Genomic DNA, 144,179 nt, shown 5'->3' with positions numbered 1-144,179 from the left:
TCTCAAAAATGATTCAGGCTACTAAGTGAAAATCCATTTCTGTTTTGACTGGTGGAAAAATGGGCTTATGTAGTAGCTTTTGGGCTTATATAGCAGCATTGTTAGCAACTAAAAGTCCCTAACAATAGGTCTGTTTTTGACAATGCACATGGGTAGATGTTTTTAACTTTCGCCGCACACCCCCGTATGAAAATATTTAGAGTACCCCCGGGGCTATACGTAGACATCCACTTGGACGTGTGTTGCATATAAATCTATGCTAAATTTGCAGATTGTGTGATTTTATTGACGATGCAACCAAATATTTTGAAGTTCGAAATGTAAATGTGCGTTGTCCATCACTTTTTAAACCCGAAGAGTTACTTACGACGCTTGCTCGTCCAGTGAGAACTAGTTATTGTACATTTGTATTTGGGTAGGTGTCAATGTATGGTAAAGAATTGAAAGTTCACTTCAAATAGCAGTTTCCGTTGACAGTAATTACAAGTGTTACAATATTTGTGTTAAATTATCTCCCCATGGAAAATTACAGCCAAATTTGGCAATTCAACTCAATCTGAGCGTGTTTATGTGCGGCGTTTTAATGTAAACAAACAAACAAACAAAGAAATAAACAAGTAAAGAAATAAACAAACAAAATAATAATATATTTATAGATAACTAAGCTAATTAATGGTCATATGCTCTTTTAATGCATAAATTTAATGGAAAATGAATGGCGAAGTCATCTCAGACATCGATGTATTCTCTTAAATATATTGGCCTTTCAACAAATCTATCCTGATTGGATGACTTTGGAAGGGTTATTGCATTTAAGTTGAGCGTTCTTCACAGCTGACAACACACTGGTGAATTTGAGAAGCCCCTCCCATCGTGTGTGTGGGAAAGCGCCGCCAGCGACCTAAAATTGAAAGGTAAAATTTGACAATTTTGACTAAATTTTGCTTACTTTTGGGCCAAATGGAACTGAACATGGTTTGGACATGGACCCGGAGGCAATACTAATGCCAACAAAGCTAACTTTAGCATTTCCGTCCTTTTGCCAATTCGAGGATGTCGTTAATGGACAAAAATGTACATTTTACCCATTTTGGCGTAACGGTCAACATTAGCCTGAATTAGAACGGCAAAGGGAGATTTGGCATCAAGTGTGATGTACTGAGTTTAAGGGACCATCCATATATAGTGAACAGAATTTCGGCGTGTACCAAGAACTAAAGTAAATCTCTTTCTCTCGGACACAGAGGGAAAAAAGTATGCAGTATTATACTACACTTTGATTGTACGTATCATCTTAGTGTTGGAGTAATCTATCTGTGTAAATATCTTGTTACTTCTCAGATTAAAACATATATTTTCCTATTTTCCTTTTGAAAACAATTTCAGCGAATGGTTAATGTTCACGTATTTCAAGTGCAAAGAGATGAAAAAATTATTAAAATCTAATCGTTTTCACTGACGGTAATTGCTGAATTATAACAAATCAAATGCTTTCCTATGTCGACTTTTAATGAAAAATGAACGAAGGAAACCATCTCAGCTATGTATTAAACTTAAAGTCCAAGGTTTTACCTTTGAAGGGTTCCCTTTCCATGTGCTGTAATTGTATTTCTACGTCTATCCTTAATTTTTCAAAATTGGGTCAACTGCTGGATCAGAATAGCATGTACTTACTCCCTTACCATGATCCAATGAGGGAATGTTTGTCCATCTTCGCTTGCTATATAATGTGAATAAAGATAGCCGCTACGCTTATTTTGAGTTCAGCCCACGGCTGGGAGAGCAAGGTTATTCTGAAATAAAAAATGTATGGAAAGATTTTTAATCGAAATTTCAATGCGCTCGCTGAAGGGAAACAAATATTCACACCACGTGTTTTCATTGATAGTCATAGAGACTCTGAAACAAAATGCATACTATACGAAGATTTTCGGGTGCATGCAACTACGGTAGTTAAGAATGAAAGGTCGAAGGTCACTGCGAGTACTAACCGTGATTGTTGTCGTGAAACAAAAGTTTATCGTGATCAGAATGTTGACTTCATTCGTATGTATGTGTGACACTTAAGGGTGCATCAAAGAATTTCAATTTTGTTTGTATTGAGTCGTAGGCCGCAAAAATTAAAGTTACTTTTGTTTGTGAAAATGAACGAAAATGAATGAAGGTAGAAAATCATAGATGTTTCAATTTAAATGCTCACGATCAAGATTTTATTCGCTTTGCTTTCATTTCCGCATAGCGACTGGACGTAAATTACCGGGGGGGGGGGGGCAGGGGAATAATTGGAAGGGCCACAAATTTTCATGCTTATGTTTAGGGAGGGTCAGGGATTTGTCAACCTATAATTGGAGGAGAGTCACAAATTTTTCAGCAAGGAATATTTTAAAATTAAGAAGAGCCTGCATTGTGGGGTAATGGAAATGTCATATTGTGACTACTCAAGTGTGGTACTGATATCAATTCTCTGCAATAATACAGTGATAATTCATTGGAGTAAAACTACAGTAGACGACGTTTACTGATGTTTATTTACAACTGTCCTGCTGTGATTCTAGAAGATTGTAATGAACTTGACGCAGCAGAGTATTTCGAAGTCAACAGCGCCCCCTAGTGTTGTTGTCGGTCATACTACATATAGTAAAGTTTTCATCAGATTTATATTTTCTTGATTAGTAAAAGTTGGAAATTACATCTATATCGACCTAAATTTTTTTTCCTATTTTCCATATGAACCAAGGCAGTAGTTCAAGTTCGCCGATAATGCACCTAGAGTACCAACCAAATAGGCCCACGAGATAATATATTTACGTAGTTTGTATTGCATGAGTTTATAAGAGACATTTATGGCATGTTAAACTAGTTTAGAGCATTTATGGACATGCTATTAGCATAAGGAATCGTTTTCCAGAGTGTGCACTATACACGGACAATTTTACTATCACTGCAAGCGGACTATAGCAATGCCCATTGCATACTATCGGACAGAGATCGGACAGTGCAAGAATGGCGCTATGAAAGTTGAAACATCATGAACAGTTATATTCTATACGTTGAGTACACCGTGTTTAGACTAGTAGTTTATTTGTTTTTTATTTACTAGATCTTACGGTGGTGGTGTATGTAAAACAGCAATAAAGGAGATATGCCCCATCAGTCAAGCCTGTGTACGCCTAAGTTTTGAGTATTAGCTGGTGCTGCTACAAAGATTGCTTTCATTTTCTCAGACTTTGGCATAAATGTATTATAAACTGTTAGTATATATTAGGCCATAGAATGATAAATTAGCTAAGTAATATGATATCTACAAGTGAGCTGTAATCTTTGAATGTGAACAGAATTTCTCTGTGTAATTTTGACAGTAACGTAAATCTGAGAGAGAGCTCTCAAAGGAACCTTTAAGCAAAGTTTGACAGACAAGTAGTATTTTAGTAAGTTTAATAAGTATGAAATCAAATTTGCTAATCTACCAGGCTTTTCACAAAGATAGTTTTCAGACAACGTATGTCAGCCTTCAGCATAGCCGCTACTACGATTTCAATGTCAATGTCATATTCTTCTACTGGGTTGGCTTTATACCATGGTCAATGTGACGAGGAACTGTGTTCCGAAATACAACTACTATCATGTTTATGGCTTTCCGTTTATTAGCTTTTCACCTGTGTTGTATCTTTTTCTGCTTTAAACTTTTGTGTCTGAAGAAACTAGACTTATAGACTGATTTACATTTTTCCAATAATCAGCGACTCATTTCCAGTAACTGCAGACTTCTTTTGTCCTGGTTGACAAGTGTTTGAATTGCCCGTGAGTTGGCAGCTTCCCTTCCAGTTATCAGTTTACCATTCTTTATAAAGTAAAGATTAAAACTTTTGATGATTTTTTTTTGTATTTCACTCTGTTTATGCAATTCCTTGTTTGCACTTTATATATGCACTCGCTTGTGCATATATGCAGTGAACTGGTCAAAATCTTATGGTATACCGTCCACTGAGTTAACATAGAGATGGCGGCCATTTTGAATTTCAAATATTTGTTAATCTTGGGTAATTTATTTCTCCAGTACAAAAATTTGCACGGTGTCCCCCAATTTTCATTTTTTCACTTTCGTAATTCATTTGTTCCACCTTTCCTAAAAAGACAAATATTGAAATTTCACCACATCTATACACATCCAATCAATTTGGACATGCTTCTACAGAGAAATAGATGTGCACAATTTGGTTCTAGAGAAAAAAACACAAATATACAAATTTTGATGTACATTGTATCCTCAGACAGCGTCGAACTAAAAAAATTATAAATCTGAAAATTTACTCAGAAAAAAATATTAGCACAGCTTTTCTCATTTCGAAAAAAATGTTTTTAGAAAATTACAATTCTAAAAAAATAATTTCACAATTTCATTGTGACCACCATCCCCTTCCCAAGACTTAATAGTCCATCCCTAATACAGTGGTTTGTTTCAAGCTTGGCGCTTTTTCCCATGATTCAAATTACAAGGGCAACTTCCTGTACTATTTCTATCGGTTTTCATAAAAAATCTTGCGAGTTATAAATGGCTGAAATAGCTTTTCCGGGGTAAGTGACCACAAAGCTAGCACATATGTAAAAATCATCCTTGTGAACTTCCCCTTTAATTGCACCAGATTTCTCGCCATGGGTGAGTATTTCTTGATATTCTTACTGCAATCGATGAGTCTTTTTCAATTCTCATTGGTAGGCAGTGAGAGATGCACTCCTTGGTGAGAATCATGTAGTATAACCATTCTTACCATTGATGCTGCTAATTCTCATCAAGCACAGTTCAGAATGATTATTTTCAAATTGACAATGTATCATATATATCATTCACTGGTGAGAATCAGCTAGACGCGACCTTCATTGGCGAGATCGGCCAGACTTGTTGTTCACTGGTGAGAATAAACCAGACTTATTTTCACAAATGAAGAACGAGTCTAGCTGATGCTGTCTTTGCATTTGGTATTTCATTGTTTTCAACTCTTGCTCAGGGCAAGACGAAGAAATTTACCTGATTTTGTTCTGGAGGAAGACGATGTTACAAATCAACATGCATATGAGATTGATGACTTTAACACACCAAGGGAATCTTGAGATGAAGTAAAGAATAATTTTGGGCATTTGTTAATTGAATTGGTTATAGGCAACACGTGCATTTGGTTAATGGAGGATTTGAAGGTGATGCACACGGAAAATTCACATGTTGGACTGGTAATGGTGTCATACCCAGTATGTCGTTGTTTCAATATGTCAATGACTTCAGAGTTGACATGTCAGATGTTTGAGATCACTTGCCTATTCAATGTACATGCACTTTCCTAGTGATACAATCTCAGAATAGTATGGAGTTGTACTCCCTGAATGAATTTTATTGGAACATGAATATTTTAAAGTAAATTACAGGACAATGTGTTCGATCAATTGTACAATATTTCCTATCAAAATATTGAGATTCAGTAGCTGCCTTTGGTTCTTTGCAAGGAAATTCTGAGGAACACTCATTATCAGGTATACGAAACTTTGCAACTTCAGAGACACGGTCAATTGTGTACACTATGTCTAAAAGAAGAGCGGAGTCTCACCGAAAAGATCTCTTCTGCCGATACAAAAGTATCAATGGTCTGATGTGGATATTGCACGAGTACTGTGCAATATCTTGATACCGTACGGCATAATTGGCAAAGCCGTCAATCGATGTGCGCCCCCTATCTCCACCTTCCTCAAAAATGGATGCCAAATAACACGACTGGACATCAGCAATGTTTGAAATGTATATCACCAATCGATTGCTCACTCCAAAATTTCTCCTCATCGGCTAATTTCAGCATCTTGCTCTTCTCGTCGCCTTCTGAGTACCAATCCCTTTGGCGCTTCTTAGTTCAGAGGTACACTTTAAAGAATCTTTCAGTTGTTTAAATGCTGGGTACTTTTAGATACTGATCGGATTAATTCACCACAGAGAAATAGTTTTGTATACTCATTACCAATCTAAATAATATTTGAGTTGAAAGAGTTATCTTTAGATTAAAGCTTTCCTCTCCAAAACTTCAACTTTTGAAATGAAGAATATATATCGGGAGAACTAGCACAACAAACTTCCTAAAACAGACTGAAGTTTGGACTTCAAAATGGCTGCATTTCCTTGTCAATTCTGTTGCAATAATAGAATTGTCGACTTTCAATAAACTGAGACGATATGATAATTAGTGGTCTTTACTCCAAGAGCTTCAAAATGAGCCCCCTCAAGTAAAAGTATTGAAACAGTTTGAGAGTCCAAATCTGTCCCGCGATGCGCATTCTATCTTCATTTTAGATTTTAAATGTGACACAATACAAAATTTATCTTTCCTCAAGTATCAATAGATCTTCATTAATGAATTTGAGATGACAAATCCAAAAGTAAACCCATTACTCTCGTTTTGTCAAAACCTAAATGAACTTATCGCCCAAGTGTATTATTAATTGCATTTAATGAGTTACCTTGAATATATTGTTATCAATTTCTCTTAGGCTCTTTCCATTGTATGTTAGACTGTTTGACTCTAAGTATGTGTGTATGTATGTATGTATGTATGTATGTATGTATGTATGTATGTATGTATGTATGTATGTATGTATGTATGTATGTATGTATGTATGTATGTATGTATGTATGTATGTATGTATGTATGTATGTATGTATGTATGTATGTATGTATGTATGTATGTATGTATGTATGTATGTATGTATGTATATGTATATATATGTATGTACGGTGGTCTCAATCATCATGTGTGTACTAGTAGTCCTTTTTTCTGTAGAATGGGAACCAAGTGTCATTGACACGTTTTTGAAGGGTGACTCATGAAACGAATGTGTTTTGCATGGAAAATTACACAAAGTTTGTATGGTACCTCAAAGTTCTGTGTCAAAATCAGCCAAACACACAGCACGGAACGAGTAAAAGTGGAAACGTTGCCATCATACATCAGATTTTAATCAAATTGCCTTTCAGGTAGGATGCGAACTCTCAAACTTAAACAGTGCTTTTCTGAACTACCACTTGTAGGGGTTCATTTTAAAGGTTTTTGTGAGAGAAAACTTTTCACCCTCTTACTTTTAGAAAACCGAAATTTTATTTTTCCTCACTGAGTTAACCCAGAGATGGCTGCCATTTTGAATTTCAAATATCGGTTAATTTTGGGTAATTTGTTTCTCCAGTAACAAAAGTGCACGGTATCCCCCGATTTTCATTTTTGTAATAGAATAATTGAAATATTCCCCGATTAAAGGTGGCGCAAAAGTTTGAGTCTTTTACTTTCGAGAAGCACCAGTAATAATGTGTAACTAGATCTCTCTATTAGGGAATTTTCGTTTTCAATGATGATAATAAGATGTCACTAACTTGTACAAGAGGCGTTTGGAACCCAAACATCACTTCTATGAGCGTAGTCAGTATTACATGTAATATTTGTCCGATTTACTGGACTTTTTTCTGTTACCTTAGGTGACATAGAAATACGATCCTGCGTCTGGACTGAGAAACTGACGGTTTCTCGCCATGGGTGAGAATTTCTTGTTATTCTTACTGCAATCGATGAGACTTTTTCAATTCTCATTGGTAGGCAGTGAGAGATGCACTCCTTGGTGAGAATCATGTATGATAACCATTCTTACCATTGATGCTGCTAATTCTCACCAAGCACAGTCAGAATGATTATTTTCACATTGACAATGTATCATATTTATCATTCACTGGTGAGAATCGGTCAGACTCCACCTTCATTGGTGAGATCAGCCAGACTTGTTTTTCACTGGTGAGAATAAACCAGGCTTATTTTCACAAGTGAAGAACGAGTCTAGCTGATGTTGTCTTTGCATTTGGTATTTCATTGGTTTCAAATCTTGCTTAGGGCAAGACGAAGAAATTTACCTGATTTTGTTGTAGAGGAAGACGATGTATCGCAAGCTGGTAGATAAATACAATATCTCTCTTCGACAAATGATCACTGATGGCATCGGTGGCATTGGGCCTTATTTAGTGACCACTACCTATCTGCCTTATAGATTGATATATGGCGGGTGCCACATGTGTGGCAGGATGCGCTTACTATTTTCGAAACACCTGACATCACTTCTTGGTCTTCTGGCTAGATGTCCATATATCTTTCTTTCATGAATATGACTTTGTTTGTGTACCGTCTATTTACTGTCTGTTCTGTGCTGTTGTGTGTCTATGTTTACAACTACTGTCATTGGATTATGGATTGGTATGATTGCGATTATTTTACAAATCAACATGCATATGAGATTGATGTTTTTAACACACCAAAGGAATGTTGAGATGAAGTAAAGAATAATTTTGGGCATTCATTAATTGAATTGGTTATAGGCAACACGTGCATTTGGTTAATGGAGGATTTGAAGGTGATGCACACGGAAAATTAACATGTTTGACTGGTAATGGTGTCATACCCCGTATGTCTTTGTTTCAATATGTCAATGACTTCAGAGTTGACATGTCAGATGTTTGAGATCACTTGCCTATTCAATGTACATGCACTTTCCTAGTGATACAATCTCAGAATAGTATGGAGTTGTACTCCCTGAATGAATTTTATTGGAACATATAATATTTTAAAGTAAATTACAGGACAATGTGTTCGATCAATTGTACAATATTTTCTATCAACATATTGAGATTCACTAGCTGCCTCTGGTTCTTTGCAAGGAAATTCTGAGGAACACTCATTATCAGGTATACGAAACTTTGCAACTTCAGAGACACGGTCAATTGTGTACACTATGTCTAAAAAAAGAGCGGAGTCTCACCGAAAAGATCTCTTCTGCCGATACAGAAGTATCAATGGTCTGATGTGGATATTGCACGAGTACTGTGCAATATCTTGATACTGTACGGCAAATTTGGCAAAGCCGTCAATCGATGTGCGCCCCCTATCTCCAACTTCCTCAAAAATGGATGCCAAATAACACGACTGGACATCAGCAATGTTTGAAATGTATATCACCAATCGATTGCTCACTCCAAAATTTCTCCTCATCGGCTAATTTCAGCATCTTGCTCTTCTCGTCGCCTTCTGAGTACCAATCCCTTTGGCGCTTCTTAGTTCAGAGGTACACTTTAAAGAATCTTTCAGTTGTTTAAATGCTGGGTACTTTTAGATACTGATCGGATTAATTCACCACAGAGAAATAGTTTTGTATACTCATTACCAATCTAAATAATATTTGAGTTGAAAGAGTTATCTTTAGATTAAAGCTTTCCTCTCCAAAACTTCAACTTTTGAAATGAAGAATATATATCGGGAGAACTAGCACAACAAACTTCCTAAAACAGACTGAAGTTTGGACTTCAAAATGGCTGCATTTCTTTGTCAATTAAATAGAATTGTCGACTTTCAATAAACTGAGACGATATGATAATTAGTGGTCTTTACTCCAAGAGCTTCGAAATGAGCCCCCTCAAGTAAAGTATTGAAACAGTTTGAGAGTCGCAATGCGCATTCTAACTTCATTTTAGATTTTAAATGTGACACAATACAAAATTTATCTTTCCTCAAGTATCAATAGATCTTCATTAATAAATTTGAGATGACAAATCCAAAAGTAAACCCATTACTCTCGTTTTGTCAAAACCTAAATGTACTTATCGCCCAAGTGTATTATCAATTGCATTTAATGAGTTACCTTGAATATATTGTTATCAATTTCTCTAAGGCTCTTTCCATTGTATGTTTGACTCTTTGACTCTAAGTATGTGTGCCTGTATGTATGTATGTATGTATGTATGTATGTATGTATGTATGTATGTATGTATGTATGTATGTATGTATGTATGTATGTATGTATGTATGTATGTATGTATGTATGTATGTATGTATGTATGTATGTATGTATGTATGTATGTATGTATGTATGTATGTATGTATGTATATATATATGTGTATGTATTTACGGTGGTCCCAATCGGCATTCAAACCAATGACGTGCTGTATCGAGTCACCTAATAGTGGCAACAGACAGAATCGCTTGTGTACTTATGCATGTCAGACAACCTGACATGTATATGTTGCACGCGGTGGTCTGAATCAGTGTTTGAATGCACAACATGCGGCACCTTGCCACTCAGCGGAGCTGCAAAAGACAGAATCGCTTGTGTACATACACACATGTTTGAATGTTTGATTGTTTGGGTGAATAAAAGTGTGGCAGGATGCGCTCACTATTTTAAGGCCCCTGCAAACATAGTGTTATAGCTGTCGTGGACAAAAGCTTCATAACTTATATTGTCAAGTGGGTAAAATTATGCATGGTTTTGGTTCAATACCGCTTTTTATTGACCTGGCAGATAGTGAAGTAAACAATGATTTGTGTAAAGCAGGAAAATGGTTGAAGGTCAAATTAAGAGCTTAATATTCCTGAATTGTAAACTGGTCATATGTTGTCACTGCACTGGTATGATGCAATGTGCCTACCTATGAAATAATAAGAACCTCTACTTTCTCACTCTAACTCTGTGTATAAAGAATTTTAGATGCATCTTGGTCATCACATTTCCATGACAGAAATATAGTTCGCATATCTATGGTATATCATTAAGAGCCCTACTGTGTTGTGTCAAATATTACAAGTGGACACACCGTTTAAATTATCAAGGTAAGTGAACTTATGAAGCATTCGTTTTTACGGGGAGGGGGTCGATGGAACTGAAAATATAAGAAGAAATTTCCTTCTGCATTTCAGATGACATTTAAATTTACTATCAACAATTACAAAAGCCGTTCTCCGATATAAAACAGTAGTATTTGAATAATACCGCAGCTTCATCTCAATTCTCAGATATCATTTTCAAAATATTTCTGTCTGAATGGTCCTAAAACATTGCATTTAATATTATCACAGAATCTGAATATAAACCTAGCTGTGGGTCTAGAGCTCTGTTGGTGGTTTTCTGATGGGTTTATTTCTTTTACGTGCTCATTCAAATTCACTTTGACAATATTTTCATGCCGCTGTGGCACGTATGGTATATTCCATAGCTGAGCACCTGAATCCATGTGCAAGCAGATAGTTTAGCATGATTTTTGTACCATTTCACATCCAATTTACAATCTCTATATGGCGATGAGTGTCGGCAGATTGTAAATTGGATACAAATTGATTGAAAAATCATGTGCACAAGCAGGTAGTAGTAGTACACAGATTTGATTGCTTGTCTGTGAAATGTTCTATAGCCATGGTAGGACATAAAAGACACTGTCAGAAAACCACCACAGCTATAGACCAACAGTTAGTGACTGTCTTACTTTACAAATTCAGATATTTTCTAAATAATGGTAATTAATTATGGCAATAACAGTGCTGCGGCCAGGAATTTTTGATCAGGGGACACTTTGTCCCACTATCATTTATTTTTGGGGACATTTTGTACATTTCGGGGACAACAAGCAGTTGTCAATCAAATTTTGGATTATTTCGTAACACATTAGTTTCACTGAACAAAATTCAAGCTACCGGGACCGCGTCGCTATTTCAGGCAATTGAAGCAGTATACCGTATCTGCCGCAAAGCAGAGATCAGATGGACTACAGTCAAGCAAATTACGATATGAAGTGCAGCGTTTCAATTACTTTTAATCATATAGCTAGCTCCAAAAGTACGTAAGTGTAAGCCTCAAAATAATTATGCAAAACAAAGATCATCGTCAGTAACAGATATAACTTGCAGACTACACCCATCTCAGTCGACTCCCGAGTGCGCCCGAGGTGACCCGCAGTACCACAGGCGACCCAATAAGTTCTGAGTTTTCCACACTGTTTTCTCTATCATTTTCTCTTCTTTCTTCATGCTCTGAATGATCGGAATAAATAAAATAAATGGTTTATATAACCTAACCTAGCCTCTGTGACTCTTTATTTATTTTACACTCCATTACAAGGGCGTATATCTCTCATACACACATGCTGTAATTAATTAGTCAACACAACTAATTATGCTAATCCGTGGACTTATCAGGGATTTTACGGGTTGGTCAACATCGCGAAAGATAGGAATGCCTTTTTCATTAACATCATTAACATCATGTTGACCAACCTCTGATAAGTCCACGGATTAGCATAATTAGTTGTGTTGACTAATTAATTACAGCATGTGTGTATGAGAGATATACGCCCTTGTAATGGAGTGTAAAATAAATAAAGAGTCACAGAGGCTAGGTTAGGTTATACAAACCATTTATTTTATTTATTCCGATCATTCAGAGCATGAAGAAAGAAGAGAAAATGATAGAGAAAACAGTGTGAAAAACTCAGAACTTATTGGGTCGCCTGTGGCAGTACGCAAGAGTGCGGGACAACGGGTTCCGTTTTGGCCGGGACGAATATCATTGTCGCAAGGGCGCGTCCAGGCGGCAACACTGCCAATAATTACAAGACACTGAATAAAATTATTAAGGTGAAAATGTGACAATATTCATGTTTTTTTCAATCATGTCAGTAAGTAAATGTTTTCCAATGAAACTGAAACTGTGCCGGATTTATACAAAAATTCAAAATTTGTTAAGTAATTGTGAGTTTCTCACTAACACCAAACAGCACGTTGGTTTTGAGGAGGGACTGTGATTTTATTCTTGAAACTATAACTGCAGTCTGCTTTATCATGACAAATGTCCGCGCTAAATCATGTACTGAGCTGTTTAAGACTTAACTTAACAGGTGGTAACACATTTACAATTCTAATACACGTACTGCTACTCGCTGGTGATATTGAAATCAACCCAGGTCCTAATCTAAAATATCCATGCGGCACATGTTGCAAATCTGTAAAATCAAATCAGTATGGGCTGCTATGTTCCACTTGCGAAAAATGGTTTCACATCAAATGTCAGAGTATTTCAATTGACGTCTATACCGCTTTATATGATAAACCAAATGAACCATGGTTTTTTTATCTTGTTCTCTTCCACATTTCACCGACTCATTTTTTGAAGATGGAAATCACGAGGAAGATCAAACTTTATTCACAATACCAGATCTAGCCCAAAGCCCAAATACTAATATTCATCACAAAGACTTAGAAAACGTCAATTTTTATGATTCCTTTTATGACTGCTTTCATAAGAGAGGTCTTCATATTATTAATCTAAATGCTCGTAGCATCCTACCAAAATTAGATGAAATAAAAATTCTGGCGAATAACACCAAGGCGGCTATAATTGGAATTAGCGAAACATGGCTAGATGATTCGATCTCTGACAGTGAAATTAGTATACCTGGTTATGTATTAGAAAGAAATGATCGTAATCGGGAGGGCGGTGGTGTTTGTCTGTATATAAGATCGAATCTCATATTTAAACGAAGAATTGATATGCAAAATGATAATATCGAGGCACTTTGGATTGACCTTATCCTGCCAAAATCAAGACCAATTTTAATTGGTGTGTGTTATAGACCGCCAAAAATCAACAACTTCTTCAACTTACTTGAAGATCAACTGTATCGAATAGATGGGTATCAGATACAAGAGATGATAATCATTGGCGACTTCAACTGCAATCTTGACAAATCAAATAATAGTGCTCTTTTTAACAGCTTCAAAAACTTTTGTATTGCTTTCGATTTGGAACAATTAATCACAGAATTCACCAGAGTTACTGCTGAAAGTGCGACAATCATCGATCTTATCCTGACTTCAGACAAGGATAAAATATGTCAATCTGGTGTTTTGCCAGTTGGAATAAGTGATCATTACGTTACGTTTTGTACTATAGAAAGGTCTATAAAGACTATATCGGGACTCATAACACTGTCAAGATGAGATCGATGAAGGGATATTCAGATGAGATATTCAGATCAAAGCTCGAAGAGAGAGACTGGTTTCAGGTGATCAACTGTGATCAAGCTAATGATGCCTGGGATAAATTTAAGACCTTGTTTATTGGAGTGTTAGACAAAATAGCACCCATGAAAGAGGTGCGATTAAAACAGAGATCAGAACAATGGATTAATAGCGAAATCTTACAGGGAATTAGAGATAGAGATAACATTCTACGGAAAATGAAATCAACCGGTGATAAATCATTGTTGCGTCAATTTAGAACAGCTAAGAACAGAGTCAGTAGACTCGTTAGGATCGCCAAATCTGAGTTTTTCAAATCAAAACTAAACGAATGTGGGAATAACAGTAAAGTTATTTGGAAAACCTTGAAGAATTTGGGCATGTCTTTGAGAAAATCAAAAGCAACTTTCACTAACATTAGCTTGGTCATAGGTGACAGTATATGTTTTGATAAGCATAAGGTTGCAAAGAAATTCAATGATTACTTTTGTAATATATCTTCAATACTGGTTGATAAATTACCACAGGCGTCTGGTAAATATGGCCCCGATCATGTTAAACGTTATTACAACAAGAAAGGTGTTGAACAAAATTCTTTTCAGCTGTCCATAGTGGATGAAAACGAGGTTTTGAAACATATTTTAGCTTTAGACGTACATAAGGCAACTGGTTTGGACAACATTTCTGCAAGATTCCTCAGGGACGGTGCGGAAGAGATAGTCACACCATTGACGCATATAATCAATCTTTCTATTCGTCAATGTATTATTCCCGCAGATTTCAAATGTGCAAAAGTGATGCCAATCCACAAGAAAGGTGATAAGACTTTTGAGGGCAACTATAGGCCCGTGTCAGTTCTATCAGTTGTCTCAAAGGTTTTAGAGAGAATTGTATTTGACCAACTGGAAGCATATTTAGCGAAGTATAATTTGTTGTATGAATTCCAATCAGGTTTCAGACCGGGTTATTCCACAGACACCTGTCTTATTCACATCACAGATCATATCAAAGATCAAATTGACCGGGGTAATCTGACGGGAATGGTTCTCATTGACCTTCAAAAAGCATTTGACACTGTTGACCATGTTATTTTGTTGTGTAAACTAAAAGCTATAGGCATGACAGATGAGGCCATTGATTGGTTTAAATCATATTTGACAGATAGACAACAGGTGGTTAGTGTAAATGGGTTTACATCTTCGTTAAATCAGGTCAATTGCGGTGTTCCCCAAGGATCGCTATTAGGCCCGCTATTATTTTCGCTATATGTAAATGACATGTGTTCAGCTGTTGATTGTAAACTCTCTCTTTATGCCGACGACTCTGCGTTACTTGTATCGGATACCAATGTTTGCGCAATACAAAACAGATTAAATTTGGATTTGAACAATTTAAATGAATGGTTGATCGATAACAAGCTATCACTGCATCTTGGTAAGACAGAGTCAATTCTATTTGGTCTAACCATAAATTACGGAGGTGTTCCGAACTTTTCATAACGTGTAATAACACAAAAATCGTGGCGAGGGATGTCGTCAATTACTTAGGAACTGATTTAGATCAAACATTATCAGGTGAGAGTATGGCCTGGCAAGTGATTCACACGGCAAATTCCAGATTGAAATTTCTCTACCGTAAACGTCATTTTTTGGAAACTAATTTAAGAAAACTCTTGTCAAATGCCTTGATAAATTGTCTGTTTGATTATGCCAGTGCCTATTGGTACCTTGGGCTGAAAACATACACGAAACATCGGTTGCAAACAACACAAAATAAAATTATTCGATTTGTCCTGGGGTTGCATCCGCGAAAACATATTGATGCTTCTCACTACAAAAAATTGGGGTGGCTCCCTGTGGACAAAAGAATGAATATTTAAAGTCAAATCTGATGCATAAAATTATTCATGGGAAAGGCCCTTCTTATCTCTCATCTATTGTGGTGATGAAAAGCAACGTTCACAATTATAACATTCGCCATGGTGACCTCTCTATTTATATTCCATTCGGTGCGAAATTCGCTCAAACTGGTTTTCACTATTCTGCCTCGAATTTATGGAATCAATTACCATGTAATATACGGCTGACTTCATCAAACAATGTTTTAAAACGCTTGTTGAAGAGAAATTTTTATATAGCGTACTTGACCTTTAGATTGATTCTGTATATCCATTTTTACCTTGTATGTTTACAATTGGATGTTTGTTATTACCGATCTTTTGTCGTTGTTGTTTGTGTGTCTTAAACCGGCAGCAGGATTGTCTTTTTATTCGACTGTTTTCCGCATTTTGTCTTTTCACTTAATTTTGAATTCTTTGTCATCTTTTATATTTATATTGATTGTGTAGTCTTCTTTTCATGGACCACAGTGGAAATAAGTCTTCGGACTTTTCTGTGCTATCCATGCACAAATAACTCGTTGTCTCCTTTGGTGTTGTAAATTGTTACATTCTGTACTTTTTTCTTATTAATTTGGTTATTTGTGCTAAATAAATAAATAAAAAAAATAAATAAAAAACTCCTTCCGGAGTAGGATCTTGAACGTTCATTTACAAATAATTATATGAAGAAAAAAAAGCGTGTTGTCCGACCAAGTGAGACAGACATGAGTTGACATGTTTTGAAAAGCGGCAAAAAAACAAACAAACAACAAAACTGCTGAGTAGGCATTTTCACGGTTCGTGTTGAGGGGCAAGAATTTATCTCGTCGTTTTACCCTGAAATCTATAATAGTAATATTATTATGGTGTCACCGCTTTTTGATCACATTTTTCGACATACCATCTTGTGCGGTTTTGGGTATTCTGGTGAAAAACTTCAAGAGAATGGTGATACTATAATTATGTTTTCTTACATTTCTACATGCAAATCGATGGATATGCCTGATAATGATAGTAGCCGACTACTGGTTAGGGGTCGTCCATTGAACTGCCACGCCGCCAAGTTTTACACATGTAGTTTTGCAAAAAAGAATGTATGATATTCCAACGCGGGGTAGCGGAAGAGCAATTCAGTCAAGAGTCAACCCTCAATTTACTTCCTGGCACCAGTAAATTTCATACTAAATTCTACTTTATAGAGTGAAATCAGACTCCTGGCATTGATAAGATGCATTATTTTTATTTGATGCACCAGGAGAGTGTATATGAATTCTACTTTATAATTCCTGGCATCAATAAGATGACTTATCTATATGTGATGCTCCAGGAAATTTTATACTAATTTCTATTTTATACACTAAATACAGATTTCTTGCATCGATAAGCTGGATTATCTTTATCAGATGCCCCAGGAAATTTTATTCTAAATTCTATTTTATTAAATTCAGTACAGATTCCTGGCATCGATGAGATGGGTTATCTTTATCAGATGCAACAAGAACATTTTTTACTTAAAAATACAGTTGTCAAAAAAAAACAATGTATCAATGATGCAGACTCATCTGTGCAGACATACTATATTCTTGAAGCTAAATACTTTGTACTGCACCGGACAACTATATTTCCAGCCAGAGCTTTTATTTTAAGATCACGCATGCGCAGTGGTGATAATCAACACCATTGATGAAGACGGCTGGATAATTGTCGAAAGCTCTTGATAGAGAAATAATTCTCCGGTGCAGTTATTTAGCTACAGGAATAATGTATCCAATTGCTTAGATAGGCTATCTTTAACAAATACACAGATAGTTGAACAAGTTGTTATCTGGATAAAACAAGCCACTGTCAACTAACTGCGCGATCCCAGTGGTAATGGTAAGAAATATAATGTAGCGAGTATGATTTCATCAGGTCCCCACCCCAAATTCATTTCGAAAATGGGATACTTGCCAGATACATTCAAGGATAAAAAAATACTAATGGTTCCTTTTATTTTTCATGGTCATTCTTGAGCTGGGAAAACTGCAAAGCAAACGTAATATTGACACTGACAGAGAGTACGTTAATCATATATGGAAACTGTGAAGGTTCCATAAATATTGTAATCACATGTACTTGAGTTCTGAAACATATTAGAATGGAAACAGTGAACAGTATAAACAAACATCAGAAACGTATCACAAATACAGGTTACATGTAAATGTATCGCCACATGTAATATGACATTAAACTGGTCCAATAATCATTTCCATTCAAGGTAATACATTACCAGGTCTATGGGACATTTGTGATTTATAAATTTAAGTAGGACCATCCTGAACCTTGAATAGTTAGTGGTGGTACCAGGTGTCCGGAATGGGTAAGCGTACCCTGCTAGCATGCTACACCCGTCAGGATTGGTCCCAAAATTGTCTAAATATTGTATGAAATGATACAGGATATGAATCACTGTAATAAGTCAAAGCCGGGAATGCTGTCATTTGAGTGACCGAAGTGTCATATTTGGCCACAATGTCGTCATATCGACCGTAGAACTGTTTGAAAATCCTAACGAGTCTTTTTGTTGTGTATCCTTGTCTCAGTAATTTTGATGCCAATGAGCTGTGTCTCAGTTGAAAATCAGTGTAGGAATCACAAGCCCTACAATACCTGAGAAGTTGAGATACGTACACACCATAAGCAGGTGCAGACGGAATATTACTTGACAAGTGGGGATAATTTATGATTTCAAAATCAAAATCATCCCTTTTGTCATACAGCTTAGTGTGTAGCCCATTAGTACCCACTTGTAGGAACAGATCAAGATATGAAGCAGAGTTCCTACCCTCTGTTGTTTCTTTGATTTCCAACTCACCAGGGTAAATATGATTTAAGTAATTTGATATGTCTGGATAGTCTAGACTAATCAGATCATCGATATATCTATGCGTGTTGTTAAAACGCCTTGCAAGTTTTTAAACCCTGCTTTGTAGAGAGATTGTAGGAACTCTGCTTCATATGAATACAGAAATAAGTCTGCAAGAAGGGGTGCACAATTTGTACCCATTGGTATGCCGATAGATTGTTGAAATGTCATACCGCCAAACTTAACAAATAAGTTGTCGATTAAGAAATTAAGCATTTTAATAATTTCTTCATCTGTGTATTTGTGCTGGGCATCCATGTTTTTACTGAAATAACCTGACCTATGTTTGATGGTAATGTATTGGTACCTTCTACTGCCATTTTTATGCAGGAAAGCTTGTTTAACAAGAGATGACAGCCTTGTTTTAAGTTTATCGTGGGGAATTGTGGTGTATAATGTGGAAAAGTCAAATGTTCGGATTGAGCTGAACTTGTTTTTCTTGACTTTTAAATCAAGCAACAATTCCTTCGAATTTTTTAGTATCCACATTTGATTCAACCCACTTGTTTCATACACTTTGTCACAAAAAGACCATATTTGATGGTTGTTAAGATTATAGACAATAATTGTGACAGATGTTTGGTAGTGCAATTGCTTGATCCTGCAATAAAACGTTGTTTGTAAGGGTTCTTGTGCAGTTTAGGTATCCAATACAACATAGGCAGTTTTTTGTCCTTCTCTTTCAAAGGAATGCCAAATTCATTGAGCACAGATGAATGATTTGAAAAAATGTCTTCATCAGTGAGGGAGGAAAGAGTGTAGGTTGTATTACTCTTATCTGAATGAAGGTTTAATTCATCTATTATACACTGGATATAATAATTCCTACAGACAAAGATAATGTTGTTTGAAGCTTTGTCTGCAGGAACTACAACATATTCGTTGTGTAAAGCATCGAGGCATGCTTTGACCGATGGGTCATCTAATACTGAGGAAGTATTTACATCTTTACTCTGAGAACGGAAATGTGAAATACGTGACTTTCTGACTTTGCTCAGCCAGTCAGAGAGGCATTCCACATCAACTTCCTCAACTGCAGCCCACTGTCTTGCATATTTTTCGGCGGCATCCATGATAATTCTGAAATTAAATTTCCAATTAATATTTTGTGGCTGTCGATATTTTGGGCCATATTGAAAGAGTTGCCGAAGTTTTCTGTTGGTAATGATGGTCAGGTCACCAGTTATTATGTGACCAAGTGGTTTATAGCAAAAGGGGGATGACAAGCAATCGCAAGTTCTGCTGTGTTGAATGGAAAGTTAACAAATCCCCTCCAGTGTGTTCCAATCGACTTGATCACTAGCGATCGCGTTCGTCACGACACTTATTGTCTCAAGCAGGCAACCTTAATACTCCTACAGATCTCATGCCAGAATATAAAGTTGCGGCATCTGTTTCTCTCATTATCTACGGTTGTCTGATTTGATGATAGGGGGATCGGGCACCCGGTGTTCTTTTAAATATAAAGCAATCCGCATCGACAAAATAAACAGCTGAATCACTTCTTATCTCGCTGAATGATCGATAAACTTTCAACAATAGCTAGTCATTTCGCAACATGGCTATCCGTCTTAGCTACATACTATACAGCTCCCTCTCACACATTTACGTGAATCGTCGCATGATTAGCGTCTCGCTCAGCGAGTCGGCACTGAATCCAATAGCCAAGTCGAACATTATATATTGAAAGTTAAAAGTATATGCAATAAAAATAATGTGGGAACGATTGGTCGATAACGAACATCAATAATTATGCGTATTACACAAAACGTCAATTTCCCCAACTACACGTAACGATTTCACAGTCCTGTAAGGTGAGGAAACGGGAACACATTGCTACATCAAATATTTATGTACATCATGGCTAATCTACCCCAGGTAGCTGTGTTCTGAACATACTGCGACCGTCTCTCTAAAACCGTTTCAGGCTAAGTATCATCATTCTTTGTTCCACATAATTATTTATTTGTATCAAGTCTATGCCGTTCGGATGGATTCCGTGTTTCCATGTTACACACACACACACACACACACACACACACACACACACGTCACACATATATGGTCACCATCATATGGGCGTATTTGCGTCCTGTGTTTTGTGCGCGGTTTTCGCAGGCACAAAATGGGCAGAAAATGGCTCGAAATGCGCAATTTGCGCAATCGAGCAGTCGAGAGAAAACCCTGTTTATGGAGATTGACAGTTGGAGATTGACAGCGGATTTAACATGTCATCGGAAATAAAAATTCGTTTCATAGTTAACTTATTCACGCTTACTGCTCAACACAATTCAATTTTTTCTCCAGTTTAAACCCAATTGTAACAGTTCCGAAGTGGAAAATTCAAGTAAGGAATTATTTTCTGGTCCCGCGCCATTATAAGCGTAACATTCCTTCGAAGATTTCAGCTTTGAATCACCGCTTCCTATTAGAGCTGTTTATCCCACCAAACAGATTCTCGCGATCGGACAAAGACAATCGGTTTAGTCCATCATGTGCCTTTCTCATGATTCATAATTTTTTTTCTAGTAAAATCTGCTTTCGTTTGTCAAACATTTGATCATTGATTTCAACAGTGTCGTATCAATTTCTATTTAACAGGCACTGCTGCACAAACTGATCGTCATACAATTGTATAAACTGCTATCATTGATCTGCTTAACCAGGCTTTCTCACTGGCTAATATCAAACAGGCAACCAAAATGTTGGTTGTCACAAAAACACCGCAAACTCTCTAAACATATTCTGTATAACAGGAAATTGAATTTGTCAGCTACTATCACCAGTTCCTGTGTCAATGGGCATGAGCGCCATCAGTGCTGGATCAGATCCTGGGATCAGATACAGACAATTTAGGGACCGAGCACAATTAATGGCAGGGGGGCGAAAGAGAAAATGGGGGCCACGAAAAAAAATGAGTGTTCTTGGGGTGGGCCATGAAAATTCCAGGGAAGGTAAGGGGTGGGCCACCAAAATTTTATTATTATTGTTGACAAATGAAGTCAATTTTCAATAATAATATTGCTCATTTTACACATAACAACTGCATTGGATGGTAATGATACAGAGGCTAGGTTGAAACTGGTTATTTCATCATGCTATAGGAAGAACTAGAATACGTAGTGGACACACAGGAAAAAAATACTGAAAAAAAAGGAGAAAAAATGGCATTAATGGGTTTTTCATAGTTAGCCCATGAAGGACTATTCCAACATGGCAGACTGTCATTACAGTGGAGTAACATTGAATATCTTGGGTAGTCATAGAAAGGCAGACACTGGGTTATACATATGTTCAAAGTGTGTTCTATTTTGATATGTACCTAATTTGGCTATTTTTTTAGTATTTTGTGTTCTGTGTGTTTCACTTGAAGTTCTTATTTTACTCAGAGTATAATGAAATGCACAATATTGAGCTTGTTAGACTAACTTGGAGATGTGCAGTGAACACTATCATCATTAAAAATAATTCATGTCTAAATTAATGCTTCAACTATAACAACTATAACAGCACTGAATGAACTTGTAGATTGTTTATAAGGTATTTGGTAATTTCATCATTCTTTGAGATTAAAATAGCACAACACAATACTGAAAAGTAGCTGTAGGTGTTACAAGTAGTAAAGCTTGAACATATGTTATTTTGTTTGTTTATTATTTATATATTTATTTGTTTATTATTTATTTCAAGAATGCGAGAATGTTGTTTTCACTAAAGCATATATTAAAAGTTATAAGGATTATATATATGTGTACAACTTTGTACCTATGTAATCTTTCTTTTTTGGGGAGTGGGGCCACAAAAATTTTGTTGCCAGTGATTGGGGGCCACTAAAATTTCGCTGGTGTTAGGGGGGGGGGGCTGTAAAAATATATGCACTACATATTTTCTCTTCCAGCCCCCCCCCCGCCGTTAATTGTGCTCGTTCCCTTATCACGGCGCGTTCAGACGCATAGCTATATGTATGGCAGATTTGGATCAGACTGCAGACGTGCGACCTGTGAAGTTGTGTGGCAACCGAGAGCAACGCAAAACCCAACCTGATTAAAATCAGATGTAGACCACGGCGACGTCTACTTACGCGGTAGTGAGCGGCGACAGCAAGAGAATACCGCGTAAGTCAGGTGCCGCCAACTGGTAAATTTCATCAATTTCGCAAAATCACCACAAAACATGTTTTGAAGGCTGATATACCGATTTTACTTATTTTTGACCTTGACCTAAAATTTGGAGGGGAAAGTGGAGCTGTTCGTAACTGCCCTCCCACTAGCATACACGGAAAATATGCCCTCCCACTGAATTTTGATGCACACTGCCCTCCAGTATCTGTGGTCTGCCCGCTCCCCTCTCCCCACAACAATTCAAGCTCCCCACTGCCCTCTCCCCACTACTGAAATTCCCCACCTGATGCCCACTGGGGCAACCAAGAACAACGCAAAACATTTCTCCCCTCTGAGTTCGGCGCTTAATCTCCTTTCAAATTTTGTCAACCACAGCTTTCCCCTCCCCTCCCTCTACGTATATTCCGGTACCCAATGTCTCAAATTTTCTCCCCGCCCACTGAAAAAAAGAAATTTCTTCCCTCCCACAGTAAATATCGATTTTTTTCTTCCCGCTCGCTGATTAGTTTTGAAATTTGCCCGCCCTCTGAAAAACTGCGCACGAACACCTTTTTTCACGGACAGCTTAGTTGGCGGCACCTGGTAAGTAGACGTCGCCGTACTCTACATCTGATTTTAATCAGATTGCGCAAAACCGTGCGAGCAGTATACTTCTACTTATCATTTCAACCTTGGAACATTGCTTCCCCTAGGTTGGGCGCTTAATCTCCCCTCAAGTTCTATCAACTACGGCATTCCCCTCCCACTACGTATTTTCTGGTACCCATTGCCAAAAATTTTCTCCCCGTCTACTAAAAAAAGGGAATTTCTTACTCGCCCACTGTAAATATCGATTTTTTCTCCCCGCCCGCTGATAAGTTTTAAAATTTGCCCGCCCGCTGAAAAACTGTGCACGAACACCTTTTTCCACGAACAGCTTAGTTGGCGGCACCTGTAGAAGTAGAACATTTAGGAAAAGTGCATCTTGTACATTTATCTTTGGGTTCTCATCACATTTCTTAAACAGTTGCCAATAATTTAAGAAATGGGACACAAATACTAAAATCATCATATCTTTATGATACTACTTTTATCGTACATCAGATTGTTATCGCTCGATTCCTGAATTGTGGGTGAATGTCCCTTCCCCCCCCCCCCCAAAAAAAAAACAACACTATGTGAGGGCGCGCTCTTGGCAGGTACTTTTCAGACCAGCAGAAAAGGCCCCTGTGGCAGACAGACTGACAGACTTGTATCTCTGAGGGTTGGTTTCCGCTTTTTTTATTAGACCATCTTCCATCTTATTAGGCTATGTACTCTATCTCCAAGACACAAAACTGCTAAGGCTGTCGGAATAGTGTAGTGAGATCACAGTCCCTGTGGTCTATTCCGCTCTGCGCCTCATAGACGTGTGTACATATATCTTTTTCTCAGGCATATATATTTACACACGTCCATGGGACAAAGACGCCGAGCGGAATCACAGTCGCTCGAGAGCTATTCAGCTCTGGGACTATTCGCCCCATAGACGAGTATACAGAAGCAGTTCTCGCTTCTGTATACTCGTCTATGGGGCGAATAGTCCAAGAGCTGAATAGCTCTCGAGCGACTGTGGCGGAATATAGACCGACAGCTGCACAGGTGACTCTGCTGAGACATAGCGTTTCTCACGCGCATCATGTTGTCTCGCGTGATTGTCCGAGATAGTTTCGACCCGGAAGTGAATACCCTGGTGTCTGGGTACACGGAACAACGCCAACCACCCGGTTAACGCGGTTTCAGGTAAATCCCACGACAAATTTCTCTCCAATGTTCCAAACACGATGCGTATTATTTATTCCAAATAGCACTTGATTCAATATTTCATGCTTTTACACTCAATAAAAGGAAAAATATCAGGTCTCTATGCGTCGAAATATGGGCGCGGAGAATAAGTCCGTAAAGCCTTTCAATTCAAAGGTGTGGGCTGGCCCAGCGTACCGTGCTGGGCCCGGCGTTAATACGGCCTGGCCTCCCACGGTATAACGCCGGGAACATACAGCATAGTACGCAGGGCTAAGGTGCGGGATCGCTGGATTCCCAAAACAACCAACTTTGAGATATTTTAACAGCAACTATTCAGCTCCGAGGGTTTATAGCCTGGACACTCAGGACATTAGCTATTCAGCTAATTATGGTTTGATCAGCAAAATAGCCGACTTTGACATGCTGTTCAGATATTAGCCTCCTAGTCCTAGAAGGGAGAAAGAGGGGGGGGGGGGTATTCAGCAATCCAGCAATACTGCACCTCATCGAGAAGTTGCCATTTTTGGGCAGCCATGCTTTATATTGGCGATAGTAATAGCTATACCAAAATCTGTCCCATAGGTGGTAGTCAGTATGTTAATAAACAGTAAAAAAAAACCCATCCTGTACATGGCTTTTGTAAATGAATAGTTTGGCCATGTAGTCAGATAACACTGCATCTTTCACCTTTTTCTTGGAAGAAGCAACCCCACTAGCTGCAGTACTAGCTGCAGTACCATAGCTTGAGGTTTGCTTTGGTATTTGGGTCACACAGCAAAACCAGATCTGGTTTTGCCAGCCGACCCAAATGCCCAGGCAAAACCTCAAAGTATATTGCTGCAGCTACAATCCCAGTGCAAAAATGGTAAATTCTACTGGAAGAGAAAGAGCTATAATCTCCTACTAGATACTACATCTAGGTAGATGTTAACAGCTTACAAAGCAATGCCTATCAAAACTCAAAAATGTTGTTAGTGCCAGTTGCTTAGACATATAAACTATCAACAATGGCGTTGTTGTGGTTATTAGTGGGATTGAGAACATTGATACATGGTAGGGGACAACCAGAAATCATGGCCACCAGTATCAAATTGTGAATTTGATTAGGAGGATAATCTTGTCTTTGATGGATTCAAACTGACGTTGGGTTGCAGAAAATGGCTGTGACACTAACATTGCAATGTCTCTCAATTTCCTCAGACTGAAATCATAGTACTGTGTTTTTTTCTTCTGGTGTTACCATGTACCATCAACAACAAACAAATACTCCAATCATTTCTCTTATTGAGAAATGTCTAGGGTCAATTAACTGACATGCAATCCAATCATATTAGATATTGATTTTCAAAGCATGTCATTTTCTACATGAAGAGAAAATAACTGCGTGTACCTGGTTTGTGTTTGCTTTACATAGTATAATCATTATCAAACCATCTCTTCCCTAACTCAGTTGTCATGGCAGAAATCAAGAATTTCCTGTACACTTACTGTGGAAAGAAAAAAGTAATTCCTAACTATGAGTTCAGGACAACAGGTTCAAAACATCGTCAGCGGTTTATGTGTGAGGTAAGTAATGTTCAATGTTTTTTTCACAAAGACACAAATCTCATACTACGTTCAGACAGGAAAAAATGTGAAACGTTTCTGTGACACTATTTGTGATTTGCAAACACTAGGATCAATAGATTGAGTCCGCTTGTGTCCACACGGGCAAAATTAAGTCTTTGTTTTGGTGTTTAAGCTAGCTTAATGCGCCCTCTTGAATTCAAAAGATATGACAAAGCATACCGCATTGTAACAAGATGGCTGACATGAACAATGTTGTACCATGGAGGTATCTCCATAGTTGTACTGTCGCTCCACCTGTTGCTGTCAACAACTTCTTTGTACTAAAGGTTTAAGTGCCTCATCTTGCGGTGGCACTGATCAGCTATCTGTTTAAACCCTTTTGTAGAACCCTTTCGGCAATTTCTTTTTTATAAACAAGGCTGTCTCTGCAGGTTCGGTTCAGCATTCTCTGTATACTTTCGTCGGCCCAGACTGAGATAAACAGACTGATCTTATTGTCAGATCAATTATTGCCACGAGATGTAGTGCTCTGTTCATTTGGTAGCCATGATGAAAGGAAATTGAATTGAATGTTTTTTGTTGTTTGTTGTACCACCTGTCGAGTGAGGGTGTTTAAGACAGCTCTGAAGCAGCTTGTCCGTCCACGCAGCAAGTTGCGTATGGAGTTAATCCCCACACTGGCTCAGGTCTGGTCAACTAAAAAGTCTCAAATTTGAAATGTTTCAGACGCTGGTAGCATCCACACGTAACTTTTTAAGACAGAATTGGACCAGAGCCGTTTCAGAGGTGTTTTTATGACCTGTTTATGAATGGCACTTCAGATGAATAATCATTGTTTATTTATTTACGGTATTAGTAAATCCTCTTTCTCCCAAGTTGTGTTTATTTCTATTGTTTGTCTGTAGAGCCTGGTAGAGAGAGGATTAATTGATCATTAAATTATTTTATCTATTTATTTATTTTTTTTCCTGATTTTAGGTGCGAGTTGCAGGGTATGATTACATTGGAGTTGGGAACTCCACCAACAAGAAAGATGCACAGGCAAATTGCGCAAGGGATTTTGTCAACTATCTTGTGAGAACTGGTAATGTGCAAGCTGCAGAAGTACCACAGACTGGAGTAAGTATTTCTGATAACTCAGTTTGTCCAATATTTAGAGAGTAGAGTTGATAACAATAAAGACCGTATCTTTATATACACAGTTTTGCACTCACTGCTGTTGCAGCTTCCTTGTAAATTGTTTTGACTACTTTTCTTGAAAGTTTAAGTTACAAGATTGGTACCTCTGTGTAATGCAAGATCCATGGATTGCAAATATGTTATCCATTGATAATGAGTTAATTATTTGTAGATTTGCATACTCAAAGAATATTTGTCTTTTCTTGTGAATAATGCCAATATGGTATACTTCAAACATTACGTGTCATACATCAGGGTATTCTAGCATACCATCACAGTGTGGCGCTTGATAACAAGACATTGTCATACATCAAGCATTTAGTGTAGAATATAATGCAAATGACTGAAGTACTGATTGATGTCGGCAGCTATGTACATGTAATATGAAAGCATACTGTGATGGTATGCTAAAATACCCTGATGTGTGAGATAATGGCACATCCCATGATAGTATGATAGAATAGCTTAGTAGATGACTATGTCTTGTTATATGGCACTATCCTCTGATGACATGCTAGAATACCCTGATGTATGACATTGTCTTGTGCTTTGCAATTCTGTAGGTCGCCCCTCTTTTAGGAGGAGGTGGAGGAGGTGTTGAAGGGGTTGATGGAGGCAGCGGTGAAGGCAATAGTGTTGGAGTATTGCCACCTGGTGTAGCTCCTGCTCCTCATGTGGTTGAAGGTGAGTCTGTAGTTTTTAAACTTGTGGTGTGGTTTATCGTGAGTTTGTAGTTTTTAAACTTCTAGTGTGGTTTAAGATGAGTTTGTTGTGGTTGAACTTCTCATGTGGTTTAAGTCAACTTTGTAGTTGCTAAATTTGTAGTGTGGTTAAAAGTAAGTTTGTAGTTGTTAAACTTTTTGTGTCATCTAAGTCGAGTTGTAGTTGCTAAACTTGTAGTATGGTCGAAGGTGAGTGTAGAATCTTATAAAGCTTATTGTTATGCACATAAAAACACACCTATCACATTGTACATTGATTGCATTGAAGCCTTATTGTGGTTTGACAGCCAGTGATGATGGCACAACATTTGTGTACAGTAACAATGCTTTAATCTTACTGTGATTTTGTAGCTTTATCTGGAGGATCTGCACTGGCCCAGCCCAGTTCAACAATACCATCACTGTTTGATCCAAGTCAACCAGGAGGTGGACATGCTGATTTCAGACAGAAATACTTTGATGCTGTTGAAGATAAGAAAAAATTTGAAGAGGTAATGCCTGTATAATGCAGAAAAATGTACTGATACTGATAGTCAATTATTCCTATGTAATGTTATTCTTGCCTCAAAACTGAAAGACTTAAACTGTTTTTCAAACTTCCCTTTAAGGAGACTTTCAACCATACTCCTACAAAACCAAGAATGAAAATCAGTGCCAACTACAAATTTTGGTAACAGAGAAACTATTATCTAACATTTATAGATATTTGAAATTCAAAATGGCTACCATGCCTGCTGTGTTAACTCCATGGGGATAATAATATATAAACACAGTGAAAATTTTCTTACATGAAGAGCTTTAAAATGAGCCCACACTGTGGTAGAACAGGATATTTACTTCATTCACATTTGCAATCATACTGAAATTTGGGCCGATATGAAATAATTGTGCTTGTTGGAATTGATTTGGGCCACGTCCGCACTTATCCACACTTATCGGTACCAGAATTTGGGCTGACGTAAATTTACCATCATTTGTTACCTCTGACCTGTCAAAGTTCAAAATGGCGGATATTTGAATAATGGCACGCTTTTTCTACTATTCATGATTTTCCTGCGTTTTTTAAGCACAAGAAGGTCAAATATGACCACCACTTGCCATTTTAAGCATCGGTGAGATCTTCACTATTTATTGGATGAGCGTAGGGTATATGTACGACGGCGGTGGAGAAATAACCAGTGGACGGCATTTTTGACATCGTTGTTAACCAATGCATGTCTGCAATGCATGTGCACTGTGAATCAAATGACTTGGTCTCGCTTGTAGAGCAAAAGTTGGTGGGAAGATATAGTTCTGCATACATGGGGTGATAAAGACTGAATTGAAAAATTTCGATAAGTGTAACTTTAGTTTCAGACGCCGTTTGTTTTGTGTGAATAGTGTGACTTGTTCAACTTCGATCCAGGGCAGAGGCCTGGTCAACTGGGACCAGGGCCGACATAACGTGTCCACACACGTGAATTTGTGTCGGCCCAAATTTTGCATCAGCCCTGAACCCCACTTCTTGCCGGGAGCAAACTAAGTTGGCCCTAGATAGACGCAGTGTGTCCACAATCTGAAAGACACAGTTGTAAACATTTTAAAGTCCCAGTATATATCATGTTGGTGCATTCTATCTTAACATAAAGAGAGCTATCACATTTCATTTTGAGGGACACAGTGTCAGCCATTGTCTCACTTTATGTGATTTGATTTGTAATCATCCTGCGAATGGTTTGCACACAAACTCTCAAAAACTTCCTGTCAATTTTCAGTGAATTTACAAATTTCATAACATAACATCTATTTTCAACAGCTATTTATTACAAGAACTTGTATCCATAAATTGAAATGTGATTCTTGTGAGGACCTTTCTGGAATAAATTTAAAAACTTTCTTTCAACATTCTTGAAAATACGTATTGTTTTTTAAACCATATGTTTGTACTCTTATTCAGAGTGAAAGTGTTGATCTGAATGCTGGTCTCCATGGAAACTGGACATTTGACAATGCCAAGTCAAGGCTTCATCAGTTTATGCAGACAAACAGAGTCAATTCAGATTATAAGTATACTACTGTTGGACCGGATCATAACAGGTAACAGATTGTCTTGCACTGCCACATTTAATATACCACTTCACTATCAAAGTTGCTACCATGATGACAGCAGCCATTTTTCATATCTGTAGCCACTGTCATGGCAACTACTTCCACAGTTATTACATCAACTAGCACATTCACCATCATTCCAATGTAAACTGTGTTGTTATTACCATAGCAATCAAACCTAACAGCAATAAAACCACAGTGAAATAGCTGTCTTTGCCCTGACAAGGAACACCTGGTAACAGCCTTAGCAACACCACCATTGACATGTTCATAAGTAACACTACACTGTTGTAAATAATACTAAATCATTTACCCTCATCCACATTATTACAACCACGACAAGTTTCAGACAAGTACCATTAGTACAAGGTTATGACTGCTGCTAGAATGAAATGAATACACCAGCTATCTGCATAGTGCTACTACTCAATTGATGCTCAACCATTGTAACTTCCCTTCTACAACTACTGGTATACTGCAACTTTATCATGTCATACAGTTGATTCTTTCAAAAACTCCAATACCATTATGAAAGCTATGACTGCTGTACCGGTATGATATCAGCCTTGTGGCATTCTTGCTTGTCATTTTCAGTTATTACAACCTCCTGAGCCTGTCTGGCCCTACCACTAATACAAGTACTGAACCTAAACATTTCAAGAAAAATCCATCAACACTTTCATATCATAACATACTTGTATGACCACCAAATAAATGCATCTTGACAAATGCATGGACACTTGACTCACTAAATCAAGGCTTCTTCAGTTAATAAAGACAAACAGAATCTCATCAATTTTTACAACCATGTGACGGCCAGTGTCACTACATGTGTTATTTCACAAGAACAACACTATGCAATATCGCAACTACCCAATCATGACTGCCAAAGGCAACACTGCTATGTTTTCAGAGCAATGCTGAATACTCCACAACTATGACCGCATTCCTTTCAACCAAATCACAACCACCAGACTATCACAGCTAAATGTTATCAACATTACATAACAATCGTCACCTTTCTATCTATGCTTTCTTCAATCATCTTACTATTTTGTTATCATTGAACCGACATTTGCACCTTTTCAAACACCTTAGTTTCTACCATTGACCTTACCTTTATTATGATTACATTGTGTAACTGTTTCCTTTTCTTGGTAAAAAGTATATTGAAAAAGAAAATTATCTGCCATTATGAAGCAGACAGGTTCATAATTCTCTTTTTTCCTTAGGATTTGCTGCACTTTTCATGTTGCAAAAAAACCATGAAAACACTTGTGAAACTTTCATGTAATATGCTTGTTTTGCAAAAAAAAAAGCACAATGATCAAATAGTAGGCGATATTCATAATATTTTACATAAAAATTTATAGCAAAACTGAGAATTATCAAGTAATTTGAACCAACACTGTCAGAGCCTTCCTGAATATAAAAAATAACAATCAGGGTGAAGCTGTTTAAAGGATTTTATGAAGTTCTGATTCCTCTGTTAGTCAGAGGTTATTTATTTGATCTTTTCAAAGGAGGAAATCAGTGGTATGTTGAAAGCATGAATGTTGATTTCAAATTACCACACATACACCCATGAAGTAAGGAGGGAGGCCCCTTACATCATGGGTGGATTTGAATGAGTTGTGGTGGCTAGTTTGTGTTGGACTTAGAGACCAAAGTTGTGTCTTAAAGTACAACATGAGCATAGTCACATGATCGCTGCCATCTTGGTGTGTTACCCTTCAGAGTTGACCCAGGCAATGACATCAGAAATCACTGAGAATTATGGGTATTTCAATCTAAGCGACATATCTTTCTGCTGAAAAATCTTATTTTTAAGATCACCGTCTGTAAAGCATGTTATGCATGCTAAATTTTCACTAAAGAAATTTGCAGACGTGATATTTTGAATGTGAAAAGAAGTTGATGAGTTCATCTATGTTGACTAAGAAAGTCATAGAAGACTTTCGTAGACAACTAAAAGAAAACCACATGGGAAAAATGTTATTGGGAGTTATTTTTGATGTCATTTTTGCCCTATTGAAGGTAACACACCAAGGTTCTGGTAAGAGTCAACAAGATATGCAGCAAAATACGGTGACACTGATATCCCTTCTCAGGAACAAAGGTTGGTATGCAAATATAGAGGTAATTTGTTGAGCTCTGCTTTGAATTACACAGAGGTTATCATATAGGTGATTAGAATGTCTGGCATCTGTTGTCGTCTGTCATTATCCTTCAAATTTTTAGACACATGGGACTTCGCACAAACTACTGATCCAGTTGGTTTGTCATTTATTACATAAATTATACTCCTGTGGAAGAGCTAATATTAAAGTTACCGTAAAATTTGCCAAATAATATTTTTAGTTCTGAGATAAAATAGTTCTGAGGATACTATAAGAATTGTCAGGCCTGCTTAATAATCTATTGGAATACCGGGTACTGCTGTAAATTTGTGACAATATTTTATCTGTCAGACCACTTCTGTCCTGGTTCAAGATCTTACCCATAGCATTACTCAAGCTTTGACATTTGATAAATGTATTACTGAAGATGACATCACTTAGTTATCCAAATTATTATAAGATTTTTCTATGTATGCTTTTTCGGCAAGTTTCTTAAAGTGGCTGTCGGGAATCTCAGGTTTTCGGATTGGTAACTACTCTGCCTAATCAAAACACTGGTCAGTTTCAGTGGTACATTTGCTTTATCGCTGTCTTCTCAAATTTATTCCAAACATTTAGCACCTTTTGTGTACGTGAAAAGAAACTGGACACAGCATAACAAACATTGTATATAGATGTTTAGGAATCAGGCACGGTCCTAGAAAACACTAAATCTTGAGAAAGCTTTTTTATGTGACTGAAATTGTACACAACTTGGTTTTCAGACTGAAAGTCTGTATTATCTAATTGCAAAGTAACGTTTCAAAGTGAGGAACAATACGAAAAAGCAAAAACGCAATAACTTTTTGATACTCTGCCCCACTGTAAAAGTTTGGAAATGTTGCTTTGCACCATTGTAAGGTTATAATTCTCACAAATTCTCATGAAGCTGATCATGGCACTGGATCGGAAATAATGTTGCTTTTGTAAGTTGCATAAAGCAACATTAAAATACTTTTTATACAATGATTTTCTGTGACACTGCATCATTTGGTCATAGCATAGATGTAACAGCTACTACTATAGTTGACTGCTGAGCATAAGTGGAAAGGAGTTGGATCTGTTTACAGAACAAATGCAGATTATGATTAAATACACACCTGAGATTCACGCTGAGGTTTACACAACCGTTTGATGGACAGCGATTTTCTATGCACAAGAGATCATTTCTTGTCTAACTTTTCAAACAAAATTGACAAAAAGTAGGTGTAAAGCAGTCAGACTTCAAAACTAAGTGCCTGATGCATATGTGTTGATGACAACATAGGTCTTTATAATGTTTTCTTTGAAAAAAAATTCAAAAAGCTATATTTCCTGGAGCTCTGTCCCTGTATTGCTTGGTTTGAGGCATCTTGAATAATGAGGGTTGCCACTATGTTCCTCCTTTTTATACCCTGCCCGCCACTTTAATCTGGTCAAAATGTCTTTTTATCTGAAGCCATTTATGTGTCAGAGAGTCGCTTTGTTTTAATGATTATGAAATTGCATAAAACTACTTTCAGGGACAATATTCTCATTTGTTAGTGAATTTCTCTTCTCTGGATTTACTTTGCTGATAGCTGTCATATTTGGTTAATAGGCTAGCCAGGGAGAATTTAATCCAATTTGATTAAATGATTATGAAATTTGCACGTGTCAGATGTAAATATTATGGCCAATGTTCTCAGTTTGATAGATTCAAGAAGCAACCTTTTTTGCAGAAGTACTTGTCTGTTAGCTTTAAGTGGGACAAAGTCGGCCATTTTTCATGAATTTTGTTTGATTCAAGATACTGCTTATATTGTTTGACATGTTGAAAGCTAATGAATGGGTGACCATGCATATATTCGACCCCGGTTTTAGACACAATACATGAAACCGATTGCCAGAATGAATAAATGGTCATGACCATTAATTCTTTCGCGATGGTTTCGTTTATCATGTCTAAAACCGGGGTCGAATATTTGTATGGTATCCCTTTCATTCAGTATCTTTCAACATGTCAAACAATATAAGCAGTGTCTTGTATCAAACAAAATTCATGAAAAATGGCCGACTTTGTCCCTTTAAGTTTGTTGTGTGGTTTCTAATTGATGAGAATGCTGATTGTTTAAACACTGATGAAATGTCATACCTGAATTTTGAGGCCATTTTATGTATTTTTGGTCAAGCATCTTCTCTGAAACCACTTTGGTACTTCAATTTCAATTTATGATTGCAGATGTGAACAGATTTGAATGAATGATGGTGAAATGTATTTTTCTTGGTATATTGCACCATCAATCATTCCTGTCTTTGGGTTTACCATTTTGGACTTTATGTAGCTATTTCTGAGACCGTTGTTGTTGACCAAGCTTTATCAACAGTTACATTGCTAATTCATCCAGTAATGGATTCATTATCACATTATGTTGTCACCTGAAGTGTTTGGGGAAAAGTGAAATCAATAGATATAAAACTTTTCCTAGACTGTTGGAATGACCCTGAAAGGAAAATCCTGCTGGACTTCCTCAGTTAAGCTGATTGTGTGGCAGTTCTGATTGTATTAAACAGTAAGAAGTATCTGTAATGTATTCTCCCTCTCCCTTGTAGTTCTTTAAACTGTTGGAGTGACAGAAAACTACAAGCACTGGTAGATGAAGCTTTTTGAATCTTGGAGTGAGAGAAGACTGCCCTCACTCTTTGCATTCTCATTTTTTTCAGGAGTTTTGTTGCTGAAATGACATTCTTTGTGAAGCAACTCAAAAGAAGTAAGTGACATTGGAAATTTGCACTGAGTTGTACGGTTCTTGATTTACTGTATTTTGAAAGAGTTGAGTAAAATGCAGGTGCCTGTCAAAATTAGAATGCAGGAAACAGGAAAGACGAAACAACGGAATAAGATAAAGGAAGAGAGGACTTGAACAAAAAAAGTCTGAGGAGAAAGAGAATACCGTACTGGTGATGTACTTAAAGTAAAAAGATTGTTGGATAAAAATACTGGAGAGAGGAGTAGGTAGTTTTAACATTGTTTCAAGGAAGAATTGATCATGTTGGTAGTTTAGTATTTTCATTGCTGTGTATGTATATGTGTAATAATTGGTGTAATCCTGTGATGTTTGTTTTATAGATGTGTACGGACGAGAGCATGGATCCAACAAGAAGATTGCATCACAGGCCTGTGCCCTGTCTCTTGTCAGACAGCTGTATCATCTTGGTGTTGTAGAGGCATATGGCGGTCCAAAACAGAAGAAAGAGACTAATGAGGTCTGTATCACTAACATTGCTCTTGTTGCGTGTATTTTGAGTAGTTTGAATTCTCTCAACTCTGATGTAAACTTACACTTTGATGAATAGTACTGTGGAAGGGAGTGATTATAACAGTCTGTGTGTACAATCATCTGTGACATTGCATTCTTGCTTCCGTAGTGAATGTGTATCTTTCATTTGTTCCAGCTCACTCCGTACAACGTTGGTGTTAACCCAGAACTTGAGGAGAAACTTTCACAAGTGTTAGAAGCATTTGATATACAGCCAATACCAGAAGGAAAGCCACAGGTAACTCAGGTAATGAAACACCATAAAAACTGTGTTTTTTGTTCACATGGCTAAAGTTGCAAAGTGTGGCCTTTATATGCTTAGACACCTAACATTATTGGTTAATTTGATCAATGCATCTCATTACTAATAGGTAGGAGCCAGTAAAAATCCACTTTAGATGGTGAAGCAGATAACTCTGTGATATCACCAATGTGATGAGTTTAAACCCCGGTGCGGGGTATAAAAGACCCCTAACTCATCGAAAATTCATAATGGCGCTTGAGTGACAACTGGCAACAGCAAGGTAGACCGCTCCGTGAAAATCAGCCGAAGCAATTCTCAAACAAACATTATTGGCATACCATAAACATAGACTGTTTCATAAACACGTAGGCCATACAGGTACCCACAAAGTTTCACAAAGCCTTTTAAAATTACGACGATTGGGGGAAAATCGCTTTGTAACAAAGGAAATGGCCCCAAGGGAACAGTCGTTCCGCGATTCAAACAATTGTCAATCATGCAGTGACGCGCAAAGGTGTAAACTGGTCAAACATTTGCTGTGCATACGAGAATAATTACGATGTAAATAAACCATGTGTACGCTCAGAGTTACATGTATATTGGCGTGCACACAGGATGAAAACGTCGTGGTTGTCATAAACTATTTTACTAACAAGCGTTTATGATGCAATGACATCGCGAAAGTGAGCCATTTTCGGTCGTGACTTAGCAAGAGATGAGTCAGTACCGGTACTATGTATCCTTGCGAAAAGTGCGTACACTGTATTTTACAGAACTGCAGGCAGAGTCCATAGTTTACAATGACATCGAAAACAACTAAATATTAAAGCATGGCGGTAGCCTCCATGATCAATTTAATTACAGTCAGTCAAAGAGAGCCACTTTTTTAAACAGCCCCCCCAAATCTACGGCCGAAAGTACCGGTACGCTACAGTCGCTTTTGATATAAATGCTAGCCCTGAAAACGGCCGTATGGTTTGTACATGTACACGTGTTCTCACAATGACATGTCGTGTTCGGAGGGTTGGTAAGGTTTTGACATACCGGTTGCCCCGGTAACGTTTGGACTTCTGCTATGAGAATTAAACAAAGCTTGTAAAGACATCAAAACAGTATTTGTCAATGTCAGTTCAAGGTGAGCAAGTGAGCGTCGACGCGTCATCACCCGATCTTCTTTGAAAGGCTTAGGCCTACTGATACGTGTGTCCGAGATCGGCTCATTGAGTTGGCACTACATCGTATGATTTCGACAAAGGTTGGACTTCAATTTCTTCAATAACGAAGATATCTATGAACCCAGTCCCCGGTTCATCCCATTGCTCCGAAAATAAACATAACTCGTGATCGTGATGAGTTGTACGGGGACAAAGCAACCGAGCAGCCGACCTCGATCGCTTACAGATATCGTGGTACGCGAGATTCATGGAAATCTCGATCCTTCCATGATGTAGTGAACTTATTTTTCTATTTTAGCGATCGGTCATGACGTCGCGTCGTTCACCTGTTTCCTACCATTTTCCTGACCGTGTTTCTCAGTCAATGTTTAGATCGGTAATTCGTGATTTCAACATACGAAATTACCAGCTTCGGATTATTTTTAATGTTTATGTTTATTACTTTCTTGATGATTATTTCCACTACGCGTACTACGTACGGCGCCAATTCCGTATGTAGATATGGCGGTCAGTAGCAGAATCATTCTCGAACGATGACCCCAGAACTTCAGTGAATCAACTCAGCAAAAACTTCAGTACATCAACTCAACACGCTCCTGTTTTTAGGAAATTGATATTTTTTCCTTCTTTCTTTTTTCTTTCGCGTATTGCGAAGGCTGTACCTAAGCTTATAGTCAGAGCGTGAGTTGAGAGCAAACAGATTACGCAGATAATGCGAACGATAGCAACCGTTACCAACAGACTCATTATGCAGAGCCGTGCCCCAAAACGCCCACCGAAACTTGGCATTAATCCGGATCCCGGTCCATTTCGCCCCGGGCTTTAATATTATATGTACCTTGCATATCACGCATAAAATCAGGACAGCTAATGCACTTTGGTCAGCTTCATAGTCCCAACTGACAAAGTCATTTTGGTTGGATTCTGTGGAGGAGGGACTAATAGACCAGGCTTGATGTGTTTCCAACCATTACTCAGACATACTTGGGCCAATTTCATTCAAGCTTGGTACAAGGACACTGTACTTTGATTATACCATATTCAAGTCAACTTGTGTTGCAATGTATAATAATATGGTAGTCTGCGTTGTGACAATGTTTAGTTTCTGTGTTCACACACAGGAACCATTGTCAAGTCAATTCTGTCTATAGGCTTTTTGGTCTGTCTGTCTGTCCGTCTAGGGACATGATATCTAGGAACCACCAATAACATTGAAACAAAGTTTGGCACACAGATGTTCTTTGAAAATAGTGATACATGTATCTGTTTAGTATTTGAGTCCTTGGCTTGCATAAACTGAAGAGTATTTGCATAATTAATGATATGATCAAATTAGGCAATATCTCAAAAGCCACCCCTTGGATTCAAATGATATTTAGATCACAGACACAATATGTAGGGGCACAAGTGATTGGAGTTTGGAGGGCATGGCTTACATAAATATGGGTTATTTGCATAATGAGTGAATTCAGTTGTACTAGTATTTCAAGAATGGCTGCATTGGCAGTTATACAACAACTTGCCCATAGCCAGACCATAGTGGATGAAAGGACACTGAGCACAACATAATGTATGAGACGAAGTCTAGTATATTACGGAGTGCAAACTTTGCTTGAGTCAATCAATGGCTGGGAGGGGGTACATTATTGCTATTATTTTATAGTTTTGGCAATGCCAGTGAATTTGTAGATGTAGAAACATATAATAGTGGGGTACAATACTGTATAATCGGAAACATTATCAGTAATAATCTGAGGGTATGACATCACAAAATTCACTGATATTGACAAAGCTGTAATATAATAATAGATAGAGCAGTGATATACATTGGATGAAAGACTTCAGTTGCTAGAATTGGCAGCCACTTTACACCATGGTAGAAAAGCAATGCAGGGATGATATGGTCAATGATAATCATTTTATTATATTGTCACTCATTACAGGACGGTCAATCAAGTGCAACATCACTTGTTCTTGGAAGACAGGAGAGATTCCAGGATTCACAGCCAGTGGGTGGTCCTGGTGTTGTTCCCTGGTCTCCTCCACAGCAAAATTGGAATCCCTGGACAAGCTGTAATATTGATGAAGGACCACTGGCATATGTAAGTATTGTAGTAAATTGCCAGGCCAGTGTCAATGTCAAGCAAGATTCTTATTTATTGAGAAAGTTATTGTAAAAATCAATTGAGGGAACACAGCCATGTCATTCTATTGTGATGTGTCAGAAAAATGTGTCCATAATTGATGTACAGTTTTATGTATTTTGCAATCTCCTGTTGTATCTTGGTGTGTGTGACAAGTACACATACTGTTTACAATCTAAGTACAGTGAAACCTGTCTATTAAGGACACCTTACGGAATGGAAAATGGTGTCCTTAATATAGAGGCGTCCGTAATAGACAGGTGAAATTCTATTCAAAGTGATGAGAGAGGTGTTTTTTTAAGTACAGGTTTCACTGTATTGTCCATGAATCCATTTCTACTGGCTAAACCAACCACTCATTCTACTCAATGAAATCTCTGCTGCCCATTTGATGTTGAGATATCAATAGTTTTGGTTTTAATCATCATGTTGTTTGCTGTACAAAAGCTGCTATTAAGATCATCCATTCACATTATACACATCGATAGGAAACACTGGAATAGATTGTGTCAGATTCTGATAAGAGAAATACCCAGCGTGTTTGACCAATCATGTGTTACAATTGTCAAAAAGTCTGCTTGTTTATACACGTAATCCCTTACAGTCACTAACATTGTACAATTGTTTACCACAAAGGCACCATTAGAAGAAATAAGCCAAGACTTGAAACGATCTATGGATCACCACATAGAAATGGATGAGGATCTGAGAAAGGTTAGTCAATTTTTATGTTACCGTGAGAGAAAGACTCTGTTAAGATTTTCAGTTGTCCTTTTTCATACATCATGTATAATTTTAAAATAATTGCGCTAATTCAGGATAATGTTTCTTGTACAACAATTGACATATGTTACTCATATGCTGAAGCCTAGGAAGAGTTTGAAATTTATTGAAGTGATGTACTTTTATGTTTGTAGATGTTAGATGAGCGTGCTGCTTTGCCAGTCAAAACCTCTGAGCAAATAATCTTGGATGCAATTCACCAGAATTCAGTGATTATCATCAGAGGTGCCACTGGCTGTGGTAAAACTACACAGGTGAGTTTGTATAGAATATCAGTGATGGGATACACACATTGACTGGTCATGAGAGTAACAGCATACATTTATTTCCTTGGGGACTAGAGAGTTGCCCAAAACAGTCTGGGTCACAAGGTGGTAGGGCAACAGACTGTCTGGTCCAATGGAAACAAATGTACACAATTACCTGAATATGGCCAGTCACCTTGTGTTGTGTGACACATCTCATCCAATTTTCTTGTTGAAAAATCAAGAAATTCCTCTGATGTCTGGAAATTCCTCTGATATCTCATGTCTTGGTCACAGACAACTGCAATCTTCGGTTTTGTGTTCTAGAATGTCCACATGTATAGATGGATAATTCAAACTTTCCCGTCGAACAGTCATCCAAACCTTTCACTGGTTGCTTTTAAGTTTCCAAAACTGTCAACTACTTACTGACTCTTTGCATGTATGAGCAGCAGAATGACGCATATCATGTGACTGTAAAATTCATGAATCATAGGACAGATTTTGGATTGGTCAGACCCTGTTACAATGCAATCAATAAAGATGGGATGCTCCCAAATCTGAGAGTATCAATTGAAAGTTTGTTATATATTTACTGGATAAATAAGATTATTTACCACTCATCATGCAAAGTATGTGATCTAAGAAGTTCAAAAGTCTTGAATCAGTGTCTGGCAATTTCATCTTGTTTATTGGTTCATACAAATTACATCTTTGATACAAGTAGATGATTACTATTCATATGTTGCTATATCTAGTATTTTCCATACATTTAATATCAACAGAGACTCTGAGTAATGGCAGGTGTATCATGACTGCCATTGTATAATGAACTTGCTTTACTGATTCATAAATGGAGTCTGGAATAATACCCATTTTGGTCTTTTGATAGGTTCCTCAGTTCATTCTTGATGAAATGATCAACCAAGGCAATGGAGCTCATTGTAACATTGTTATCACTCAGGTAAGCTCAACATGAACATGGTAATAACATTGGCCAAAACAGCCATGGCACTTGGGAACTCAAACTTACTTGAATTCAGCGGTATATGAATCAGAAGCATACCATCTTTTACTTGGTACCTTGTCAATTCCTTCATCATGCATGGTGTTACAGTTGACAGTTTGTCACTAAAACCCTAGTTTGTCACAAAGACCATGGTATGTCACAAAGACCATAGTCCATAGACCATTACCTACAAGGTTCACTGATCTGCAGTTGCCATATGCATACCTCAGTAATTTCTTTAATTCGTTGCATTTCATCAACTGGGGTTTCAGAGATGATAACTGTCTTCCCAGTGCTACGTTTCCATCTTCCAAATTCGTGACTTTACATGAGAGATTGCCATATTGGGTGTACAGAAGAACGTGAGACATTCAGACATATTCACCCGTTCACACGCTGAAAATAGACCAATTAGCACAGTTCCGGACACACAGTCAGAGACAGGCATTCCAACTCACTGCTACCTACATACACAGTGACAGTCAAATATTTTCTTGTGCAGACACAAGAAAGACATCTGAAAAATAAGAAGAAGTAATACACTGTGGATATGCAGAAAATTGGCATATGTACAAAATGAACACACATACACAACTGCAAAATAAGTACTGGGTAAACATTCAAACTTGCACACACAAAATTTTGTGTACAACCACAAAGACATTTTAATCTTCCAAATTGTCTCTTTGTTACAGCCAAGGAGAATCAGTGCGGTATCTGTGGCAGAGAGAGTTGCCTTTGAACGCAACGAACAGCTTGGTCTAAGTGTAGGCTATTCTGTCAGGTTTGAGTCAGCACTGCCTAGAGCATTGGGTGCTATGCTTTTCTGTACTGTAGGTATGTCAGCCTGTACTCTTCATATGTTTTGTGTTAACATATTTCAAATTTATCCCGGAACAACATTGAAGCAGATATAGTGCTCATCGTGTACTCAGATTTGTTACTAAATATAGCTGCATGCCAACTGCATTGGACATTACTGCTTGGAATTCAGACAAATTTTGTTATTGCATGCGTGACTGTTATTGCAGCTTGTAGTCTGAGCCATGAATTAGTGTGACTTTTAGTATCCATTGTAACACGAGCATTGTTCTTGCAGAAAATGCAGACAAACATTTATTTTTTGCATGTTTGAAAGAAAAATGACGTCATTTGTGATCAATGTTATTGATCGTAGTGGTTCACTTTAATAGACTGTAATCTATAATCAATGATGAATGAGAGATGACAGGAAAAATTAAAAAATCATATTTGAAGTCACAATGTTGTTCTTCGCAAGTACAAAGATATTGACAGATTTTTAAAAGCTGTACTGACATCTGAATCTAGATGAAGAAGATGTTTAGAATTTTCCTTGTTCTGAGAGTTTTCTTAGTTATGGTGGTTTTGTGTTTTCAGGAACACTACTACGTAAACTGGAAGGAGGACTGCGTGGAATTTCTCATGTTGTTGTTGATGAGATCCATGAAAGAGACATAAATGTAAGAATATCTGTCTGTTTGTGCATATCTGTTTGCGGCACTGTATAAGTGTGTTGCAAGGTTTGAATAGCTATTATCAATGTAATATGATTGTGTAAGAAGGATAGTTTGTGTTTGTCTACACTTTCAACAACATCTATGTAGTGTGACGTGGACTTGTAATTACTGTGTAGTATAAATGTCACATAACCATGTCATTGTTAGTGTTGTCAACTTTGCCATGATTTCTTATTGATGACACACTTCAGTCAAGTTATACCATATTATTTGTTTGCAAAAAAGTTATCATTATTCTGTATATTAACTAAGAGTTATTGACACGAGTCTTTACAGCTCAAAATATCTTAAGAAGATTTATAATTGTCAAAGTGAAGCCTATGCTTATGTCACTGCTTATCAACTAAACTCTACAATGATTGCATGATATATTCCGTATCTTTACCATCTCATGCATCGTTGCTTTCAAGGGAATAATAGCCCAAGCAGTGGGCCAAAACTACATTTAAGTATTTATCAAGACAATTTATGACATTTCCATTCATATTTCTACTCACACACTGTTGTGACACCTTGATAGAATACTTTTGTTCAAAATGAGTATCATAACGGATACAATTTATTCTTGGTTTACAGACTGATTTCCTATTGGTTGTTCTGCGTGATATGGTACGTGCCTTTCCTGAAATGAGAATCATTCTGATGTCTGCCACTATTGATACAACAATGTTTTCAGAATATTTTGGTAATTGTCCTGTGGTTGAAGTGTATGGTAGAACTCATCCAGTACAAGGTGTGTATTTCATTTACAAAGAAGAGAATTAATAATAGCAAGATACAGATATCTTCTGTTTCACAGCACCTTAGGTATGAAACATAATGTGTCCATTGCTTAACTTTTCAGAGCAGTGTTTGTCAAAACTCATTGTCATTAAATTCAGCATGGGTTGTTTGTTTTTTGAGAATAAATGTTTTCTTTGAAGGTGAACTTCAGTTGAAAGTTCACCAAAATGATTTCTTTTCTGAAGACAACTGAAATCTTTGAAAGTAATATTTTGTACTATAGATTGTTAGTGGCAAATTTGTTGCTGTTAAATTTATGATGTGTTTGTCCAAAACCAAAGAATCATTGACTTTGTATCTCACTCTTCCCCTATTTCACTGTTTGCTTATTTCCTGATCACAGTATTTTTCTTTAAAACTGTATCCCCTGTTTTGATAAAGTTACAGAACTTAACTGTTTACAGCCATTTGTTAACACCTTTACCTATGTCAGCAAATTCACAAGAGCAAGTATCACTTATTGACAGTAGTGAAAACTGCAGCAAAAACAAGAGTCTCTTTCTAAGCCTTTCACCCCTGATTCCCTGTGAATAGGGCCATACTCACCATTGATGACTGTGGCTTTGGGCCAATCCATGTTGGTGAAAGGGTTAACAAACAGTCTTTGTGCATGACTACATGTCACTTTAAATCCAATATGTACATCTGATTTCAGAGTACTACTTAGAAGACTCTATACAGATGGTTGGATTTGTACCACCATCAGACAGTCGAAAGAGAAAGGAGAGAGATGACGATGAGACAGATGATGGAGATGATGTGAGAAATCAAAATATTGTATCAAGTTTTAGTGGAGAATTTTACCAAAAAATTATGTTGTAGGCAACATGACATATTTGTTGAATATAATTATTTATAGTTGAATTTGTGTACAAATTGTTGTTTTAGAGTTGCCATAAAGTTTGAAATGTGCAAATTGTGAATAAATTCAAGACACTGTCATTGTTAATCAAAAATCATGCATCAATGTAAATAGTGAATGGAAAGATGTCTGTGTAGAAATTGTCATTGTACTTTTGGAAATTCCATTGTTCCCTGCTGGATGAACTCAATAACGGAAACTCATAGATTGGGTTGTGTATGTCTGCTTACCAGTCACACATTCTAATGGATGCATTATTTAGACTTCAGTTACATCTATTCATATCACTGAAATTACAAGTTTGGACTTTGTCATTTACATTGACTTGTTAATATACAGACTACCATTTACAAAATGGTTGGTAGTAAAATATTTAAAAAGTGTTTTCCGCCTGATATTTGTAGGAGAATTTGAACAAAGTCATCAGCTCAGAGTACAGTCAAGCCACAAAAGCTGCTATGGCAAACTTGAACGAAAAAGAACTCTCATTTGAGCTGATTGAGGTAAGGATCAAACATTACTTTGACTTTTTTGGTCCACTCCTTTGAAAAAGACTTTGAAGCAATTTTATAGGTGGATGCTGTTCATGGAACAAGCTGAATCTAACAAAGTTTACCGTGGACAAATACCTCAAAGTGTCATGAAAATGGCACAGACCACTTGTAGATACGAAACTTGACAACAGTCCCCATAGACTTGATATTACATTTAAAAATATACTGTCACCTGTTGCAATTTTGCCACAGTTACCATGGAAAGAGAAAATTTAACCAATCACTGATTTTAAGCGGGTGGCTGCTTTTTAAAAACAGCCCCCTCACATGGGCACTTTGAATACCAAGGAACGCCCCTTTGACCATATATTGGCATATTTAGATTACCGGTGACTGTATACCCTTAAAGGCCAGGATTGTATGGCAAAAGAGTCATTAACATGTGCAACCCAGAACCACGAACCTAATCTTCTTTGGAATTTGTTTGTTATATATCTTACTCCTACTCTAAAGCCTATTTCATGATTCTGAAAACAAATGTGTTAAGTTAAAAGTAGAGCTGTACACCTTGTAAGTTATAGAATATTGTGTCTCAAACTGACTGTTAATTGAAACTGATTGCTGTTACACCAACTCTAATACCAGTGGCAGATAAAAAAATTAATTGGTTGCTGAAAATATCACCATTGCATCCAGTACAGTCAGCAAACTCAAGCAGTTTTCTGAGGGGTCCTCACCCTTCCTGATTACTAAGACCACATTTAACAGCATTAACAACTTTTGCTTGGAAGGTTTTTCAGACTCTGTTTAACTAAATATCGTAGGGCAGGATACTGAAACATTTTACACTGAGACCCTTTCTCTGTAGCATTACACGACAATAAACATGTAAAATACCAAGGAGAGACATCTGTTTCTCCAGATGCGTAATGAATATTTTAACATGATTCTAATTTCTGTGCCATCCAGTGCTGTTCATATTCCAGTCAGTATTTTACGTTTATGCCATGATAATATCAAATGTATGCTTGCTTATTCTGATTCCAGTGTTTTCATGTACCATAATACTCCGCAATTCCAGAGTGTCAAATAGACAGAAAGATCTTGGGAGCATAGAGAGCGCCCTCAAACGGTGGATCTTTCAGTCCAGACTGTCAAGCAAATATTGTTAACATGTGAGTGCATTGTGCAGAAATGTGTTCAGAGAAATAAATCCTCATTGATAACCCTGTACTTTCAGTACTCCCACAATAAAAACCTCTGTACTTCCTGCATGTAATCTTCACAACATTTCTCATTGTTACCGACTGATTACAGGCTCTGTTGAAGTACATCAAATCTCTGAATGTTCCGGGTGCTGTACTGGTGTTTTTGCCTGGTTGGAATCTGATCTTCTCCTTGATGAGACATCTCCAAGAACATCCAGAATTTGGTAAGTAGATAGTAATAGTTTGTGTATGATGTACCCATGGCATCATTAGCAAAAAATCAGCAGTGTCATTTTACAGTAAATGCCAAGATATGCAGATCAGTGTCATAAGTTTTTGGGTGTTCCTAAACCACACTTGAACTTGCAAAGTAAACAAACAAAATGGCGGATACTCTGTGCCGATGATGTTTCAAATCAATTTGAAGGTCTTTAAGCAATGGAGATTTTTCAGGTGGCTAAATGCTAAGGTAGTATAGTGAACCTTGTTTTCCATTTAAGTTCCATTTAAATCCTTGTAACTTTTAGTTCAAACTCTACCAAACATGTGAATGGTCATAAAGCAGTGTCTATGGCAGTCCTGCTGTTTGAGGATCCCACTGTAATCTTTAAAAACTCTGGTTTCTGTAGATATGCTTGTTAGTCTGTGCAATGCATTCAACCAAACACACTGTGAAGAATGCAAACTTCATTTGCTGGTGTTTTTTAAGGGGCCAGTAGCTGTGACTATTGATGATTTTTCGTTGTTATTATTTTATGTGTTTCTCGCAAGTTCTTGTTCTACTGCCCAAAGCGTGTTAACACACCCACTATTTGGCTCTCTAACACGATGTCTGCACAATGTAGAATGCACTGTTATTGTTTACATATGAATTCTAGTCCACACTAGAATTCACTTGTCAACAATGACAATGCAGTTTGCTCATGTATATAGACTTGCTCCAAGTCTGGGAATAAAAGTATCAAAACATACAATAAATAAACTAAACATGATAAACATAATAAACCAAACATCAGCAGACCAACATGCTATAATGGTATGCTGTTGCAGGACTCACTGTTGCGTAGATCGTGGGGTGAACGCCTTGGCCCACAGACTTGTGAACCTTGCAGGGTTTGGGTTGCTATAAATAATTCATTATGAAGTCAGGCTTATAAATATGCATGAGTGCAGGCAGAGTTTCCTCGGGAATTTGTCGAAGGACCACGTTGCAACCATTGAATTACCTGCCATTATTCTTTATCACACTGATTACGGAAGTTTTATTTCAATAATGTTCAATACGGGAACTGTGTTAACTATCAACTTGATTTAGTCAGACCGAAAAACTTGCATGCATGGAACAACTTAATATTTAAAGCCTTATCACTTCGCTCAAGGATATGCCTATTATTATAGGATTGGGTCGAAGTTCTGAGTGGCGTATCCATGGCGAAGCACGTGACTCGTTCTTAGAGGGTGGGTGGGCGGGCTATAATTTTCCTCTCGGAAACCGCATAACTTTCCCAATCAATTCCACCATACGTGTCCTTGACTCGGCCTGTTGCAAATGAGGGAGAAAGTCTGGCTGCATTGTAACCTATTTATACCCTACAAATTTGCATATTGCAGATCCATATCACTCAGTGATGCGGCTTTGAATAACTTAATATTTAACCCTTTGAACCCGGCTCGGACATAAATGTCCGATGATGTCATAGAGTACCACGGGGTCAGGGTGCAAAGGGTTAAAGCCTTATCATTTCGCTCAAGGATATGCCTATTGTTATAGGATTGGGTCGAAGTTCTGGGTGGCTCACCCAGCGTGAACACCATGCCTCCTTAATTCTAAAGTATCAGATCATAATCATACACATGGCATACCCATTCCAAATCTTAACCTCCCATACCCCACACCCATTTCACAATTCTACTCCCTTCACCTACATAAATGTACGCACCCAAAAGAGAGATACATGTCATTGCAACAATAGGTTACACAAGGAGAACGTCTGAAACCACACCTCCCTATCTTATAACAAAACGTAGTTAACATTATTTGTTTATCGGAGAAAAGTAGTTTCCTGGACCCACGTTATACAATGCAGATATACTAATTAATGATTACTGGGGAAGGCTTTAGAGGAGCCCACCAGGTCGTTCATATATTGATAAGCCTCTGCTTTATGGTCTAAATTATCCACTATACTCATTAAGCTATCTGCTATAGCTCCAACTTGAGTTACTTTTGCTAGTTGCATATAATAGTTGGCTGTCTCTTCTGCTCGTCAACCCACATGGCTCATTAACACGTGAAGGTCATTACCCTCCATGGCCAGGGAAATAGCGCAAGCACTTCTGCAGCCATGAGGAGTTTCACCTGCATCTATTCCCACTTCTTGTAAGTAGGTTTTTAGTCGGGAATATGCTAATTGAGATGAGAAAGGTTTTTGATCCGTAGAGCCATATGAATTGATTGGCCGGAAGAGACTACCCGTTCACAGATCAACTCCAACACTCTGCACCAGCTTAAAATAAGCTTCGACATTGTTAACTGGACATACGAAGGGATCGGCGCATCGCTTAATTGCAAATACATTAGTGGACGAGCCTCTCAAAGTTTTTCCAAATGTGTGATTAAATACAGTGGATTTCAACTAGGCACCGCAACTCAGCGTATGAGACGGACGCATTTCACGTACAAAACAAACGGTAAGCTTGGGTATCACGACACATTTCAAAGCCACCGACACCTTGATTAATTACAGTAAACCAGCATGGGACAGCCGCTCTGTCTAGACTGAGAGATACATCGGACCTACAATGTAACTGTTTTTACAGTTTCAGCTAAGAGTTTTCTCAATAGAAACTATTAGTTTCTATTGAGAAAACTCTTAGCTGAAACTGTAAAAACACAAGGCCTCACATTTTGCTGCAATGCACCTCGAAAATTACAGAAATTGCACAAAACACACACATCGTAACATACTTCAAAACGTTTATTTTTTGAACATATTACAGCGAAAACGGAGTCAGCGTGGACTCTCTGTTGTGCGGCGCAACAAAATAAACGCAGCCACAGACGTTTTTTTCAGACAGAACACCCAAACTAAACGTCATCAAAGGCACACCGCCTATTCAATCAATCCCACAAATCAAACAAAAGATTCAATTTGTATTCTTATTGTTACAAAAAGTTCCTCATGACGAGTTGAGAATAAAACCAAAAATACGGTAAATTATGTACAGAAAGAGCTTGAACGGCGCGGTATCACGTTTCCTGCGTCTGCATCTACACAAACTTCCTTGGTCAATCGAGGTGGTAGCTTCAGCGAAACTGGGACAGCATCAACCGAACAAACACCGCATCAAGCAGCTCAATATAGATTGCTGCCATCGAAATGACAGTATTATTCGATGCCACCTTCATCAACGTACGTCTATTATAAACGTCCAGATGAAATTCCGACGACAGTGAGCACGCCGTCGACTGTTTGACTGACACCTCTACCGCTACCCACACCACCAGCGACTAGGGCCATAGGTCGGGTCCCGGGGTCATGTTCGTAGTGTTTTTCCATTGACGCTATCCGCTTTTAGCGTCAGTAGTTCCTCTTAAAGACGGAAAACTCTTGCTTCAGTTTGTGAGTTGGATAAAACCATCGATAATATTAAAATTTAGAATTTTCAATTTTTTTGTTCAAGACATGGATATATTTGTCTTACACATCCATGACGAAATCAACACGTTCAAAAAAGTAAGTCCTGGTAATCCTAGTACGCCTTGAAAAAGATTTCATGACATTTGCTACATTGTCTGTTTGTTTTGTCTGTAAAAACCATCAGTGGCTGCGTTTATTTTGTCGCGCGGCACAAGAGAGAGTCCACGCTGACTCCGTTTTCGCTGTAAAGTGACCATAATTCAACGGGCTACGTTTGCTTCTGCTCTCAACTCTGTGGAATGAAACGTTAATACGCAACTTTAACCTTGAAAGGAATGAAACACGCTGGGCCCGAATAAGCTTACGTCTATTTGTCGAACTGTTGGTCAACAGTTTTACGACAGCAAAATGGCGGTCTCCGGGTAGTCATGTCGGTTAAAGCTAGGAAAAAGGTGATATTTCAGTGAATTTTTGAATGGATTTCTGGTCGTGGTGAGTCCCTAATAACCAAGTTGTCGATGAGTGTTGGCAATTTGTAATTTGGATGGAAATTTTTCGAAATATCGCCGAACAAAGTTGCGACAAGGGTGCTGTCGGGCGTAACGTGGACGCTATATATTCTACGCAGTTTCCCATAGCTGTGGTGGCGGGGTATCGTAAAAGTAAAAACCAGCCCGTAAAAGGCGGGAATCCCGTCTGAAAACACCACAGCTATGGACCCACAGCTAACTCCATATGTAACTCGTTCGAAAGTAAAGTTCGGCCATTTCTTATCAACAACAATCCAGATAAATATCTCCTCAATGGTCGTATCAGACAACATGGACAAGTGATTGTAAATACATTCTTCGTGCGTATCACAATCAATTCCAGAAAACATCGAGACTATACGCGAAGTTTGGCCAGAGATAATCCAGGTAGCCGCAAGCAGACAGGAGAAAAAACGACCCAAGCACACTAACAGTGTACAGAAATTACTTGAATCGCAAGGAATTACTTTTCCAAGCTAGCAGACGTCAAAATCACCCGGTACACCAATTGAACATGTGCTCATTGTGCTGGCACAGATGTCATTACCTCAGCGAATGTAAACAAGGGTTTGGTACAAAACGACGCAACTCCATTCAGTAGAGAGCGTGCAACTTTGCAATGTTTCACGACAGACCCGGCCGTACTATCAACCTAGCATGTACTATGAACAGAATGTATTGCCTTACCACCAGTCTACATGTATGTTCGCACAAATGCATCCCTATGCGTACGTGGCGAATTATGGGCGATACTATAGTATGGCTCTGAATCAACCTTTACACTCGTATCCATTTTCTCATCCGGCATGTAATGACATTAACACTCAGCCTCCTTTGCCGACTGAACAACCATCGCGCCCGCCATCTCCACCTCCTCCATTTCAATAGTAATGGCGAGTAATTGTCCCAAATGTTCATTCCGTATTAAAGGCGATGCAATATTTTGCTGTTCTTGTTTTTCTTTTAACTTTTAGTAGACTACAACATATCAGAAATTGAGAAAGAAAAATTTGCTTCGAAATATATTTCAACTGCTTTCTCGTTTTGCGACCTTACATCAGAGTTACCTTGTTCAATTATCCGTTGATTTCGTATTCTAAACTTCTTTCCGTGAAGTAGTGCACAGTAGATTTTCTCGTGCGAAATACAGACAAAGTCGTCATCTGTAAGCGGCTTGGGTTTTTCGTCGACTAAAGATACCTGTTGACTTTATTTCACCGATTCCAAAGCGGAAGTCGAAGTACATGTTACTCCATTTACTCATGGTCACCACTATATTCACTTTATTCGTGTTCATAAAATAAATATTAAAAAAGTATGATAAGAGGTATGTATTTTGTTTATTCGTTTTGCAATGTGAGGTGTTTGTGCAGCAAAATATCTGGTATTTCGACTTGTCTTAGCAGCAACATATGCGATATTTCAATTCATTTTAGCTTGCAGCCGAAACAGTAAAAACAGTTACATTGTAGGTCCGATGTATCTCTCAGTCTAGACAGAGCGGCTGTCCCATGCTGGTTTACTGTATTAATCAAAGTGTCGGTGGCTTTGAAATGTGTCGTGATACCCAAGCTTACCGTTTGTTTTGTACGTGAAATGCGTCCGTCTCATACGCTGAGTTGCGGTGCCTAGTTGAAATCCACTGTAATAATCCAGAGTCATCGGGAAACCGCATAATTTCCTGGGTTTTGACATGACCTAGGTCATGTGCCCTGTCCCCTGAAAAGGATAACATCTTAAAAAATGCTAGATCCGTTGCCAATATGTACAAGCGAGCCGGTGCGGTAGATGACACCGTCTGATTAAGTATATGGTCAAAAACCAGCTTCATTTTATTTATAAATAGGGGTGTGGCCTGCTTTGCTGTTATCATGGCTCTTGTCTGTTCTTCTGCTATTTTCTTTAAGTATCTAGCGACCAAAGCCGATTCTACCGGGTTAGACCTATCTAAACCAACCTGAGAGGAAAAAGCTTGATAGAATGTTTTCAATTTTGAAACCATATTCTTAGCTGTGGTAACACGAATTCTCCTAGGGCAATAGCATTGTTGATATCCAAGAAGACCTAAATATGGACAGATTATTGTGTGTACTTGTGTTTTAGCATCCTTGTCCTTATAAATGGAAACCGAACTATATCTTGCGCTGATGCCATCAATAATGATTTTGGTTCATCCAATCCTGTTAGGAGAGCTTCGAATTGTTGGATTAAACGATCCTTTTGCACGTTGTGTGCCGAACGATTACCCAGCACGTCCTTCATTCTGCTGTCGATTGCTGCAAGATTAAATGCACTACCACTATCATGGATGGGCTGTCGTGGCTGTAGAGGCACTTTTGTGCCACACGCCTTGCATTGTGGGGAAGCATCATTGGTCGTGCCACACATCCAACATGCTTGCTGTGTGAGGAAATGAACTTTAATAATTGTCAAATCAACAGTTTGTTTTGTTTCTTTTGATTTTTCCGAAGTTTAGTACTTCAAAAAAAATGTTTTTCTTTATTGTTGTTGTTATTGCTGTTGTTATTCTGTTGTTATTGTTATTTTTTTTCATTCTTTCTACTTCTCATATCGAGCTGAAATATCATACACCCTGACTCGAGGGCAGTTATAAGCGTATACCCATTGTGTTGTTACTCATGACGTACCAATTTTAACAGCGAACAGTGCACACAGAGCTCTACATGGCTTATACCCCTTGCGTGAGGGCGCTAGGATTACTCCCAGGTCACCCTCCTTAACCAGTTTCACGGATTTTGGCGCCGCCTGCTGGATCTCTGGCCAATACGAGGGGTAACCGCAGCGTTTATGTAGGATGATGGTAGCATTCAAATGCATTTGCCTAACGTGTTTAATGACGGCATGCGTAAGATGGAAAGGCAGATACACGTAAATTCTATCCCTTGGTGAGAAGTGATGGTGGAAAAAATTTACCCCAGCACTATTGGCCTGTGGAAATGGAGACACAAAATTCTCAAGTCTGGCGTTCGATGAGGTGGCCATAGCGTCAATGGAGTGGGGGCCAAACTCCTTCTGTACTATAGCCCATGCTCCATGTTTCGCGTGGCACATGTTTAGCTCTCCAGAGGCAAAATCAGCTACATTCTGGTGCGAGCGGACGTGAGCAATTGTTAGGCGGGTATTATGGGTAACACAGAAGTGAAAAATTTTCTTTAGCAATTCATTTAACTGCAAAGATTTAGATCCCGGGTACCCCTGGTTCCAGGCATGCACAAGGGTTGACGAGTCTGACAAAACGTCGAGACGAGAATTTGAAACTTCTTGACCAAATGCCGTGAGGGCTCTACAAAGAGCTTCAGTTTCTTTTTCTATGATTGGCTTTTTTTGCCATTCCTCCTGCAAACTATCACTTACAGTAATGACTTTTTCCGAATGTGGCTGAAACACCACCCCCATTTATATGAACTGGCATCAGTGTACATTTTCAGTACAACGTGGGTTTCGTCTGGCCTCCTAAAAGTCCCTGCTGTCTCGACAATTTCCAACCATTGGCTGAGTTCGCGTCTGAGTGGGCCTTTAATCTGAATGAGGCTCCGTGCTGACACTTGCGCACTTGCCAGCGCGCAGGCCATTTGTCGTAAATACAGCCTAGCGCATGGAATCGCAAGGGAAAAGGAGATATACTTTCCCATTATTTTTTGCAATTCTGTGACCAGGATTGCAGTTCGTAATAAGGCATTTTTGACTAACTCCTCAAAACGTGTTTTCTTTAAATCTGGTATGCTGAAGGTCCGCTGAACGGAATCCACCGTCATACTGAGAAGAACCAAGGATTGGACTGGCGAAAGTATACTTTTTTCCAGGGCTATAAAATAGCCTGCATCAATACATAATTTTAACAAGATGTAGGCAGATGCTTCGATTAGCTCGAGGCTCGTCCAGCGACTGGCATTTAAGGGGGATATCCCTGCAATTCTCAATGGTCCCTCATGCCTGTCATCTATATATTGCAAGCATGGGACACCGAGCATACGCGTGTAACTGGTTATTGTATACCCTAATGTATGATAAATATACGCTGAAGATTTCCAACCAAACGGCAATGTGTTATTAACAAACCAGTATCCCGCCCTCTGGAAACCAAAATAAATACATGATCATACCCATTTTTGTCATCTGATTTAAAATGATAATCATACTGATTCAGATAACGTGAAACTTCTATTAATTTATCTAGTTTAAAGGGTTTATCTACAATCCACAGATTAAGGTACCTCATGTCGATACACATCCGGGGCTTTTTAGGCTCTATTGTGATAGGCATCACAATATGTGGTGGAGGATCAGTCTTGACCAAACCTACAGCTGATATAGCCCGGTTTGAATTCTGTCATTAATTGCTCTTGATATAAAATCTATGAATTGTTGACAAGCTGGGGCATTTGCAAAAACCTTTGCAGGAGGGGTAGGGGCGTCGTAGAAAACTCCCTTAAATGTTCCCTTAAAAGGCTGAAAATATCGAGTCACGTTAGCCTCTTCGCTAATCCAGTTTATAATTTGGGCGCGATTGCTAGTGTCATGAGCCATCTGCCGCCATATCGCCTGGTGTCTGTGTACTTCCCCAGCTATGAAGTCGTGAGGGTTTCGGAACTTGAGGAGGCTGGGAGATGCCCTGCACAAACCGGCTGCCACTTCATGTGGGTCCGGGGACTGAGCACTTTGGTCCTGTTTAGGGACTCCCTCAAGCGTTACCCATGTGTAAGTAGTACGCCTAACTGGCCAAAGTTCAGAAGAGAATTTTTTCCAGGACTGTGGTATCCCCTGTAACATAATTAAAAGGTACATATGAGGAAAATGAGAACGTCCCGAAACCTAAATTTTTTCTTTTTTGTATATTTACTTTGTTAAAGGGGTAGTATAAATAAAACCGCTACTAAAATAATGTTTTTCGGCTCGAGGGAATCCCTAGACACAGGACCTTGCAAACGCAAGGCTGCATAAATGCAAAGGGCCACATGGGCCTTCCCTGCGTTTGGGATATAACGGTAATGTAAAAGTGGCAAAACATAGAAGGAGAAATGGGGAACAAGGACGAGGGGGGGAACAAAATTTACAGTAATTCCTGTCGAATGAAATCTTTAATATCAAGTTTCAAATGAATTACATATCAGTGCGTGAACCATGATAGGAGCGTGCCACACAAAACACAAAATACGCACATCCTAAGACTTCTTTTTACCGGTAGTTGGGCAAGTTCTGCGCATATGGCCAACCTCTCCACATGCATAGCAGGTGATGTTATTAACATTCCTTCTCTGTGGGTTGTATGGCTCATATCGTTGACTCTGGGGGTGACGCGGTGAGTGTCGCAAGAACTTGGTAACTTTCGCCGCGATCTCTTCCTCCTCCTTGTTTCCTAAGAGTAACACCAACAGACGCCCTGCTTCCTTTCCAAATTCGTTGGATTCGAACTGCGCCAGGACAGCTCTAAATCTGGATAACTTGGGGTGGGCAGCTACAGTAGCCCTATCCACCAGTGCCCGCAAAGCACTAATTAGCTGTTGACAGGTTGTCAGTGAGGGTGTGTGAGCCATTTCCATAACTTTTGCCAAAGCATCATCTACAGATGCAGTCTGTGCTATATCTTGCAGTTGTTTCACCTGCAGTTTAAGTGTTTCTAACTCACCCGCCTGAAACAAAGCACAGTTCAGAGAAAATGAACTCCGAGCCTAGCCATTCGACATCTTTTGTTGCATGAATTGATAACTGAGCTATCAGCAAACCAAACTACCATCATAAATCCAAGTACTAAAAGCACGTGCTGTATATATACATTCTTTAAGTTTGTCTTATTTAGTTTTTTTTTGTTTTTTGTTTTGTTTTTGGTATACCAATGTGAGGTTATCATATAAGCTGAATTGATTTGCATGTCTGTATATTTGTGGGTATGTGCGGATGTATGTCCGTCACACACAAAGGCTCCCATACTGCCAAAGCTACCGTCTCAGTATTTGGTGTACAGGTAGATGTAGGGGTTGAGATGTGAATTTGTTCAAATGAACACATCAGTGTCAAAAATGTGCAAATGAGGTAAGAAAAAGGGAAATCCTGCAAATGTGCAGGAGTGGTGGCATGTCAATTAAAGACAGGCTAACTCCACTGACTTGACTCATTTCCTGTCATTGTTTATGAACTGTTACATATTAACAGACCTGCTGAAACCATAGACAGAAGAGGGGAGGAAGACCATCAGTAGAGGGGAGGAAGACCGTCTATGGTCAAACTAAGAGGGCGCTAGCTGCCTTTCTGCTATGCATGTTGCTAAAGTTGACATCCAGTACCTAAAGTTTCAGACCTTAATTACTTTTGTCATTCTTGTTTTTCTGGTTTAAATATTTCTTGTTGTTTTTCTGGTTGTACTGTGCAGAAATCATTGTCATAACATCAACGTAGAATTTTCCTGCACTGAACAGATAGAAACAACATTTATTGTTGATTTTTGGTACCCATACTGGTATATACCAATTCTGATCAAATGTGAGCGACACCGTATAATTGTGGTTTTTGTTTTGTTTTTGTTTTGCCAACTCTGATACTAGGCACATACATGGTATTATTGCTGATATAGTCCAAGCTCATGAACGTAATTCTAACTCGCTTTGTCCAAACCACCGCATACGGTACCAATACATTGATACCCCTGCAGCACCCCTTACTCATTACTGGGTTACTGCCTAAATCGATCACATCAGGCCACCCTCGCAGGCACTCGCCTACCTGGGCCTTAAACTATCTGCAACCCTCGCAGCAACCCTGGGTTACTGCCTCACCGCTCACATCAGGCCACCCTCGCAGGCACTCGCCTACCTGGGCCTTAAACTATCTGCAACCCTCGCAGCAACCCTGGGTTACTGCCTGGCCGATCTCATGGCCACCCTCCCAGGCATTAGCCTACCTGGGCCACGCTAAACATAAACATACATGACACACGAATACACAGATTACATGACTAAAACGTACAAACGAGAGAGAGAGAGAGAGAGAGAGAGAGAGAGAGAGAGAGAGAGAGAGAGAGAGAGAGAGAACACGCAAGATACCCACCTGTCGCCCATACTATAGCAACAGGTGCACCACTGTACAACATGGCACACACAGCCGCGGAGGAGCTGGGGAAAGCAGCCAGCAACCAAAAAAAACATAGAAAGCAAGAGAGCGCAAAACACAAGAACACTCCGAGCAATAAGAGAGAGAGAGAGAGAGGAAATAGAAAGAAGCACGTTACCAGCGATGCACCAACGCAGAAACCACATACTCAGAACAGGAGCTCACCTGGTTGGTATCCTTTTTTGGGGCTGGTTGTGGCTCTCCTCTAGCTGTCGCATTAATCCCATTACCAGTAACAGGCTGCGGATTTCCAACAGGTGCTGCAGCAGCAGGAGGCGGCTATGGGGCCGTAGACGCCCGGGCTGGCCGGTGCTGTTCAATAAACATCAAATCAGGTCCAATAATCATTATCATTCAAGGTAACTAAGAAATTTACAAGGTCCAAGGAACATATTGAAAATGACAAAGGCAATAGGGTCATCTTGAACCACAAAATAGTGGTGGTACCAGGTGTCCGCAATTGGTAAGCGTACCCTGCCAGCTAGCCGCAACCGTCAAGATTGACCCAAAGCGACAAATCCATTGTTATTTGGTGAATTCACCAAATTCAACGAATGCCATAGCGGCTGGTGCAACTGGTTGCGACAAAGCCATGATATGTGCAACGTAGGACTGTTGCAAATGAGGGAGAAAGTCCGGCTGCATTGTAACCTATTTTATACCCTACAAATTTGCTTATTGCAGATCCAGTTCACTCAGTGATTGGCTTTGAACACAGCCTGTAATGGAGGCTGATTCATTGTAGTGCAGGCACTGTGTACGTAGTGTGAGAGCTATATCGTGGCGTCAGTCCTAATTTCCTGATCATTTTCAGCATGCAAATGCTCATCTCTAATCATACCAAGACAAGAAAAGGTCTCTTATCAAGTTTAGATAACTGTTGACTACAAATCAAGAGTATTTCTTGTGATAAAACGATCGCTTCATCAGTCCAAAGTCCTTGTCAATCATTTGCATACATATATGCCTATGTCAACAAACAGCCAGACTGCTTGTAACACTAGAGGGTGTTTGCAAGGTACACCAGTCGCTTGGCCAGCCTGTAATTCAGCTGCTGAGAAAAGCCAGGTGACTGGAAGCCAGTCTAAGATGTACAGTCTGAGTTGACAAGCTGAATACTATGTATCGCCTATTGTCCTATTTATATTTGAATAGGTATGTATTACCGGTACTCACAGTAAGAGTTATAGAATGAATAGCATTACTGATTTTCCGCGTTGTATCCTGCAGGTGGCAGAAGTTACAGTATACTGCCATTACATTCACAAATACCCAGAGAAGATCAACACAGAGTCTTTCAGCCTGTACCAGACGGAGTTACAAAGGTATGTAATTGTAAAGGGGTTATAGGAGAGGGAGTAGATATTGTGGGGGAGGGGATAAAACTGAGGAGAGGTAATTAAGATGAGGTTTAGGGAGTGTGGAGAGGTACCGTTGGGAGATGATTGGAGTGAGAGGTACTTTAGGAGGTAATGGGAGCGAGGAGAGATACTTTGGGATTGGAGTGAGGAGAGGTAATGAAGAGGAATTTTAGAGAGTTAGGAGAGGTACTGTTGGGAGGGGATAGAGTGAGGAGAGATAACTGTGGGGAGGGGATAGAGTGAGGAGAGATAACTGGGGAGGGGATAGAGTGAGGAGAGATAACTGTGGGGAGGGGATAGAGTGAGGAGAGATAACTGGGAGGGGATGGGATTGAGGAGGGATAACTGTGGGGAGGGGATAGAGTGAGGAGGGCGTAAGGATACCTACTGTTGGAGTTGTGGCTAATAAATGATAAGTATGTATGGATAGTACATGTAGATATTACAAAAATTTCATCTTGTATTCCTGAGTTTTGTTTGGTCAAGAATAAAGAATGTTTGTGTTGTTGATGAAAATAAATCGAAATTTAAATTGTAAGGACACTTTAGGTACTCAGCACTGTGTCCGGTAAAAATTTAGTGTTTCAAATGCATGCTGTAGTATTTTTAGTGTGATACATTCAAGAGAGAGTAGTGTGACTTCAATGATTAGAGTAAGTGAAAATGAAATAATAGTAGTTTGCTCAACAGCAATGCAAGTAAAACTTATCAAAAGTAATGACTTTGTTTCTTTCATAGATAATTCTATCGACTAACATCGCTGAGACCAGTATTACCATCAATGATGTTGTCTTTGTCATTGACTCATGCAAGTAAGTAAAACCAGTGTGTTACCTTGCTTCTCAAGTCAAACATGAGTTTTATACTTGCTGTAGTTACTTGTGATTTTAAATACAAAAATTGTACAGTTATTCATTACCTCATGATAAATATTTTATTGTGACTGGAAGCAGCATTTTCTGTGTCTATCATATTAATGTTTTTTAGTTAGACATGGTATGTGGTCAGCTTTCTGTGCATAGTTTTTGTTGGATGTGATAATTCAAATCTTCATTTCAATTGGAGAACACTAGATGAGAATTGCTTTGAATATCAAGATTGCAATGAAATCTGTGCATTGTCTTTATTACACACACACACACACACACACGCACACACACACACATTTTGATGGAACCCAGTCTCTACATATAATGAAAAATACTCGTTGTTTCTTGTCTGTACCGCATGAAACAAAATGACAATACTGTCACTATGATTGTAACAATATATTTATCTTCCTTTAAAGAGCCAAGATGAAATTATTTACGTCACACAACAACATGACAAACTATGCTACTGTGTGGGCATCTAAGACAAACTTAGAACAGAGACGAGGAAGAGCTGGCAGAGTACGGCCTGGATTCGCTTTTCATCTGTGTAGCAGAGCCAGACATGCAAAGTGAGTAACAGCCTTTGTGATGTGTAGCCTTTGTGATGTCCAGCTTTTAATTGTATTCTATCACACTGCTGTATGGACAATTTTACATAACAGCGATTATCACAGCAAAGTTGAGATTGATGAATATGCACAGTATAATATTTGACCGTACACATTCTATCACATTGCTAGCAGTGAATTTTATATACCGGTAAGAACCATTATCACAGGAAAGTTGTGTTAATAAATATTGTACAATATTATTTGAGCATAGACACTTCTTCATGTGAGAGGTCTCTAGAGTCCAGTTATGTTCACCCATGGTGTTTGGTAAGATGTGGGTGTGTTGTGTTGCCAAGCATACTGAAGTACTGATGTCTTACTGTTTGGTGAATGAAGGCTCTTAATTGAAAAAATTCTATAATTATGTGCATGGGGAATAAAAAGTCCCAAAATTTAAGGTTTTCCCTGTTGTTTATTATGTGATGGGTACATGATTAATTGTTTGTATCTAATGCAGCACAAATGACTCTCATACCTATTGAAACAGGGACTGGTGATTATCAGGCAATAATTTGTAAATATCAGCTGAGATATTACAATTTCCTGTTACACAGAATATGTTTACAGAGTTTGTGGTGGATTTTTTCTGACCACCAACATTTGGGTCACTTGTTAGGTATTACCCAGTGACATAGCCCCAGTAAGATCAATGATAGCAGTTTATGTATGTGTATGAGGGCAATTTGTGCAATAGTGCATGGTAGGTAGAAATTGATATCACACTGTTGAGACCAGTGATCACATGTTTGCCTACCTTTTGTCATGAGATATCCAAAAAATGTGTGCCATTCATCGTACAGTACGATGCTTTTCTTCAAAAGCTAGAAGGTGATATTTCCATGTGTTCTTAAACTGTAGGCTGGACACACATTCTACACCAGAGATATTGCGTACACCATTGCATGAGTTATCTCTTGCTATCAAGTTGCTTCGTCTTGGTGGTATTGGACCATTCCTGTCTAAAGCTATTGAACCACCTCCAATTGATGCTGTCATTGAAGCAGAAGTACTCTTGAGAGGTAGGGACCGCTCTATGAAATTTCCATATCGTGTGCGTTGCCATGGTGCAAGATGGCAGCCATCTTGTGTACATTGTATTATGGGAAAGAAAAGCTTCGACTAAATTTAGCATGCTTTAAAATAAGCCAAATAATTGCATTACATAGCTGAGTAAAAGTCAGCTTTCCAACTCCAATGTTTCTGACAATTCTAATAGACAAACACTATGTTATTTTTCTGCAGAAATGAATGCTCTTGATGCTAACGATGAACTGACTCCATTGGGTCGTATTCTAGCCAAACTACCCATAGAACCAAGACTAGGCAAGACCATTGTACTATCGTGTCAGTTTTAGTAAGTAAACAATTTGAATTGTATCAAGTCATCAGTGCCTATCCATTTGACCCCATACTCATATTACTTATGACTTGGTTCGTGTTTTTTATATGCTACGGTGTATGTTTCAAATTGTTCTGTACAAATAAGCACAAAGGAGACACAAAGTAAGACTATTGTATCACCTGAATGCAGTCCCTTCTGTATATTCCCAGCGTGGATACTTGTACTCACAAACATCTGTATGAAGTTCTGAACCTGATACCTGAGATAAACAAATGTAGAGCAAGGATATTATTTGATTGAAGTGTCAATTTGACTTGTCACAGTACATGTATGTCAGCGGCCATTTGATGAACCCATTATTTATATAGGATGTGTACTTTGTGGAATTTAAAGAGCATAATGACCTGGCAGGTACAGAACACTGCAAGTACATATCACTTTTGATACGTATTATTACATGCCTCGATGTGAGTGCAAATCAGTGCATTGATTTGAAAAGGAACATCCGGGATATTAGCGGGCCAATGAACGATACACTGACCGGTTTCCATGGTTACCTGGTCCAGTGAAGCCCTTCTACGTTTTCAACGTCAAAGTAGATGCTTAACGCTAGATGTAAAATATTCATACGCGCACTGCTATTTTGACTTTCGTTAAAATCTGTTTGATGCAGGTTGATAATGGTAAAATTGTTTGACAATGCCCAACATGTAACTAGATATCATATAGCATTAACTGTGAAGAGGCATGTAATAAAAATATTATTGCCTGAATACATGGGTTTATGTGCCCTCGCAGCAGGAGACAATCTGCCCTCCTGGCGTCGGGCATTTTGTAATCTGCTCTTGGGCACATAAACCCATGTATTCAGGCAATAATATATATTGTTTCATGTACTAGTATAGGTAGAATGCTCTTCAGGTACAGATATCCTGACTCAAATTTTCACAATACTTTTCATATCCACTGCTTGTGTGGGCTCATTTTGAAGCCTCTGGAGAAAAAAAAGTTTCCACCTTCTTATTTTCAATAAACCAGATGTTAGATGCTCTAGAGTATAGTTTTCAATAAACTAGACAATACTCCATAACCTGCAATGTTGATTTCTAAATTTTTTATTACAGTCTAGCTGATGCTGTGTGTACCATAGCAGCAAGTACTTGTTTCCCAGAGCCATTCATAACAGATACAAGACGACTGAACTGGGTCCATAGACAGTATGCTGGTACTAGATTCAGTGACCATGTCGCCATGTTAAATGCCCATCAAGCCTGGGAAGAGGCAAGGTAGGTTGAAACTGTCATGTATAATGAACAAAGAAATGTTGATTCTGGAGTGAAGTATTCATTCAATAAAAGTATCCATAGTCAGTTGCCACTGAATACATTGATCTGATTTGACCTTGTTGACCTCAGGAAGATGTTCCACTGATTAATAGTTATCCCATATTAGTGGATTTTAGAATGCTTATCCATATAAGTGTATTTAAGACTGCTTTAATATATACATGTCAGAGTGTTTTCATCATAGGATTGTGTGTTGATTGTTTTCCCATGTGTATTTGAAGGTCATATGGTGAAGATAGTGAAAGTAGATTTTGTGATGCCAAGTCACTATCCATGCCAACACTTAGGATGACAGCAGAAGCCAAGGTATGTTTCTGTGGATTTTGTTCACAGATAAGATAATATATCATCTTTGTAATAGAATAATGTTTGTAGTTAACAATGATACCAAAGATCACAATCAATACCCAACAGTGAACTCTCACCCAGGTGCACAATTTACAATAGGAAAAATGAGTGATTAAGAGGACATCACAGATGCATACAGTGGTTGGCATAAACTCTGAACAGATAAGTGTACTACCAAGTCTTGCTACACTGTTGAACATACAGGTTGTCACAGTTATTCTATCAATCATTACACTCCTAACTGGAGAGTCTAGGTACCTGTGCCAAGGGGCTTCACAGGAAATGGATGGTTATTGTACCTGTGTACACAAGTCATAGAGTCAGAATATGAATCAGAGTAATGAATGTATCACAGAAATGTTGACATTTTTGTCTGTTTCAGAATCAATTGAAAGATATACTTATAAGTTCAGACTTTCCAGAAGGTATGTCCTCTCACTTTTTAATCTTCATTTATTTGATATCACCAGTGCATGGACAAATCATGTAATGTTTGCTCAGTTGTATATGTCACTCAATCAAAATCCATAGATGTGAGTTTTTCCAAACCATTGCTTACCCAGAGTATAGTTTTCAATGATAATTGAAGACCTTAACATGATTTCTGGGCTGAAATGATGATGAATGCTCAATTTAAATTTTCTTTGAAACTCTGTTCTTATCAGACTGTGTTGCACCTCAGATATTCCATTTTACTGGTCCTGATTCCAAGCTTGATGTAGTGATCACTCTCCTGGTCATGGGTCTTTATCCCAATGTCTGCTATCACAAGGAAAAACGGAAACTCCTTACAACAGAAGGAAGGGCAGCCCTGATCCACAAACATTCTGTGAACTGTAGCAATAGAGAACAGAATTTCCCGTCACCATTCTTTGTCTTCGGAGAGAAGGTTTGTCCATGGCAATAAAGGATTAATTTTGAAATCTGTGAAATTATATGAAAACACATTGCAGATGAAGTTTTTTAGCATACACTGTACATTGGTTCATGTCTAGAACTCTCTTGTACCTTTCTAGTATTTAGAAAGTTCCAATAAAATTTCTAATATGAACGTGACCCATACTTAAGGAAGTTGTTGCTCGAACCATTCCACTAAGTTCTGTTCAGTTTTAAATGTGTAATCTGTTCATTTCCTATCTGTACATCCATCATTATCCATGTTTTAAACATTTAACTTATACAGTGAAACTGTCCTAAATTTCAAATGACTGCTCTGTAAGGGATGTCTGCTGTGTAGACATCTAATTTACATAAAGATATTTGTTGATTTTCTCTGCTCAGTTACGGACCAGAGCAGTATCAGCCAAACAGATGACTATGGTGTCACCAGTTCAGTTGTTGTTGTTTGGAGCAAGATCTGTCGATTCTCAGGATGGTATTATGAAGTTAGATGACTGGTAGGTCAGCTATTTCCTCCATATTTAAATTGTTTCAGCAACCTAATACACCAACAAGGTGTCATTAATATAGGACTAATATTTCTTCGAAACAACCTAATACACCAACAAGGTGTCATTAATATAGGACTAATATTTCTTCGAAACAGCCTAATACACCAACAAGGTGTCACTGATAGGACCAATATTTCTTCGAAACAGCCTAATACACCAACAAGTTGTTACTAATAGGACCAATATTTCTTCGAAACAACCTAATACACCAACAAGGTGTCACTAATAGGACTAATATTTAGCAACGCTGTCAGCAACATGAAGCTTATCAGATAGGGTGATTATCCGTCGGCATCCGGCGTCCGTCAACAATTGCCTTCTCCTCTAAAACCGCAAGTCCGATTGCTTTGAATTTGATATGCAGTTCACTTAGGGTAACCTCACTTAAGATTATTCAAATTGTGGTGAAATTTGCATATTTGTATTTTGGGGGCATTTTTTACTGTTTTTGGTAAAAAATCTTCTCTGAAACCGCGTGTCCGATTGCTTTGAAATTTGATATGCAGTTTACTTAGGGTGACCTCAGTTAGATTTGTTCAAATCGTCGAGAAATTCGCATATTTGTATTTTTAAGGCAATTTTTATCGTTTTTGGTAAAAAAATCTTCTTCAAAACTACCAGTCAGATAGCTTTGGTATTTGATACATAGGTCCCTAGGGATGATCTGTTTCAGATTTGTTCAAATTGTACAGAAATAAGCAAATAGGCATTTTTAAGGGAATTTTTGCCATTTTTGGTCAAAAAATGTGTTTGTTCTCAAAAGTACTGGTCTGATAGCTTTGAAATTTGGTATACAGTTTTCTATAGATGAACTAAGTAATATATATTGAATTTCTGATGAAACCTGTAATTTTGTATTTTTGGGGCAATTTTTGCCATTTTTGGTCAAAAAATGTGTATTTCCAAAACTACTCATCTGATAGCTTTGAAATTTGGTATACAGGTTCCTACAGATGAACTAAATGATATTATTGAAATTATGATGAAATCTGCAATTTTGTATTTTTGGGGCAATTTTTCCCATTTTTTTGTCAAATAATGTTTCTAAAAACGTACTGGTCTGATATCTTTGAAATTTGGTATACAGGTTTCTATAGATGAACTAAGTAATATAAATTGAATTTCTGATGAAATCTGTAATTTTGTATTTTTTGGGCAGTTTTTGCCATTGTTGGTCCAAAAATGTGTATTTCCAAAACTACTCATCTGATAGCTTTGAAAGTTGGTAAACAGGTTCCTATAGATGAACTAAATGATATTTATTTAAATTATAATTTTTTATTTTTGGGGCAATTTGTGACATTTTTGGTCAAAAAATTTCATTCTCAAAAAACCACTGGTCAGATAGCTTTGGTTGACATGTTCTCAGGGATGATCCAATGTGATATATTCAAATTATGATGAAATCTTCAATTGTGTATTTTTGCAGCTATTTTAGCCACTTTTTTCTGGCCATTGAAATGAGCTATCAAAGATTTCCACCTTCTTCATCAACATGTGTCAAAAATAGTTATTGTCTACATAAACACAGCGGAGCTATATCGGCCGTTAGGTCGCTTGTTCTTCTAAGTTAAGCTTTCCATTCTTTACCGTAGAAAGTTTTGGAAATAAGAGTTACTCTACAGTTATTCACAAGAAATCTTGTGTTCTATCGACGTTTTCTCCATAGGATCAACCTAAAAATGTCTCACACTACTGCAGCAATGATAGTTGCACTGCGTCCCACAATAGAGCGTCTGATCATCAAGATATCCAGTGATCCTGAAAGCATTGATGCACCAACTGAAGGGGAAGATTTGCTGATCACTGTCATCAAAATGTTATCCAGACCCAATGCTGGGAAATTTGGTGTAGAGAATGCTCCATCAGGAGTCAAAGAAGGTGGACCAACAGGGTTAGTGTTCTAGAATTTATTTTGTTTGTAATGTTGTGTCTTAGTATTGTTTGGCAACTGTCACGTAATTGGTCATGTTTACTATCACTTGGTACCTTTCAGTGTGTTGATTCTGGCAGCTGGGTTCACATACTCTGATTCTATCATGGCAAATGAGTCAATTAGATAATACTAATGTATGTATGTAAACTACCATGATATACACATACCACTCATGCACGTTGATGCATACTGAATACAACATCAGGTCAGAGTTTTAAAGTACAAGATCAGACTTGAATCATCACCTTAGCATTACCTCGATGTATGTAATTTATGTGTAGGAAATTTGTTTTGCATTTTACTCAAAATGTTCACTGTAGCTTTTTACAAAATCTTGTTTAAATATTTGCATATAGTCCTTTCACCATCAGTAATTTTAAGTTCTTTTGGTGTGCCATTTATACTGTGTGGTACTGAGTTTGGAAGAGTGACAGAACATCAGTCAAAGTGCCATCCTGCTTGCATTCAGTCTATTCTGAAATTTACTAAAGTACATTTACTACCTACAAGTGTCACCTTGATATTACTTTCCATTTGTACAAAGTAAATAAATAGTTACATGTTTTTCTTTCATCAACAAGATTTGGACCACCACCAGCTCAGCGCCCTCGATTCTCATCACCAGGAGGAGGAGGAGGAGGTTTCCAAGGCGACAGACCAAGATTTGGTGGAGGTGGTTACAGAGGAGGCAGTGGAGGCTACAGAGGGGGAGGAAGCTACGGTGGTGGTGGGGGCTTTAGAGGTAGGGGTTGGGGAGGCTATCAAGGGGGCAGAGGATACCAAGGTGGAGGAGGGGGCTATCAAGGTGGTGGAGGAGGGTATAGAGGTAGAGGTGGTAATGGGGGCAATGATGGGTTTAGAGGTGGTGGATATAGAGGACGTGGGGGGTATGGGGGATTCAATCAAGACGGGGGTTACTGAGTTTTTATAGTGAGGCAGGAGTTAATTGAGATGACATGTAGAGAAAGAGTTGTACATCAATGTTACTGTTAGGGAAGGAGAAAGATGAGTTATGTTTCCAGCTGTAAAACAATTCTTAGGTATTTCAGAAACACAATCCTAAAGTAAATTTTTCTGTTCACAATTGCATTCCCACAAATATCACTTTACTAAGTGGCTCAAAATGAGAATAACAAAACCATGCAGAAATAAAATTCTAGAATATTTTATTCAATTCTACAGGTAGACTTTAAAGAATGCATAATGATTTAAATTCATTCCAGAAATCAACTTTCTTTAAGTGAAAATTGACATGTGAGGATAAATTAGAGTCATAGTAAAGACTACAAAGAGTAGATTTTTAACACAGTCAGTACTGTAATTCTTTGTTTGAATGCTGCTTACTCAATGAATCTTATCATAAATGAAGTACAGATTACAAGATATGTTATGATAATGGAATTTAAATATGATCTACATTGAATAGCAAAGAAATGTTGTCTCAATGCCAATGGAATACAAGCGACAGTAAATAGCCAAGGTTGTCAAAATTTAGCTTTTTTTGATGGATGTGTATTTTCACTTACTTTTACTTGAGTAATGATGAATGTATGTACCTTTAATGTGATATTCTAACGGAAGAAACGTGCACACGAGTAACAAGTGTGTCTAGTAATTTCCATGATCTCAAATCTGCCTAAACTATGTTGTATCACAATATATTTGTTTGACAGTAGAATCAGTCTTATCTATTTTGCATTATGCTCAGTATAGGTTAATGTTTGGTAGTTATGATGTCTAAACCTACTGCTACCGTTCAGCTTGCTATAATACTTTCATATTTTCTTGAGTGACTTTGCCATTTGGACTCTTTAAGGTCATAACTGCTGAGATCTTTTCAGACTTGTGATTTGTTAAGTTTGTAAAGCGAAAATAAAGCTTACTTATCGTTGAAATAGATTGAGTTGTATTAAGGTGGAGCTGCATGTTGCCAACACATTTTTTTTTCACAGCAATATTTCTCATCAAAGATGACAAGGAAACCCCCTCATACTATATATTTTCAAAAAGCAGAGACTCTAAAGTTTAGTATGGTATTAGTAGTTTACACAAAGGATGAAGTGAGTGTATATTTGGGGTAAAAAACTTCAATTTAGGAATTAATGATAAAAATTAATTTAAGTAAAAAACTTGATACTATTTTCTGAAATGTAATACTTTACTTGAAAGATGAATATATGTAGAAAAAAAACAACTATTCTATTTTGCATTATCTATCCTCATTCTAAAATGGCAAGGGTTCAAAGACTGACACTCAAAAAAATGATTAAAATCATGATTAACAAAATTAAAGTGCCTCTTGTTCAAAATGTAACAACTTTATTGCCAAACAAAATAGTTCTTTATTATGTAGCATTCAAAGAACATAATTTGAAAATTTTAGAAAATTTGACCCAGTCAGAGTGAGTTAAATTCTTTGGAAATTTTGAAATTGGGAGGACAAGACCAGGAAATCTGGTGATTTGCAAAAATTTGCATAAATGAACACTTCAGTATCATGCATCTTATGACTGCTTGACAAATTAAAAGGTAAACCCAACAAATATTTTAATCTCGGGTGAACAAATTAATTAAAATTGAATGAATATTTGTGAAAAAGTGACTTTTGAGCAAAATATGCCTTGTTGGGTGCAGCACCCCCTTAGTTTATTTTGGTACAGACTTTGTTAGCATCTGAAAACATGCCTTGATTTTGCAAATTTATACATTTGATTGTATATCAATGCTGAGCTATGCTTTTCAATTTTACCTATTTGGTGTGTGTGTGTTTATGTATGTAGGTAAGTAAACATGGGTGGCTATTTATGCATGTGTATGTATTCATGTATTTTTAGGTAGGTATGTGTAGAACAGTTATTTGATCAGTCTGTATGTGTACATGTATGTGTGTATGTATATATCTACATGTATGGTACACGTATGTATACATGTGTGTATGTATGTACATGTATATTTGTACATGTGCATGTATGCATATATATGTGAGAATGTATGTATGTATGTGTGCTGTGCATACATATATAATTTGTATTTATGTATGCATGTATATGTGGATGTGTAGGTGTATATTGTTACGACAGAATGTATGTTATATGTATGTATGTTATATGTATGTATGTTTGTTCACCATAAAATCTTGACAAGTGATACTTGTATTGCTTTAGCATTTTTTGTGACAATAGCCATGAGCTGGAGACAGAATTGTGTTTATGTGAAAATTTAAGGTAAAGAAGCACACGAATTCAAAAAATAAAAAAATGATCCAAATTAAACTGAAGATTTACTTGTCCAAGTGCTGTGAAAATATATTCACAGGGATGTTCCCAATTTAGTTTTTCCATTTTTTTGTATCTTAAAGCCCCAATAGCTGGAAATGTACGATCTCAAAATATCCTGTTTTCCAAGAGTTGTCTTTGAAAAAGACCATAAAGACTGAAAAAGTGTCTAACACTGTCATATTTGTTGAAAGTGGCATGGAAATTCAAACGTTTTGACATCATTTTACTACTTTTAGATTCCTCGCCATTTTCAAAAACTAATCATGTGACAGTGAAAATAAAGATAACAACAAAATTTTGGCCTCTGTGTGTTGTACATTCAAGTAAATGGCATCATGCCTGTTTCTTTTATGATCACGAAATGTATGTGCAGGACATACTGCATTTTTTGTACCTTTCCGTGGGCAGCACCATTTTATGAGTGAACATTTATAAAAATTGAATTAAGTCATCCCAAGGAACCAAACAAACCAAGTTTGAAAGCTATCAGACAATTTGTTTTACTGAAGAATATGAAGTTCCTGGAGATGAAATGTGTATAAATTTTTAGCTACTATAGTCTATAGAAGCTATTGGGATGTGTATCCGTCCGGCGTCAGTCTGTATGTATGTATGTCCGTTTGTTAGGATGTCCGTCCACTCAAATATCTTGAGAACCCCAGTACTTACAGATTTGATATTTGTTGTGTTGATGCAAAATATGATTATAAGAAACTGTCTTTTCTAATTTTTTGATATTGTTGAAAATATGCAAATTAGCGCAAAAAAGGCGTTTTTGGTACAAAATCATCTTCTCCCTAACCAACGGTCAGACAGCTTTGATATTTGGTATACAGGTCCCTAGGGATGACCCAACTTAGATTTGTTCAAATTGTAATGAAATATGCAAATTTGTATTTTTTAAGGAATTTTTTTGTCATTTTGGTCAAAAATTTATTTCATCAAAACCCCTTGTCTGACAGCTTTGATATTTGGTATACGTGTTCATAGGAATGATAAAAATATATTCAAATTATGATGAAATCTACAATTTTGTATTTTGGGAGCAATTTTTGCCATTTGTGGTCAAAAAAATATTTCTCAAAAAGTACTTGTCTGATAGCTTTGATATTTGATATACAGATTCCTACAAATGAACTAAATATGATATTTTGAAATCATGCTGAAATCAGCAATTTTGTATTTTTTGCGCAATTTTTGTCATTTTTGGTCAAAAAATTTCTCAAAAACTACTCATCTGATACCTTCGATATTTAGTATACAGGTTCCTAGGGGTTGTCTCAGTGTGATATATTGAAATTTTTGTATTTTTTGGTCAATTTTTGCCATTTTTAGTCAAAATCTTTGTTTCTCAAAAGGTACTCGTCTGATAGCTTTGATATTTGGTATACAGGTTCCTAGGGTTTATCTTAATGTAATATATTGAAATTTTGATGAAATCTTCAATTTTGTATTTTTGCAGCTAATTTTGCCATATTTGGTCAGGCTATTCCGAAAATGAGCTGTCAAAGATATCCACCTTCATCATCAACACGTGTCAAAAAAAGTTATTCTTTACATAATACAGTGGAGCTCAATTGACTGATAGGTCGCTTGGTTCACATTCAGGAAATACTTAATGTTGTATCAATGTCTATAGTAGCTTCAGGGACATTGGCCCTATGTTTAGGATATATCATTCTTATTTTGAAACAACATGACTTGAAATATACAATGTGAAACTAATTGTGATACATTTCAAATCAGTGAATGGCAACTTTGGGAGTAAACAAACAGCCAAAATGTTTGATGCACATTTTGTGCTTCATTTTCATTCGGTCTATTATGATAAAAAATTGTTTTAGTCTATAGATCTATAATCTTGCAATGCATTTTGATCAAAATTACATGTACCATTAGGGGAAGGCTGCATTAACTTGCATGGTACCTGAAACCCGAGTTCTTGCCTGACCAACTCTGGTGACAAACAGAAGACTTTTAATCCCCAAGGTGTGAATGTTCCATTGTTATGTTTATCTAATCCAGCTGGTGCCATTGTAGTGCCATTGTAGGAAAGGCAGGTCTGCGAAATTGATCCTCTAAGGAAGTCGGGTATTCCTAAGTTAATGGAGCTTTCCCGTAATGCCAACTTCTAAATGTAACAATTGAACAAAAGACGTCCTATCAAATGGTTTATGGGAAAAAGAAATTTTGCTGAAGTGCATCCTACAGAATTGAAAATTTAATTGTTGCTCATGTTTTCCTGGTTGTCCCTGAAACATGATTTCGTGGATGTCCCTGAGATCGATGATTTCATGGAGACATGATTTTATGGTTTTCCCTTGGAAGACAATTATGGTTGTTCCTGAGACATATGATGTCACGGTTGTACCCTGGGATTCACAATTTCATTGTTGTCCCATAGACACAGAAAACATCACCTTGAATTCTGTATGTTAGAAGTCTACATTTAAGTATATAGTCAGCAAAATGACCATTGTTGTATTATGTACATTGTGATGTCAGCCGTGAGATTTCCAGTTTGTTTAATAGAAACCAATAATACATACTTTAAGCTGACAATATTTTCACCTGGTTCCAACAAATCATTGATTTGGAAGAATGCAAGTATAGAAAGTTTCCTTGGTTTGTGGTTACTTTAGGATATTGGATCATAGTAGGTCCAGGACAGACAATTGTAACATTCACTTCTTTATGGTATCATGGCTGAATGAGAGCATGTTGTCCTGATAGGGGCTACCATATTGGTTTTGACAGCAGGGATGGGTAGGTTCTGTATTGATTGTCTCTCATTGATGTGCAGAGGAAGTAGCAAAGACTATGATGTCATGATATCAGAATTCATCTCATGTTGTCATTCAGCTTTCACCTATTATTCTATCTTAATTTTTACAAACACTTATAGTAATTTTTAGCTGATAAAACAAAGTATTCTGAATCAATGTTCAAGCCCGCAATGGTTGTAACTGTTTATTGTTTCAATGATTAAACCCATGATTTGAGCTTCAATTTGGTCTATGCTTTCATCTCACAAATTTAGTTATCTTGAAATTGTACAATGCGAAGTGTCAATATATTGACTAATGTTTGGTATTCACATACGGTAACTACTTTGTTAAAGTAATTAGTAGCATGTCTTTTGGCTTAAACAAAGTATATGTTTAAACATTTTTACCCATTTTCTTTCAAAGAATCAGTCATGGATATGCTGAAAGTAAACATGGATTTCCTTTGACATCTTGTTGGCATTTGGTTATTTGTGAAATGTTCAAATTTACATATATTAGTATTCTCTCTTTTGAATTCAACCAACTTATTTTATTCTCTTTGCCATCTGTTTTTAATATGTCTTACGTGTAATTGTATGTCACTGGTAAATGAAAGTACTTTGATAGGAGTTTGAAACTAGAAAGGGAAGTCGACCGCTAGATGATGTTTATTAGAGGGCGCTGTCGTAGTTTCAAGCGCCTCTGAGAGTGCGTCATGTGTTTGACCAGGGCATAATACAAGCGAGCCCTTTTTCTTTATTTTCATTACATGTAAACGGGAATTGTTGAAACCAGCTTGAAGGATGACTGGGATGCATATTTTTTACACCTGGTGGATGAGTTGACATTTTTGGGTATCCTCGCGGGGCCTCGGTTCCTCTCTCCTCAAAATCTCTGGGAAAACTACCCCCCCCCCCCCCCCCCCTTATTTTCTTACTTTAAATGGTCTTTATTGAGGGGATGCTTAGAAAAAAAATTGAGGGGACAGGTTTTTGCTGCACAGCGCGCGCAGCTTAAATTTCACGGACCCGTCCCAGTAAAATAACGGCTCCCTAAAGTGAAATGTAAATTGTCAGTTGATCTAACGGCCGTGCTCAGTCCTTCCGTCACAATCTGGTATGTAGTGTAATGTTCTTTACTTATCATCAACGCCTACTGTATCTCCTAGCTCTACCCTGCACGACAAGTTTGGAATAGTCCGGCGCCGCCTTTAACCCACAATCCCATGCGCTAAACTTTACGTACTGTCTGTCAACTTATTCGACTTGGACGGAGAGAATGGCGGCGACCTGGACTATGGCGGGTGGAGGTACTAGTAGATCACAACTTTTGGAGAAAGTTACCTTCCCAGGTATTCTTTCCTTAGCCCGATTATCATTGTTTATGTTGTTGATTCAATGTACAATCGCTCAGCACATGAGTCGAAGCGCATGCTACGATCAACAGGGAAGACCTCAACGCTGTATCGCAGAGTTCGTGAACGCTGCATATAATGTCACAATCAAGTCTACCAACACTTGCGGTCTTCGTAGGGTTTCGGGCCGCCCAGACTACTGTCTTCAAACCGGTGTTACCGGTGCCACCAAGTCTTGTCACGTCTGCGACGCATACGACGATAAGTTAAAACACCCGCCAGAGTACATGACGGATTTCCACAACGACATCGACTCGACTTGGTGGCAGAGCGAAACTATGTTGCAAGATATACAGTATCCAAACATGGTCAACTTGACTCTACCACTCGGTAAGTACACGTCCTGCCCGTTTTCGCTGTTGTAAGATATTGTAAGATATATAATACAGTAGAGCAAGTGGAGGGGGTAATTTCATTCAATAAATGCTTCTGCAACAACTTTGTTACTCGGTAAATCTGAGCCTGTAACTTGTCAAAAGTTGTTGATAAATTCTAAGTGTACGGTCTGAGCGTACCATACTTTTTGTCTTCACGGCCTGCCGCTTCAGCGCTGTCGATCTTTCCAGTTGACGGCAAGTATCGTATATATTATGTGTCAGAGTAGTTAAACATTTTTATATCCCAGATATATACAATTCTGCTTCTACGGCCTTTGTAGTTGTCGGTCTGCGAGACATGGGTAGTTGGTAATTATATGGGCAGCGGCACGAAGCCAAGGAATGAACCTATCGTGTTGCAGGGCTCCCTAAAACAGCTGAGTGTGACACAATAAAACTAGATTCAGTTGAATAGATCCGTAGTTATTCACAGAGAACTCTTATTGAACCGTGAGATGTGATGTACGGGGCAGGCTTTGTGTCTGTATTTATCTCTTTGTTGCGTCGTACACGTAAACCTGTGACGGTCAGGAGCACCATAATTTATCTTTGGGAAACCCGTAATTTGATTGTTTTTGAGTAGGACCTTTCCCTGTACTAATCCAACGTACAAACTCTTGTCTTGGGAATACAAGTATTTGCTGAGCCGAAGGTCCAACAAGTAACTGATCGTGTTTATTTTGGTAAGGGGCAATTTCGAGCACGACCCTGCATCGGACAAAAGACCTCTACATTCTGTATCCATAAAACATGAGCATTTTTGCTTGCCAGATAAAGCAGAGTTTAACAGTAGCTCCAGTTATATCTGCCGTGTACTAAAAAGTCTAAGACATTTATTGTAAGTTGTGTAAGGAGCGCTTACTACATTATTAAACTGCCTGGTTAGAAAGCAAATTAAAACAAAGGAAAAAAATGAACTTGTTGAGGTTACACAAGAGTTTACATAACATCTAGCTGTTTGTACACACATCAGGGGCCAATTAACATTCTTTTCTTGATTTCATTAATGATAACCTCAACCTTAAAGAGTAGAGCCACCTTCCCCTCTGCTGATCAAAGGACTAGCAGTGGGAATTGATGATCCCCACTACTGATTGAAGGACCAGTAGTGTGTGTCAATCGATCCCCACTGCTGGTTCAAGAACCAGTAGTGAGGTGTACACTTGATGATCCCCACTGCTGATACAAGGACTAGTAGTGGGAATCAATTGATGATCCCACTACTGATCAAAGGATCACCAGTAGTGTGCGTCAGTTGTTACCCACTGCTAGTTCAAGAACCAGTACAGTAGTGAGGTACATTTGATGATCCCCACTGCTGATCTGAGGACCAGTAGCTAGTGACAGTTTATGATCCCCAGTCTAGTTTGTTTGTGCTTTGTACATCTCCATTGACATCATTGACCACTTGATAATTCAGAGTTAAAGAAAAACATAGTGTTCTCGGTCCTGGGACCACATGATTTGCTTTTCTCTGTGAATCACACTGCTGGCATTTCTACAGTGTACACCAATTGAACATGCAGAGGTTTTATTGGTTGCCAGTGAACTGTATTTTACCTGTGCATTCCGGTGTATTTCTCAGCACTTAATTGAAAATAAAAGATTTATTTTAAGAAACAAGTTAAGTAAATGCAATAGAATGATAGCAAACAATTGCATTTATTGAAACAGACACAACAAAGCAGACCGAGTCAATGAGATTGGTTGTTTTCTATTCATAGGAAAATTGTAAAAAGCTTTTTGTCATTACAGTACTGAAGTAAAGTAAAATTCAGCAGGCTTCAGTAAGTAGGATATCACTGCTGGGTAGTATCACCCTTTAAATCTACTGTGACAGTCGCCCCAGCATTCAATAATAAATCCTTATTGCATAGTTACCATGGTGATTCTTGTATTTTTGTGAAGGACAGGAAGGACTAAACATCAGGCATTCAAGCTCCCCATTGGCCTAACACTGTCTGCTGCTACATTGCCAGTCAGTATTACGGTAGTGACATAATCAAGGCTATTTGGCCAATATTCTCCAATGTTTGTGTAACTTTACATAGTGGCAAAGAGTGGAACATCTAAGCCTGAAGACGCAGAAAAAATGTGTTATATTCTTTATGAACTTTTCTTGGCTATGAATGTCTCAATTGGGATTGAAGGCTAGCTTAGGATTTGTGAACTAGATGGCAAGTCTGTAATGTCCTATTTAGTTTTGTTGCATTGCCTTGCATTGGCTATTGTCTGGGATTTCTACACGCCAGTATACTGTTCACAGATATTTAGTGAGCTTATAAAGCTTTCCTTGTCATTCAGACTTCCAAAGAAAATGAAGATTAGAAGTGAGGCAAGTCTGAACAATGGTGTTCTTTACAAGCGTGATTTTTTTCTTGCCTATACACTTGTGGTATCAGTGGTGATTGTATTAGTCCTGACCTACATCGGCCAACTGTACATTGCTTTATTTCACTGGTTTTAACCAATTTTGTTAAGAAGTACTAACCTATAAGTCTAGAAACTTAAACTGTCTGATCATAAATCAGATGCAGTTAGGGCTGGCACTGGAATTTAGAACTTTTTACTGTGGTCATTAAAAGAAGGACGTTTGTAGGATCTTCAAGTTCCTGTCTTTTCAAAATCTTAGACAATGTATTCCAAAGAGGATGGGACTACTTGTTGGTTGGCGTTGGTGTTGCAAAATTCTGACCTCAAAGTCAGACTCCTTTCCTGGGTTGGGCTCTTATACCAATTTTCATTTCCCATTTTTAGGGGCTCTGAGGCGACCAGTTCTGTGCCCAAGTGCTTTACATCAGATCTGTTCACATAAATTGCTTTAATGTCCCTGTTGATGTTCAGCACATACATTGTTCCACACCATTAAATTCCTGTTGTGAGAAGTAAAGGCTGCAAGTAGTTCATCAAGAAATTCACAGCCAGTGTTGAATCGAACCCATTGAAACAACTTTCTCAGTGATTCTTTACTGTCACAGCAAAATGATTCAGGCAGAGTTCACATTCAGTTGGGCTGTGTTTAAGTTGTCAGCTTTGAAATGTGTTTGTAGAGCTTTGAAAATGGGTAGTTTCAGTGCAAAGGCAACTGAAAGATAATACACTGAACTCAATGTACATGTTAATACTACCAAGGTGAAGTACAGTAATAGAATTCACAATAAATGGAACTGATATCCTGCCAGGCAGTGTTACTTCCTCATCTGCCAAGTCAGTGAAAAGTGGTATTGAGCCAAAATCATGCCTATTTTCACTCACTTGGCTTGGTATGTTACAGCAGGTTTTAGTAGTTACTTAAAATCATGTATTTTACAGTATCTATGAGTTTAGGTGCCTTCAAATATTCAAGTCTTTCTTAAAGTGCAACATATTTGATGTAACGTCCCTGGCTTTTACCAACTTGACCTGATGTAAACTTGGCAGGATGAGCGTAAAATTGACAGAACAGCAATCTTCACAAAAGTGACAAAAGTCGCCTGTGCATAATTTAGAACTTGCATATATTATACAACAGGGATATACTAATCTCTATATGTATCAGTACTAAAAACTGAGACCTAAAAAAAACCCGATTTGTACTGTTAGAAAGTGTTACAGGCATTTTTATGCCTATCACAGTAAGTTCCAGTCAGAATATATGTTGAACTTTGAAGTTATGTAACATTAGCTATCTTAATGATAATTATTTAGATTTATGAATACAGTAATTGTTCACAAATTGAATATTGATTTTCACTATTAGGGCATATTACAAAATACACATTGATGTAAATTTAACTTCAGTGAATCAGTGCAAAATGTGATGACCTAGATGTGGGCAGAGATTGACAACGGTCAAGCTATGCATGGCTGGAGAAACTGTGTCACCAGTTGTAAAGCATGCATTCTCTCCAGTTTCTTGTTTTTGGATGTCAAAGATCATCCATGAACCCTAATTTGCAAATCTTGGCAAAGAGTGAACTATTGAAATGATAAATCATAATTTCCCTTCCAACCATGGTCATATTCACACTCTCTAAGTCTTCCTTGAAAATCATTTCCAAAATAAATTTTTTTTATGCACAAATGATTTATCAAGAATTGCTTTTCATTGTATCATGTTGTATCATTTTTAATTGCTATTGAGGAAATAAACTACAATAGTATGAGGGCTACTGCTTTTTGACATTTGAATTCAATCAAGTCTTATGATTCTGTAATAACACCCAGAGAGTCTTAGATGAAGGTCAAGCAAATCTTAAATGTACATCACAATAAACGGTGAGCATATCCTTCCAGATCTACCAGCCCCAGGGTTAGTACAGTAGCTCCCAAAAGTACGAGTTCACCGTCAGAATCCACTACCCCATTGGTCAACACTGTTGTAAACTGTACTGTCAAACAATTTATTATGATAACCATTATCAGAAAGTGGTGTATGTTGGAAATATTTCACTAATACATTGCGGATTATCCAGCAATGACACTGCATTTTTGTAGAAGTACATGAACTTAATTTTTTTCCCATTGATATTCCCAAATTAACTAGTCTGACAGGCTAGTAAATGAAAAACATGCAGCCCAAACTGAAAACTTATCAGCTCATGAGATAAAGCCCATAAAGATAAAGAAAAAACTATTTTTATGCTATGCTTTTTAAAAATTTTCAAACTAACTGGAGAATTGTTTGCAGAAAAAACAAAATAAAATCTTTTCAAACTTTTTCTATTGTAAGTCATGTACTTGTGTAGTTAACCCATATCCTGCCAAGTTCATATTTCACCATTAGGTCAAGTAGCTGTATCTTTTAATTTTTTCCCACAATTTTAGTCCTTTAGACCAAAAGTCCATGTGATTGAATTTATATACATGTGGCTATGAATCATCATTGGATTCTTATTTGCTGCCAAGGTTTTCTTACTTTCCCAAGTTGAATTTAAACTATCCTTCTAGCATACAGGTTTCACATTTTTTCAGTCATCTGATCGGCGTTTTATTTCATGGATTTACAGAGCAGCTGTTGTAAATCACACGAGCTGTTCTAGCCAAGATGTCTGGCTATTAATGATGTATTGAAATTCACATCCTGACTTTGACCTTCTTACCAGATGAAAGAAGATCAAGTTTCTCATGTACTGGGGTCAATTCTGATAGATTAATAGTTACATGGTTTAAAAATCTAGCCTTGAGTCAGACATTATTACTATGGTTGGTATCACAGGTTTACTCTATCTACTGCTCTGTGATCACTTCATAACTCTATTTCTATACAGTTTAATCATATCTAAAATCATTTCTTTGAAAGCAGTCACACCTGTAGTTGGTGTTATATTATGTACATATCTCTGATTAGTAAAAATACCTTGCTACTCTTCCGCATACTGCTTGTCATTAGCCAATAATTTTTGCAACTTGAATTGGCGTAACCACTTTGTTTGAGCTAGGCTGACCCTTTCCAACAGATTGTCATACTTTGCCTCAGTCTTAAAAATGTAACAATTCCTCACTGGTCCTCTGCTTGTATGAACTCATTGTGATCGCGAAATGCTCAACATTTCATGTATAGGACTTCTGAGGAAATTTCTGAAATGTAAATACATTTTAAATTATTGTCCTCGTTAGTGTCAATTAACAATTAGTGTCTCTGTATTGAATGTATAGAACAAGATCCATCTCTGCATCTGTCCTGAAAAGTTTTTTGTGATACATTGAAATGACAGCATAAATGTGGTGTCAAGGAATATCAAAAAGAGTTGAATTCTAACATTGCACAGTTTGTTTTTATATCACAGAAAAATTGTCAAAATGGCAGAGGTGACAGGTGACTGTGTGGAAAATTTAACCCTTTTCCTGCCGAGCGCCCCTGTCCGTTATCCTGCCAAGTCGGTCAAAACCGGCCCCCTTTTCCGTGTCTACAGAAGATAGGCTCTCCTGCACGCTTTCCTGCCAGGCATTTGGCGGGAAAATACCGCATTTTCGGGGTACGATTACCGACCATATACGTGTTAGACTTCAAAAATTTTTGCATGCCCGTATAGAGGGGCAACCGCTGATGAGGTTGTGTCCAGAAAATGACGAGGTCACGGGCGTTGTTTGCCCCGGGGACGTGCACTTTTATGCCCTTTTCTAGCTTACTTTCGCGAAGTAAAGCTCGTTCGCCGGCACGCACGGCCACACCGGGAAACGTCACCTCTCTCGTGGGTTAGTAGAAGACCCAGGGGTTAGTGCTATGGGTGCGGCAGCACCCTCAAACCTGTCCTGTTTCCCCTGGGTTGTGTCACTTGGCCACGTACTTTGAACGACTTGGAAGAGTCGCACATTGCAGTCTGCTTTGACGTAGTGTCAACGACATAGTTCCGCCATTGAAGGAAGGCGTGTACGTAGTTTGGCCAGTTCAGTGAACACTTAGCTCGTTAGTGTTACCGTTTCCTAACACGTTAGTTGTGCAGTTGTTACTAGGTGCAGTTTTGTACACCTTAGCTCTGGACAGTGCAACTGCTCTATGCACTAACCCCAACGACAGATGGTTGGTACAACGTCTACGTCGCACGAGCACAGCCTCCGTTGGGCTGTGCCCCTCCCACGTGATACAACGCACGTTCATCCATTACTATAGCGTCCTTACGGATCTGCCAAAAACGAAAGTGGGGGTAAAAACAAAACAAACGAAAATATGCGATCATAGATAGTATTTTATTCGGGAATAATTTACATTATGCCGAACAATAAATCTCGGAGTCTGTCTCGACGTCCGAGTGCATGGTCCGTGTTTCAAAAATTACAATCGGGGTGGCAGATCCGTGTTTCAAAAATTATAATAGGGGGAATTGTACAAAATAATCCGTCTAAACAAAACAAAACGAAAATATGCGATCCATAGATAGTATTTTATTCGGGAATAATTTACATTATGCCGAATAATAAATCTCAGAGTCTGTCTCGACGTCCGAGTGCATGGTCCGTGTTACAAAGATTACAATCGGGGGATTGTACAAAATAATACGTGTTTCAATTTACAATCAGCGGGATCGTAAAGCACAAACAAACGGCACAACCGTGCTCAAAATGTGATCATGGTCCGTGTTAAGAATACAGTCAAGCCACTGTTAGGCGAAGCTGTCCCCTGTCCGTTATTTACGTCGGGTTCTCTTGCTGATGGGTGTCGTCGGGACTGTGTGAGTAGAGGTCTGCACGCCAATGCTCCTCTTACCTCGTAGCATCATGCGATGATGAAAAGCCGCAAAACACTCGCCCTCGTGAAGATGAACCCCGCACAGACTACATCCTTTGGACGTCTCAGACAGTCGTCCGCTCGCAGTGGTCTTACCCTCTCTGCTACATACTTTACAGCATTTCTGCCGCCCCTCCAAACGGCTGACAACGTGCATCGGCTGATTTTGTGGATTGATGTACGAGGCAAGAGAAACAGTGGCCTCGACCTCTCTCACACTGGGCTGCGATCGCCCACAATAACCGCCAATGAGTTGTTTCCCGACACGCAGATGAAACATCTTATGGGTCAGCTTACTATCAGGGTGTACATGCTTGAAGCATATATATGCATTTACCAGGGCAACATCAATCAGGTAACATGCCAGATATGTCCACCATCTGTGGTTCTTGCGCCCAGTGTGAAAGTACTTGCGCTTCTGGTTGGCTCGGTCGACGCCTCCCATGTACCGGCGATAATTATACAACAGCGACAGAGGCACTTGTCGCCGCTCGTCTCCCTCCCCCACTGGCACGCACTCCAAGGGTGGATAGACCGTATTCAAGATCAGCACCTGAGCGTTACTATCCTGATAAGCAGTGATGTTAAGACGAGAGTCCGTTCTGGTCGTGGCTTTCATATCCCCAACAGACAGAGGAAGGCGCTTCCTCTTACCCGGCGGAATTAATTGAGGGGGCATGGTGCGACGATTACGGCGGTTAAAACTCCCGACCATGTAGATCCCGGTCTCCATCAGCTCTCTAGCAGTAACGACCGTGCTAAACAGGCTATCACAGAATAGGCTGTGATTATATCCACAGAATGGCTGGACCAGCTCCATCGTAATTCTTTTCACCACACCTCGCTCCTGCCGTCTCCCATCAGTCCGATCCCGAATTTCACACCTAGGTACGGTGCAAAGTTAGCTATGTATGCAGTGGTGGAGTCGCACAGCTGCCATATCTTGAAACCGTCTCGATCAGGCTTATGCGGTAATCTCTGCTTAAATTTAGAACGGCCCTTAAATCGCACCATGCCCTCGTCGATGGAGATCTCTCTACCCATCTTATAATTATTTACGCACCGGTCAACTATGGGCTCCATCCATGGATTGATTTTATACAGGGGATCCTCCTGACACCGACGTCGGCGGCGTGCCTCATCAGGATCACGACGTGGATCGTTCTCGTGGGTCTGCCAGATGAAAGTATCGCATAAGCTGCTGAAAGCGACTGCGGGTAATCACAGTAGAAATACCCTGGTTTCTCAGAAAGGGATCGCTAGACCAATAATCCTCCACTGATGATTTACGGTCGATACCCATACAGACTAAGACGCCAATGAACGCCTGCACCTCTCGGTAGTCAGCGTTACGCCAGTATTTATCTATTTTCCTAGCGATATGTCGCTGGTGGAATTTGGCGTATTTATTAGTCTCGTCCTTGGCCAATCTGATCAGTGTAGCTGGAATAAACTTAAAAAAGTAATCGAGCTCACGGGCGTGGCTGGGCAAGGTGAAAGTCGGTCCTCTCTCATGGTCAAAATCGGTCTCCTCAAATATATTAGCATCGGTAGTCTCCGACATACGCCAGACAGGAGGGGTGTCGTCCTCCGCCAACACAGCAGCAACGTCATCATCGTCGTCAGAGCTTGCCTCACCTACATACTGCCTGTCATAAAAGTCATCGTCCTCTGCCGCATCCTCGTCAACCTCCGAGTCGGACTCAGCGGTGATATCACCGTCGTCTGGGCGTCTGGGCCTGAACTCGCCCGTAGCGGCATCAAGGATCATATCTGGCTCAAAATCAGGTGGGCTATCCTGATAACGAACCCTCCGCACTATCTTTTTCGGCGGGGACATCGCAGCACACGAAACTATGGCAGGAGCGGGCTCGGCAGCCTCTGCTGATGACGAGGACTCAAGCTCTTTCGCACTGGGCACAGGAACCTCTCCTGACGCAGGATGAGGGCTCATAGTAGCAACAGGTGGTGTCTCTCCCGGAGCAGCCGGGGGAGAACCAATGGCATCAGCCGTCTCATTACTCACTGTCTCACTAGCAGCAGCAGACGTAGTCTGTGCAGGTGAAGTATCTCCCACAAGAGCAGATGTAGTCTCTGCAGGTGAAGTAGTCTCTCCCGGAGCAGCGGGTGAGAACCACTGGCAACCGGTGACCCGTCATCATCCTCATCGGCAGAACGATCGGTCTTACGTTTACGCTTACCACTGGGTTTTTCAGCCGGAGATGGCTTCGCCTTACGGGAGCGTTTCTTGCCCGACTTCTTAGAACGTTTACTAGGGACATCACAACGATCGCTACCACTACCGCCCGGAGACTCTGCATCTTTGAGCTTCAGTCGTCTGCTCGCCTTCAGAAAACTTTTGCGGTCCGTCAAGCTCATGTCTGGAACAGTGTCGACAGACGAGCAGGTCCCTCCCTTTTAAAGCCACAGGGAAACAAAGCCCTGGACATGATTGGACGCAGGGGTGTTAATATATGCAACCACCTGTTATTATAATGGACCTACGGCAATCAGTCCACCAACCGGCGCTGACATTCCTACCCGTCATGTAAATTGCCTGTCCGCACCATTTGATATGCTAATAATACTCATTTGCGATGCAAATCCCTCGAGCACTTAGCATAACATAGTCAATGTCATTAGCATCTCAACTTGACATTCCGTCCAGCTGGGTACGTGGCATGCGCACCTGCCACCCAAGGACGTTGGCCCAAGCCCATGTTTAGTACGGGTGGGAAACCCGTATCTTTAACCTCATGTCCCTTCTAAGTACGCCTGCGCAGGGCGTATTGTCATCCAAGTCGGTGACAAGCCAACCCGACAGATCGCCCTTAAGCAGTAATGGACTGGCCGTCTCGTTCTTGTATGGCAACGAACAGTGCTTCAGCGGCTTGTTTAGGTCATAACCGTCGCCTGCCGAGCGGCTTACCCAACTAAGGCGGTCAAAGATGAAGGATGCCAAAATTGTCAACGGCTGTCTCGGCTCGTCCGTTGGGCAAACATGGCTCCTTCAAATAACGTGGCCAGCACGTCTACGTCATCAGCGGTGATGACGACCCGTCATTGACGCCCGAGTGCGTAAAACTCGGAATATACCGACAGGTACCTCTACCTGAGTCGGTCATACTACGGTATAAACCAAACACAGGTCTGCCAACTCCCGTTAGACTCGGCCGTTAGCCGAACTTCACAGGGACAACATAGGCGTAACAAGTCGGTGAACAACGGTTCACGCACCTAACCGCAGCCGCCAAGTCGGTGAACAATGGTATCAAATTTTGAGGCCATGTTCCTGAATGGCAAGGCTGAGGCGGTGTGTTTCGTTGCACGGCTTGAACGTCTAGAGCCAAGTGCAGCCGACAACGTCCGACATCTGAGTGGGTAGTCTTTTCGAGAAGGTAACAAGTCGGTTAAAAGCGGTGGTTACCTTCACAAATGTCGCTCGAGTCCGTTCGGATCAGTTCCATGTCAGGGACTAATCAAGCCGAGTCCGTCAAATCCGTCCGCACTTCCCGTCAATCAGGACCAAGTCCGTGATTTTCGTCTCGCACCATTGGCAAAAAATTGCACCGCCAGCTGAGGCGGTCTTAGGCGGTTGCCTTCGAGAAAGCCGAGTCCGTCAAATCCGTCCGCACTTCCCGTCAATCAGGACCAAGTCCGTGATTTTCGTCTCGCACCATTGGCAAAAAATTGCACCGCCAGCTGAGGCGGTCTTAGGCGGTTGCCTTACAGATTAGCGTTGCCGAGACGGTCAATTTCGGCGCGCAATCTATGTAGTGCCTCAGAGCCAAGTTACCCCAAACTCCGCTAGAATACGTCAACGTGCTAACCTGCCAAGTACGCTACTCGTCCCCAAAAAAAAACCAGTCCCCCACCGGGGTGGGGACTGGCTGGGTAGCTTCCGCACCTTTCCCTGTCGTTGGACTCTCTGTGAACCCATTTCGAGAGCAAACGCCGTTCCTCGCCCAAAACCTGTCCTCGAACGACCCCTAGCGCGAGCAAGGGTTTGCTACACGTAGTTCCGTCGACTAGGCAGGAAAGGGGGTACCAAAAAGTAGCCCGATTTCCACCGCCTTGGCAGGATAACGGCCGTGGCTGCTCAGATTCTAGCTACACCGAATTTCAAGCGGATTTTCACCGACTTGGCAGGAAAAGGGTTAACTTGCCAAAGTAATCGGGCATTTAGCTTATGTAATCTTGACAATTTGCCGTTTGTAACAAGATACTCTATCTTTCCAGTCACACATTAGATACAGTACCATGCATAGAACCCAATTACCAAATTCAAGTCTGTGTGTGTTGCCTTAGGACCTTCAAGTATGCTTCAATTACTGTTTAAAATGTAGCAAGATAGTATTTGGCAACTGTTGTTTGAAATAGACAGCCAACAAATCAGTCTTGGCTTTGGCCACTGATTAAGTAGACTACTGATAGTATACATGTAGTGGAAGACAGTCTATGACTACTATATACCATGCAGACAGCCATACAGTCATCAATATTTTCCAGAAGGGGGCAGTGCTGGGCAATGGGAAATTGATCACAAATCGTATTCCGGGACAAAGGAATTAATTGACCATGATAGGAAGCGTGTCTAGAACTTTGCCAGATATCAAGGCTTAAATTATCTGTTTTCCCCACCCATGGGTATTTTACATATATTTGTAGCCTGTGGGTGGGGCATTTGGCATGGCTTGGAAAAAATGTCAAATTCCCCTGGTAGGCCTGCACTCCAAATTTGAACCCACCAGCAACGTGAGATTTGAAGGTTGTAAAACACTTCTAATTTGAACCAAGACCAGCAATGTGAGATGTCAAGGTTTTAAAACACTTCAGCATTAACCTCTTTCCCCATGGAAGAGCCGGAAGTAGCTCTTTGTAATATCAGTCAATTTTGTGTGTGGTATCAGAGTCTGGTAGGCTTCCTTGTGTACCTTACTGCAGTGAGAAATGCTCTGGTTGTGGTGTTGACATTGTGGCTTCCGTGCAAAATTCTTGTGGTGTGGGGCACCCTCTGTGTGGGCATTCCAAACAGTGTGTCTGTAGAGGTCAACCTTAGACAGGCTTTGATCAATTCTGATTGGCAAAGAATACAAACAAAGACCCCCAGTGGACCCTTTAAATTAAAATGTTGATGAAACTTGCCATAAAGTGTGAAAGATTGATAGCATGTTCCTAGTTACCATCTACACTGATCTTAAGACAGTTGATAGGCAAAGACATACACCATTACAGTCTTATGGTGTAGAACACAAAGGCCAAATCTCACAAATGAATATGCTATATATCGAAGTATACAGAAGTCCTCGTGGGAAATTACAGTGTTTGATGCTAAAGCAGAGCGTTATAAATAATGATACAAAATTACTTCAAGTACAAAGTAATTATATATGTTACTTAAGTTTCATGCACCCTGCAATCATCAGACAGAAGAAGTGAAAGGATTCTTAGCTCGACAGTCTTATATATGTATAATTTGTACATCCTGATTATACATATATAAGACTGTCGAGCTAAGAATCCTTTCACTGCTTTTATATATTTTATATATATATATATATATTATATATATATATATATATATATATATATATATATATATATATATATATTTATTTATTTATTTGTTCGTTTTTCAAAGGTTTATATCCTTTTAGCAACGCTCAAATGTTTAAATCAGACACATTCAGAGAAAACCAGTTTCAAATTAAGCATATGCTAGGTTGAAATAAAAAACCTAAATGGAAAATGCCATAAATCAAAGAAAAGAAGTCTTGGAGTCTAATTTGGTATGCATATCTGCTGTAACAGAGGGATGGCTATTCAGACTTATATTGTCAAATTTACATTCACAAATGCATCATACTTTCATTGTGTGAAAAGAAATAAAGCAGTCAATCAGTTGTACAGAATACTGATGATACTTTCTGATGCTGTCTTCTATCACAGCTACAGTTACCGTGATTTTCTGGTTCAAGTGATTATATCCCAAATATCCAGTGACTATTCTGTATCATTTTGAATGTTCCATTGACAGTATTCAATAAGATAACAAGTAACTTTGTCCGACTTTCTTTCTCTTTTGTGTTGCAAAAGTATCTGTATCAATGTATTTGCAGTTTTCTATGGGAAGCCCTGTAGTCACCTTTACAACTTCTTAATTTCAATTAGAAAGCTTTAAATGGTCTTTCTTGCGCAATGTTTGCATTACTTGATTACATCGGCTTGGTTTTCCCAGTGTCCAGTGCTGCGTGTTTCTACTCACAAAGACAGGAAACTGAGATTGGGAAGATTATGCAAATGATTGAATGATCCTGCCATGGTTGTACATCTGAACCTAGAGTGCCTACACAAGATGTAGATACAAAGACTCAAGGAATTACTTCGAAATCTACCGTACTCTTTGGTATGATATATAACGCTGTTCTTAATTATGTGAACTCCTTCCATCATACATGTATGATCTTTTTCTCAGCCAGGTCAATTCAGAGATAGCTATGATATTCAACAGACAAAAGATGGATGCCAAGCATTTAGAAAGTTGTTGGCCTTAGGGCATCAGGCCACGAACATTTGAAACTAAACAGGTTAACTTTATGCTAGTCAAAGCCTTACTTCCCCCTCCCCTCCCTGCCAACTTCATTATCTGATACAAAGTCAATGCAAATTTGATAGGTTCTGTCATTGTTCCAAGGTGGCAGATTTTGTCATTTACAGTGCCCAAGTCTGTTTTGTATTCTGTGATAAGCTAGATTGAGCCACAGAGAAATGCCTCATCTACCAAACTTTATTATGAAGACAACTACACATATCATACACAAATAATACAGAAACTGTCATTTAATAGTTGCAATGATCAGTTTGACAAATTTAAATAAAACAGATACTGAATAATTGCCCCGTAAAGTTCAATAAATCTGTCACAGTGTCATGTATGTACAAAATACAGCTGTACATTTCCTGAAACCTGCATCAATATTGTGAATAACAGAAAACCCCCAGCATGGAGAAAGACATCTACTGTAAAAGTAAACTTAGAAATTGCAAACCTGAGTGCATATGCTGCAACAGTGTAAGTGTAGCAAATAGAAGTTGAATACATGCAATGTTGCCTAATCATGCTTCTGAGCCGGCATAATTTCATGGTTAATGAGGATATAACAATGATGAGATTAAGAGATTAACTGTCAATCCAAAGATATGAATGCTGTGTAATACTGACAGTAAAGAACAGGTAGGTTTACTTAGGAGCTCAGCTACATAGCTCACCTTTGACCTGCATTGCTCTGAGCCATAGAATGGACAATCCAAGGCAACACTGAGAGGAATAAGACTCTTTGCCTGTCAAGGAATTGAACACCCATGAAAGATTGGACAGATTAATGAAGGCTGTGTCGCCAGTGGTAATGTCAGAACTAACCTTTCATTGTCTGGACTGCATCAAGTAATGAAATCTAACCCTTTCTATGAACTAGGAGTTGAAGCATAATACACCATGCAGAATCCCTGTGCCTGAGTACATGGTCAATGCTCTCAAGTCCTGCCAAAAACATTAAACACTGACAGCAGTATCTTCAATGCTACCATAGTTTGTGATTGCATGAAACTTTTCATATAATATTAAAGTTTCACTTATAACAGGTGATACTGTATCCAACTGTAACCCTTTTCCTGCCAAGTCCATATTTCACCATCAGGTCAAGGTGGTTAAAATTAATGAAACACAAGTCAACATATTCCATATGGTATATTTTAACATAATACTGTACATTTGAAGGCTGTTGAAAACAGAAATACTGTAAATTTGATTTTTTGGACTAAAGATGCTATAACATACCAAGCCAAGTGGGTGAAAATACATCATGTTTTGGCTCAATACCGCTTTTTACTGACTTGGCTGATGGGGAAGTGATACTGTCTGGCAGGAAAAGGGTTAATGCATCAACCAGATCACTGGCTAGTCCTTACTGACTACAAGTTAGTCCATGGTTTGTGGAGGGACCTAGACTAGTCCTACTACAGTCACCAGCTAGTCCTATATATAACAGTATCAGTGAACAGATAACAAAGATCACCAGCAATACTTTGTGACTATGTCTTGTCTATGTAATTGTCTAGCGGTAGAAGATACAACCTGAATACAAAACACTTTGTCACTTTCTGGCACATTACTGTAGGCTTTTTATCTGAATCTTGCTAATCTGTCGTCACTGATAAAAGAAACATACATGCTTATTTGACACAAGCAAAGAGATTAATATAATCAGCAACTCCTTTGTAATCTCTTGCTATTTACTGATGCAAGATTAGATCTGAAAGGGGTCTGAAATTTGATTTGAACATAGACAGTGGGGCTGGCTTCACTGTCTATGCTTTGAACTGTTGTGTGCTATGAATTTATTTTGATTATAGCCTTACCAACTAATTTTGTGAAACCAAAATGTTACTACTTTATGCAAATTTCTGTTCCTCATAGTAATTTTAAACCATAATCTTACCACTTTAAAAACCACTATTTCTTACAATTGACCAGAAAGGGTGTGACCTTTGTGATAATCACAAATCAGGTGTATTTTGGCACTTGATTCTAAACGATGATGCAGTCTTTGTTTACTTACATTGTCTGCTGTATTTCCTCTGAAAGCTGTGTAGTCATTCAGTGAAACTGCCATGGACCTGTCTTCAACACTACCTTGAAAAATCTCAAGTATCAACATTGTTACCACCTAGAAAGAATTATTCCACAAGTGATTTAAAGCAGTCAAATACATTACAATATCTGTAGAGATAGTATTCAGTGTATGACCTAAGAATTGTTTATAATAATTGTTCAACCAGCCATGAAATTTCCCTGTGTACTGCTGGTCTGTCTATCTTAGTCATTGATTGTAAAGTAAAGTAAAGTAAAGTAAGCCTTTATTGAAATCGTATCCCAGTTGGATTGTATGTTATGTTTTTCTCTGATTCATAAAACATCTCTCTGCACAGCAAACTTATGTGACATAGCTGTACAGCCCCTGTCATACTGTTGGAATATTGTAATCACTTTGTTCTTTCAATGATATTACACCAAAGATTACCAGACACTGTGTCAATAGAATAACATCCAACTGTAATCATTAGTAATTATGCGTAAATTGCAAACATTGTTGACTTTTCACCAATCTATTATCATGCACTTTGAAAATTGAGATTTTTCGAGAGGTATTCATGCTGGTAGACTAAAAGACAACTGTATTCCACTGTAATGGTTTCAAATGATAGCATGGCACACTTCATATACAGAGGCTTGGCATGTATACATGATTATGTTATGGGGTCATCGTTGGAATGTAAGTGCAGCCAAACTATGTAAACTATACCCCTATCTTTGATACTGTGAGGAAAGGTCAATGGTTTCTACATAGTAGATTTCTCTAGATTAAGGTAGGGGGGAGGAGGAGGGAAGGGAGAGAGAGAGAGAGAGAGAGAGAGAGAGAGAGAGAGAGAGAGAGAGAGAGAGAGAGAGAGGAGGGAGAGAGAGAGAGAGAGAGAGAGAGAGAGAGAGAGAGAGAGAGAGGAGAGAGAGAGAGAGAGAGAGGAGGGAGAGAGAGAGAGAGAGAGAGAGGGAGAGAGAGAGAGAGAGAGGGAGAGAGAGAGAGAGAGAGAGGGGTAGGGGAGGGGGGAGAGGTTGGTTCTGTCTCCGTAACATTCCTTCCTTTCAGTATTTGACCAATGCCTTGGTCATTGACAGGTAACAGTGCCAGTGTGATTGCTGACAGGTACCAATGCCAATTTCTAGATGTTTTGGTACCGAGTCATTTTGGCCCAAGACATTCTGGGGGCGCAAGACGTTTCGGCCTCCCAATTCCAGCCCCCAGTCGTTTCGGCACCAGGACCTAAGATGTTTCAGCACCGCTCTATTTACCAGGGAACTAGTGCCAGAGCGTAATGTTACAAATCAAAGCACAAAAAAAGTATGGTGTCAACATTCACAGACTTTAATCTGTATGAGAACCTGGTAAGAAACCTTAAGAAAAAACTTCATATCATTTTCAAATCTCTGACACAAGTTTATCGATAGTAATAATAGCCACTGATACCACAAACTTTGAAAACAGTGCTGAAACGGCACTGCAAAAGTCACATAAAATGTACATAAAAGTACTGGTCAGAACGCAAAGGTCACGCTTACGAATATGACGGATCAGTCAATGACTAATTAGTTTGAAAAAACAACAAATTGAAACAGGGATGCCAAAACATCTTGGGTTGTGGTGCCGAAACAATTTGGGGCCAGAAATAGAGAGGCCGAAATGACCAGTAACCCCAATGCTTGGGTCATTGTATGACAGGTACCAATGCATGTCATACAATGACCAAGGCATTGGTAGGTGACAGACAATGACCCAGGTACCAGTGCCTGGGTCATTGTTTGACAGGTACCAATGCCTGGGTCATTGTCTGACAGGTAATCACCCAGGCATACTTATACATTGAACAGAAAATGATGATTAGAAATCATGTTTTAGAGTTTTGAAAAAGTGCAGTTGCTGAAAATGTCACATCGTTAGAATTAGAGGAATGCAACAGTTTTCAGTGGTGCTTTCCACAAGATTAATAATGTTTTCTTGATAAGAAATGACGTCTGTTGTAGGTTTGGCCTGTCTGGAACACAGGTCTCCAACAATTCCTTCTTAGATAACAGGTGAGGTGCTGTAGGCGTGACTGTATGACCTTGTAATGTAGCACAAGTAGGAAGTTTCATTGATAGTATAATGTTACCCACAGGTAATATGTTCAGCAAATTTGATAAGTCAACATTGCGTGAAACTGACATTTACATGCTGGAAATGTTGCTGGCTGTAACCCGTAGGTCAGGGAGGTCAGAGGTTACTAGTATTGTAGTGTGCCCGAGGACCAAAGCTGTGGTAGTTCTTTACTCATAGCCGCTGACATGGTTGATTTACTTTATGGCTATGTTTTTCACAAGCAATCAGAATGTTACTTCAGAAAGATGTCATGAAAACATGCTTCTCAATAGGGAGAAATCAATTTTTATGTTTAATTAAATCAAATTTATCTTCTTTCTAAGTAGATGTATAGAAACCGACAGTCACAAAAAGAAGGGTACAGAAATTTGAAAAAGAATACAGATCTAGGGCTTGTGTGATTACAGTCTATGTTTCTTATGCCTGTACAGTGAGTGTTTATACCTATGGTATTTTGTTTGTCATATTTGTACATGTTAATATTATGTACTTGTCTATTTTTGATATTATATTCAACTTGTTGATTTCAGGTGATTTATAAAATATGCCATGGCAATGGATTATAGCATAGACCTTTGAGAAAAATGAGGGCCTGGTCTGTGATTATAGTACAGAATATCAAATTCATTTTAAAATTTTGCCAATTCAGATACAACATCTATTTAGTAATTCAGACCCTAGGCGTAAATTTCATTGCCATGGTAAATGTTCAAACTTTAAACTGTCAAGTTTAGGAAAGAAATACCACAAACCAGTTCTTGTATCATTAAGTTAGAAAGATGTGCAACAAAATGTTAAATATTGTAACAAAGATTTACATGACATTCCTGAGAGACAAAAAAAGACATAAACCATAGTTACATATGTGAGACACATGTGATACAAATGGAAGTAATTTTGTTTGCAAAGGGATGTTTCTTTGAAATCCAAGCAGTGGCCATTAAAATGAATTAATCCAAAATTTGGTTGAAAGACCTAACAATGTTTCCTGTGGTATTTGTAGTTTTCAGTTTGGCATTTTCAGATGTGTGCAATATGGGCTGATACTAAAAGAGTTCTATTTTGCCATTCCATTACTGTGTCACAAACCCAGTTGTCATTCAAATTATTGACATTCTTATAGCTGTCATGTGTGTTCAAGTTTTAGTGTTATCATTCTATCATATACACAGTGTATTTATTTAATGATATTTGCAAAAGTGACAATATAATATTATGCCAAAGTAATTAAATTCTTTGTTTTGCGTCCACTCAAAATGGAAAAAGGTACGCGTCTAAGTGGCTGAAAAACACACACAAGAAACTTAACACAATGTAATTTGATTGCAACAAATAAAAAATTGTAACAACATTTTTAGTTCGGAAAAGCTAAGCGGTAATGTCCTAAAATTTCCTATTCAAATACACTGTGTGTGTTTTTCATGAAAACCTTAAAAACCTAGGCGGGTGGGGACGCAAAACAAAGAATTTAATTACTTTGGCCTTAACTACATTTTATTATGTGACTAGACCCATATTCAGCGTAATGCTGGAATGCTGACATGAAACAGCTGAAGCAACAGATCTGACAAAGGTCAAAAACCTGTCAGGTCATACTGATAGATTGTTTTGTTGTGTACTGTTGGATTCTGCAAGCATTATTTTGTACTATTCAGTAAATAAGTAACTCAATAATTTTCTAATTGTGTTGCATCACTGGAGGAGTTCACTGATGTATTTACTACCATGGTAAATTATTGATGATGCCAGTATGTGACACACAGTCCTGATGTGTATTGTACAGAACCTTTGAAGGGTTGCAGACAAGTTTTACTGTCCTTATGAAGCTACTCATCAACAAAGTCATTAGGAACGTGTTCAATATTTGTTGCTGCCAAAGACAAATAGGTCGTGTCATGAACCACTTGAATACAATGCGATATTGAGCAAGCTTCGTGTTGTGTAAGAAGCGCTAAGAAACTTACGTGAAGCGAAATTCCATGTGCTGGTATGGATAAAGTACACATAGACACCCTGTGCTCTCAAAGGAATATTAATGAATTCATGGGTCATTTGCTCAAAAACCCAACACAGAAAATTACCATGAGTCAATGAGTGATTCCACAATTACAACCACACATTTGTTTATTTTACATTTTACATGGTATAATCAAAACAAACAATACAACTACATGTAGCTATTCTGCTTGGTTAGGTCTGCCAAATAATTCGATAAACAGTGATCAGTTCATACCTGTTGTGATGTCAGCATGGTTCTCATCATCCATTGGTCATTCATGCATAGATGTGGGATACTATTGATCACAGACGTAGACCTTGTTGGGAATATGTGATATCTACAGCATAATATTTCAATGCATTTTATGCCTTATCCACATTGTTGTTGAGGGTCCAACCATGCCTTTTAAAACAAAGAGTAGATCAAAGTGTTGTGTCTGTGTTTGGTTCAGCGTAATTGAACCGCTGTCTTCCTAGTGGTTGATTTTGAAGGGCCATGGCAGGGAAATGATACTAATTCACTTCTAAAGAAATCCCTTGCTGTTTGATTTTGTATTTTTCATAGGATTTTATTTCAAATGATGCAACACTTTGGTCTTGTCCCTCTGTCATGAACAATTTCAAAAATTTCATGAAAAGTCATCTCAAAGACAGCAGGATCAGTCTAGTGTTGCTGGTGATATCAGGTATTCAGACCTGGCAACAACATGCACACAGCTTTACACCCCTATTACCATAAGGACTTGTAATTACTGGCTCATTTATTCCCAAAGGAGGGAGTTAAATTTGCCATACTTTGAATAGGCAGCATTACAAACTGCAGCTGACTGTTACATCTGTAGAAAACAACACAAAAGTCTTTTGTCATGTATAGTAAATGAATGAAAATGTACAGATAAAGTGCATGGAATTCCTGTATAGAATAATAGAGGTATGATCACTCACAGATATCAAATCATACGGTAAAAAATGACAGAATGTGTGTAGTTGAGTGTCATTGTCACCTGTTGGTCAATCGAATATCCCTTTCTTCAGAAATTTTCAAGAAGCTTAAAATGAACCCCAAGGGATCACGTATGACAGAGAAAGACTTTCTTTGAAGAAAAGTTTGATCAGAGTACGTCAGCAACATAAAAAAAATAGTTGTAGGTTTGTTTCTTATCCTAAATGTAGGTCTCTTACAAAAATGATGCAGTAACTCGTTACTTGATTTATATTTTGTTTTACTATAAGCTAACAAGATGCAAGCTCTACCATGAAAAACCATGCAGAGGAAATTCTGATATGCACCCGTTAGTGACTGTATCAAGGTCACCGTTTTGAACTTAACAGGTTGTACATGTGAACCTTTAAATATATCCAAGTTTTCTACAATGCAGTGAGCATTCTCTTGTTTTATGATAATTTTTTCAGCATCTGTAAAACAAAAGATTGATGTAGCTGGTGCAGATCAACATTCTTGTTTTTTGTCCAATGTTTGATTGTATCACATCAGTTCAGCCATGTGCCATCACTTTCAAGTATCTCTATACACTTGAAATTTCATCAACAGACCACTTGCTGTACTGATACACAACTTGCTCTGTACTTTCTTTCCCCCACGAGATTGCAAATCTCTCCCCTTTGAATATGACAAGCTCAACGGAGACAAAACTCGGTGTGGAGCAAAAGTGCAAAAGCTTACTTTAGCTGGCTCCACAGTTAAATATTGTACCGGTTAAATCAAATTTTCAACCAGCCACTTCTGGCTACTTGATCCAATGGCATCAACTGTACACTATTGATAACCAAACAAGGTCATTCAAGGCTAAAGTTGTTACACATACAGCTACATGCTAAAGTGAAAGTCTTTTTTTGATATCACAATTGTGTTCACTTTCAAGTTGCATGTGTCTGTTTTAATTTGCACAGGGCTTTGCATTGTCATATTTTCATAAACACTTGTACAATCACCTTTCATATACTGTGTAGGTTCTAAAATTTTACCAAAGGAAACGGACAAGTACAATGTGTCATGGAAAACTGAAATGCATAAGCTGGGAGACCTCAGTTTATATTCTGGTACCACTGCTAAATATATATTCTGGTATCAATGTTCAATGTAAATTCTGGTACCACTGCTCAATGTAAATTCTGGTATCACTGCTCAATGTAAATTCTGGTACCACTGCTCAATGTAAATTCTGGTACCACTGCTCAATGTAAATTCTGGTATCACTGCTCAATGTAAATTCTGGTACCACTGCTCAATGTAATTCTGGTACCACTGCTCAATGTAAATTCTGGTACCACTGCTAAATATATATTCTGGTATCAATGTTCAATGTAAATTCTGGTACCACTGCTCAATGTAAATTCTGGTACCACTGCTCAATGTAAATTCTGGTACCACTGCTCAATGTAAATTCTGGTACCACTGCTCAATGTAAATTCTGGTACCACTGCTCAATGTAAATTCTGGTACCACTGCTCAATATAAATTCTGGTACCACTGCTCAATGTAAATTCTGGTACCACTGCTCAATGTAAATTCTGGTACCACTGCTCAATGTAAATTCTGGTACCACTGCTCAATATAAATTCTGGTACCACTGCTCAATGTAAATTCTGGTACCACTGCTCAATTTAAATTCTGGTACCACTGCTCAATGTAGATTCTGGTACCACCGCTCAATGTATATTCTTGTACCACTGCTCAATGTATATTCTGGTATCTCTCCTCAAGTCCTGCCCTATACATGTAAACAAATGACCAAGAGGCAGCTTGAAATAGATACAAAAGTGACCGGCTGTGCATTCATCACTGTCTACACAAAATCAATTAAACTGCTTCAGCGGAGACATCACTGGTTTGACCTCCTGAATAAAGGGACTTGTCAATACTGGGCAATGTTTAGAAATTATAAACAAACCTTCAAAAATAAAAGTTGACCTTACCTACTGCACACATCAACTGCTTGCTGTTAGTAGATTACAAGTATATTCAAGGCCAACTGAATATGAACTGTCTTGAATTTTAAGAATAATTCCAAATCTTAAAATCAACATAAATAAGACCATAAAATTTGAAATGGAGTCAAGTGTACAGTGGATCACTTGAGGATAAATGCAAGAGATTTTAGTCGTGGTGGAATTATTGTCTTCAACAACTGTTCACTGATACAACTATGTTCACTGATACAACTATGTTCACTGGTACAGATATACTCACTGGCACTCACTTTGGAAATCAACTGTTTAACCCTTTTCCTGCCAAGTTCATATTTCACCATCAGGTCAAGTTCATAAAAAACTAGTGAAGCACAATATGTCCCATTTGGTGCATCTTAACAAAAAATTGAACAGTTGAAAGCCCCTGAAATCACTGATATTGTAAACATGATTTTTATGGACTAAATCTGTTGGAACAGACCAAGCTGAAAGGGTGGAAATAGGCATGGTTTTGGGCTCAATACCGCCTTTCACTGAGTTAACCCTTTCACCCCCAGTTCCCTGTATACAGGTCCAACTTTACCATAGAAAACAATGGATTTGGGACAAACCATGGTGGTGAAAGGGTTAAATTAGGGAAGAAATACTGTCTGGCAGTTAAAGGGTTAAAAATGTGATAATTTGGAAGGCACAGTGCTTCACCAAGACATAGACAGTAATCTTTTATCTTCTGTCTATAATCAAGGTTACATAAACTTGAATTCTACAGTTATTAGACTCAATGGTTATCAGATAATAAAGTAATGTGAATACTTCAATTCATAAAAGATCTATGGCACTGGGTCAGTCATGGAAATATTTACATGTATTATAAATAGTTTACACTGAGCATGATAATTTAGTGAAGGTCACAAGGCCACACCTTAGAAACCAAGACATAGCATTATTGTAAATGGTAGACAAAGCAACTATTTTCCCGTACTGTAGATTGTTGTCGTAGTTGTTTATTGCGTTGATTTGCTGTATTGAGGTAATCAGATCAGAGAATGTCCCGTAATGTTTATATATTCATGATGCTGTCATCGTTGACAAAATCTGCTCAGGCATTTAGTGCACTGAACTGTTCTTACTGCAATGCTGAATGCATACATACCAGACACTAAATCATCAAGTCACATGTATTTCAATGTAATTGCTCTCACAGTCTCAGTAAGGCTAGTCAGGTTTTTGTCTTTGCCAACTTATCCCATCCTACCGGCATATTTTAATGAATAGGATAATACGTCACACATGAAATATAAGTTATCAAAATGATATAAACTTTGCCTTAATGTCTCTTGCGTAATTTCCTACGTCCTGACAAAATATTCTGTCAGCAAATTTATTGCCAACAAAGTCTGCAAAAGAGTAGCAAAGAAGTACTGAAATCTGTTTATCTTTAAAAATGATTGATCACGAAAGCTGTCGCATGTCATACCAGAAACGTAATTCCTTAGTTTAGGGGGGAGGGAGAGGGGATTGACACCAAAACTCAGGAATTATGTTTCTAGTGCATCAGCTTTTATGATCAATGACCCCTTAGGAACGTTAAGTCTAGATGAACTGTTATTGAAAAAATCAGATCAGAAACACTAGAAGTTCTAGGACAGTATTTCCAAGTTGATTTGTACCTTGCTTTCCATGTTACAAGGGCATACTAAAATAACAGTAAACTGTTTGATGTTTATTACCATAGCTGTTCCATGTATTGTTAATTTTAAAAAGTAACAGTCTATGATCTTTTGAATGCATAAAGTATCATAAAGATTTAATGAGTACCAAGGTCTGTGAAATCTACCTTCAAAATACAAGTCAAAAACTCATGTGATCTGATAAGCCTCATGATGTAGACAACTTCCGTTAATAGCATTGGGTACACCATGTACTAGGTTCGCTGTCAGTTACGACACGCCAAAGGCTGGATTACCGTGACTACACGTCTGTGCTGTCGTGGCAGTACAGTGTATTGAAATCCACTGATAATACAGCTGGATATTTGATAACTTCTTTTAAAGATTTCAAGTGTTTATCAAACTCAGAAAGACTTTAGTGCAAAGCAAATAAATCTATGTATTTAGGCATTGATCAGTCACCATGTCTAGCTCTCTCTGTACAGTTAAGTATACCCTTGTACCACAGCTAATCTTGTCCATTTTGATAAGCAGTGTGACCTCTGTGCTCTCTTGTCTGCCCAAAATATCTCTCTCCCTATTAAAGCTCTGTTGCTGCAGGTAGCTTGACTAATATTGGAGAGGGTTAGTTATTTTCCAAAAGGGGAGGAAGTTGATCAGCCACCTGGAGGAGTCATCAAGTCCTATGTACATATTCCTTCAATGGGTTGTACCATTGCATGTCAGGTCATTCATTTATTGTCCTAACTGTGCAGATATCAGAAAAGCACAGTAATTGTCTAAATATGCCAAATCAGTGTGATTACAAGTTGGCAAGTAATCTGTGGTTAGTGTGAGGTTTCTTTGAGAAACTTGCAACCATCCATCCATCCATCATTCTTGACTGAACACTTTACTTGTGCTGTAAGTTGAACTGAAGTGTATTGTGGTCTGTGTCACAGGTTACAGTGTAAAAATAATAGCAAGGCCATGTTACAACTTTATCAACAGTTTCTCTGTAATGGTACACCCTCTACCAGCCAACAGTTGGCCCAATCTTGTTTTCAGTACTTGTAGGATGAATGGAACTGATATTTGAATATGGATGGGGTGGTGAGGGTTAGGGTTTAGGGAGGGATAGAAAGAAAGGGATTGCTGTGTGTGTGTATCTCAATGAGAGAATGACCTACTACATAAAAACCCTGCACATTACATGTAACATAGAAGAGTCCTGCAACATTTTAATGAAGAACAACAAAGCCATGCATTTTAACATGAGCACAAAGAAATCAGAGTATCAGAATGTGAAGTTTTAATGTACCACGAAAACCCCATTAAATTGACCATCCTATTTTCTTCTCAAAACATAATTTTATTTTACCGTCATCAATTTGACCACAGATGGAAATTGAGACTTTCTTAATCTTTAATAATTCGACCAACAAATCATGCCAAGCTGTTTTGCACATTTTATTTTCAATAAAATACACAGAACAATACAATGCACAGCACAGAATGTCGAAGTAGGGACTTCAGGAAAGTCACCTTTGTTGTGATCATCCAGGATGGTAAGCATATCACTAATGAACAGTCAAAAAAGTTGAAATCCCTAATAATTCAACCACTAAAATTATTTTGATTTTGTTAATTTTCTAATAATTCAACTATTTAAAATCAAAAATTTTTTCTGGCTGAATTTATAGGGTTTTTATGGTAACTCTCGTCTCAGGAACACCTTGTGAAGGCCTGCAGTTCAAATTATGTATTAACTTTAAATACTGAGAATGATATCGTTTTCAAATCAGTAATTCATTTAATTTATGAAAACTATTAAAAATTTTCAAGCTCTAAGTCACACAAGCCTGTAGCTGATTTGAGTGTTTGCTGATAGTTTGGAGTGGATAGCTTTTAGTTTGATATGAGATGGTAATATGTTGAAGAGGATGAGAATAACAGTTCACTTAACTTGATAAAATCATGTCTGGTTCTTATTTTGCTTTCCAAGATGGCAAGCCACTGTCATGTCAATGACAAATGTGCATTCAACATAGCTTGCCACTCTCAGTGATCAGTTTACATTCAAGATACAATGTAATTTCCCATAGGATTATACCTACCATGTTAAATAACAAAATGTGTCTCCAAAGAATGTGCACATTGGACCAATTATTACCGAAAGATTTTCAAAGATGTTATCTTGTTGAACTAACACAAATAATGGTTGTTTCATTGACCACACTGTTTATAAGTGTGCCAAGCAGTAGCACTGGATACAGTCCACTTGTATGCATTAATTCCAAAATTTTACACTGCCTGATGCAAAAATTTTACTTTTTATTTCCTATATTAATCATAATTCATGACCTTTCAACTTCTTCTGTAAATTCAGTGCTTTAAGGATTGTGTACATCTGGTGATCACACATGGATGTAAATGATGACCTTTGAACTTACTCTCCCTCATTTTCTTGGGTGGTTTATCGGCCAACTGATACATTGTATGGTACGACAGCTGTCTTCATCTGGTACTAGCAGCTAGGTTCAGTACGGGAAAAGTATATCTTGTATCATATGCATTGATCTTCAAAAGCTGGTGTTGAAATGTTCCAAACGACCACAGCGTAAAAAAGTTCACCTATTTCAGTGTTTCAATGTTATCAACTGTTCATCTTGCTCTCAATATGTTGCTAATATAAACTCTCTGATTTATGTCACAAATTTTTGATAGGTCTTTTCTCAATTCTGCTTTTTTGCTCCGCTGTCAGCGACGCGGAGCTTATCAAATAGGTTGATTTTCCGTCGTCGTCCGTCGTCGTCCGTCGTCCGTCGTCGTCGTCCGTCGTCGTCCGTCAACAATTGCCTTCTCCTCTGAAACCGCAAGTCCAATTGCTTTGAAATTTTATATGCAGTTCACTTGGGGTGACCTCACTTAAGTTTGTTCAAATTGTGGTGATATTTGCATATTTGTATTTTTGGGGCATTTTCTTGCTGTTTTTGGTAAAAAAATCTTCTTCTCTGAAACCGCTTGTCCGATTGCTTTTAAATTTAATATGCAGTTTACTTAGGGTGACTACAGTCAGATTTGTTCAAATCGTGGTGAAATTTGCATATTTGTATTTTTAAGGCAATTTTTGTCATTTTTGGTAAAAAAATCTTTAAAAATCTTCTTCTTCAAACTACAGTCAGATAGCTTTGATATTTGGTACATATGTCCCTAGGGATGATCTATTTCAGATTTGTTCAAATTGTGCAGAAATATGCAAATTTGCATTTTTAAGACAATTTTTGCCATTTTTGGTCAAAAAATGTTTTTTTCAAAAAGTACTGGTCTGATAGTTTTGAAATTTGGTATACAGGTTTCTATAGATGAACTTAGTAATATATATTGAATTTCTGATGAAATCTGTAATTTTGTATTTTTGGGGCAATTTTTGCCATTTTTGGTCCAAAAATGTGTATTTCCAAAACTGCTGATCTGATATCTTTGAAATTTGGTATCTGATAGCTTTGAAATTTGGTATACAGGTTCCTACAGATAAACTTAATGATATTTATTGAAATAATGATGAAATCTGCAATTTTGTAATTTTGGGCCAATTTTTTTCCATTTTTGGTCAAAAAATGTGTATTTCCAAAACTACTCATCTGATAGCTTTGCAATTTGGTATACAGGTTCTACAGATCACCTTAGTGATATTTATTGAAATTATGATGAAATCAGTAATTTTGTAATTTTGGGGCAACTTTGCCAATTTTGGTCAAAAGTGTGTTTCTCAAAAAGTACTGTTCTGATAGCTTTGAAATTTAGTATACAGGTTTCTATAGATGAGTAGTAAGTAATATATATTGAATTTCTGATGAAATCTGTAATTTTGTATTTTTGGGGCAATGTTGCCATTTTTGGTCAGGAAATTTCATTCTCAAAAACTACTCATCGGATAGCTTTGGTTGACATGTTCTAGGGATGATCCAATGTGATATATTCAAAGTATGATGAAATTGTGTATTTTTGCAGCTTGTTTTAGCCACTTTTTTCTGGCCATTGCATTGAGCTATCAAAGATTTCCACCTTCTTCATCAACATGTGTCAAAAATAGTTACTCTCTACATAAACACAGCGGAGCTATATCGGGCCGCTAGGTCGCTTTTTGTTTGTTTTGTTTTTATGTCTCCTTGTGAAATTGTTGGCATAGCCAGCCAGGTAGCATACCTGTCATGTCTGGCTGTGTAACATCATGGGGGTAATTTTACACAGACTTTCAATTCCACCAAGCAAAAAAATCTAAATTTTAAGGCTTGGTTTCATTTTGCAGTGGACGTTTTGAAAATCGGGTCACAGGCATGAAACTAGATCTCTGAGGAATTTGACACAAATAATACTGGGGTCATCAGGTTGTGGCAGATATGCCAGCTCCACAACCCGGGTAATAAAGATGTGTGTCAGTAGCTGCAGTGAAGAGAGGAAAAAAAGAACAAGTGATGGCGGTAGATTTGCCGCCAAAGTAGGCCAACCAAAGGAGGTTTATAATACTTTGATGACATTGAATGTATGTGTTGTGATGGTATAGCTGTCTTCCTGCCTTGTTACATGTGTTGCCCAACCATGTAGCAGTTAGCTTTGCTGTATCTAATCTATACTTCCCCAGTAGCTACATTGTACCTGACAATTGTGGCCTGAGCAGCTTTGGAGAAACCTTTTGGAATACCATTCATTAGAAAATATGAAATTCTTGTACTCTTCAAGTGTTGGATCAAATATACTCATGACTGTTAGGTTTTGAAACATTGCAATATGTTTCATGATTGCTACTCCGATCAAATGAGGATGCCTTGTGCCACCACGAAAATATCATCAGAATCTCCAAATCGTTAGTTTCATTTTGTTTTCTCTAGATCTTCAAAAGTTCTCTTGGATTAACAGAGTTATTAAATCATATTTACATGGAAGTAGAAGGGTGATATACCATTACGTTCAGGAAAAATTTAAAGCACAGCAGTCTTTGCTTGCAGTCTCCCAAACATTTTGTGTGACTGATGTTTTTCTCAATCTAACTACAGAGGGCGCCATTAGGTTGTGAGAATGACAATCTATTAGGTTGAAAGTTATTAACCTTGATCTTTTCTTGATATTTCACAGGAAAGTCATTTGAAGTCACGTATGTTAGACTTAAATTCCACACCAGCAGGCCAGAAAGTTTTGCAATTTACAAGAGAACGTCAAAAGATGGACAGTGGATCCCCTGGCAGTATTACAGCGGTTCATGTCGGAGAATTTATGGAGTTGAAAACCGAGGAGTAGTTACCATACAAGATGAAACTAAAGCTTTATGTACAGATGAATTCAGTGACATTTCACCGTTAACTGGCGGCAATGTAGCTTTCAGTACGCTGGAATCAAGACCCAGTGCATATGATTTTGATAACAGTCCAGTTTTGCAGGTAGGACTTGTACGCGTTTTAGGAACAGTGTTCTAGTTGTGATTTGTAGGCATAGCTGAGATGTGTTTTATGCTGTGTGCTTCAGTTTCAAGTTAATCACGGTGATAAACGGTAATTTTTAGGTCCTGTAGAATCATGAATTGTATTATATTGTACTCATCAATCTCTAATTCTTGTAAAAAACATTGCATGATACTGTAGGCCCTTTGTTGAATGTACAGTTGTGTCACTTGAAAGTGAACATCTAGCAAATTTGAAATTTCATTACAATGAGCATGGTTGCTTGAAATTTGAATCTTCACTGTGGATTTATGCTGAGAGATGGAGAGATATGTTTCTCACATTGTCACTGTTGTTGTTACTTCAGGACTGGGTTACTGCTACTGACATTATGGTAACACTGAACAGACTCAATACCTTTGGAGATGAAGTGTTCCGTGATCCAAATGTACTCAGGTCATATTACTACGCCATCTCAGACTTTGCAGTTGGCGGCAGGTTGGTCTCTTTCAAAAGACTTCTTTCACTTAGACATCTGAATGGCTAATCATTCTATAGTGCTCTTTGTGCATGTTTTGCAGTCTTGCAACTTTTTTAACCAAACGCATATCAAAAATGTGGTGGCATGAACTTATAAGTGGTGCATTTTGCAGTACCGAAACCTGTCCATTACATCATGTTTACAAAGCTTAAACTGTGCAAATAATTTCCTTTCAGATGGTGATGTTGTGTCTAGCCAATGTTTCTGCTTTGTAAAAAGTCAGGGACAACAATAAATGTGTGTGCAACACAAATCACCTCACGGGTTAATGTTTGGTTTGATAACACTTCATGATGTACATATATCGATAACCATCTCCTGTATATTATCACCATGTTGCTAAAATACTTGCAGTTCCTATGCTTACAGAGTAAATTCGTATGTACTATTTCTAGTTATATTAAAATTTCAGCTTATATAAATGTGAAATGGTGGGACAACAGTGTATTCTGTTATAGCTATCTTTGATACCTTTCAAATGAACTCTGACACAAATCTTCATGAATTTCAATTGAAAATTAAAATGTAATGTACACTAATGATACCACTTAGTGTTTCGTCCAGATTCTGCACTTTTGTTATATTGGCTAAGATTCTCTGAGCGATATCTTTGATTAATTGCTATGTCACGCATTTTTGGACTTTCTCACTTGAATACTGGTGGAACTCAAAAAAAATTGTTGTACTGGCCATTGTAATCCAGAGAAGGTGCTACTTTGCAATGAAGACTTGCCTGTGCTTGTGAATTTTGTACATTTCTTGCAAAGAAATTGATTTATGTCTTGTAAGATATATTGAAGAAATTCCCATATTCACTAACTTTACTGTACATTGATAATGTTCACTATATCAGATATAGGATTCTTAAGGAAGGGAAACCTGAAAAAAAATCTGGAAAATGTCTGTATGTAAACATGATTGTAGCTGTCTCTGAAGACTTACATTTGCTTTGCAGGAACTTGTTTCCTTACACTCTTCTGATACACTCAGCAAAATGTACATTATATTACATGTATAGTCATTTGCCCCACCTAGAGACATGTTATCATATCAACAAATCCTCCATGTCATACCTCCTTTATGCTGATTTCTAACCCATTTTTCTAACCCCATTCTTCAGCGACAAGTTGTACTTTAAATCTAGAGTCATGTCACGTCCCTTATCATACTGTCCCCACTATGCAAAATGACCTTTGCAGGAACTAATTCAAAATGGCAAGGTTATATTTATTTGCTATCGCCAGTAATACATTCACTTTACCTGTCACAGCAGTGACTCTCTCCCAACTATCTGCATTGTTTTTATTTCCTGTTTTTTTTTCTTAACACTTGGAATGATGCCAGCGTTTCTAGAAGAATATATAAAGAGGTGATATGGCTTAGAAATAAATATCGATTTAAAGGTCATACTGGAGATGAGTTCATAACGTTTGCAGAGTGCTTTTTAGAATAGTCAGTAAACAAAAGTTTTAAAAAAAATGTCTTGAAACTTTGTCATTCTTACAATAAAGGCTTGTTAACCTCTGATGGCTTTCAGGGTCAGGTCAGGTCAGGTCAGGTCAAAAGGGTGCAATGTAAGAGGTGACATGTCACATCAGTTATTATTACATTGATTGCAAAATGAAGAAAATTTCAGCAGAAAGACAAATATCAATGGAATATACACAAATGTTGAACAAAATAATTTGTTGTATGGTTGTCATCAGAATCCCTACCATGGTCAATGCAGAGGTCCTTTACATCACGTCATGTGGTTATTATTTCATCATTAAATATAGAGTTTTGTATTTGAATTGATTGATCCACAAGATGAAAGAAAAATCTACCTTTCTAAAGCAAATGAATTGTTTGTCCCAGAATTCAAAGTACTAACATGGCTCACTTCTAAAACAGACAAAGTTCTTAGATTTTATATAATTTTGATGAATGTCCAAGATTGGACTTTGTTTGAAATTGTTTTCATTTTCTATTTTAGGCTTTTAAATTTATTGCAAACAGTAATGCAGTATTTCTTTCAATGGAATTTTTTTGAGAACCCCATCAGTCAGATATTTGTGTTTCCATTTCCACAGGTTATGCTATGACCTTTGACAGGTAACAGTGTGACCTCTGACAGATGTAGTATGACCTTTGACATGTGATAATGCGACATTTGATAGATGACAAGATCACTAACTGTTAATTTTACCGCATTTAAAGGTATACAGTCACCTGTAATCTAAATATGCTCATATATGGTTAAGAGGCGTTCCTTGGTATTCAAAAATGCCCATGTGAGGGCGCTGTCTTTAACCCTTTTCCTGCCGAGCGCCCCTGTCCGTTATCCTGCCAAGTCGGTCAAAACCGGCCCCCTTTTCCGTGTCTACAGAAGATAGGCTCTCCTGCACGCTTTCCTGCCAGGCATTTGGCGGGAAAATACCGCATTTTCGGGGTACGATTACCGACCATATACGTGTTAGACTTCAAAAATTTTTGCATGCCCGTATAGAGGGGCAACCGCTGATGAGGTTGTGTCCAGAAAATGACGAGGTCACGGGCGTTGTTTGCCCCGGGGGACGTGCACTTTTATGCCCTTTTCTAGCTTACTTTCGCGGAAGTAAAGCTCGTTCGCCGGCACGCACGGCCACACCGGGGAAACGTCACCTCTCTCGTGGGTTAGTAGAAGACCCAGGGGTTAGTGCTATGGGTGCGGGAGCACCCTCAAACCTGTCCTGTTTCCCTGGGTTGTGTCACTTGGCCACGTACTTTGAACGACTTGGAAGAGTCGCACATTGCAGTCTGCTTTGACGTAGTGTCAACGACATAGTTCCGCCATTGAAGGAAGGCGTGTACGTAGTTTGGCCAGTTCAGTGAACACTTAGCTCGTTAGTGTTACCGTTTCCTAACAGGTTAGTTGTGCAGTTGTTACTAAGGTGCAGTTTTGTACCACCTTAGCTCTGGACAGTGCAACTGCTCTATGCACTAACCCCAACGACAGATGGTTGGTACAACGTCTACGTCGCACGAGCACAGCCTCCGTTGGGCTGTGCCCCTCCCACGTGATACAACGCACGTTCATCCATTACTATAGCGTCCTTACGGATCTGCCAAAAACGAAAGTGGGGGTAAAAACAAAACAAACGAAAATATGCGATCCATAGATAGTATTTTATTCGGGAATAATTTACATTATGCCGAACAATAAATCTCGGAGTCTGTCTCGACGTCCGAGTGCATGGTCCGTGTTTCAAAAATTACAATCGGGGTGGCAGATCCGTGTTTCAAAAATTATAATAGGGGGAATTGTACAAAATAATCCGTCTAAACAAAACAAAACAAAACGAAAATATGCGATCCATAGATAGTATTTTATTCGGGAATAATTTACATTATGCCGAATAATAAATCTCAGAGTCTGTCTCGACGTCCGAGTGCATGGTCCGTGTTACAAAGATTACAATCGGGGGATTGTACAAAATAATCCGTGTTTCAATTTACAATCAGCGGGATCGTAAAGCACAAACAACCGGCACAACCGTGCTCAAAATGTGATCATGGTCCGTGTTCAGAATACAGTCAAGCCACTGTTAGGCGAAGCTGTCCCCTGTCCGTTATTTACGTCGGGTTCTCTTGCTGATGGGTGTCGTCGGGGCTGTGTGAGTAGAGGTCTGCACGCCAATGCTCCTCTTACCTCGTAGCATCATGCGATGATGAAAAGCCGCAAAACACTCGCCCTCGTGAAGATGAACCCCGCACAGACTACATCCTTTGGACGTCTCAGACAGTCGTCCGCTCGCAGTGGTCTTACCCTCTCTGCTACATACTTTACAGCATTTCTGCCGCCCCTCCAAACGGCTGACAACGTGCATCGGCTGATTTTGTGGATTGATGTACGAGGCAAGAGAAACAGTGGCCTCGACCTCTCTCACACTGGGCTGCGATCGCCCACAATAACCGCCAATGAGTTGTTTCCCGACACGCAGATGAAACATCTTATGGGTCAGCTTACTATCAGGGTGTACATGCTTGAAGCATATATATGCATTTACCAGGGCAACATCAATCAGGTAACATGCCAGATATGTCCACCATCTGTGGTTCTTGCGCCCAGTGTGAAAGTACTTGCGCTTCTGGTTGCTCGGTCGACGCCTCCCATGTACCGGCGATAATTATACAGCGACAGAGGCACTTGTCGCCGCTCGTCTCCCTCCCCCACTGGCACGCACTCCAAGGGTGGATAGACCGTATTCAAGATCAGCACCTGAGCGTTACTATCCTGATAAGCAGTGATGTTAAGACGAGAGTCCGTTCTGGTCGTGGCTTTCATATCCCCAACAGACAGAGGAAGGCGCTTCCTCTTACCCGGCGGAATTAATTGAGGGGGCATGGTGCGACGATTACGGCGGTTAAAACTCCCGACCATGTAGATCCCGGTCTCCATCAGCTCTCTAGCAGTAACGACCGTGCTAAACAGGCTATCACAGAATAGGCTGTGATTATATCCACAGAATGGCTGGACCAGCTCCATCGTAATTCTTTTCACCACACCTCGCTCCTGCCGTCTCCCATCAGTCCGATCCCGATATTTCACACCTAGGTACGGTGCAAAGTTAGCTATGTATGCAGTGGTGGAGTCGCACAGCTGCCATATCTTGAAACCGTCTCGATCAGGCTTATGCGGTAATCTCTGCTTAAATTTAGAACGGCCCTTAAATCGCACCATGCCCTCGTCGATGGAGATCTCTCTACCCATCTTATAATTATTTACGCACCGGTCAACTATGGGCTCCATCCATGGATTGATTTTATACAGGGGATCCTCCTGACACCGACGTCGGCGGCGTGCCTCATCAGGATCACGACGTGGATCGTTCTCTGGGTCTGCCAGATGAAAGTATCGCATAAGCTGCTGAAAGCGACTGCGGGTAATCACAGTAGAAATACCCTGGTTTCTCAGAAAGGGATCGCTAGACCAATAATCCTCCACTGATGATTTACGGTCGATACCCATACAGACTAAGACGCCAATGAACGCCTGCACCTCTCGGTAGTCAGCGTTACGCCAGTATTTATCTATTTTCCTAGCGATATGTCGCTGGTGGAATTTGGCGTATTTATTAGTCTCGTCCTTGGCCAATCTGATCAGTGTAGCTGGAATAAACTTAAAAAAGTAATCGAGCTCACGGGCGTGGCTGGGCAAGGTGAAAGTCGGTCCTCTCTCATGGTCAAAATCGGTCTCCTCAAATATATTAGCATCGGTAGTCTCCGACATACGCCAGACAGGAGGTGTGTCGTCCTCCGCCAACACAGCAGCAGCGTCATCATCGTCGTCAGAGCTTGCCTCACCTACGTACTGCCTGTCATAAAAGTCATCGTCCTCTGCCGCATCCTCGTCAACCTCCGAGTCGGACTCAGCGGTGATATCACCGTCGTCTGGGCGTCTGGGCCTGAACTCGCCCGTAGCGGCATCAAGGATCATATCTGGCTCAAAATCAGGTGGGCTATCCTGATAACGAACCCTCCGCACTATCTTTTCGGCGGGGACATCGCAGCACACGAAACTATGGCAGGAGCGGGCTCGGCAGCCTCTGCTGATGACGAGGACTCAAGCTCTTTCGCACTGGGCACAGGAACCTCTCCTGACGCAGGATGAGGGCTCATAGTAGACACAGGTGGTGTCTCTCCCGGAGCAGCCGGGGGAGAACCAATGGCATCAGCCGTCTCATTACTCACTGTCTCACTAGCAGCAGCAGACGTAGTCTGTGCAGGTGAAGTATCTCCACAAGAGCAGATGTAGTCTCTGCAGGTGAAGTAGTCTCTCCCGGAGCAGCCGGGTGAGAACCACTGGCAACCGGTGACCCGTCATCATCCTCATCGGCAGAACGATCGGTCTTACGTTTACGCTTACCACTGGGTTTTTCAGCCGGAGATGGCTTCGCCTTACGGGAGCGTTTCTTGCCCGACTTCTTAGAACGTTTACTAGGGACATCACAACGATCGCTACCACTACCGCCCGGAGACTCTGCATCTTTGAGCTTCAGTCGTCTGCTCGCCTTCAGAAAACTTTTGCGGTCCGTCAAGCTCATGTCTGGAACAGTGTCGACAGACTAGCAGGTCCCTCCCTTTTAAAGCCACAGGGAAACAAAGCCCTGGACATGATTGGACGCAGGGGTGTTAATATATGCATCCACCTGTTATTATAATGGACCTACGGCAATCAGTCCACCAACCGGCGCTGACATTCCTACCCGTCATGTAAATTGCCTGTCCGCACCATTTGATATGCTAATAATACTCATTTGCGATGCAAATCAATCGAGCACTTAGCATAACATAGTCAATGTCATTAGCATCTCAACTTGACATTCGTCCAGCTGGGTACGTGGCATGCGCACCTGCCACCCAAGGACGTTGCCCAAGCCCATGTTTAGTACGGGTGGGAAACCCGTATCTTTAACCTCATGTCCCTTCTAAGTACGCCTGCGCAGGGCGTATTGTCATCCAAGTCGGTGACAAGCCAACCCGACAGATGCCCATTAAGCAGTAATGGACTGGCCGTCTCGTTCTTGTACGGCAACGAACAGTGCTTCAGCGGCTTGTTTAGGTCATAACCGTCGCCTGCCGAGCGGCTTACCCAACTAAGGCGGTCAAAGATGAAGGATGCCAAAATTGTCAACGGCTGTCTCGGCCTCGTCCGTTGGGCAAACATGGCTCCTTCAAATAACGTGGCCAGCACGTCTACGTCATCAGCGGTGATGACGACCCGTCATTGACGCCCGAGTGCGTAAAACTCGGAATATACCGACAGGTACCTCTACCTGAGTCGGTCATACTACGGTATAAACCAAACACAGGTCTGCCAACTCCCGTTAGACTCGGCCGTTAGCCGAACTTCACAGGGACAACATAGGCGTAACAAGTCGGTGAACAACGGTTCACGCACCTAACCGCAGCCGCCAAGTCGGTGAACAATGGTATCAAATTTTGAGGCCATGTTCCTGAATGGCAAGGCTGAGGCGGTGTGTTTCGTTGCACGGCTTGAACGTCTAGAGCCAAGTGCAGCCGACAACGTCCGACATCTGAGTGGGTAGTCTTTTCGAGAAGGTAACAAGTCGGTTAAAAGCGGTGGTTACCCTTCACAAATGTCGCTCAAGTCCGTTCGGATCAGTTCCATGTCAGGGACTAATCAAGCCGAGTCCGTCAAATCCGTCCGCACTTCCCGTCAATCAGGACCAAGTCCGTGATTTTCGTCTCGCACCATTGGCAAAAAATTGCACCGCCAGCTGAGGCGGTCTTAGGCGGTTGCCTTCGAGAAAGCCGAGTCCGTCAAATCCGTCCGCACTTCCCGTCAATCAGGACCAAGTCCGTGATTTTCGTCTCGCACCATTGGCAAAAAATTGCACCGCCAGCTGAGGCGGTCTTAGGCGGTTGCCTTACAGATTAGCGTTGCCGAGACGGTCAATTTCGGCCGCAATCTATGAAGTGCCTCAGAGCCAAGTTACCCCAAACTCCGCTAGAATACGTCAACGTGCTAACCTGCCAAGTACGCTACTCGTCCCCAAAAAAAAAACCAGTCCCCCACCGGGGTGGGGGACTGGCTGGGTAGCTTCCGCACCTTTCCCTGTCCTTGGACTCTCTGTGAACCCATTTCGAGAGCAAACGCCGTTCCTCGCCCAAAACCTGTCCTCGAACGACCCCTAGCGCGAGCAAGGGTTTGCTACACGTAGTTCCGTCGACTAGGCAGGAAAGGGGGTACCAAAAAGTAGCCCGATTTCCACCGCCTTGGCAGGATAACGGCCGTGGCTGCTCAGATTCTAGCTACACGAATTTCAAGCGGATTTTCACTGACTTGGCAGGAAAAGGGTTAAAAAGCGGCCACCTACTTAAATTCTGTGATTGGTTAGATATTTTTTCTATGGTAACTGTGGCAAAATTGGAACAGGTGACAGTATACCTTTAAACAAAATGCAGAGTACCAATAGTATTTTTTATTTACCATGAATGATATGCAGCCAGTTCATTGGTGTCTTCTGTGAGCCCTTATTACTATCAAGAAATCTGTTGTCATAATTTGTAATTGTGAAATGATCATAATGTCTTTGCAGGTGTAAATGTAATGGACATGCTAGTGAGTGTATTGTCAAAAAAGATGGTAATAATGAAGAGGAACTTGTCTGTGACTGTCAGCACAACACTGCAGGACCAGACTGTAATGAGTGCTTGCCATTCTATAACAATGTCCCATGGCAAGTTGCTACGGCAACTGATGCACATGAATGTAAAGGTGAGTTGCAACAGCTACCTATGCACATGAATTTTACAGTGAGTAGCATCAATATGAGTGACGGGTGTTGCATGTGTTTGGATAAACGTCAATATTTTAAAAGTTGACGCCAGTGAGATTATTGACTCATAGAGTTACTTCAGCTGACGTCTTACATTTCTCTTACAGTGAGTCAGTTTAATCTTGAACACAATAATTCAGTTGTGTATTTTTATTATAGATGTACAAGTTGATCTGTATGGGTACAACTTCAAACACATTCCTTCAGTATATCACCTCCTAGGACTACACTGACAATCTCTTGATATAACCTTTGTTTATTCCTGTCATACATTATATTTATTTGAAAATTTGTACACTTTATATTTTCCTCAAATCTTCACCAAAAGGATCTAGCTTTCAATGAATTCTATGTAAATTTAGAAGTTACAATTGCTGTAGACATGACCGCCCATTGACATAAAACCCTGATCAGTGTAGCAGTATGAGTGTCACAGAGTATCTGTTGTTTGTTGAGTTGCTATATATGTCAACTATTGCAAAGCCAATCATGCTGCTGGTTTCTTTGATGCTGCAAATGTAAAATCATTTCTCAAAATTTAGCTCAATTTTATCATCAACTCAAGCTAAATCCACCCCTGGTTGAGCACTGGCAATGATATTGTCAACTTTAACTCCTAGTCACACATTCTTGAAAGAATTGCCATACATGTAGTTGACAGTCTGTTCATGGGTAGTTTCTCCCCAATTGTGGTCTGGTCGTGTCAAAGATGTCTGAACTCTATACTCTACAAATGTAGAAATAATAGACAAGGCTACACAAAGCGGTGATGAACAGTTGTAAAAAAGAGACTACACTATAGCCATGCACCTACCTCAATGTTCCTTGAACATTGTCTTGTCACTATTACCTCACCTAGGAAATCCTACAGGTAAGGTGTGGACAAGTTAAGTCTGTCAATTGCCCAGGTGGTCTACACCCAATGTATACAATTCTTTTCTCTTTGGGTGTTTTGTAACCTCAAATCTCATCTTGTCATATATTCAATATAACCCAATAGTATTCGACAAGTACGATGTCTGCCTAATGAATAGCATCAAAGCTACCTAGATGAATGGAAACCTCCATGAGTACTTGTGGATTACTCATATATTTGTACTTCCTGTATGGATTAAACCAGACATGGTGTCTTGATTTCCTGGCTCTAGGTATTCATCTTGTACATTACTTGGCATGCTGCTGGGCAATATTATGTATTGTCAAGGATTTATTTTCCAGGATTTGCTTTCTTGATTAGAATATTTTTCTTGGAGAAAAAATTTACATATGCTTTTGGTACCTCAAATAATGTATAAAATGTTGTATCCCCAATGTTGATAAAAAGTTCAGAAATTGGTAGAAAGCTTTCCAGGAAGTCAGACAGGACGGTCTATTTAATAATGTGTAGGAGGTGCTGCCAACCATATGGGTATTACTTACCTGATGACTGGAACATTCCATTTCAGTATGGTGGTGACAGGTTGGTCTTTTCATCAGAAACTCAAAAAAATTGAATGAGGAAACACTAAAAACCTACAAATTGTCCTTCACATCTGTATTTTTCACTATTCTGTTGGAATAGTTTACTATGACCATGTTATATGTGTAACCTGACCTGTATTTGATACTTTTGTTTTCCTGTGAACTTTATGCATCCCTGTAACAGAGTAGAGCCTTCCATCTTAGCTTGCATCCCATCTGTCACAGAAACCCCTCTAGTAAGTCAGTACAGAGAGATGTTGGTTGTTGTGATGATTTTTCTGTGACTGAAATACAGGAGAATTTTGCTGAGTTCAAACACTTTTGTGGAGATAGTCACATTACGTCTTCTCAACGTAATCGACTTGAGTTGGATCTATTTGTTGACCTTACTATTTGACAACTGAAGCTGGAGAGTTTGTGTTGGAATACTAGGAAGTGATTTGGACATGACTACTTTACAAAGTATTCTTGTTGGATTTCTCTGGACTGTAGTATGCTATGCAGCTCCTCACAACAACAGTGGTATAGTATATTCATAATCAAATGTTTGCCTTTACAGTCGATGAATATACAGCACATTTCTTTGTGATGCAAAAATATGTTTGGATATATACATATATAGTATATATATTCCCTATCCTTACATTACATATTTTGTAGCGTGTTTGGTTTACAATACTTCAAAATATCACGGTTTGTATGAGTATAAGGAAATGGGAGATTGAAGACTGTATCACAGCTACATGTACATACATCATATAATGGTATACACTATCTGCCTGAAGAATCCAATGGATTTGATGCTTTTCAGTACTTTCTGCTGAAAGTTTTTTGCAAATGTGTGTAAAGTTCTCTTCTGAACACTTCTACCTAAAATTTCACAGAAATTTCAGAATCATAGTGTTGTATAATTGATTGTACATAGTGTGGAAGGAGAATACTAGTGTCTTTACAGACAAACCAACATTTTTACATACCAGGGTTAAATAAGGACAATGACTTCCCAAGATGCTAGACAAAGAGCCATTTTCTGTTTTTACCAATGCACAACAAATCATGTTCAGGTTGCTGTAAAAGTATTTCATCTTGGCAATACTTAGAGATGTACTCTGTCAATATCCTAGACAGTGTGATATATACGTAGGGTTGGCAATACATCACCTTCAAATTCACTCTGGACACAAAACTGAAAGTCTTACTCCACAAAATGACATCAGGGTCAAGTTCATGCACTCTCTGTAATGATAATGAAGAGTTACTTTTTCATTTAGTCTTTGAAAGTAATTATATTTGTCTTTTTGGAACACTTTTACACGGACTAATAGATAAACTAGTCAGTTTTATAGTCTTTTACAATCACAAAAGATATTACTTGATATTCAGATCTTGTTAATGAATTTTTGTATACTTATAGCCAAAAGATTAATTATGTTGCAAGATATTACAAACAAATTTCCACATTCTTTAACTTTACTGCATTTGTACAGAATGTAAAAACTATTATCCAATACTATAATAATATCTTTCTCATAGGAAAGGAAAACCTGACATAAGTGTTAGGAAATGGGGTGATTATCTGCAGGCTATTGACCCTTAAAAGCTGTGGACTGAAAAAATGTTTTGTGCTTTTTATCACAACTGGAAGTTGTGATATAGGGGTAGTTTCAACCGGTGAAAGATGTCGTCCATTTCCGTAAACGACAAAAAGTCAAAAACTGCTGAACAGACTGCGTTGATATTTGGTACCGATATTCAGAGTGGTTCCAAGATTCCAATTCGGAAAAATGGAGCCAAACGGAGCGGCGGTTATATAGTTTTGGGAAATTTCTAACCCCCCTTTTTAACTAATTGATTTTAGGGGTCTTTCATATATGTAGTTTTGGAATGTACACCAATCCTGCATTGTGGACTGTTTTATGAGTTGTGGAACAGAAATGAGGTTTTGATGAATGTTAGAAATATGCAGGATGGCTGATTTGAAGTATAAGAGATTTCTATGCTCTTTTGGGTATCAAAAGCAATAAAAAAAACATATTTCATAGTTTAGATTCTCACTTTTGAGATGACCCTAGGCATTTGTTAAGTAAACATCCTTGAGTCAATATACAGACTTTGACATTCCTGAGATTAAGTATCCACGACCTCACATGTTGCAGTCTTTCACTACCATGGTATGGCCCAAACCCATTGTTATCAATGGTGTGTGGACCTGTCTACAGGAAATTGGGGTGAACAGGTTAGACAATGCCGTTACAAGTTGTAGGTTAGTTATCAAGGTAGCACCAGCATAGAGTCCTGAGCATCTGTCCATGTGTTCTCACAGGAAATTACAGGGAAAAAAATTATTTGAGAAGTTTCTCTCCTTAAATAGAAGTATATTACAATTTAAACCTGTCATGGATGGATTGCTCTCAAATGATCTGAACACAGTTATTGCCCATTAGCAACAAATTTATAGCAAGATTTATGTAAAGTTCATGAACTTACATAAGGTATTAGACAAAAGATGACCATGACTTGCTACTTTTCAATATTTATTTCATTCAGATTTCCTCAGCTTAGTGTATAATTTTGTAATCTTAATTACTGTCAACTTAGGTTTACTAACTTAGGGACCGTTCAGTTTTTACGGCCGGGGGGGGGGGGGGGGGGGCGGCAAAATCTTGTCGCCGGTGTTCAAAAAATATAGACCCCCCTGCATTTTGTGCGAAAAAATGATGAACCCCCCTTTGTCAGACGATAAAAATTGATGACCCCCCCCACCCCCCGCTGAAAAATAACCAAAACCATATGTCAAATTTACCCGCACGGTGGATTTGAACTCCGGTACGCGGCGCACTTTATTCGTGTAGCAGAGATGCCAGTGCACAAACTTCTCAGCCACATCCATGCAAACGTCTGTTACTTAGGACAACTGTAAGGCAATTTTTAACTTCATTTCCATAGACTAAAAAAAAGTAAACTTTATTAGCCCGCCAGTTAAGAAGGTCATGGGCCATTACATAAAGTCAACTTCATTCTAGTGGGCAACCAAAGGTGGCCCGCTGGTAAAAGAGGGTTGATCATGGCCATTGCACGAAATATACTTTACTGAACAGTAAAAAAGTGATGACCCCCCCCCCCTTCGCGGATTCCAAAATTATGATGAACCCCCCTGGATTTTGCCCCCCCCCCGGGCCGTTAAAAACTGAACGGTCTCTTATTCTAACCTAATTATTCTTACACTACTGTTATACCTTATAACCACAAAATTTCAAGAGATGCATATATGATTGTCACTTAACAAACAATTTACAAATATGTCTTCTGCTTATTGCTCCATATACATATACATGTCCCTTTTCTCATAAAAATGGGCTTAAAATCGCAATGTGAAAAATAGTCTTTCAGCTATATGTTGCTCATTGACTTCGTGGTCTGTCTAATCAGTCTCTACGGACACCGTCCGGGGGGACTTATGGGTTTGGTCATGTCCGTGTGTGCATGCATGCGTCCGTCCGTCCGTTCACGCAGATATCTCAGATATCTCAGACATGCCCTGGTCAATTTCTTTCAAACTTTGCACAAGGATAGTACCCTACCCCATACAGATGCACGTCGATTTGTTTCACAATGCCATCAAATTTGGCCATGTTAGAGGACTTTTTAGTTTACACCACCATAGACTACCATGTATAAGTCAGCTGTCCATAGAATCCCATGTATAAGGCCAAGTAAAATAAAAATTTAGTTTCTCATCATATTCATATTGCAAAAAGGATTCAGTGACACAGTTTTAGTCCCCACGGATGAAGTCCAGGGGCCTTATAGATTGGGTCATGTCCCTCCGTTCAGGCAGATATATCAAATATTTTGACAAAATGTCAAGTGACCTAGGTGACCTTTGACCTCAAATATATATATTTGTCCGTAACTCAGTAACCACAAGTGCTACACCCTTCATATATGGTATGATGGGACACCTTATGACGCCATGCCCATATTGTACCTCATTAATATGTGCATATCTAATTTTGAGCGAGCCAATAGAGCTAGAGGTTTGATTTTTGGTATAGAGGGATGACTTAGCAATTCAATTTTTTGACAAAATGTCACATGACCTCAGTGACATTGGACCTGAAATATACATATTTGTCCATAACTCAGTAACCACAAGTGCTACACCCTTCATATATGGTATGATGGGACACCGCATGATGCCACATATTGTACCTCATTAATTATGAGTAGTTTCACAATGTGCCAGTTGTGATCAAGTGCCATTGGCGCTATTTTGAAATCAAGACTCTCATATGTAGTAATGTTTTATTATTGAGTACTTGTGAATGAAAACTTTTCAATATTGAAAAGAGTAGCAAGGATTTATGATAATGATCAAAATGATATGATATCACAGGATCACTTGCCGAGATCTTCACATTACAGTAATTAATGAAAGGTATCTGCCAATGTAATATCTTATAACAGGACTCTCTCTTTGCCAACAGCTTGTGACTGCAATGGACTTTCAGACAGATGCTATTTTGATCAAGAGCTGTATGATAGGACAGGCAATGGTGGTCACTGTGAAGACTGTAGGTTGAACACTGATGGACCAAACTGTGAACGCTGCAGAAATGATTTCTACAGAACTGACCCTACAGCTTTCTGCCAGCCATGTTATTGTAACAAAACAGGTAGGAAATATACGCTGTAGTGGAGTGTGTATCTATAGAGCTTATTCAGTTCATCTTTGGTTATGATTAATTTTATCCTTTTATGTCCTTGTCATATCTGTGATAGAATGGTGTAATTTTACAATATTTACTATGTATGGTAGTAAACTTGATATAAGAGTTGAATTTTAATAACATTGTCAGTAGTACATCAAATGCAACTTGAAATATAACAGCAACAAACTTGATGTTGATCAGTATGACATGTATTTCTCTCTTGATTTTCAACTCTTCATAATGATGGTCTGTTATAAACATGTCATTTACATTTGTTTGTCAGGTTCACAGACAACACAGTGTGACGTGACAGGTACATGCATCTGTAAGCCTGGAGTCACAGGTCAGAAATGTGACCGATGTAAGGAAGATTTCTATGACTTTTCAGTGACTGGATGCAGGTAAGATCTTAGTTGTTTCTTTTGGATCAAAAGTGCTAAGAGTATTTCCCTTTTACAATGTAGATATTAGAAGAGGAAGATGAAATATTTCGTGAAGTTACTGCAATACAGCTACAAGAAAGCAAGACATTTGATGGATGCGATCAATTATCAATATCCAAACAGTTGTACAGAGCTGTGATTTGTTTGAGCTGTCTTTGTTGTGGCTTGGTGTTTGCGTGATCTCATCTGAGCAGACTTCATCCAATAAGGTTAAAACTATAGATAACATCCACTGTGTATAAGAAAGTACAGAGAATCACATTGTGTGACTGGTTAGTGTAGGATTGTAAGAATATTTATTCGAAGAAAAATGTGTTATTTTTGTGAACATATTGTATCAAGTCACTTTCTATATTGCCTCTCAGCAATGTACCACAGACGATAGTTTATGCACAACACAAATGACTTATATATACTTTAACAGCCACTGCAAAAATACAACAGTCATTATGAAATCAAATTACAATGATGTAACTTAATCTGGGTAACAATCGTCACCAACAAAGATAGCCAAGTGCATGGCAGGATTTTTTGAGAATCACCATTGTTTAACATTTGCAGTCCTTTCAGATGACAATATTCTTCCAGAATATCCAGCTCATCCATGTACAGGTAAAAAAGACACTTGCAAACATGATAGAATGTTGATCTATTTGTTTTTAGACCCTGTGCTTGCCTTGAGGCTGGCAGTATAAACAATGATCCAACATGTGAGTCTGACAATGGTGTCTGTGCATGTAAAGAAAATGTAGAAGGAATCAACTGTGATAGGTGAGTATCATTGTCATTATCAAAGTTTATAATGCCGTGTCATGTAGAGCAGAAGATGACACTCAGAGGAAATTGTGGACTTCATACTCATTGTCCTATTTGACTGTCAAATTACAGTGATCAGTGTCTTGAAGTACACTGGAAAAATAGTCAACCAAACATACCAATACATGCAGCCTTTCAAAGAAACAGAAGAAAATGAAGAAATTGATGAGATAATCTGTTGTATTTAACAATAGCTACATGCTAAGAGATGAAGAAATTGATGAGATAGTCTGTTGTATTTAACCATAGATACATGCTAAGAGATGAAGAAATTGATAAGATAATCTGTTGTATTTAACCATAGATACATGGTAATCAATGTTCAAGTACTTTAGGAAACAGACATGAAATTTTAGAGAAGGCTTGACTCGGATTAGGTCAAACATCATGATGATTAGAATTAATGGTTCTTAAGATGATATTTCATTTTTATTTTGACACACAAAGAACATGAAAAAACAGTAATTTAATTTGTCTCAGAACACATCAAATTTTGAGGGTGCGTCAACTGCTGTAGTCAAGTCAAAAAGAGGAGGTACTTTTTCTTGCTAGTAATCTAGCCTATCACCACATCATTTAAATCATCCACATACATTTACTTTAGTTCAAACACTGCCTTCCCCTCTAACTTTCAGAAAAGAAGCACAGTATAAGATACGATATAGCAGGAAAAGTTTTTGACATTTAGTATTTTCTTTTTTTTCTCTCTTCAGATGTAAACCCGGTCATTTCAATCTGCAAGCTGATGACAGTTTAGGTTGTACGGCATGTTTCTGCTTTGGTCATGCTTCAATCTGTACATCAGCTTCAGGTTTTGTTGAAGATGCCATTGAACATCAATTTGACAGAGGTTTGTATGGAAATTCCATTTTTATCTTAGATGCTCTAGCCAACCCTTGAACTTGTAGCGTGTTTCTCCAGCCAGTTTTAAATTGCCAAGGTGTTTCTACATATTTTTGGTCTTCCGTCCTCTCTATCTGTGTTTGTTTATCCCCCAAGATCCTTACCCCTCTCATCCATCCAATCCAATCCAATGCCTTATTACATCATTTATCCTCTCTTCCACTTTACTCCCCCTACTCTTCAAATGATCACACATTTTCACCCTTTCATATCTGTATATTATCATGTCTTGACTTATCACATCCCAGACACTAAGATGTTTTAATCTTTTCCCAAGTCATTCTCATCATTCTCTCAAAACTGAAACTCATGTGTGCATAACCAGCTAAAACCCAGTGTAAGCATTGCTCCTTTACTTCTCTGACACAATTTTTGAATTGCTCCTAATTTCAGGTAATTCTGGATGGACTGGAGAGGGCAGTAGAGGGGAAGAAGTTCCCATCAGTTGGACCATATTTACAGGAGCCATAGGTTTGCAGGCGCCAGATATTTACCCATACTTCTTTGTTGCTCCAGGTGAGACTGTTGCTATGGTAACACTTCCTATTCAAAGCCATGCACAGATTTGTATTTCATTGTGTTTAGGAGTATGCACACATCAGTAATTATTTTTCCTTTTGCATGTATTCTGAGAAAACAGTCACTCAAATTGAAACTTTGTAAACAACTGTTACCCTTTTCCATAAAGTGAAATTGAAACATACTACATATGCGAAAAGCTAATGAGACAGGGATTTCAGGAAATGGATTAGTTTGATCATTGTAAACATAATGGCATCTGTTTCTCAGATAATGAGTGACAGCATTTCTGGCTTTAACTCACAAGAGTAATTTGGTGGCATTGCAGAATTTTACTAAATCTGTCACTTTGGGTCAATCTTTATGGCAGTAACAAGCTTGCAGGGTACACTTACCCATTCTGGACACCTTGTACCACAACTATTTGTTTCTTAGACCTGGTAAATTATTGACCTTGAATGATACTGATTATTGAACCTGTTGTGATGTCATGTTGATATCATCAGCAGTAATATAATCATTTCAGCAGAAAGCTATACCAAGAAATTGTAAAAAAGCTTTGGCTTAAACATAAACTAAGAGGGGTCACTGGTTAACTTTAAGAATTCGTTGTTGGATAAACTGTCTTCAAGACAACAATAACAATGACTCACCTGCTACTTCTGGCACTTCTTTCTCTGATTGGCCAAATTTACTCGGGTGTCTTTTGAAACAGATAATAAGGGGAATGATGACAGGAATTTTAATTCCATTATATCAAATTCAGGACGGGAGAGCTCAAAGTGTAACGTTATGGTTAGAAAAGTAAACAGATGTACAGTTGTTTAATTTTACCATATTGGGAAGGCGTCATAAAAAACTGGAGCTTTAATATACCATTCAGATTAAAAAAGAATATTTTTTCTTGGCGTTCCAGATGATTTCCTCGGTGACCAGAAATTCAGCTATGGACAGGAACTGTCCTTTTCATTCCGAGTTGGCAATGATGATGAAATTCGTCTGTCATCTCAGGATATCATCATTGAAGGTAGTGGATTCACTATCTCAGCACCATTGACAGCTCAGGGAAATCCACAGCCAAATACTGTTATCCAGGAATATGTCTTCAAGTAAGTCTTAAAACAATCAATGGTTTATAAAGCAGTGCTCATTTAAAGGTACAGGTTATTTATCAGTTTTATCTAAAAGCAAAGCGACGATCTTGATGAAAATTTCAATGGAAAACAAAGGACTAACAACATGTAAATACTCAATGTCAACAAGAACTAATGCAAGAACCAGGGATTAGGGACTGCCCCTTTAAACTAAGCATCTGATGTATTGTGTACCAAGCCATTGCTAAATTTCAATGCAAACACATTAGATAAATGAATCTGTAAACATAGCACATTGATGTGAATTAATTGAACATATGTATCAAGATTTTCACAAGCGTTAATCAGTTCATTTCTGTTTTGGATACTAACCACCCTTGCCTATGATAACCTAGGCGATTAAATCATAATGTTGTAATGAATGAGAAGTATTCTCAGTTGTCAATTTGTCAATCAGTCCCAGATTTGCAATAAGCAGGCTGGTTTCAGTGACATGTACAAGATTTGAATATTTTGTATTGTTTATTTTCAGACTTCATGAGCATCCATCGTATGGTTGGAGTCCATCACTCAGTGCCTATACTTTCCAGAGATTATTAGCAGATGTAACATCAGTCAAGATCAGAGGCTCCTACCAAGACCAAGGTCAGTCATGTCTTCCAGTAATGTTGACCCTTGTATCAGATTATCATTCATGAGTTGTATATATTCCAGAGTGCAAAGAAATATTTTAAAATACAATGTGTCAAGAGAATACATACAAGCACCAGTAGCCGTAAATTTTGATCATATTCATGACGGATGCTCAGTTCCTTTTCTCAAGTGCAGTTAACCTCTTTGATCGTACTGAAACTCAAAGCATCCGTCTTGGAAATGCAGTGTTGACAAAGTAAGCATCGTTGACGTCTATTTTCAAAGGATTACATTCACTTGCCATTCTATCAGTAGATGTAATGTGTAATGCTCTCAATATAACGCATTATCTCAGTATCTCAGTATAAATGTTAGAAATTCTCCTTATTTACAGGTGTTGGATTCCTTGATGACGTCAAACTAGTGACTGCAACAAGATCTGTGGGAGGTGAAAATCAAGTGGATTCGGTGGAGTTATGTCAGTGTCCAGAGGGCTATGCTGGCCAGTTCTGTGAATCCTGTGCACCTGGTTTTAGACGTGAAAATCCGGACATTGGTGAATACAGTCGTTGTATCCCGTGTGAGTGCAATGGTCATTCATCAGCATGTGATGTCAACACAGGTATGTCTTCAAAATATACATCTTACTACAAATCCCAATTCCAATCGATGTTGTCCTCATGGCATAGGTTGACTGCTATACATAACACAAGGGGTGGTAGGAGTGTAACGTGTCATTTGTGACATACATGTATAGTTGCAAACTCTGTGAAAAGTTATAACCCATACAGAGATTCATATTTCAATGCACACAGCACAGGTTGAAATAGTTTTGCTCAAATATGAACAACATTGATCAAAGACCATCATCAGAGTCCAGTTTCATAGATGACGTGATCTTTATAGATTACAATTGTCTTTGTTGTCAGGTGCTTGTTTGTGTGAACACAACACGGAAGGAGATAACTGTGAAAGATGCAAAGTTGGTTTCTATGGAAATGCCCAGGATGGTACTCCAGATGATTGTAAGCCATGTCCCTGTCCTGGTCAGAGAGCTTGCATTGAGATTGGTGATGATGTCGTGTGTACGGACTGTGAGCCAGGCCATTCAGGTGAGTATAGTCCCAGGATTGTATTGAGATTGGTGATGATGTAGTGTGTACGGGCTGTGAGCCAGTAAAGGTGTAGTCCCTATGTGTAGTATATTTTACAGAACTTTCTTTCTTCATAATGTAGACTATAGTCTTTCATTGCCCTTATTATATTTTCAGGTTCACGTTGTGAGTTGTGTTCAGATGGTTTCTATGGTGATCCACAAGGTCTTTATGGTCCCCCAAGGCCATGCCAGGCATGTCTTTGTAATGGTAATACAGATCCAAATGCCGTGGGTAATTGCAATAGGTTAGTTTGGACACACATGATATAGTCACAGTCACTTACTAAAGTGGTTAAGAAAAGTTTAGAAACTTTTCAGACGTATTGAGTTTGATTCAGTTAACCCTTTGAGCGCCAAAGTCAATTTTTGTGGCCTTTACAAAATATACCCCAGTCAATTTCTTTCCCATTTTTGCCAAAATTTTGATGAAAAACTTTAGCCAATGAAATGTGACGTCTATTTTGTTCAAAATTATCAAAAAAATTACAGAAAAATTCATAATAAATGGTAAAATGTTGCACTAAATTTTGGTGGGAAAAATTACAGCACTCAAAGGGTTAATGATGACAGTGGTAAGGGAAATGATTTTGAAATGCAATGGAAATTCTACAATTAATGTAGAAGCTTTCCTCAGTGTTCAAGATTTTACAGAGAGTTTTTGTATGGTAGTCGTAACATGTGAAAGGGGAATGACTATTCACAGTGCAAATCAATCTTAATGATCAGATACAAGTACTCTAGTCTACAAATATACAATTGGTTTTTTTTAATGTTTATATAAAACTAGTCAGCGCTGTGTAATATTTCAGTTTAATACAGTTTGATTCTTCTAATCTGTCAACTTATCTGAATTTACATTGATTTCATTTCAGTACAACTGGAGAATGTTTGAAATGTATCTTTAATACAGGAGGATATAATTGCCAAGAATGTTTACCTGGTTTCTATGGTGATGCTCTTGCAGAACCAAAGGGACAGTGTAAAGGTGAGTACAGAACTAGAAAACAGAGAATGGTAACAGGATAAAACCTGTCTGGTGTATGTGTCACTACAAATAAACAACGTGAAACCATCATATGATTACTCCACTACAATACTCCAGATTTCTCTTTATTAAAACATTATTACTTCCTAAATATTGTAAAATACATGTATCTGCAGTTGTGTAGAGAAGGAAACATGGTATTGTAAATGTGGAAGAGCACAGGAATTATGTCAGGTGACATCAAGTAATTCAAATAACCAAAATCTGACCCACCATCTGAATTTGGCAGAACATTCCAATTAAGTTATTTCTATTAAGATTGAGGATGTTGAAATTTTGCCTTTCAAATTGAGTCTGAGGTTTTGTTTGTGTTTGTTTGTTTTTTGTTTGTTTGTTTTCAGACATATTTTCTGGTGTTGTTTATTTTTGCATAAATTGAAGATCGTATTTTACAAACAAACAATATTGTAATCTGTGATAACATGTACAAAAGATGACAGCATGTCCACATCCTATTGAAACCCTAATACATGTCTTGTAGCATAATAAGAGTGTCAATGTTGTGATTACATTTTCAGCGTGTGAATGTCACACTGAAGGCTCCCGAGGTATAGAATGTCATCCAGTGAGTGGCCAATGTGACTGCCAACCATTTGTCATTGGTCGTAACTGCACTGAGTGTGAACCTGGGTATTGGAACCTGGATAGCGGCAATGGATGTACTGAGTGCAACTGTAATTTCATTGGTTCATTGAATGGAGAATGTGAAGTCAGCAATGGACACTGTATTTGTCAACCAGGTGTCACTGGTGAAAAATGTGATGAATGTCTTCCAAATTATTATGGCTTTTCAGAAACTGGATGTACAGGTAAATAGCTGATATCTCCTCTTTCACAGGTTATCTCATCTCAAAATGAACAAATTCTTATCTTCTTTATAAACTCAAAAACATGCATATACTGGAGTGGTTAGAATCTTGTGTTGGAAATGTAATTATCAATATTACTTTGATTAAATGAAGAGTATTGGATCTTGTAAGAGAATGCAAAACTCTGAGCCAATTTCTTTGTGATTGAAGAAGTCATAATCCAAATGGCGTGCTAAACAATATGGAAGGAAGTAAAGTACATGAATTGAAGCAATAAAATAAGTAAACATTGTCAGGTTTCACTACCTCCATTGTGAAAACATTCGTGTATTAATCCTTTTATATTCAAGGGCTTGGCAGTTTTCCATCTAATGTTTGCTTGTTTGTGTATCTCTCCTCACCAGCTTGCAACTGTGATCCACAAGGGTCATTAAGTCTGCAATGTAATGCAGATGGAGAGTGTCTTTGTAAACCTGGTGTCATTGGAATCAAGTGTGACATGTGTGAAGAAAATAAATACAACTTAGCCTTAGGATGTATCCGTAAGTATATGTCCAACCAATCAAGAGTCTTGTCACAACGTGATGATGTAGTGAGGTACATGACGTGTTTTGTATTGTCACAATGTAATGATGTAGTGATGTACATAGAGTGTTTTTTATTGTCACAATGTAATCATGTAGTGATATACATTGTGTTCACTATTGTCAAATGCTGGTTGATCAATAAGTTCAAAATGTTACACAGGTTCCCCAGTCCTTTTACCAGGGTTCCCCTTGGTGTATCAATGAGATCTGATTAGGGGACAGCAGAAATGTTACCAGGGTTCCTAAATCATTTATCAATGTTCCCAACCTTAGCAAGAACACTGCTTAGTGTAACTCATTTAGTGTTGTGATCTATGGAGCTCAATGTAATCTGTGCCATTCAATGTAACTTATACCAGGAAATAAAAAAATTATGGATTATGTTCAGATCATGACAATGACATTACTAGTTGGTGAAGATTTCCAAATATATGCTTTGTTTTTACACTGTGTGTCATCTGTATCATCACAGCTTGTCCAGCATGCTATGACTTGGTGCAAGATGCAGTCGATGAACATAGGAAAAAGTTGAAGGAACTGAGAGACTTGATTGACAACATTGGCAGCAATCCAGAGGCTATCAATGATGAACAATTTGAAAAGAGAATGAAAGAGGTCAACGACACCATCAATGATTTGCTACATGATGCCATGATGGCAGCAGGTAAGACTGAGTGACCTTGGATGACCTTTCACTTCAGATGTTGCCATTCACAGAATTAAGTTTTCATTTTAGAGAATCTGTCATCACTGACTTCACATACTACAGTATCAATGAGTGAACAAATCCATTGATCCAAGGTAAATGAGATGGAACTACGATAATATACAACACATCACTGAATACAACTTAACCATTTGGAAGGAAATCAACACCACTAAACCTGACTGTAAACCTTTAAACTTTTTGTGAAAAATTATGCAGGACCCACTCAAAAATTCCTTTGAAAACACAGTATTCTGTAAAGGTTTTCAAATGCCATTATTGAGGTGATGTCAAACACTCCTGTCAATAAATGCCGTACAACTTACAGAAAATGACTTGATTTTCAACGTGAGACTGGGTCACCTTAATATCCATCACAAATACATGACTTCTCCCTGTAAGGCCAAAAAAAATAATAGGTTTGTTTCTGGTCATTGACATGTGGCAAAAATTATGTGGTGACGCGAATTTTTTTTTCAATTTTTTTTATTTTCGGTGGAATTTGGTACATTTTCCCCTTTTTTCCATAGGGGCAAATGAAAAACAGGAAAAAATAGAGTTGCGTGCACATTTTGAAGTGATGCGCGTGCTGACCAGAAACAAATCAATTTTTTTTTGGCCTAATAGCATTCTATACTTGATTTGAAAATGCTGAGCTATCTGATGAATCAGTTTATTAATTATCAGTTCATTAATGATAATTTTGACCGAGGAACCTGACAGTTTAGGTAGGGATGCACTTTAACTTTTATTTGACATGTGCCTGAACGAATCTGGTAAATGGTTTATTTTTATTTGGTTGTAGGAAATGAGTCTGCATTGTTGGATCATTTGAATGACATCAGAGATAGCATTGATGGGTTGAAGGATCAGCTGGAGCAGATTAGTAACAATGTTGATGATGCATCAAATTCTATTGATGACGGCAAAGATGGTAAGTCTTATGATAGTGTGATCAGATGTCAATGTAGGACTGTCAGTATAACTTGTCCCTTCACAATTTCATTTCATTTTCTAGTGACTGATCTGATATTAAACCTACAAATTCAATAATTTTTTTGTTGCTTCTTTTTTTTCATTGACAGATTGTTATTATTTTGTAATTATCAACTGGTGTATATCTTTAATTTAGAGAATTTTAATTTCATTATTGTGCGCTTGACTGTTTGAGATAGCAGTACTTGGTGTCAAGTTGCTATGATTTTGTCTGTAATGTTTACTCATGTACAGTATTTGCAAAATACAGCATAGTGACTACAGGGTAACTGACTGCTTACTCCACTTTGCATTGTATTCTTCCACATTTAGTCAGTAGCCAAAAAAAAAACAACACACCAATAAATCTTTCTTCAAGATTCCAAAATCCTCATCCACTTACGCAAGCTTAACCTGGTCACCCCCAATTCCCTGTAAACAGGTCCAAGATCACGATTGATAACAATGCGTTTGGGTAAAACCATGGTGGTGAAAGGGTTAAACTACAGAGGTATTGATGTCACTGTAATGGTCTCATTGATCATAACAATCAGTGATTATTATGATGACATCAGAGATTGCTTATTCTCATAGTGATTTTTAGGGCTTCATCAGTTTAACAACTGAAGATCAAATTGTTGATAGCAGCAAGATTGGCAATACCTACTAAATTTTACCAAGGATCTACTGACCAGCACTTTCACTCTTATTCATGTATTTCCAAAAATGATTTTATTCAGACATTGGAGATGCAGAGGAAGCTATAAAGAGAGCACAAGATCTGTTGGATGATGCATATGACCATGTCGAAGACAAAGGTCAAGACGCCTTGAAGGAAGCTGAAGAAGCTGCTTCAGATCTTGGAGACCAAGCTGAAGAAATGGCTGCCCTTGCTAAGAAAGCTGAAGAGGAGGCAGAGAAGTATGCACTCCTTGATCCATTCTACAACATACTAGCTGTGATATCATTTCAACATGGCGTTGCATTTTAGCTGTCTCAGAGGCAACATCTCTGCCAAGCCACATGATAGCAATATCTGTCAGTCTGGATCAGATGTTTCAGGCAATCAGATATATGTTGGTAGTATAATCATATGACTTGGAAATATTGTGAACAGTTGATACCATAAATTAAGACAGAAGTCAGAAGTTGAAAATTCAGTAGGTTCACAATTCAATTCAGTCCAATTTGAAACTCACAGCCTATGGTATCTTTTGGGGCGACTTGCAGCGATTTGAAGCTGTTATCCAATTGGTTGGCAGAATCTTACCGTTACAATTAAATAATACAAATAAACTCCCTAAGTTGCTGTGAATAGTGACAATCGACCAATCAGATATAACCTTGCAAACACGCTGCGAGTCAGCCGTATCTTTTTACTTAGGGAAGACGTCAGTGATTGAAACCTATCAGCTAAATCCCCACCTCTAAACAGAGTAGTTCAATAACCAAGCTACATTGTTGCAGTTTTCTAACTGCAACAACCCTAACATACGCTGTAATGTAAAGTACTCACACGTACATACTCACTGTCATATGTCACACACAAGTGCAATCACAGCAATGAACATATCACTGAACTATCTTCAGATAGTCTTGCAATGGGTACAATGCCCACCACCAGCAGAACTACCTAACCAGGGCATTAAGTTCAGTAAATTAATGGAAAAGTTTTCTCTCACATTTTTTCATGAAATAGGCAAACTGCTGAAGCTGCAGAGATTGAAGGAATCTCTGATGAGGCATTGAACACATCAAAAGAAGCATTGAAACTTGCTCAAGATGCTTTAGGTGATCAAGGTGGTGTTTCTGACAGAATTAAAGATCTAGAAGACAAGTAAGTTATTCTCACAATATCAATATATGAGGCCCAACAATTGCACATTTTAAATTGGGGAAAGGGTTGGAAGATGACAAAGTGTTTTGTATGTTGTACACTTTGGTTGCCGTGAAATGTGTTAGGGAATAATTTTGTATGGAAGCAAATGATCACCTTTGTTAGAGTGTCCGGATATCATGCATGTAACAATTTACTTCACCCTTTGAGCGCCAAAGTCAATTTATGTCACCTTTTAATAATACAAAACATACCTCAGTCAATTTTACGCTCCCATATATGCATATGTATATATGCAAATGGGAGGTATTCGTATAAGGTGGCAAAATGGCGTCTGTGTGTATGTTAGTATGTATGTATGTCTGTTAGTCCGTCCACATCAAAAACTCCTAAACCGTAGCACCTACTGTCTTAGTATTTGGTGTACAGGTGCACCTAGGGGTGGAGATGTGAATTTGTTCAAATGAACATGTCAGTGCCAAAAATATGCAAATGAGGGGAAAAAAAGGAAAAAACCTGCAAATGCCTAAAACTCAGTAGGCATTGGTCAGATTTGGTTGAAACTTGGTATGCAGATTTCTTTAGGTATTCTAAATTATGTGTGCAAAAATGGGATGAAATTTGCATGTTTGTATTTTTAGGGCATTTTTTCCGTTTTTTATAGTCAAAAAATCTTGTTCTCTGACATCGCTCGTCTGATTGCTATGAAACTTATCATTCATGTTCCTCAGAATGACCTCAGTCATGCTTGTACAAATTGTATTGATATTGTCATATTTGTAATTTTGGGGCAATTTTCCCAATTTTTGATAAAAATTTTTAATCCAAAAACTGCTGATTTGATAGCTTTGATACATGTATTTGGTATACAGTTATCTAAGATTAATCTCAATATAATGTATTGAAGGTATGTTGAAACTGGCAATTTTTTTTTATTTTGGGGGCAATTTTTGCCTTTTTTGGTCAAAAAATTTTTCTCCTAAAACTTCTGATCTGGTAGCTTTGATATCTAGTGTACAGGTTCCTAGGGTTTATGTTAATTAGATATATTTAAAATTAGGATGAAATCTGCAATTTTGTATTTTGGGGGGCAATTTTTCTCATTTTTGGTCAAAAAATTTGTTTCTCAAAATTTACCAGTCTGATTGCTTTGATATTTAGTAAACCGGTCTTTAGGGTTTTTGTTAATAAGATATACGGTATTGAAATTAAGTTGAAATCCAGAATTTTGAATTTTTTGGGCAACTTTGCGAAACTTTCAGTTTTACTGGGATATCTTTCATTTTGTATTTTTAAGATTTTTTTTGGTAATTTTATACCTACTGGAACTAAGAGTATATAATGTGGTGATTTAGTAAGCATTTGATATGGTAAACTGTATTTGGTGTTGAAATGCGGTAAAAAAATCCTGGCAGATTTTGAAAAAATTCCAAACAAATGCCAATAAAAAATTCAGCCAGAGCAGGTTTGACAAAAAGAAAAGGTGGGAGAGTGGGGAAAAAGAATGTACAATGGATCGGATAAAAAAGATAATGTACCTCATCGATCTTCCAGACACCATCCCTTATCAAATGGTCCACCCCGATGCATTTTTGTGCACAATTAACCATGCAGTGTATTTTAGTTTAAGATGTCAAGTTAGGTAAGGATTTGAAAGGAATAGTCAAGTTCACCACAGTTTAACTTTATCTCTTGTGTCATCATCCTTGTGAAATTGGTTAAGTTTGTAAGTTGTTTCAGATGTGGATGTACCAGCTTTTCTGGAAGAAAACAATGTTTACTTTTTCCTGTAGGGTTTCTGAGTTGATGATTGTATGTTGAAATTTCTCCATGTATCTGGTGTATGGGCAAAGTGTAAACATTGGTTGCATGTTATGTATTTTAGTCTATGTCAAATATTGTAAATGAAAAATCAAGAACAGTTTACTGTGTGCTTGTAAAAGATAACATATTTGCCAATACATAGACTGCCTTACAGATTGATTGTCTTAATATTATCACAGAAGTAGAAAAGGAAAAGAAACTAATCAAATTGCTGTAACATATTCACTCTCAGTGCCTGTATAGGCCTATACTTAACTATTTTATCATTACATTCAGCTGTTTGTTATATCTTTATCACTCTCCACGGGCCAAGGCACACTTGGGGCCAATGTCATCACTCTGTGCCAGTCTATGTATGTCAGTCTGTCTGTATATGTATGTCCATGTTTCATACAATTGTTGACTTGTTTTGATAACTATATGGGAGCGAACAGTGATGTTGTCACTATTTTTTTCAGATTTTTGCCAAAATTTTGATAAAAAACTGTAGCCAATGAAATGTGATGTCCATTTTGTTCAAAATTATCAAAACATTTATGGGAAAATTCATAAACAGTGGTAAAATGTTGCATTAAAATTTTGGTGGGAAAAATTACGGCTCTCAAAGGGTTAATGGGTTTAAAAATCGATTGTAGAGACCTGAAAATGTTGTGCTTATAATGACTTAATTTACCAACACTGACCACTCAATATGATATTCTCTCTCTCTCTCTCTCTCTCTCTCTCTCTCTCTCTCTCTCAATCAATCAATCAATCAATCAATCATGTAAAGGTTTTCCGAAGCTGAAGCATTGGCAAAGCAAGCCATGATGCTAGCCCAGGCTGCACAAGAAAAGGCCATTGATCTGCTTGATGAAGCCACTGCTATTTTAGCTGATGCAAACTCACCACTTCCAGTAATCGATGTTGAACCTCTGAAAGGAAATGCTAGTGACATTATGGATGAGGTAAAGACACTTGTCAGTGGCACCTACCTTTAAGTTGTACAATGGTGTGTTGGATAATCCTTGCTTTTTGGCACAAATGGAAACATCAGTGTGCATATTGCAATGCTGTGGACAACATATGTCAAAAACCAATGAACACTCTGCTGAAGTTGAGTTGACGTTGTTGAATGCATTAATCAAAGGACTGATGATTTTATGAAAATTTAATGAGATTCAAAGAGTTGTTGATGTTGTGTCACAGAGGTTTTATGAATCTATGCAAAAGTAGTGGTCTCTGACCCAATTAAATATAAGGTTGAACAATTTGCTTGAGCAGTACAATATAATGAAAGAAATCTTGTTTTGACTTGCAGGCCAAGAGAATCAAAGCATTGGCTGAGAAGTTAATCCAAGAAAACAGAGACCTACTTGAAGAAGTCCAAGAAAATTCAGAAGAAGCTGGTGATTTGCTTGATGAGGGCCGTGAAGCCCAGCAGGTGTGTGCTTTGATTGACAAATAATGCTACTAAAGAAAGAATCCCTGAACTTTTATGCCTTGGTAATTTGAATGCCCCGTCTTAAAACAATGGTTAATCAGAATATATCAGGATTTGTTAAAAATATGCAAAAACTGTAGCACTTTCACCATATAGAACAATTCCATTAGTGAAAGTAAACTTGCTGTATACCACTTTGTACAATAGCCCAGGCTGCACAAGTTACCTACCAATGGTAGGTATGCTCTGCAAAGCAAATGAAAGCACATTATCAAACTGTGTATTCTGACGGTGAGTGTTGCATCAGTGTCTGTGTACAAGTCTTGTAAACATCCAACTTACATGATGTATCTGTACATATCTACAGGCTGCTGATCTGCTGCTAGCCAGGGTGAACTATGCTGAAGCCATTGCTGAAGCTGCCATCAATCAGGGAGACAAAACTCTCAGAGAAGCTAAGGAGATGTTAGAAACACTGAAAGGTTAGTCTATGAAGAAACACTGATGCTCTTCAAGCATGGTGATAGGATGAAATTTTATATTCAAAGAGACAGTTCACCTAGACTTTGATTTACTTTGTCATCAATATGATGTAAACATTTCCAAAACAACAATAGTGCATGCCAAGATAATGGCAGCCATAATATGTAAATATTTCTGGTCTTCTTTGCTGCTTGTTTCAACAAAAATCTTGATTTTGGCATTGCAGTTCCACTCACAGTTGCTATTCAAACATGAAAACTAAGAAAGTAAACTCAGTCCTGTTGACACATACTACTTATGTATGGATCAATGATGAAATCTCTCTGCCATTCACCCCACACCTCCAAGCATTGATTGATTTATAATCTGTCTTTTTAAAATTAATATATCATATCAAACTATATGGTCAGCACAAGCCTGCATGAGTGATATTATTTTATGAGGCTGGTTAATTTTATTTTGGCATTTAATTATCTAGTATATACTTTCATTTATGACGGACCTTGTCAGTTTTGTGATTCGTTCCAATGAAGACAATTTCAATATCATTTAATCCATACATCAACCATTTATCACAACACACAGGTAAAGTGCATAAAGGATTTACATAATAATAAAATAAATCTTGCAGTATAAAACAAAAAAAACAGTAATTAAATGATCACATAATTATATGAATTGCACCTCTAGTGAACACAAGGCAAAGAAGTAGAAATATTCTCAAGGAATGACAAGTTACAATATATAGTTGTCTTTAATTTATTCAGTCACGTTTTTTGATTGTGTCCAATGTAAAATACAAATTGTATTATTTCATTTCACTCTTTTCATCCTAAAGGTTTAAATATGAAATCCCTCTTCTTGAAAGGAAGAGTTCTCTTTGATCAGGCTTGTAGCTTTCTTTGCAACAGCAGCTTTCACTGTGATGGGAAAATTTTTTCAGAGTTTTTAAAGCAGAGACATTGAAATCCAGATGTGTCTATGTTGCAGGTTTTAATCAACTGGTTGAAAATAGCAAGGGTGCTGCAGAGGATGCTCTGACAGACATCCCAGAGATTGAGAGAATCATCGAAGAGGCAACAGATACTGCAGATGAGGCCAATGAAGCCATAGAGGGCGCTGAAACAGATGCTATTGATGCCAGAGATATTGCTACAGAGGCTGAAGACATAGCTAAAGATGCATCTGATGTAAGTACTGTGTATCTGAGTCAAATGATAACGGATTTGTTCCAGAATAGTCCCTGGTATGCTTGCATTGTGAATCAAATGTAACAGGTTACTGCAGTGGTTGCCACAATGTTGCTAGTATCTCATCATGATCATTCACTTTTGTACATTCCAAACTTCTCCAAATGTACTAAGATGTTGCCTTTTGTCAATTCATCTGTTGTAGTTTGTAATTTGTTGATAACACTTGTGTTCATGTTTTAATTGAAATTGGTTTGTACAGTGTTATAACATCCTCTCTCTAAAACTGCAGCAATGAAATAATGTTCTTTGTTCAATCGGAGAACTGCTATCTGTGAAGTAAAATGTCCCATTGATTTTTGATCCACATGTGTTCGTGTTTTGTACGGTGTGAGGAAAGGCTAATTCATAAACTGTTAAGGTTTTATCACAGTGAAGGATGTAGTAGAAATAATATTAGTGTTTGGAGTTCATCAAAGCTTCATATTATGGTTTTGGAACTCATAAACATACATCCATGTCAGGCCAATGGTCTTTATTCCCTTAAATTATTACCCAGTAGGATGATATATTTAAATGACAAGATAAATGTTTCTGTCTACCTGAAATGTGTATGATCAAAGACTGTAGTGTCTTACCCTGTCTATTCAGATTCCAGGGCCTGCATCATAGCCATTATATATTCTAGGCCATTCAAATGACCTATGATCGCAAAGTTATGTTGTTGGTTAAGACTGATGAAAATATCTCCATATTGTAATCTTGTTCTTAAGTATTAAGTTCAAGGCAGAATAGATTTAAGTAAGAAGTATCTATGGCTTTTCTGTTGTGAGTAGATATCTTGAAATTGCATAATTCCAAGGAATTGTGAATTTTGCATTTCAAGTAGGTACCATTATGTCAGTGTATATGTGATTAGGCCAAGCCAAAAGTGGCATATCACCCAAACAAGTGAATAACCAATCTCTTATAACATGTTATCCATTCACAGGGAGCAGGTCAGGTGAAAGACGATGCAGAGAATACCTTAACTGATGCTCAGGGTCTCAGTGATGAGGCTAAACAGTTGATGATGGATGTTGATCAGACACAGGAAGAATTAGATGGTTTAGCTAGACAAGCAATTGATGATGCTGAGCTAGCTTCAGAGGTAAGTATTGGACTTCCATCTCTAACCCTGTCAGATAGCTTTGATAGATGGTCAAACATAACAACCTCTTTAAAATAATTAATGGAACTAACGCTATCACTGTCAGAATGTTCTAATTGCAAAGCTTTCTAAGTGTAGTAAAAAGTAAAATTTATATACTTTCTCTCTGAAACATTTGTGGTATTTTCACATATTGTCAGTAATGACTAGACTCTGGTCGTTTTGATTACAGGCATTGATGAAAGCCAATGAAGCTTCAAGAGATGCAGATGGTGCTTCTAAGGCAGTTGATCAAGCTTTGCAAGATGTTGATGAACTTCTGGATGAACTTGGTCAGTGGACAATTATAATGTTTTTATATTTCATACCATGAATCATTTAGTCATTGGCACTGCTGTAACCAGGGCAACCTGTCCTCACAGAAGTAGTTTCATCTTGGTCCCATTCATTAAAATGTCATCTGCATAATCTGACAGGTTTTTCATATACCAGCTATTTCTGAGTATTCATTATGTACTATAAAAAAACATTGACAATAGAGGAAAATTCTCTCTACAATGTTGATGTCATATGTCCATATTCCGCCAAGCGCAGTCCCCCACTTTGGCAACGCAAAACTATTTAGAACTACATAGATACTATGAACACAAATTTTACTGATTAAACTTGCAGTAATGTACCGTGGCAAGTAGATACAAAGATGTAGGTTTTTGCTAAATACCACTTTTTACTGACCTGGCTGATGGGAAGTTACAGGCCTAGTAGGATATGGTTTAATGTCAAGTGGAGATTGTACAAGGCAAAAAACATGCTGACTATATATCAGCATTACTGCCATTATTGTCATGAAATCACCTTGAAACATAGCCCAGGGAAGTCATCTTTTAAACCCATGGATGGTCAATAGGCCATAACTTTTCACATACTCAGTTGTTCCAATCATACTATCGTTGATATGTGAATTCCATGTGTGAGCTAAAACCTAGGGCAGTGGCTTATATGTGGATTTACAACATTTTAAAAAAATATGTTCAAAGAAGTGAGGGTTTGTACACGAGCAGAGGTTTATACTCAGAAAAATATGGCAGTGTAACAGTTGTCGAGTACAAACTGTTGGTATCCAGCAATTGTTGTTTCCCTTTCTGTCCTAGAAATTCACTGCAAAGATATTTGTTCATTAACAATTGAAATGATTTAATTACAGCAAACTTGGATCCATTGGATTTAGATAAACTTGCAGAGTTGGAACAAGATTTTGTGGATGCCAATGCCACTCTTCAAGGTGCTGATATCGATGGAAAACTTGATGAATTGAGAGAAGCTAAGGGTCAGCAGGATATGTGGATCAAGGAATATGAAGATGCCCTTGAAGAACTCCGGAAGGCAGTGCAAAATGTCCGGGATATTAATGATGCACTTCCAGAAGGATGCTACCGACAGCAAAAGATTGAAAATCCACCATAAGTTAGTTTTCATGGCGTCATCCTATTGGTATTATTTAACCCTTTCAGCCCATTTGTCCATTGTCAGTGATCCAATTACATCGCTGTCTGTGATCAATGACATCACTGTCAGTGACATTACTGTCAGTAGTCAATGACATCGCTGCCAGTGATCAGTTACATCACTGTCAATTATCCAAAGATACTACTATCAGTGATCAGTGCCAGTGATTTCAGTGATCAATGCCAATGATGTTAGTGATCCATGATAGCACTGTCAATGATCCATGACAGCACTGAGAACAATTGGAGATTAAGTCAATTTGAGGTTATGAAAGGGTTAGTGTCATTCAACTAAGGTTTCAGTCCTTTGTGTTTCTTCTCACGCATATACTGGTCGAATACCTCAACTCACCATTGCATCACCTCTCAAGTTGTAGGACAGTAATCGAAGTCATGGTCCAAGACAGGAAGCTTTATGGCATAATTTTTCAATCTTTTTGATCATATGTGCTAATTGAAAAATTAATATGTGAAATATTACTTATGTCCTGCATTTAAAGTGAGTGTGTGATCCTGCACATGTTATCTTTTATGGAAAGAATTGAAGCTAGCATAAAAGCACAGGGGTGTTTATTTATAGCAGAGACCTCGACCATCTCATTATTATTACTTGTTCCTGGCACTACATGGCATACCAACACTGGCCTACCAGACTCCATAGAAAAAAATGACAACTCTGTGTTACTAATAAGGACAACAAACAAAATAGACTTTCTCTCCTGCTGATATATTGCATTATTTGGAAAAATACTGTCTCTGCCTGCTTCTTTATCTGACTGTCCCTTGATATGGTAATATCAGTTATTACACCCAGACTACTCACATTTTGAAATGCAAACTAGTAGCAGGCTCACCAGCCTCACATTGGTTCATGTACCAACAAGATTGGTGATTTGCTGAAAGCATGCTGTTTGTGATGGAAAGGGTAACTGGTCATTACTGTCTCTGTGGATTGTTAGATGAGAAAGATATGCAGTGATAGGATGTATGTGAAGTAATGCAACATTTTGGCCAAAGAGTTAGTTTGACCACTAGTGACCATTATTATTGACAGAGCCTTGCAGGGTTGTGATTGGGAGACCATTGTTAAGTCCAATCAATCCCCTACACTGAATTACACAAAGTACTGAATACCTTTGTTGTTTGATATGTCTTCTACACATATCTCAGGGTATCTGAGTTCACTTCATAACCCGTAAAACTACTACATAAACTGACTCTCTGCATTTTTCAACAGTATTTAAAAAAGTCACATTGGCTGACTCTAGTAGTACAGATGAGATTGGTATCTGCCTTGCCCTACGTATCAGCCATGGTGATTGTTACATATATTTTATCCTTTTTAACATACATTTTGTAGCTATTTATGACGTTTTGATAAAGGCTTAGATCACCTGTTTTGAAAGTAAAATTAACATATTATCAGAATTGCCAATCTTATTTCACTCATTTTAGTTGAAATCAGCTCTTTGATGATGTCATCGTTGCAGGTTTATTATTAAATGTTGGAGATGCAAACTATGACAGGCTGTATGTCAGACAACTCACTGTCAAAAAACACCCATAGTTTTCACTTTATGAAGAACACAAACTTTTCAAGGAATAGCATTTCCATCATTCCATGTTTAGCTACAACCCCTATACTCTACAGTGCCCAGTGACTAGGTCCAGCTATACCATTGACAACAGTGGAGTTGAACCAAACAGTAGCATTACCAAGGGATGTTAACTATGTAGATGAGTCTGTTTACACAGATACAATCATGTCATCACCATGGGTGTCAATCAAACATATTTCTATTTTGTCTGATAATTATTTTACATTGTAATCAATCAGGTGATAGAGATCTGGTGAACTAGAGAGAAGCCTTATTAGTTTAGTTTGAAACTTGCTTGGTCACATGGTGTACAAGGTCAACGAATCAGCAAGTAGCCTTCCATCACGTATTATTTTTTTTTCTCCTTTCTTATCCTTCATATCATATGTGTTATTGAAAAAATCTAAATAGGTTGATGTAGAACAAATTATTTTATTCTGAATCCAGTACGCTTTACTCCCTTGCAAGAAAAAGGATATGTATAAAGCTGTACTATGAGGAAAGATATTCTGTGTCGAATGGAAAATTTCAAAAGTCAAAGATTACAATCATGGTGCTTTAATATAGGATTCATCATATCTTTGTGTTCCTTGTTACATACTTTTATACTATTAGTATTTCTAGTGATTTTTATACATACTGTCTGTTTATGCAACATATTTATATTAGTGACCTAACCAAGTATTTAAAAGTCTGTATTGTGATATATTGTATATTTTCTGTTTCCCGAGTCACAGTTCATTTTTAACATTTGAAAACTTTTAGTCACTTCCGTTTTATCAAATGAGAAATGATCAATTCTACTTTTATCAAAACAGCTCTTTCTAAATATTGTATGAAAAATATATTTGTGATTACATCCTCATACTTTCTTTGCTTTTGTTAGTCCCCACGGACACCGTCCGGGGGGACTTATAGGTTTGGTCATGTCCGTGCGTGTGTGCGTGCGTCCGTGCGTGCGTGCGTGCGTCCGTCCGTCCGTGCGTCCGTCCGTTCACGCAGATATCTCAGAGATGCCTGAAGCGATTTCATTCAAACTTGGTACAAGGATTACTTCATATGTCATACAGATGCACGTCGATTTGTTTTGTGATACGATCCAATATGGCTGCCAGGCGGCCATTTTATTACGATTTTTTCATGTACAGAGCCATAATTCAGGCATGTTTCAACTGATTTTATTCAAAGTTGGTACAAGGACATTGACCAGTGTCATAGATATGCACGTCGATTCTTTTTGTGATACAATCCAATATGGCCGCCGAGCGGCCATTTTGTTACGATTTTTTCATGTACAGAGCCATAACTCAGGCATATCTCAACCAATTTCATTCAAAATTGGTACAAGGACATTGACCTATGTCATACATATGCACATCAATTTGTTTTGTGATACGATCCAATATGGCCGCCAGGCGGCCATTTTATAACGATTTTTTCATGTACAGAGCCATAACTCAGGCATGTTTTACAGATTTTATTCAAAGTTGGTACAAGGATATTGACCAATGTCATAGCTATGCACATCAATTTGTTTTGTGATACGATCCAATATGGCCGCCAGGCGGCCATTTTATTACGATTGTTTCATGTACAGAGCCATAACTCAGGCATATCTCAACCAATTTCATTCAAAATTGGTACAAGGACATTGACCTATGTCATACATATGCACATTGATTTGTTTTGTGATACGATCCAATATGGCCGCCAGCAGGCGGCCATTTTATTACGATTTTTTCATGTACAGAGTCATAACTCAGGCATGTTTCTACAGATTTTATTCAAAATTGGTACAAGGACATTGACCTATGTCATACATATGCACATCAATTTGTTTTGTGATACGATCCAATATGGCCGCCATGCGGCCATTTTGTTACGATTGTTTCATGTACAGAGCCATAACTCAGGCATGTTTCTACAGATTTTATTCAAAGTTGGTACAAGGACATTGACCTATGTCATACATATGCACATTGATTTGTTTTGTGATTCGATCCAATATGGCCACCATGTGGCCATTTTATTACGATTTTTTCATCTCCTGAACTACAACTCAGACATGTATCAAGCGAATTTATTCAAAAGTATTTTTATCACAGACCTAATGAAGAGGACTCTATCCTCTCTGAGGACCTGTAATCAAAGCACCCATTAACAAGTGGGGACTGTGTCATCAACGATGACTTGTTTTTTGTTGATGAGGTTAACTTGCAGATATTGAGAAGCAAAACAGAAAGTATAAGAAAACATTGATGTGAATCAATGGCATTTTATAAAGAGCAAGTTGATCAATTTTAAAATCTCAAGGCATCTGCTTTGCTTTATCTAGGTCTGTGCGTACTTCATTCAGTTTTTTTCATGTAGTGTAGCAAAATTAAACCCATGATAACTATGTTTCAAACTCAGCTTAATTCTGAGTCCCAGAATGCAAATGGTGAGACAAAGGTCATGACCCTTGCCCATACCAGTTACCCCATTGTATATTTCATTAAATGGTGGGAGTTTGTGCTAGATATTTTCACAAGGGTTCTGGTAATTTAGCATGGCTAGTCTCTAACATTTGTTACACATTTGATGCCAGCACAACTTGGCAAGTTGATGTAGAGTACATGTTAAATTCAAACATTAACATGCCATCCATGTTTGAAAATAATAGTATTAGCTTGCTTTACAAATTACAGCAGTGAATGTGTCATTCAATACTTGTATTTGCGTCAGATCCATGCCAGTGCATTATGGGAAAAAAAGAAAGTCCAAGTCAAATTTAATAGATTATAATTTTCTTTTGTCAAAAAAACTATAAAAAAATAGAAATAAAAAACTTCAAAACAAAGTAAGAGCATTTGTGTGTTTTATTATAGACAATAGAGAAACATCCAGTCTTACAACACAGCATGACTTAAAGCCCCAGTGCTGCTTACTTTTGATGGTTTTTTTCATTATTTTTATTTTATAAATCAATTGCAACTTCTTATTCTACTCCCCAAAGAATGTTGAAACACCCACTATTTAGCTTGTCAACTTAGCGTCTATATGTGTAAAATGCATGAATATTGTTTACATTTGAATTCTAGTCCGGACCAGAAGTCAGTTTTCAACAATAACAATGCACTTTACAACCATAGGGGCTGAGTTGACAAGCTGGATACTGTGTATATCAACATTCTTTGAGGAGAAGAACAAGGAATTATGGTTCATATTCAAAATAAAAATGGTGAAATTATTATCAAAAGTTAGCAGCACTGGGGCTTTAATGATGGAAGAGGGAACCAGGACAGTACAATTGTTGCTAAAGCGTATAGATCTTGGTAAAGTCTAAATATATATGTATAAAATAGTGTCTTAACAGTTAACCACTGAAGATGTTCACTGAACATGTTCTTGTAGCATTTTAAGCTAATGTTGTAAAAAATTTGACCAGCTTCCATACATTTCATGGAATCTTTTGTCAAGATCTTTGATAGAATAAAAAAAAAAGATTCTCAGATTTTTTCAAATACCACCCCACCCCCACCCCTCCACAACAAATCACAATGCGTTAACGTACAAATCTTCCTTTCTGACTTGCTATAATTTGGAAATCCCCCTCAAAGGGATTGAACAGAAATTATTGGTGGGCCGCAATTTTTTAGTGCAAGGGTTATGAAATTTCATAAATGCCTTTTTGGGAGAATCACCATTTATTGAAGACAAGATGGGGCTGATATCAAACCATAATACATGGGCGTCTATTGGGCAAACTATTAACATTTTCCCATAAAAAACAATCTATATCTGTACATTTACATATGTTTGATGATTCATGTAAATGTACTTTGGTTGCAGTGGCAGGTAAAAAGTGTGTGTGTTCAAAAATTTATTGATAATATTGATTCCACTATACATGGTAATCTATGACAAAACTCTGAATTTTTTTTTAATGCCAAAGTTGCTATACTCGTGCATATATAGATGTTGGATAATGGACATTATTGTACTTTATCAGACTAGGCCATTAGGTGGTTGCACGAGGCGGAGAGTGGTATAAACTATAGGTAAGCGGACGAGTAGGAGGCGGTTTACGG

General features: G+C 38.3%; 2 protein-coding genes across 4 annotated transcripts; both read left to right on the top strand.

Moving 5' to 3' along the window:
• Positions 1–23,949: 23,949 nt before the first annotated feature.
• On the top strand, positions 23,950–68,463 carry LOC139114733 (ATP-dependent RNA helicase A-like). Of its 3 annotated transcripts, none has more exons than XM_070676609.1 (31): positions 23,950–24,000; positions 25,972–26,087; positions 27,069–27,209; positions 27,833–27,953; positions 28,343–28,482; positions 29,928–30,067; positions 34,921–34,967; positions 35,327–35,463; positions 35,653–35,763; positions 38,879–39,037; positions 39,716–39,793; positions 39,997–40,116; positions 41,000–41,071; positions 41,812–41,953; positions 42,515–42,597; positions 43,231–43,387; positions 44,093–44,196; positions 44,704–44,802; positions 46,111–46,225; positions 58,528–58,622; positions 59,397–59,470; positions 59,947–60,099; positions 61,000–61,160; positions 61,384–61,495; positions 62,608–62,769; positions 63,051–63,135; positions 63,560–63,602; positions 63,843–64,066; positions 64,459–64,574; positions 66,298–66,522; positions 67,146–68,463. In XM_070676609.1, exons 2-31 carry the CDS (start codon positions 25,977–25,979, stop codon positions 67,483–67,485), a joined length of 3,867 nt encoding a protein of 1,288 aa, XP_070532710.1. In that variant the 5' UTR covers positions 23,950–24,000; positions 25,972–25,976; the 3' UTR covers positions 67,486–68,463. The 3 variants fall into 3 exon arrangements, with proteins under 3 accessions (XP_070532710.1, XP_070532709.1, XP_070532711.1); XM_070676608.1 differs by lacking the exon at positions 23,950–24,000 and adding an exon at positions 24,396–24,518; XM_070676610.1 differs by lacking the exons at positions 23,950–24,000; positions 25,972–26,087; positions 27,069–27,209; ... (1 more) ...; positions 28,343–28,482; positions 29,928–30,067 and adding an exon at positions 32,117–32,198.
• Positions 68,464–73,860: 5,397 nt separating this feature from the next.
• LOC139114732 (laminin subunit gamma-1-like) lies at positions 73,861–142,948 on the top strand. Its single transcript, XM_070676607.1, has 28 exons — positions 73,861–74,354; positions 104,074–104,375; positions 104,743–104,873; positions 113,001–113,179; positions 119,189–119,377; positions 119,697–119,814; positions 120,520–120,627; positions 121,386–121,522; positions 121,969–122,091; positions 123,011–123,203; positions 123,721–123,833; positions 124,216–124,443; positions 124,751–124,933; positions 125,093–125,222; positions 125,850–125,962; positions 126,541–126,831; positions 127,236–127,373; positions 127,891–128,082; positions 128,930–129,058; positions 129,840–130,020; positions 130,799–130,936; positions 133,533–133,707; positions 134,061–134,183; positions 134,551–134,665; positions 135,657–135,856; positions 136,848–137,006; positions 137,239–137,338; positions 138,211–142,948. Exons 1-28 carry the CDS (start codon positions 73,889–73,891, stop codon positions 138,468–138,470), a joined length of 4,914 nt encoding a protein of 1,637 aa, XP_070532708.1. The 5' UTR covers positions 73,861–73,888; the 3' UTR covers positions 138,471–142,948.
• Positions 142,949–144,179: the final 1,231 nt, after the last annotated feature.

Source organism: Ptychodera flava, chromosome 16 (genome assembly GCF_041260155.1).
Source record: "Ptychodera flava strain L36383 chromosome 16, AS_Pfla_20210202, whole genome shotgun sequence".
In the NCBI taxonomy this organism is placed as follows: domain Eukaryota; kingdom Metazoa; phylum Hemichordata; class Enteropneusta; family Ptychoderidae; genus Ptychodera; species Ptychodera flava.
This window is presented reverse-complemented; position numbering and strand designations above follow the sequence as displayed.

Bases quoted from the DNA above. Each gene is read 5' to 3' on its own strand.
- LOC139114733 (XM_070676609.1), top strand. From the start codon at position 25,977: ATGGCAGAAATCAAGAATTTCCTGTACACTTACTGTGGAAAGAAAAAA. The intron at 44,197-44,703 runs GTGAGAAATCAA...TGATATTTGTAG, and splicing joins AGACAGATGATGGAGATGAT to GAGAATTTGAACAAAGTCAT. The intron at 44,803-46,110 runs GTAAGGATCAAA...GACTGATTACAG, and splicing joins TCTCATTTGAGCTGATTGAG to GCTCTGTTGAAGTACATCAA.
- LOC139114732 (XM_070676607.1), top strand. From the start codon at position 73,889: ATGGCGGCGACCTGGACTATGGCGGGTGGAGGTACTAGTAGATCACAA. The intron at 74,355-104,073 runs GTAAGTACACGT...GATATTTCACAG, and splicing joins CAACTTGACTCTACCACTCG to GAAAGTCATTTGAAGTCACG. The intron at 134,666-135,656 runs GTTAGTCTATGA...TCTATGTTGCAG, and splicing joins GATGTTAGAAACACTGAAAG to GTTTTAATCAACTGGTTGAA.